The 118,025-nt window shown below is 39.0% G+C and overlaps 2 long non-coding RNA genes across 5 annotated transcripts; one reads left to right on the top strand and one right to left on the bottom strand.

Annotated features, from left to right (window-relative positions):
• The first annotated feature begins 37,790 nt into the window (after positions 1 to 37,790).
• LOC106098095 (uncharacterized) lies at positions 37,791 to 40,808 on the top strand. Its single transcript, XR_001224195.3, has 3 exons — positions 37,791 to 37,860; positions 40,326 to 40,483; positions 40,553 to 40,808. It is a non-coding gene; the product is annotated as an uncharacterized LOC106098095 (long non-coding RNA).
• A 10,815-nt stretch (positions 40,809 to 51,623) lies between these two features.
• On the bottom strand, positions 51,624 to 117,567 carry LOC102082173 (uncharacterized). Of its 4 annotated transcripts, XR_003221592.1 has the most exons (4): positions 117,456 to 117,554; positions 77,552 to 77,661; positions 53,521 to 53,647; positions 51,624 to 53,181 (listed from the first exon to the last, which is right to left on the bottom strand). It is a non-coding gene; the product is annotated as an uncharacterized LOC102082173 (long non-coding RNA). The 4 variants fall into 4 exon arrangements; XR_003221593.1 differs by lacking the exon at positions 77,552 to 77,661 and having other exon boundaries at positions 117,456 to 117,567; XR_002063619.2 differs by lacking the exons at positions 77,552 to 77,661; positions 117,456 to 117,554 and adding an exon at positions 56,240 to 56,382.
• Positions 117,568 to 118,025: the final 458 nt, after the last annotated feature.

Below are 118,025 nucleotides of genomic sequence, written 5' to 3'. Positions count from 1 at the left end.
GATGTCATAATTCCTCTTTTGGCGCAGGCCTGCCTGTAACCTTCGCCAGCTGCTCCCGGGCGTAGGAATGTGCAGAATCCAGCCGGTCCTGCAGCTTCCTTGCGTAGTCCCGGCCTGGTGGCGCCTCTGGCGCGTCCGGGGGCTTCCCAAAAGCCAACTCGGCAGGAGTTCTCAGCTCTCTCCCTAACATGAGCAGGGCAGGCATACATTGGGTGGAGTCTTGCACTGCCGACCTGTAGGCCATGAGGATGAGGGGAAGATGGTAGTCCCAGTCCTGTTGGTGTTCTGAGGTAAGGATGGCTAGCTGCTGGGCCAGCGTCCTGTTAAACCTTTCCACCAGTCCATCGCTTTGGGGGTGAAGTGGGGTGGTGCGGGTCTTCTTAATCCCAAGGCGTTCACACATGGCAGCAAATACCTTGGACTCAAAGTTACGCCCCTGGTCACTGTGGAGGGTCTCTGCTGTTCCAAAGCGGCTGAACATCCCCTCCACTAATATATCAGCGACAGTCTCAGCCTCCTGATCTGGGATGGCATATGCTTCCGGCCACTTGGTAAAATAGTCCATGGCCACAAGGACATAGCGGTTTCCTCTGTCTGTACGAGGAAATGGGCCCATGACGTCCACAGCTACTCGCTCCATTGGAGCTCCAGCTGGTTGCTGCTGAAGCTGAGCCCGGGACTGGTCCTGTGGCCCTTTGTGCGAGGAACATGCATCACAGCTGCGGCAAAAGTCTTCCACATCCCTCCGCTGCTGACCCCAGTAGTAGCCCTGGCGGAGGCGGCGGACGGTCTTGGACACCCCAAAGTGGCCGGAGCCAGTGCTCCCATGGCAGGCTTCCAGCACAGCTGACCTCAGCGACCTTGGCACCACAACCTGCCACCTCTCCTCCCTGTGGCAGGATCCTTCCAGGCACGCTCCAACACCCCCTCCTTCAGCCTGAGAGCTGTAAACTTGGCCCACAGCCCCCTGGTACAGATGGAAAACCCAGTGACCTCATCCCAAAGGGGTCGCTCCTCCCTCTCCAGCCACTGCAGGACTGGCAGCAGGTCAGTGTCTTGTTCCTGCCGTGCCCTCCACTCCGCTGCGTCCACCACCAGAAGAGCCCTGCAGGTGAGCTGTGTTGCTCCATCCATTGTTGTGAGTTCCCGCTCTGTCTCCTCTCGCTTCTCACAGTAACGGCAGCCAGCTGCAGCACATGGGCGGCGAGAGAGGGCGTCTGCGTTAGAATGGTGCGTCCCTGCTCTGTGCTCCACAGTGAAATTGAAGGCTTGGAGCTCTTCCAGCCAGCGAGCTACCTGTCCCTCTGGCTCCCTGAAAGACATTAGCCACTGGAGGGCGGCATGATCAGTTCTGATAACAAATGATGTGCCACACAGGTAGTACTTAAAGTGTCTCACCCCTGCCACCACGGCCAGCAGCTCTCGTCGTGTGACACAGTAGCGCCGCTCACTCCTGTTCAGGACCCGGCTGAAGTACGCCACCACCTTCTCACCTTCCGGCCCAACCTGCGACAACACAGCTCCCAGGCCCACATTGCTTGCGTCAGTGTCCAGGACAAAAGGCAGGGTGGGGTCAGGGGGGGCGAGGACTGGGGACTCTGTCAGCGATCTGCGGAGGGTGTTGAATGCCTGCTGACAGTCCTGGGTCCAGATGAAGTCACGGTCCTTCTGCAGCAGGCGGAAGAGTGGTGCAGCTATAGAGGAAAAGCCCTTCACAAACCTCCTGTAATAAGACGCCAGTCCTAGGAAGCTTTTGAGCTGTTTCTGGTCCGCTGGTGTGGGCCACTCAGTAATGGTGTGAATTTTCTCCTCCAAAGTGCCGATGCCCTCCTGACCCAGCTTGTGGCCCAGAAACTCCACCTCCCTCCTCATGAAGTGGCACTTGTCGGGGTGCAGCTTCAGGCCTGCAGCTGCCACCCTCCCCAACACTTGTCTCAGGGCATCCAGGGCAGCATCAAAGGAGCTCCCGTGTACTAGAAGGTCATCCAGGTAGACCAGACACCGTTGGCGTGGGACACCAGCCAGCACACTGTCCATCAGCCTCTCAAAGGTAGCAGGAGCGTTACAAAGACCAAAGCTCAGGACTTTGAACTGCCATAGTCCCCTGTTGGTGCAGAAGGCTGTCTTCGGTCTGGACTCAGGGGACAGTGGCACCTGCCAGTAGCCACTCCGCAGGTCAAGGGTGGAGAACCAGGAGGATCCGGCTACTAAATCGAGAGACTCGTCAATCCTGGGAAGGGGGTAAGAGTCCTTTTTTGTCACTTTGTTGAGTGGTCTGTAGTCCACACAGAAACGCATCCTTGGGCTGTTTTTCTTAGGCACCATCACCACAGCGGAGGCCCACGGGCTATCAGATGGCTCTATGATGCCCGCCTTCATCATTTCACACAACTCTCTGTCAGCAGCCTCCTGATGAGCCAGGGGCAGGCGGCGGGGGCACACTTTAATAGGCTGGGCATCCCCAGTCTCAATGACGTGCTCTACCAAGTGTGTCAAGCCAACATCACTTTCTTCCAGGGCAAAAATGTCACTAAACTCTCTTAGTACCTGCCATAGACTCACTTGCTGCTGTGGAGTCAGCCCCTCACAGTTCTTTGACCAGATGCTCCTCACCGCTGAGAGCCTCTCCTCCTCCCCCGCTCGCTGTTCTGCTGGCGGGTCCGCGGGGGTCTCCGAGGTGGAGGTGGAGGTGGATGCTGCGGCAGACGCTGGGCAGACCGGGGGAGGAATAAGCTGCACCTTCTTCCCATCAGGGAGTATGAGGAAGCCTTTGCCCAAGTCCAGTACACCACCAATGGCACGCAAAAAATCCAGCCCAAGGATGCAGGCGTCCTGCACGTCAGCCACCCAGGCAGCATAAGGCATGCCGAGGTCCCCCACCTGAAACTGGAACACGCCCCTCCCTCTAATTGGGGCCAGATCCCCGGTCACAGTCTTAAGTCGCACATTAGTCGGTTGCACAGCAGCTCCGGTTGGGACGACATCGGGTCGGACCAGCGTTGCATTGGACCCCGTGTCCAGAAGGGCCGTACAGGACACCCCCGCAATCATCACTGGAACATGGCAAAAGTCGCCAACCTGGGTCCAGCCCACAGCGATGACCGGCCCGGGTGGAAATGGCGGTGGTGTGGGGATGTCGTTCTCCCTGGCCCGTGTACTCCCTCCTACACGGGCCCGTGGGCGTTTCCCTGAACTGCTGCAAGCTTGGGGCACTGCCTGATGAGGTGTCCGACTTGTCCACATCCCCAGCAGCTCTGTGGTCGGCGGCGTGGGCCAGCCCGAGGGGAAGGCGACTGCAGAGAAGCCGTCTGAACCAAACTGCACGGGCCCGCCGGCATCTCCATCTGCTCCGCAGGTGCTGACATAGCCCTCACCACATGCGTGTCATCAGCGCCCCCAGAGGATCCTGCAAGCATCTCCCTCTCCAACGCTAGCTCCAGGGCCGCACTGAGCGTGGCCGGTCGAGCAAGCTGAGTCTGCATACGGAGCTCTTTAGGGCTCAGGGCCTGCAGGAACTGGTCCCGAGCTAACTCCGCCTGCACTGATGGTGGCATGCTGTCATACGCCCTCCGGCAAAGACACTCGACTTCATGGGCCAAAATGCGAAGGGGCTCTCCTGGCAATCTGCGTCTGTTGTGGAACTCCGACCTCAGCAGCACCGGTTGGTTATACTGCCCGAAACGTCTCTGAAGTGCCCCAACCAGAGCATTATAATCTCCCCTTTGCTCCTCGGTCAGCAGCAGCAGGCATGCAGCTGCATCCTCACACAGGCACAAAGCCAATTGGAGAGCTTTATGTTCCTCAGACCAGCCAGCTGCAACAGCTAACAGCTCAAACTGTGCAATAAACACTTCCCATGGCGTCTTGCCGCTGAACTTAGGCGTTTTTATGTTCGCGGCAGCTTGCTGGGCGCCGCCATGTTTGTTTACATCACGTGACGGCGCGCCAAGCGAGGTCGACTCCCCCCACCGGAATCGCGGCCACGGTGCGAAAATGTCCCGAGCCTAGTCAAACCTGGAGAAAATCCAGCCTCAGCAGACAGCCGCAGCGCCGTTTCCCTCACTCTATGGGCAGGCGAGCGCGGACGAACCTCCCTCTCCTCCGTCTCCCTCTTAATCTTATCCGGCAACATCCTCGTGTCTCGTGACAGTCAGCGTCGCCAGCAACAGGGTGTCGGGCGTGTTAGGTGGTCGTTCGTCACTTCTGACACCAGTGTAACGTTCTCAAAAACCAGATGTTTTTAATCTCAGTTTGTCCGTTTATTAGCGGGCCGTTAACTCTGGGGGAAGAGCTCTCGTACAACCCCTCCCTCAGCCCCGTACAGTCACACACAACAACAAGGACCCCCCCGCCCCTTCCTGCACAACCAAACATGTAACTTAAAGAAACAACAGTGTGCAGAGAAAACCAACCTGACTGTAACACAACATTTAACCATCGTTACAATATATATATATATGTATAGTCGACCTTATCTTACAGAGAATGTGATGATTTTATGCGTAATTAAAGTCAGTCATATATCCACAAACACAACAAGCTGAAAGTCAGTGATGCTGCTCGGTTTGCAGTCCTGAATATGACGGCACAAGCAGGATTCACTGCACTGTTAATGTTAGCTATGTTATATTGCTGCCTCTGTTCGGTGGTGTCGAGCCAAACGGACTTTAACATGTGTTTGAACGAGCTGACGGTTCACTCGTTAAGCTGAAAGAAAGAGGCTTTAATCACAGGAGTCACACATGTGTCCACTGGACCATCTGGGAACTCTTCTTGTTTAGCACTCGTAATAACACAAACACTAAATCCTCCTTCTCTTGTGCTGTTTTGTAGCAGTGTGTACACCTGAGACTGTCACCTGTCTGTCTGTCCTGCACTCTCTCTCTTTCTCTGTCTCTCTGAATGTGGAATAAAAGTATGAACATGTATTTATAAGTTACACTTGTGTTTGAATCCTGCAGCTTATCACACATTTGATTTCCATGTGTGACAACTGCAAGTGTCCAGAGTGAGGACAGACTGAGGGACCCACTGCTGCACATCATCTGTGAGGCTTTGCACCCCTGATGATCCACCAGGACAAACTCAGCAGTGTGTGAGGAAGAGGAGGAGGAAGAGCCAGCAGCAGCTGACAGATGGAGAGAATAGACAGACTGTTCCCTGTTTGTGAAGGACTGCTAGACAAGTTTCAAATAACTAATTGTCTGTCCTGAATCAGTCTTATTAGGTAATGTTCAAATAATTTGATCATCCCAGTGTTTTCAGTGTGGGAGAAAGTACTCAGGGCCTTCAAGTTACACACTGTGAAAGGCAGCAACAAGTTTCATATTCAGAAACCTAAAGTATGTATCAGCAGCAGAATGGAGCTAAAAATAAATGTTTGTTTCAGTTCTATGAAGCTTTGAGTATTTTGGGTTAGTAGTACTGCTGTGTTTGTTGCATCATATTGCTGTAATTGTTTATATGCTTTATATATTCTGTGGTAAGTTGATCTATAGTGTTACATCATATTCTATAAGAATGTTATGTGTTTGGATACTTTCTGCCCAGTTTGACCCATTTAGCAGAAGTCAGCCTGTTTATGGCTCTGATATCTATTCTGTATGACTTAAAGCAGTTATGACATGGTCTGATTTTCTCACCCAATAAAGGAATATTTAATATATCAGTCTACTCTTCATTCTATCAGAAACAGTTATCACAGCTCGTACATTTTCCTTTTTACACATGTATGTAAGCATTGAGCCAAATGTAATAATGCCAACATATTAAACAAACAATATTTGTCTCTTATGCATAATTGTTACGGCCCTAGCAGGGCCTCCTCCTGAAGGTGATTGTGTGGGCGTGTCCTTCATTCTCTCCTGCCTTAGGTACCACCTTTTTCTCCTTTACACAGCTGACTCTCGTCAGTAATTAAAGGGATTTAAGCCCAGGGAAAGGTGAGCTCTGGGCCAGAGTGCCATTAGTGTGGTTACAGCTAGTGAGCTGTGTTTTTGCTGTTTGCAGCTAGTGAGCTGTGTGTCTGTGTTTGCAGCTAGTGAGCTGTGTGTCTGTGTTTGCAGCTAGTGAGCTGATAGCGGCTTGTCCGTCTCTTTTAGTTGAGCTACTTTAATAAAACAATTTAATTTAACCCTTTTGCCTCCTTGACTCCTTTTTCTGACCCGGACACTTTTTGTTACTTCCCCCTCGCCGCCTAGACCCCTCAGGGGAACGTAACAAAAATACATCTATATATACACTGTCAAAGATACTTGTCTTTGAGTGAAGATTTAAAGTGATAGGAAATATAAATAGCTGCAACTTGAATCTTTGACCCAGAGTTCAAGCTCACCGCTGTAATTAATATATTTATTTATATATATATATATATATATATATATATATTTAAAAAACACCCAGCACGCCCCTGCGGGCGGTTTATCCTTCAAGCTCGGGTCCTCTACCAGAGGCCTGGGAGCTTGAGGGTCCTGCGCAGTATCTTAGCTGTTCCCAGGACTGCGCTCTTCTGGACAGAGATGTCCGATGTTGTTCCCGGGATCTGCTGGAGCCACTCGCCTAGCTTGGGAGTCACCGCACCTAGTGCTCCGATGACCACGGATGATACCTACAACCACGATTACCGACACTAACAAGCTGATCTACAATACGGCAGCAGTGATCAGTGAGATGCTTGGCTACAAGTTGAACAAGGGGCAGTACCCTCCATGGAGGAGGAGGCTAGAGGGCAAGATCAAAGTAGCATGGAGGGAGGTTAGCCAACTAACGGAGTTGCAGAAAGGTGCGACAAAGAAGGTGCATAAGAAATACAGCAAGCTGTCCATACCTGAGGCCCTGGAAACTGCCAAGCAAAGACTCACAGCCTTGGCCACCCGCTTGAGGAGGTACACCAGAGAGATAGAAGGCAGGAGAATAAACCAGCTGTTCTCCACAGAACCAGCAAAGGTGTACTCTCAGTGGCAAGGGAACAATAAGAGAACAGCACCACCAAGGCTGGAGACGGAGCAATACTGGAAGAGCATATGGGAGAAGGACGCAACCCATAACGGCAATGCTCAGTGGCTAGTGGATCTGAGGGCAGACCATAGCGACCTCCCTGAACAGGGTCCAGTGACCATCACAGTGGCAGATATCCAAGAAAGGGTCTCCAGTATGAAGAGTTGGACAGCACCAGGGCCGAACATGGTTCACGCCTACTGGCTGAAGAAGCTGACTGCACTCCACGAGCGTCTGGCAGCACAAATGAACCAGCTGCTAGTTAACGAGAGACACCCGGAATGGCTAACCGAAGGTCGGACGGTCCTGATCCCCAAGGACCCCAAGAAGGGACCGGTCCCATTCAACTACCGACCAATTACCTTCCTCAGTACTACATGGAAGCTCCTGTCAGGCATCATATCGGCTAAGATGAACAGGCACATGGGTCAATACATGAGCGGGGCACAGAAAGGGATTGGCAAGAATACCAGAGGCGCAAAACACCAGCTACTGGTAGACAGAACAGTCAGCCGAGACTACAAGACCAGACTGACCAACCTGTGCACTGCCTGGATTGATTACAAGAAGGCCTATGACTCAATGCCCCACAGCTGGATACTGGAATGCCTAGAATTGTACAAGATCAACAGGACCCTAAGAGCCTTCATCAGGAACTCAGTGGGGATGTGGCGTACAACACTAGAGGCCAACTCCAAGCCCATAGCACAAGTCACCATCAAGTGCGGGATCTACCAAGGAGATGCTCTGTCCCCACTGCTGTTCTGCATAGGCCTGAACCCCCTCAGTGAGATCATTAACAAGACTGGCTACGGATACCGACTACGAAACGGAGCAGTTGTCAGCCACCTCCTGTACATGGATGACATCAAGCTGTATGCCAAGAGTGAACGAGACATTGATTCACTGATCCACACTACCAGGCTATACAGCAATGACATCGGGATGTCGTTTGGACTGGAGAAGTGTAGTCGGATGGTAACAAAGAGAGAGAAGGTTGTCAGAACTGAGGGGATTGAACTACCAGAAGGCAACATTGCAGACATAGAGGACAGTTACAAGTACCTGGGGATCCCGCAGGCGAATGGGAACCATGAAGAGGCCGCTAGAAAGGCTGCAACCACCAAATACCTGCAGAGGGTCAGGCAAGTCCTGAGGAGTCAGCTGAACGGTAAGAACAAGATCCGGGCCAGTTGTGCCGTTCTCGGCGGCTTCAGTGACCCTCGAGCTCTCGGTTAGCTATCAAGCTGGTGGGTAACAGACGTCTCCGAAAACGTCGAAGCACTTTTGCAAATATGCGATATCTTGATAAACCGAGCAGATATTTGACGTTTACACAGCTACATTCTCACCTGAAAATATGTTAAAAGTTTATTTTGTGACCCAGAAAGATTAATAAAAGTAATTTTAAAACTTAGTAGCGGCCGCCATTGCCAGAAACTGGAGTTTGACTGGGCCGCGCTATGAATTCTGGGATATGGTGGGCCACGAAGGACACACCTGACCCATCCTTCAAATTCGGGGAAAAGGAGGATGCATTTGTCGGCTGCATTCGGAGGAGTCTACGAATTTGGACAGCCTTCGGTGCGTCGCTGTGACGTAATCGGTCTACAAATGCGGCCTCAGGAGGATGCAGCCCATGAATTTGGACACGACCATAGTACGCACCGTACGTAGTACGCGTAGTGCGCGTACTTCAACCGTGCAGACCCTGAATTGGGACACAGCCCAGGAAACCCCAGAAAACAGAGACAGGACACTGAGACCACCCAGATATGGGGACACAACTAGCAAGACAGATGGGGAAACAACAGACTGATTTCACAAAAAGGACCAAAGACGGGAAGAGGCAAAGAAAACAGAAAGGGAAACAAACGGGGAGAACATACACGGGAAAGCACAAAAAGCAGAAGGAATTGACACGAGGGAAAGATAAACATTAGGGAGGAATAAAACTAAGGTAACTGGGGACCAAGAACAAGACTAAATTCACTAAGTAGTACAAAAATAAGAAACAATATAAATACAACACAAACCTGGAATCACATAAGATTAAGATTAACTAAATTAGAAAGTCCAAAAAAACTCAGGAAGCTGGAGAAACAAACCCAGGACCATGACAATCTTAACAAACAAAAAGGAAATGATCACGTACAAGGACTGGACAGAAAAAGATAGCCTGGTGAAATTTTGCTTTAGACCACTTCACAAAATTACATGAAAGTCAGGCTCCTTTAAATATAAAGGAGAAAATATAAAATAATGAAGGGTGTCTCAATACTTCTGCACATTAATAATAATTCTATTATATCAGATTCTAATGTATAATGATGTAAAACTGCGGTTCAAACTAACCTGACAAAAAGATCCAAATGTACTTATTGAATGATGATAACAGTAATCAGTAAATAATTATTTAGCAACCATATTTCTACTTTGTTCTCACATCTCTTACATGAATAAAAAACAGCTGTGGAATTATTAAATGTTAAGCTGATACGAAGAGGCAAAAGGAGGGACAGGTAGCAGATGCCAAACAGAGCATCTGAAAGTCATCATTCTCTATTTATGGCAGATGCATTTTGATAGATATTTCTTATTCGCCCCAGTCTGTGGTTTGCCTAAAATTACAGGCATGTTCTGCTTTTTTAAATTCCTTTCCCGGACTCTTAGAGACACAGTGTGTGGTCAAACTGTGCAGGGGAAATGTGTGTGTATAGAGAGCGTGAAAAATAATCCAGAACAAATATTGCAAATGAAGGTGGAGGTGGATCTGTCTGTTTGAGTTTGAATGAATGAAAGAGTCTCAAATGGGCTTTGACAGCTGCTCTGTAATCCATCAATAGACTACAACGCAAGTCCTTTATTTTTAAAACATCCTTTAAAAAAAAACCTTTTTCCTCTACTGGCCACAAACTGCAAACCTGACCTTTTAAAAAACAACCTGATGTCGGCAGGCAGGCGCTAAACCAGGAGCTCAGCGACACTTTTGCATGCTGTGCTTGTCCCAGCTTCCTCATCTGCATTTATAAATCCTAGTGGATTTTGTGCCATTCAATATCCAGGAATAAAAAAAAAAAAACACATGACAAAAGATAAGAGTAGAAGTCAAACAGAAAAAAAAAAAACCTCCCCATGAAGTAATACTTTAGAAGAAGCAGTGCAGATAAATGTGGGGATTTGTGTCATCATTTAACTATAAATCCCTTTCCACGTGGTGACAACAGCCTGACTCTTAATGGAATAACAACACTTATAAGAGCCGGAGAACCAGTTATGTAATTCATCATCCAACTTGAAATGAGGTGGTTAGATATGACACTAACGCGCCACTGTGCTGAGCAAATGCTACGAGACTAACCTTCTTGTGATGTCAAGGAAAACATTCTGGGAAAATTGCTCGACATGCTGTTGCACTTCAAATCCTTAAAGAGTAAACATTCCAGCATGGGATATTTGTGTATATTAGCAAAAGGATGAATAATTTGTGACGGTGCTTAAGGGCTCACCACTCTTCCCTGTGCTTCTGTAGCTTAATATAATCTATCATGTGAAGATTTTCTTTCTCTATCTTACTTTCTGAGAAAATATAAATGTTCCTGGGATTGTGTAAACTAAATAAATAAATAAATAAAATAATAAAAACACAATAAAATTACATTAAAAAAAACAGATGATTTGAAGCCTTCTTCATGTGCCTAATTTAACAAAAGGAACTATTATAATCAGTCGTCTGTATGTGGATGACTTGCATAGCGATCTGATGCTGTCAAGTGCAAAGAAATGATTAATGCCTAAAAAAGAAAATATGCAAAAAGGCAACTCATGTGAACATTAAACAAGATTTTAAAGACAAAGGAAAACATGACAATGGCACTAACATGGAAGGGAATGAATCTCAAGCACATCACCAAACTCTGGGACTTTGATACAAGACATTAAACATGAACACTACAGAACACACGAGTACCCTTATGATCAGCTAATTTTTATCTTCATGGTGCATTAAGCAACATCTGTACTGTAGGGAAGGGTTGGGGAAAGGTATGATAAAAATGGACTAATCCAATCCATCAGCATTTAATTAACTTTTTTATTTTTGGGAGACAGTTGGCTTTTACTGATGGTAAATCAAAACCTTTGTTTTAAGTCGGCTCATGACTGTCCTGTCCTCTAAATTCCAGTCACCTCAGAATAATATGTAAAAAAGATAAAAAAGAGACTTTTCTTTTCTTTTTGTTGAAAAACCTGACTGACCTGTGCAGAGCCCTGACCTCAAATTCATTCACCTTTGGGATAAACTGTAATACAAACTGAGAGTCAGGCCTCATTGCCCAGCATACGTGTCTGACCTCAATAAAGCTCTTGTGGCTTTACAGATTTTTTGCTGCCAGAAAGCACTCCCAGAAGAACTGAGGTTGCTTTTGGAGTACATCAGTGGCCTCTAATGCACTCCAAATATCCTATGTACTGACTACATCCTTTTTTGTGTGTGTTCTTAGTCCAGCAGTTCAAGTTTCACATCAGCTCTGTACACAGGTTTATAAATCAACTCCCCTCTGAAATATGCACCGTTTGAAAAATCCTGGACGTGTTCCCTGGATGAGCGTGGTGCACCGACATCCCCTCAATAAAACCAGCTCTGTGTTTGCTTCCTCATTTAAATATTTATTTAATTCTGGTCATATGAGATAGTCACAACTTTTCGCTGACCTTTCCTCTGGCATTTATAGACAAACACCCAGAAACACCCACAAAAAGAAAAACACCATGGTGCTTCATTGCTGACAGAAACATAGCACTGGTTCTGCCACTGGCACGCATTAAAAGTAATCTACTCTAGTTTCACACCACAGATTCATGCTCAAACATGCACACATACACACAAATAATACAATGGCTCTTGTCTGGGCCGTTGCCACACACTGCTATAATTAGGTCTGTTTTGTGCTGATAGAGAAGCAGTAATGTGATACACATGCTTGCTTCTGTTATTAAGGACAGAGCCCGACAGTAAAACAAACAAACAAACAAACAAAAAAACTCAAGAATGGGCCAAAAGTTAAGCTACAAAGAAACCATGAGCCCTGAGCAAGCCAATGAGCAAGTATATTTTTGTCTGGTAAAAAAGGATACTCCCAAACTTTCCTTTTTGAAATAAATTTAACTTGGAGCAACTTCACTATAGAGATGCTTTTAAAACATTGATGAAAATCGATTTTTTTCACAAAATGTAATATTGTGCACAAATGGAAATGAACACGCAATCTGGGTGTGTGACTGGTGGCGGCAGCAGGGCCAGATGGCAGTGCCCTGGGGTGAATGAGAGAGAGAAAGAGAGCGCGAGATAGAGAGCTGTCATTTCACTTCATGCTGTTAACTTATGTTAACACTCTGCAGCTCTCCTCCTCTCTGCGCTCCCTTCAATATCTGTGAAACTGACACAATGCGAGTGATACATAAGTGAGTTATAAGTGATAAATAATAATTATGACAGCACAAAAGGAAAGTTATTTTAAATGTGAAAGAAATCATTTCAATATACGTTGATCTGAAGTAAGAAGTGCATTACCAAGTCAAACTGTGCAGATAGAGTCAGTCAACCCTTTACATTGACATTTATTTTAAAGCACAAATAGACCAGATATGCTAGGCTTTGGATTGAGGAAGGAAGCTGGATCTCTGGAAGCACAGAAAGAACATCCCAACTCGACAAAGTAAGGCCCCAGCAACCCAGCAGATCATAAACAAGACCCTCCTTAATGTGAGACAACAGAGCTAACCTCTAAACCTCTGTGCTCCACAAATCAATGTTCAAATAAAACACAAGACGCATTAACAGACCAAATCCTCTAGTGCCAGTGAAACCTGTCTATATACTGTAGATTATTTATCATGTGCATATATTATAGCAGCTCAGTAGCTGGTGTATGAATGTGTGTGTGTTTTTATCTGGGAGCTTTAACAGCAGGTCCCGAGGCTACGAACATTTAGGAGCTCAAAGGGTAAGCTCAGAGGAGGGTTTGTTTTGCACCAGGAGAGAAATAAGCTGTGGTGCAGGTGTGTCTACATCTGTTTGGGAGTATACTGGATAGTGAGAGAGAGAGAGAGAGTGAGAGCAGGGTTTGGATCTCCAAAAAACAGAAAAACATCTTGTGGAAGGCTAAGATGTTTTGCAGCAGGCCAGCGCCAATTAAATGATGAATTTTAAAGAATGGTGTGGCAACATTAGCTTAAAAGGCTTCCCTCTAGTATAGGTGGGGCTGAAAAGTTTTTATGAGGAAGACAAACTTGTTTTAGTCAAACCTCTAACTAAGCAGGAGTCTCGCTAGAGTGATAAATAGATACTTCAGCTGCTGGTTAATGCAGCTTATTAGCTCAAACCAATAGAGCATGTTTGGGAACGGCAAATTCACATTGTGTTTTCACAACAAATCTGCAGCAACTGCATGATGCTGTCCTGTCAATATGGCCCCAAATGCTCAAGTCAAATGTGCACCTAATAAAGTGGGCATTGGTGCATGTTTTATATGAACTGCACTGTAATAACACAACCTGTTCGAGCTAATGACAGTGTTTTGAGTTCAAAATTTCCCCTTTGATCCGCACTCAGTCATTAGGAGCAGAAAAGAACTGGGAAGTAACAGAGAGGCAGAGTTTTCTCCATTAAAGACCTCTATGCAAAATACAGTTGTACAACAAATATATCAGAGTCTGATCCTTTTGCACTGAAACACTGAGGGGATAAAGCTTTGAACATTTCTCTTCAAAGGGACATCTAAACTGTCTCTGTGGACATGCAATCTCAATATCAGCTTTGTGCTTTTGTTTATTTTGAATTTAGTGTCATTTTACTTAAATGAATAATAATCTTTTTTAGGTTAATAGATTATTTGCTGCAAAGCTGTGTTAAACTAGTGTCACTTTATTTTCCGTTAGTGTGTTTTCTAACTTCAGGAGGAACATTGGCACTTAAGGGCAAGGAATCATCTTTCCTTTTCTCTAAAACAAACAGACACAAACGAACAAAGAAAAAAAAAGAAATAGCAGGAAGCCCACCTGTTCCCAGTGAGACGAATCAGGGCAGAGAATTCAGAGAATTGGCTGTGGTGTCATGGTTGCCCCAAGTAACCAGGAGGACAGTTGACAGATGACAGCAGCTAATTGGAAAACTAATGAGGTCCAGAAACCCAGCCTGGACTCTGCTGTGTATGTTTGGAGAGTGAGACAGAGAGAGTAATGAGGTCCACAAAAAAAGGGACAGAGTGAGAGGTCAGCCATGTCAAGAGCAGATGCTCATAAAACAAACAAAAACCCAGTCAAAGAAAACTTCTGCATCTTTTCCTTGTTCTTTCAGTCGAGACCTTGTAGACTCATCCATGTAGCTTCTTATAATGCAGCTTATAAGTCTCCCATTTGGGATGTCCTTTTATTTTTTTAAAGGAAGGAGAAAAAATACAGTTACAATTTTGATTATCAGTAAGAAATATAAGTCCTGGAATATATCCTATATCATATCGTATTATATCCATGGAAAACATCCAGAAAACAACATGAAATTTGGTGACAGCTGAGGGTGCCAAATTCTGTCCTATCCTATATTGATGATACCTGTTTTGCAGTCGCTCACACAGAGGAGACATTAATTCAGAAGAAGACCAGAAGGATATAATTTACAATAAGTAAATTAGTGAAGTATAGGTTTAATGTACTTGTACTTTAGATTTTTCTGTAGCATAGTACATTCTGCTTCTTGTCTACATTACTTTGTTCTCTGTATTATTCATTATTAAGATTATGTTTCTTCTTAATTGCGTTACTACAGATCAAGCTCAAGATATCAACACAGTTTGTATGATGAAAATATTCTACAAAATGAATGTTTATTTTAGCTACTTTAAATAAGTTCTTAATAACAACTTGAAGACTACTAGGAAGCTTAACAAGTGCATATATGATGCTTTTATAGACAACAGACACTGGTTGGTAGAGAGATACTGTGAGAGCCACTGAATGAAAAAATGATTTCAGTGTGTTTTATTTTGTTGCCCTTCCTGCATCCTGAGTTTTAGTGGCATAACTACATGAAAAAATGATTGCTATTAAATGCGCTTCTTTTGCCGTAAAATTTTCTTTCTATTTTCCTCTAAACTATTCATTTATCACAAAAGAACAAATAAAAAAACCCCCTGAAAAAGTCAAAAGATATTGACAGGAACAGATATTCGGCCACTTGGCTGTGTCAGAGAACTGTAGGATGAGGACTCAAATATAGACTCAGTAGGAAGGCAGCGTAAAGAAAAACACACCTTTTTTGTTGGAAAGTTAAAAATAACCCAACAAACAAAAAAAGAAAGAAACAACAGAATTCAGGCAGAATGACTGGGTGTTAAAGGTACACCCAGTCAAAAAAACAAGACAGGGAAGTCAGCATTGCTTGGACACACGACGCACTAAAGGCTAATCAGGGAAACTAGACACAGGTGCACATAATCAAAACAGGAACACACAAAATTAGAGAAAAGTAACTATCAAAATAAGACAGGAAGTTAGAACTGTTACTAGACCAGGAGCCACAGACACATAAATAAACTTAAGTTAAAGGGGGTCGATGCAAGACAATGACTTGAAAACAGAAAATGCTAGAAATCACTAACAGATTATTTTGTTCTTGCTGTTAATATCAAAACGACATGAGATGTTATTTTCTGGATAACCCAAGATCGCAAAGCTAACGGGAAAACTTTTCGCCATGCTCAACATAGCTTATTTAGATCTAAAGTGTATATGCCTAATCCATGTTTCAAAATTCTGCATACCATCATTCTTCTTGTAGGAATAGAATAGAAGCAAAAGTTGTCTGTTGAGCAGAATAAAAGTAAAAATGGAAGAAAAGAGAAAGATAATATGAATAAAAGGGATGACGTAAGGATATATGACCCTGACCTTGACACAGATAAAAAGTGCCACATTGTATTTATTATTGGAATATTATTGTGAAATGGAACCAGCAGAGTAATAATAATGAAAAAACAAACAAACAAACCACAAAAAACTCCCCTCACCTAACAATGAAAACTTTACAGGCACAAACATTTTCAGCTTATCTTATGCACGAGGTAGGAGTTATCCATTGGCCATCAAAAGGCCTGCAGCCACTTTCCACTTTCAGGCAGAAGAGGATTACAGAAACACAAAGAGTGCTGACGGGAATAGGCAGGAAGATGGTGGTGTAGAGAAAGAGGATAAGGAATGTGATGGAACAAAAAAGGACAATGGTAAAAATGAATAACGGGTGGAGCGGAAAAGTCATCACAGGCATGAGAGGAGAGAATGACATGAAGGGCAGGGAGGATTAGGATGATAAGAATCATTATTTTACAATAGTGATGGAAGAAGAGTGTGAGAAAAAGGAAATGATTACTTAAGGGCTCTATCACAAAACACAATCTTAAACGCTGGATTTATTGTTGCAGTTGTTACTTTACATATGCAGGGTCTTATTTTAACACCCTTTGAAATACAATTGTGTCTTTATCTTTATTCAATTTCAGTTAAAACAGTTAAGCAGAAATTGTGTGGTTGCTAATAGTGAATTTGTTTATGTAACATCTCAGAGTGTAAAAGCAGCTAGAAATCACACACAGACATCAAATACATCTACATTTAACAACGACCAATTATACCCACTTGCCTGTCAATACAGCTAATTAAAATCTGCGAAAAAACACAAGAAAAAATGTTGTCAGCTATTTTATTCATGGCTGCCGTTGTGAGATAAGCCGCGAAATGAAAAGCGGCAACAGATAAGGGCAAATCACTCCGCAGCCAACGAGACAAACAGTTGCTAAACTGTCGCTACAAATTCTCACGCAGAGCTCAGAGTTTACATGCATCTTGTGCACAGGTGACACCTTGTTTGCTGTAGCTAAACATTTTAAATCTGGCATTTGTACAGGAATTCTTGTGTGTGTCTCAGAACAAACATTCTCATCACACCTCTCACCTTCTCCCCTCCTCTGCCACCTAATCTTGTTCAACAGAGCTATCGCTGGTCCAATTTAATACATTCATGAGGGGGCAAATAAAATCAAAAAGATACAAATCAAGGGAAAAAAATTGCCACGGAGCCACGGCGTGAAATCTCTTTACTGTGGTGGTTTCTGACCTGTGGGAATCTGTCCAACTAATCAATCATGTGTGTCACAGTTCTGCAGCCTTTTATTCTTGAATACAAAAACACACTTTAAAACCCAGTGTTAGCCAATGAAATGTGCTGTGCTGCTGGCAGTAAGTGTGTGCTTGAGCTTGTGTGTGCATTGCTGCTAAGAGGGCACAAGTGTGTGTGTGTGTATGCGTGTGTGTTTATGTGTGTGTGGTGTAAGCTCTGGGTTCATGCAGAGTGTCATACAGAGCGTGGGACTCTCTTCTATATGACAATAACATCAAAACCACTGAGGCATACTCTTTGATTTCTCTCCCTCCTTTCTCTCTCTCTCTCTCACACACACACACACACACACACACACACACACACACACACACACACACACACACACTTACTTTCTTTTTGAGAAGTTGACTTTGCGTGTATGTCTGTCAAAGCCTTCCCCTGTGCTTTAATCTGTGGCAGCCACTAAATGATGAATGATGCCCATCCTCTCATTTTGTCTGCATTATGTTCATGTAACAAAAAATAAATGAAGCACTGAGAACTTGTTTCACATCATGATATATTAGCTCCAAACTAAAGCAGCATCTGCCTCTAATTAGCCGACTTGTTCTTATTATTAACAATTTGATATTGCTGTTCAATGCCATTCTATGAGCACTAACGCTGCCAGTATTCATGTGTTTTAATGGAGATTTGTGGAGAGAAAAGTTCTACCAAGTAATACAGGTCAGTTATTAATTCTGTAATTATCTGGGTGTCGATGAACACTGGAAGAGAAAAACAGACTTGAATGCAGTCACCCGATAATTAAAACAATTCTTCTTTAAATCTTTACAATGGTTAGGCATACACCCTAGCCCCAGGTAGGTTGACCTAGTTGGCTGTTGAGTACATGGAGATGTCCCATAAATCAACTCTTAAATTAATTAATGTAGGGAAATTAACTATAATACCTATATATATGTCTATATACCTGTCATGGTCCTGGAACTAGTGAGCCAGAGTTTATGTTTTTGATTATTTAATGTTCTGTGATCTAGCAGTTTCTCATGGTCTGATCTGTTGTATTTTTAGCTCCTTTAGTATTTTTGGTGATTTCTAGTCTTTAGGTTTTGTTAATGTGCCTCCCCTGTGTTCTGTGTTACATCTAGTTATCCTGGTTTCTATATTTGTGTATTTCCAATGTCTACTCTGTGCCTTTCCCGTGTCCCCCATTCCATGTCTCTATGTTCTCTGTGTCTCCCCACTCAGGAGTGTCACTATGTTGCAGTTTGTACTCCGTGCCTGTCTTGCGTTTCCTGTTTTACTTTGATAGTCTTGTGTCCTGTGTTCAGTGTTTTCAGTTTTGCTTTTCCTTTGTCTCATTATGTCAGATTAGTCTCAGCTGTTATTCCCTGTATTTTCCTCTGTCCGTTGTCGCGTTGTACCGTCATGCACCCTCTGTGCTGCGTTCCCTCATAGAGGGGCACCCTTGTTGATGACCCTCCGTGCACTTTTAAATTTTAGTTTTTTTAAATTTTAGTTTCCCAGTTCCTAGCTTCGTTCATTGTTTCTAGTTTCTGGCTTTGTTTTCTTCCAGCCCAAGGAAAGCTGCCTCTCTCAGTTTAATTTGTTAGAGTCCTGCAATTGGGTCCTACATCCTGACTGCCACATAGCAAAACATGACAATATCTTAAGTAATTATACAGGAGGGAAACTTTTACCAGAAAAAAGTCCAAGCTTGAACATGTAAGAAAAGATTAAACACGTTCTTGAAAATCATGTCAAATATAATTATCTGAAGAAAACTGAAGGAAAAACAACCACGCGAACTAAAGCAGCACAAGGTTCAACAGAGCTTTGATTTTTGTGAGCTGGCTAAAGTATTAAAAAAGGGGTTGTTCCTATTCTTCTCCATCAGTGACAAATACTAAGTAGCCCTAGCTTCATGGTAAGGATCAGACTATGTTAGATAAAGTACTTCAAAATTCCATTTCCTTTCCAGCTTATGGATTATTAGCTCAGCGGTCCATGATTGTCAGGTTTACTAGGGAATCAAAAATGTCTGATTTCTTTATTTGGTGTTTATTTGAGTCACACTATGTTGTGCCATATGCAATGAGGCTGCAGCACTATTAACAAGAAAACCCACTTCTCCTGAAGTGTACCTGTTTGTTTAGAATCCTTCCCCCTTTTTCCAGTTTTAATGTCTCAGGAGTTAGATTATGAGTTTGGTTTAATGATGGTTATTAGCTCAGTGATAACATCCTCTTGGTCTGTTGGCCTCTATATGGTTTGTGTGTGCCTGTGTGAACATGTAATAGAGGCAGAGATGGAGAGGAAGAGTCAGTGATGGCGTCCCAGGCCTGAGGGGCTGCCAAGACAGCTTGACTGGTGAGAACAGATGGCAACCCAACTGAGTGTGAGTGTGTGTGTGCGCAAGCAACAAAGAAACAGTGCTCACAAGAGTGAGAGGGGGACTGTGTGTACATGCAGCACTAGTTATATACAATAACCTATGTGTACGTACATGTTTCACATGTACAAGGAAACATGCAAACACCTGCGAACTATCTAATTCACACCTAGACCAGATTCATGCTGATTAAAGCTCGAAAGTTCAAACTCTTTTTTTCATCATTCCTCATAAACACACGCAAGCACACATTTCAATGAAATTTAGATGGATCACATAAAATTACTACAGTCAACAGAGACTATCATATGAATATGATGAATATGGCACATTTAAGCAAACAAGATAAGAATTTTAATTGAATTTGAACTAATTTTTTCTCATCATTTCATCAGTTTCAGTGACAATCATTTCTAACAAGAAACATTTTTTTCTCCCAGATGAGCCGTTGCTTTAAGCAAACTAGACAAAATGATAAAGAAAAAAAAATCCAGATGTTGTAATAATGAAGTTATCCTGGGACAACCCTCTGGGATCTCTCTCTTTCTCATACCTCCTTTGTCTGCTTCCATCCTATAGACTGTTCAAGCAAAAAAATAAAATAAAAATAAATCAATAAAATAAAAAAAAAATCTACAAAAAATAAAATAAATACAATAAATGAATAGTTAAAAAAATAACATAAAATGACATACACAAATAATAACATTTTAAAAATGGCACAAATCATCCTAATGTAAGTTGCAGTACTATATTGTCGCCATACTTTAATGTGCAGACAAATTCTATGTTGCACTCATCCAAGGAGGTCAAAAGTCCAACCTGGAGCTATGTATAGATGCAGATAAAAATCTGTTTTGTAATAAATGGATACTAGTTACCACTGTTTATAAGTAGAGAAGAAAGACAATTAACTTGTGTTGACTTAGTAGTTATTAAGTTTTATTAAAATTGAATTCAATTCACTGTAATGGAGCCATAAAAATAGTGTTGCAGCCTCCCTCCAGTTAAAATCTGACTGTTTACTTATTATTCTAATATTTTATCCTGTTTGTTATTTTCTTTTTAGTCTGCATACAACCACAAAAAGACACATAAAAAAGTTTGTGTCCCTTCCTTGTTCTAGTCTTTTTTGCTCATTCTTGACATTTCTCTTTCTGTGAGTGTGTGTATGTGTGTGTGTGTTATTTCACAGTCTGACCTTGCATATTGGGCCAAATCAATTGCCACACTTGTGGAGCCAAAGCCCTGAGGCTCAGCTGTGGCTCTGGACTCTCTCACACATCAAAAGCAAAGACAGAGAATTATGCAATGGGCTTACAGGCAGAGCTTTGGAGTTACTGAAATACATATTTTACTAGGAGTCATTTCTAATTAAGCCAGAGACTTCTACTGTGCAAAGATAAAAATACACAGATTCAAAGTGACTGAGAGAGATTGCACTGAGGGGAAGAGGAATTCAAGATCCAGCCTTATGAGACTTTCACAGTTATAAGGCCAGAAAATATTCCTTACAACGCTTCAGTGGAGAAATAAAGGCTAATGATGATGTTTTCCAGTTATACAGCTTGCAACAACAAAGGAAAGCGACATACAGTAAGGCACGTAGAAGGTTGGCTATATATTTACGTTTTTAACAGTCAGCCAATCTCACGAGAAATTAAAGGTAATAATATGTTGGTCTATGTTTTTACTACTTTAATTCTGTCTCTCAGCCCCAGCCCACATTTTCCTACTTATTAAGTAAACATTCAGAAACAGGTTAAAATATATGCTGTACTTATTACTTATTTAATCGAAGCATAACAATTTCTCAAAACAGCAAGGGAATTTAGGCTTAATTAAAAGTTGCACACTGGCCAGTTTTGGTTCACAAACTTTCAAGCACCACTGTGTAGCAGTAAGATGTATAAATATAGCACAGCAGCTGCATACATGGTAATAAAAGAACATCAAAATGTGTCCAAATAGGTATTTTTTTTCTCCAAAGTTTACATCACTTCTGGTAATTACCACAAAGAGTGTGTACTTTTTACTTACCTTTGTTGGAATAAAGAGGATGAGTAGTGCTCCAGTATAGATTCGCATCTGCTTTCATTACTCCAGTGTAATTATCGCTTTCATTTTAATAAGTAGTACGCTTTAAACACACTTGGGCTCTGTAAGAATTCTTAGCAACGCATCACAATAAAGACCCCACAGTACAGAGCAACTATGTGCACCATAGCTTGTTTATGTATTTCTGAATAATATGAAAAACATACAATATCACCAAGGTTAGTGATAGGAAATGTGCCGATAGTCATAACAATGTTTTCCCGCACAAAAACAGAGAAAAACATAAATCAGTGAGCACGGTGCTTGTAACACTGTGCACGTGCTATGTGTATGAATTATTTTTCTTGCTCCTTGGATTAAGATACTAAGGGAATTCAACATTAACATGAAAGCATCCATCTCTGCAAAGTTACGTTTAGCTGCATCTGCATAATGCCTGGAAATGTGGATGCATGTGTGTACTTAAATCATGCGTGTAACTGCTGGTGCCAAAGAGAAGCTAATGGAAGTAAGCCAGAGTATTTTCTTTGGAGCTTATACACATGTTCTCTTTAGTTTGATGCTTTTGGTTTAAACTCATCGCTGGCCAAAGTATGTCATGCTTACATGATTAGAAAACACATAACACAGATATAAATGAGTGTTAAATAAATTACATCTTTAATACATCCTTACATTGAACTCCAGGTGATCATATGTGCTTCTATGCTTGCGTGTGTGTGAATCTCGTCCAGGCACCATTTGGGCACCATCTGCCCCTGTCGGTTCTCATGGCAACTATCACCAGTTGTGTGGTGGAAAACGTTCACTTCCCACACTGCCTGTCATACTCTGCCATCCACACACACACACACCTGTTCTCTCACACCCCCTCTTATCCCATGACTCTCATACCAAATCACTTCAAGGCTCATTAGTGTGGGTTCCTAGTTGATCATTCAGGCTAGTTTGTGATTGACCTCTGCTGAAAGTTCCAAGGTTGACTACTTTGTAGTCCTTTGGCCGGTAGCCATGCTTCTACTGGTTTGTCTTGTCTTGGTGATGCAGATTAGTTTATAAATATAATTGAGCGTGACAAACAACATTTTCTTTCTTTAGCTATAATCATTTAGTTTGTTTTTTATATCTGCATCTGTACTACAAGCTATAGCCTCTCCTGCTATAGATTTATTTGAGTGAGAAATTGTCATCTTTTAAGGTATGCTGTGTTGAAGGCAAAGCGAGGCAACATGCTATAGTATAGCGTCCAAGAGATGTTGGTTTGTGCGACACAATAAAAACACAGATGGGCTGATTCTCTGTTTTGCTATTATATATGACTGCACAGATGGAATTCAAACTAAAAGACAACAACAGAAGTAAATTTATCAAATATCATTGTTCTTCTCCTATCGGGGCTCACTCCATCTTACTGTATCCCTAGCATCCTGTTCTGTCACACCAGTGCTCTGTATGTGCTCCTTCACAACATCCATGAATCTTCTCTGTGCTCCCTTTTCCTCCTGCTTGGCACCTCTGTATCCAACAGCCTAAATTGATTGAATATTGTTGAATGTGTCAAATTGATTGAGAAGCGACAAACTCACCTGCATTCAGTCAGTGTGTTGTTGCTGACATGTTGTTAGTCTCTTCTTTGGCCACCAGATGGGAGCCATGCATTACCTAAACATCATAGATCTATAGCATGCAAAATGAATAAATTCATCATTCTTCTTCTTTTTCTGTTGTTTTGCTTAGCAGCAGACAGAAACAGCGCATGCACATGCATACACATTCAAGATGTATCTCTTCCTGTCATTCTGCCTCCGTGTTACTATGACAGCAGGAGAAATTACATGGTCTCTTTGTCATTGCAGCACAAGCAGAAACAAACTTTGCTTCTGAGTCAAGTAAAATTCCTTTTAAATTTCTTTCTATATCAGTTCAACTGGAAACTCTGCACCAGTATGTTGGACATAAATCCAATACTATAAAACTGGGTGCACATAGCATATGGATTTCCTCACACTAATTAACTAACAATGTGTTTATTATCTATTTTGCATTACTATTAAAACAGTATAGATAACATACACTAGTAATTGCAATTTCAAGTGGGCAAAATATTTGACTGCAATTTTAATCAAGTGAGCAAAGTAAGGTTATTCTTGAAATTGAAAGACACAAATATCAGTCAAACTGGTGGTGCAGTACGTATAAGTCAACTTCCAAAAAACGTTAGGAAATTGCCCAAAAATTACACATTTCAAATGCCATCCAGATAAGTAGGAAAACATCCAATCAAAAACTACTACTCACTGAATAAAATATGATTTACCTGTATTCTTCCTGAAGCATGAAATAAAGTCCTAGTGAAAAATGAGAACAAGTCAAAGAGAATGGCAAAACGGTTATATCGGGGCAGAAGGACAATTTGGTTTAATCTGGATAACTTGCAAATATTGCAAGAGCTATGACTCCTGCTCTGAACGGTGAAACCACCAATTCTCTACGAGCATGAATATAAAACCTTTCTTTATAGCTGCAGTTGAGGTGTAAACGGGTCACGTGCCAAGGCTCACATCTAACTTCTTTGCCAGGAAGAAGTAGAAGAAATTTAAGTTTTGAAATGGCTTTGTCAAAGTCCAGACCTGAATCACACTGAATGCTTCAGGTGTTTCAAACCTGAATTTCATGCCTGCTGGGTCTAAGTTCTGAATGAATGGTGTAGTCAAAATTAATCCCATCCAGTATCCCTGCTTACTGAGACTGTATTTTTTATATTGGGTGGGAAAAGAAACAGCCATTTTTTAAATATGTTAAATTTTTTATAAATGTGGAACTATGTTAAGGGCAGTGATGTGTGTCTAAACTACACCTGCTGCTGTTGCAGAGCAGACTTCACTTTAAAACAACATGAATCATTTAAAAATGCTATGGAGGAATGTGTGTTCCTCCTACTTTATGCAGAAGAATTCAGGGCTGGTGACAGCAGAGCATTTATTAGAGCAACATTAATTGGTATTTTCTTATTACTGATGCATCGAATTAGAACTGCAATCTGACTACTAAGCGCTACTTTTTGTCAGTTTCGGCTGACTTGATTTGCTTTATAGCTAAAAAAACACAGTTTTTATTCAGCCTTAACACTCATCAAACTCATTTCCAGCCACAGCAGGGTTCTGTTTTTAGCAGAAAAATCTCAAATAAACCCACTGTAAGCTACCTGCTCAGCACTAGACAGCATACTGACAAGGTTTGCTATTGTCTGGTGAACATAATGGAGCATTTGGCAGCAAAGAGCCAGATATTCTACTCAAAATGAATAGCAACGTTGCTCCATATCTACTGGAAATGTAAACATTGCTGCTGAAACAAAAAGGTCGAACTATGGATTAGCTAATCAACAAAAAATAAATACATTTTTGAATCTATTTGGATTACTAATTGTTTGACAAAATATCTTTTGACATATTAATAAAGTGATTATCTGATACCTTTCTTAGTTTCTTATAGCTGTAAGCATTGGATTAAACGTATTCTGAAGACATCCAATGATTTTTAAAAACAACAGTGTTCATGTACAGCTCTTTTACAGCTTTTTTTTTTTTTTACTTGGCCTGGCAGATGTGTGATCCATGTTGTGCCGGAGGTTTCTTCCTGTTAAAAGGAAGTTTTTCCTTCCCACTGTTGCCAAGTGCTTGCTCACAGGAGATTGTTTAATTGTTGGGGTTTTCTCTGTATTATTGTTTTTGAATTGAACTGATTTAGCTCTCCAGAGTTTTTCTTTGGACATTGGCTGCTCCTTCTTTCACTTTCAGTTCAATCCTTGTACCTGACCCTTTTCACAGGGATGTCTCCTTTTCTTTGTTAAGTTAATTAGCACTGACCTATGAATCATTAAAGTACAAAACAGTTTGTAAGGCATAAAATAGTACAAGGTATTATTTTAGGCTATTAGCATAAAACTTGGCATATCTCAGCACAAGCTGTAGTGCATCTTTAAAAGAATAGAAGAAACCACACAAGGGGAAGACAAAGGAAGAAGTGCAGGCCTAAAAATCTATCTACAGCAGATGAATAGTATCTGAAATTTATATCCTTAAAAAAGAGAGAGAATCCAAAAACCTGACAGGACATCAGAGATGCACCTGACCCTTTCATTGATCCATCTACTGTTTACCAAAGCCCCACTGGAAATGCTTTCAGTGGAAGGTGGCTGTGGAGAAGTCTTTCTTTAGGAACAGAAACAGGGAGAACAGGCAGAAGTGTGCCAGGATGTACAAGCACTAGACTGAAAATCAGCGGCATGGGTTTGATGGAATTCAAATGTGAAAATTTTGATTGTCTTCAGTATAAAGAAGAGGTCATGAGAGAGGTTCAATAGTAAGTGTCTACATCAACCTGTAAAACACAAATGTAGCTATATCTGATGATTTCGAGCAGCTTTTTAATCAGTGGTGTTGGTGATCTTGTCACAATTATTAGAATTATGAACACAGAAGTACTGTCAGACTTTTGTCCTCCATCCAGTAAAGAATGGAAAGCATCTGACTGGGAATGGCTTCATTTTACAACTGAAGCACTGTGGGATCATCTTAACAGAGAATGGAATAAAACACAGCCAATATCCAAAGATGCCTTTAATGTCCTTCAAGAAGCCTGATTAACTATTCCTATTAAGACTCAGCTGACAAAGACAGCTTTGGATTTGTAAAAGAAGTAAAGATTGTCTACCAAACATTGATTTTTATGCTTGTTGGAATTCTTGTATACTTGTATACTATACTTCCATTTATTCATTTTTCATGTTTTACAAAAATATAAAGAAAAAAAAAAGAAATGAAAGGTAACTCAAGACCCTTCTACAGCACTCTACATGCAGTGCATAATAAGTTAATAAGGCAACAATTCCCTTATGGTGTATCCTTTTTTGTTAACAACCAATATAAGTTCATTGTTTTGAAAATAATTTCTCCCATTTTGCCCATTTCCACTCTTATTTTAAACAAAACAGCAACACTTAGAGATGCTATAAAGGTCTAAATGCCTCTGTAATTCATATCCTTTTGACTGTATCACGCTCTGGGAAACACTGAAATTATCTAAGATCAAAGAAAATTTTATCCATAGGGCATGTTTAAAGAAAAAAAACTGCAGGCAGTGTAGCTATTTAGCGGCACATTGCTTTTCTTTAAAAACCAAGCTAGAAATGACACCCACAACACACTAAAAGGGGCCACTACATTCTGTTGTGCTGCTGTGCCACAGAGACCCTCAGATCTCTTTGCAAATTATGCATTCCCCTAAATACATTTGACTGCAGCTATTAAAGCTAATGTGCTGGTTGTGCTTTTTTATCCCCACAACTAGAGGCTTAATTTAAGTTGGCACTTATATCGTATTTAATGTTGCTGTTGAAAGCTAGCCTGTGTCATCTTTATAGTCTGAGGAGAGACACTCTTTACTCGAGGCAGCTTTAAAAACAGAAACGAAACGAGGGCTGAACTGAAAATATTAAACTGTCAAATTGGATTAACCTTCTGTACATTTGCAAATTAAATTGTGTTAATGAATAAAAAGTAAGAACTAATTAAATTAATGAACAATTCATTACCATTCATTTATTGAATAAGAACTGCTAAAAGAAGCTCTTATCACTGTGGGGGGCATTTGGAAGATGTAGTTCAAAGCAGACAAATCATTAATTTTGTTTATTTCATTGTTGAAAAGTGAACTATTGATCACCATCCACAGAAACATAATTAATCCAATTAGGATATCTAATCACATCATTTCTGAACCTTGCTGATTGCTGATTTTGTACATTTGGACTCCAATTTAAATAATAATAAGTGGAGTCTTTTTTTGTAAGTTTTGTTTATATGGTTATTGACTCTAAACCTCAGTCCACACAGTAAATGATAAGCAGCAATATGGTGACCTGAAACCATAGCAAATCGATGACTTTAAGCCACTTTAGTGACAACAGGAAATGTAAGTGCTGGTGACTCAAAGAGGACGGGAGTTCAGTCCGAGACAAGTCACTGAAACAACAACCATTAAAAGCGACTGACTGAGATATGACAGGATAACAAATAGAAAAGCAAAAGAAGCTTGGAATTTCTGTTAGTGCTCAACGATTGTACTTCCTGTGTAGCTTGTACTTTAAGGGGGTGTCCATACAGGACCAGAGACCATAGAAAGTCAGTCATAATCAGCAACTTTAACCAATGAGGGAGAAATAATTGGTGATGCCCAGTGGGCAGGACCTGAGTTAAAGATTTCTCAACTTTGAGGCAAGCGACTGAAGCAGCTACTAATCACAGCGCAGTGATAAATGCGTTAGAGTGTTACCTAGGCAACGAGAGCCTGGAATGTTAGCTAGTGATCAAAAAGGAATCGCTCTGCGTGCAATTCTTCCAACTCCAATGCGGGTGTCATTGGAGTAACAAGCATTGTGCCTGAGAGCATCATGCCATGAGAGTAGTTATCCAACCATAGGCCTTATTTATTGTCCATTTTACTGTTTAATTGACACATCAACCAACACCTGTAAAGCCCCATCAAAGTAGGTCTGTTAAGCCAATTAGCTGTACTGATACATTCCTCTTATTTACAGCAACAGAGTTTCTTTGCAATGATAATAAATTACCGTAGACTGACTGAACACTGAAAACTGTTGAAAATTGATTTATTTTTCTGAATTATCTCGGACTGTCAGTTATTTATTCTGTATCTAGTTTAATCATTAAATGTGAAAGTCTTCCTGGAATTTCTTGTATCCAAAGAGACAGAAAAAAAGAAGTGGTTTTGTTGTTAGGATATTTATAGGCACTGGTTAGACTGGTCCGGCTAACTTAACATCAGATTATGGTGACTCATGCACTAAAATGGGTCTGACACCCCTTTTCTAGAGGGTGCAGCAAATAAATACATGCAGTTCTCTGAACAGTCTCATAAATCCTGGATTTAAGCCTTTTTGGTTACATAACTACGTCACATGCCATGGATATTTACATTTACATACATTAAATTACTTTTTTTTTTGTTCTGGAAAGGAATAATTTAGGTCTGCTACTCCTCCACATATTCTGCACATGAATCATAATGTAGGGTACTGATTTGTATTCAAAAAGTATAAGTCACAGAGGAACATTTTCAGCCTTCAAACTGGTGCTCCAGCTCTCGAAGTCATCTCTTCAGATTCTGCATATCTCCCCTCTGTGTTAAAGGGGAGAGTTTGGAAATTTGTCAGTGCTGTCCCAGCGTGTGTCTGTCATTATTATTAATTTTTGTACTTTTGTCACTACAGTTTACCTCAGCCCAACAGATGGTTTTGCACTTGTCACATAAGGCTTTCTCTGTTTAATCTTCCTCACTGTGCTGCTGTCCTCGCCTGTCACTTCTTTCTAGCGACCGCAACAATCAGAGCGGATGCTGTTCAAATTTACCTGTATGGGAAATGTCGAGGTAGCAAGGGGGGACCTGCTAGTGCTGGAAGCTGCATATTGCCTGAATGCAAGTCGCACAGAGAATTGTACATCTGTCAGCTTGTCTGTGTATAACAGCCAAGTAAAGCTGCTGTGAGATTTACAGTGGTAGCTAAGCGCTCTAAAGTGACAGTACATATTTATTAACCTTGACATGTACAACTAAGTCAAGCTGTGCGATATGTTTGGTGGGAGCTTTGCTCTGTTACACATTAAACTGTACATTACACCAGAGCTTCAGAGCTACACATTCGTTGTGCTATGTAAACTGACAAGTATTTCAGTGGTGCATATGACGCCCTTTCTTGATTTGTCTTCGTTTAAGGCATTTTGATACTTGGACTTAGATCAGAAAGAAATAGAGTACAATACTGTGCCCCAGGTTCAAAGTGGCGAAGATACTTTACTTAAGTAAATAATAAACCTTAGTTAATATTATAAAAACTGTTAGCTTTAAACTCTACTATAGTACCTCAAACAAAAGTTTTCACTATGCAGAAGTATATACATTCTATTATTCAGTAATGTTTGTATGACTTTATTGTCTTAGCTGCAGATCACTTACATACATTATACTGCTAGGTAGCTTTATCTATAAAAACACACCATAATATTAGTAGATAATATATTTTAGATCTTAAATATATATATATAAATGATTAAAGCTTTAATATGGTTAACAAACTGCAATATAGTGGGGCAGAAAAAACCTTTATACTTAAGTAGTACTAATAGTACTATAACTTAGTACAAATGTACCAAGTTATAGTACATGTACCCAAGTAGTTTAGGCATAATTTAATACACCACCAACCTCCCAGGGACTATAGATGAAAATAAGATTGTGTGGCTAAATAATACATGTTTGCATAATGAATTTAACTGCTCATGTTAATTAATATGCATTGTTCCTTTATGATGATTTTATGTGTTTTTTCATTGAGAAGGTTGCAACCACGCGGGCTCTCATTTCTTCCCCTGAGTCTGACCCCTCTGTCTCGATCCCTTGCGCTGCTGTTTTTAACCAGTTTGAGCCTGTGACTCTTTCTTATTTAGAGGATGTGGTCGGCCACCTGAGGCCCTCTGGTTCCCCAAATGATCCTGTCCCACCACAATTTTTTAAGGAGATTTTTCCTAGCATAGGCCAGGCTGTTCTTACTGTTATAAACAGCAGTTTAATATCTGGTGTAGTCCCTGCTAATTTTAAGCATGCGGTAGTACAACCCTTGCTTAAGAAACCTGCCCTGGACCACACTGTATTGGCTAACTACAGACCTATCTCCAAGTTGTCCTTTATGTCTAAAATCTTAGAGAAAATTGTACACTGCCAATTGATGGATTTTTAAAATGAGAATGGTATCCTGGAGGTCTTTCAATCAGGTTTTAAAAACTTTCATAGCACAGAGTCAGCACTCTTAAAGGTTTTTAATGATATCCTCCTTTCCTGTGATTCTGGTAATCATGTTGTTCTTGTCCTTCTTGACCTAACAGCTGCCTTTGACACTGTAGACCCCAACATTTTACTGTCTCGCTTGCACCATCTTGCAGGCATTTGTGGTACTGCTTTGAAATGGTTTAGGTCTTATCTTTGTGACAGAACTTTTAGTGTTAACTTTTTAGGGTATGAGTCTTCCTCTGCCACTTTTCAGTCTGGGGTCCCGCAGGGCTCAATTTTAGGGCCTCTGCTTTTTTCATTATATTTACAGCCACTGGGAACCATCCTCAGAAGGCATGGAATATCCTTCCACTGCTATGCTGACGATTGTCAGATTTATCTGCCTCTGAAGCAGAAAGAGGCCTTCTCTATTAAGCCACTTCTAGCATGTCTAGAAGACATTAAATCTTGGATGTCCCTAAACTTTCTAAGATGTAATTCAAGCAAAACTGAGGTGATTCTGTTTGGTCCTAGTGGACCTTGTGTACCCTCCCCTATTGATTTGGGACCCCTGGCAGAGTATGTTAAATCTGTCGTTGCAAACCTGGGTTTTAAGATGGACAGTGATTTTAAATTAGACAGTCAAATTAGGGCTACTGTCAAGTCCAGTTTTTATCATCTAAGGCGCTTGGCAAAGATAAGACCTATTTTATCCAGGCCGCATCTTGAAACGGTAATCCATGCTTTTATTTCATGTTGTTTAGATTACTGTAATGCACTCTATTGTGGAGTTAGTCAGCATCTTCTCTCTCGTCTGCAGCTGGTCCAGAATTCTGCTGCACGACTTTTAACCAGAGCTCGTAAAAGAGAGCACATAACTCCCATCCTGGCTTCACTCCATTGGCTGCCTGTATATCTTAGAGTTCATTTTAAAATTCTCATGTTTGTGTTTAAATGTTTAAACGGTCTTGCCCCAACTTACCTCTCTGAGCTTCTGCATCCTTACTCACCCCCCAGGTCTCTCAGGTCAGCTGACAAGCTGCTCCTGGAGGTACCCAGGTCCAAGAGAAAGCTCAGAGGGGACAGGGCCTTCTCTGTTGCTGCTCCTAATCTGTGGAACAATCTTTCCCAGCACATTAGAGAGGCCCCTTCACTGTCCACTTTTAAAACACTTCTTAAAACCCATTTTTACTCCTTGGCTTATGACACAGTCTGACCCTGATTTTATTGATTTTATTGTTTTAATCTAATGTGCTGATTTTATTGTTTTAAATGTAATTCTCATCATCATTTTTTTTATATACTATTTTATTATTGTTTTTGCTATTTGTGCTAATTTTATTTATTTTAAATGTCATTTTAATAATCATTTTTTTAATATATATTTTATTTATTTTATATTCTTATTCTTATTTTTTAACATGTTCAATGTATCATTTTTGGCATGTCAAGTGCACAGCACTTTGTGTTCAGCTGGGGGCTGATCTGAAAGTGCTATATAAATAAATTGCTTGCTTGCTTGCTTTAAAATAAACATAAACATACTAATTAATAAAAGAAATGCAAAACCTCCTCTGGATATATAAACAGTCACTTGTCTGCACAAGGACTGCACAAGTATCCTCGTGTGTTGTTGAGAAATCCTTCCTGGATGAGTGCACCCTGATGACCATGTTCACCCAGTAAATCCCATGCATGTTTAACAGGACATATTTCGGTACTGGTTGACTGCAAGCTAAGCTCAAGTGCACCAATAGCACAAGAACAGGCTGAAAGAACATTTCTTGGTATCTGTGTTCAGTCAAATTTCCACCAAGAACAATAAGATCAGAGGCAGTGTTTATACAAGTCTACGTAAGCAGCCAGGATCCAGCATGCCAGCACCCTGATTCTGGTCAACTTTAGAGTGAGTGTGAATGCTAGATTAAATATGCTTACGGTACTGGTATGACAATGTGTTGGAGAATGAGGCTTGTAGTAAGAAGGTGTTTTGAACCATTTCTCAAGTGCAGCCTAGAAGTAGACTTCATTTGTGTTTTGGTAAACAAATTACCAATCCCTCCATTGACTACCAAAAACCAAAAAAATGACAAAAAATCATATTTTTGGAATTTCTGAATAACTAAAATGATGTACTGAAAAATGGATTTAAAACAAGAATCATAGAACTGGTCTTCTCAGTGCTTTTATCTGCTGATGTCAGGCATTGTAAGATTAACTCTGATCCAGTGACATTGGCGTGTGGGTGGTGTAGAATTGTCACCCTCTGGATGTGCCCCCAGTTGTGTCACTGTATCACACAAGAGTAATTTCAGTAATTAATGCATTGGTAATTATTTCAGTCACTCTAAAGACTCATGAGGAAATGATGTGTGATACTTCTTGCAGAATTCTGGCCCAAGGACAGCTATGAGTTGCTTTTGTGTCCTTGAGTGAACTTTCAAACTGCCATTAAGTGTGAGCAAAATTACAGATCGTCACACTGCAGATGCTCGCGGCACACGATTGTATCTCGCAGTGATCGGCTGTTGCTGAAAACATCAGCTGTGATTTTTCCTTTTAAAGAAACAGAATGGTGTTCTTTTTTTAAGGGAAAATGATGTAGCATACAATGAAAACAAAATGGATCGCAAATGACTCCTGCCGAATGTGAGATAATATGATATAGACTAAATAAAAATCTGAACAAAAGGCTAAACAATGTGGAAGAATCTCAAGAGCCAAGTACATTTTTATATCTCACATATGTACAAATATACCACGTTATTTTATATTTCTTATGAAAACTATTTCGTATGCACTAAATGGCATATTTGTGTTCTTATTATTATATTTCCTTGTCTCAAACACAACTCTATGTTGAGTCAAACTATTATATATGCTAAAAGAATATGAAGCAATGTTATGAAAATAATGGCAATGGAAACCGAAAGAACAGCATAGAAAGGCTAGCCTCAATCAAAGGATAAACTACTAGAGGCAATGAAGAGACTACTGCAGCGGAAACACTGGGAAAAATCTGAAATTACTTTATAAGTGAAGTGCCAACAGCAAGAGAGAAAAGAGGAAAAAATAGCAGAAAAGAGACACCAAAGAAATTCACAATAAAGAAAAAAAAAAAGTCCAAAATGAGAATGAAAGCTTAACTGTGGGAAAATAAGGATGAACACAACAGATGTGGAACTACTAAGGAAGAATACTGAATGAAGTAAGAAAGAGAGAGCAAGGAATGGTTGGAGGAAAAAAAAGTTTTCTTGATGACCTCAAGACTTCAAAATCTTCAAAAAGATGAAAGAAGAGAGGGATGAAAAGAATAATAAAAACAGAGCTGAAACACGAGCTAAAGAAGGCGGCTGAGCAAATGTAGGAGATGGAGGGAGAGAAGTTCGGGTGCGGTGAAAGAAGACAGAGAGGGGGGGGAAACATGCGGACAGAAAATGGAGGAAATGAGGGAGATCTGTGAAAGAGAGGCTAGAGATGAAGAAGAAAGAGACCCTGATGAAGGCGATTCTCATCGTCATTGTTCGAAAGACAGATGAAGCAAAACTTCGAAAGACAGGTGGAGGAGAAAGCAAAGCAGAGAAAAAGTTCTCCCCTGCTGGAGGAGGCCAAACGGAGACCGCTAACAAGAAATAGAAACAACAAGCAGCCATGGAGCAGGCTGAATATCAAAGGAGGACTGATTAATAATTAATACATGTAACTGTAATTAAAAGTGTAAGTAAAAATGACTTTGCCTGTGATTTTCACACTAAAAACAACTCCTCCGCCATATTCAGATTTTACTGCTAATTCACGCGGCGTTACTGGCGACGGCTCACAACTGTAAAGCTGTTCTATCTGAAAGAGACATCAAAGATCACCACTTCAGAGCCAGGTTTTTTTAATGGAAGGAATTGTAATGCTCAAACCTTTAAACATTCATTCCTTTTGAGGATTCTTGATGCCTTGAGACAGAGACATTTATAATTTGTGCGTGTGAGGATGAAAGTCAATATACCGCTTTTTGATTAAACTGACAAGTTTCAAAGGAGCACAAGGAGAGGCTGTTTGAAAACAGGAGCGGTGGCAGTTAGATCATTCTCCTGGTAGGCGTGACGAGTCGAGCTTTTTAACTGGATTTTAAGTTCAGCTAATTAGATGGTAAAAACGTAATCAATAATTATATGTGACTGGGGATTTACAAGCTGTAATATCAGTGATGGTGACTGAATTATGATGTTGCAACTTGTACTTGCTGGTACTGTTTCTATATTCATTTAGATTTTGCAAACAAAACAAAATTTAGTTTGACCAACTTTATTCTTCAGCTCAGCCTAAACCCTCTTACGCTCCAGGAATAGTTCCCCGGGTTTCTTGAAGGACATTCAAAGCTTTTCTTTGGATGGTTACTGCCTTTTGTTCCGCTCTCTGTCAAGATGATCCCTCTATCCTGGCATCTTCTGTACATGTTAATGTCAATTTGAATCAAAGATTCAGGTAGCAACAGGTCGTATGGAATGATGAATTCAAATTTTTAGTCTAGCTCTTATGTAATTTAGCAAAGCTCAGTCTTCTCTCTCCATCTCCCTTCCTTAAGAATCGCTTCTCCGCAGTCACCTTTCCACTGAGATTGCTTTTGATGAGACTTTGGTGAACAGTAATGGATCAGTTGTAGGGCCAGATGCATCTCTCCGGTCCTGTATCAGGTCTTTTTCCTTATTTCGTAAGGACATGATTTTCAGATGATACTCAACTGTCATAGATAATTTTTCAGGCCTGCCACTTTTTTTGTCATCCACTTTTCCAGTTTTCTCAGTTTTTTAAAGACATACTGCACAGCATGCTGATATAGGCCAAGTTTTGCTGATATGTGCCAGTTTACAGCTCTTTGTTGATGAAAAAATGTTTTACCAACAGTGTCATTTTTGTCAATCAGTGTTAAGGGGCTTAACAAATGAAAATGACCCCCTGAAAATGGTCAGATACAAGAACCGGGCTAAAAATGAGTGAATAAGCAACCAATGTCCAAAGACAAACTATGCGAGACCTTTAGAAAGCCTGAGGAACTGCTGCATAACACCATTTTAAATATTACAAGAAAATCTGTCTCCTTGGAAACAAACTATAAAGACGTGAGCGATGACTCAAAGACTTTTGCACAGTGACCATGTTTTTCCTGCTGTTTTCATTGAGAATATCCATTTATTATTCTCAAAGTAGACTGATAGCGAAGTAATTAACAGCCTGGTCTGGGAGATTTTCTTATCCCAGACCAGGCTGTTTTAGACACAATATGAACCATTTTTTCTATCTAAGATAGATCCTGAAATTTTCAGAGTGTCACTTTTGTTGCCATGTCACTGATAAGGCAAACAAAAGTAAATTTTCTGAGGAATTGAGCACCATTAACCTCCTAAGACCCGAACTCTTCCGTGGCATGCATTTTTAATTTCTCTTTGATATTTGGGCATATTGGGGCCCGATGAATGTAAAAACAAAGAATTACCAGATTTTTTTTTTTTTTTTACCTTATTTTTGTTTTTAAGAAAAATAAGAGCCACATATGAGGATATTCGTTTAAAATTTTGATAGAACAGTAACAGTATAATGTCCTCGTAAGTGGATATCAGGCCCTTGTAGAGCAAAATTGAGTATTTTGGTCTGAATAACCGAAAATGTGATGTCCACATATGTGGACGCCAGGTCCTAGGAGGTTAAAGCCTACTGGTTTCACAGTTCCACAGGGTCAGAGGTTTTGCTGTCTGACTAAACTCTCTGCTTTATATCTATCCAATTAGGGCAGAAAAACAACAACAACAAGATTGTTTATTATTTTCACGCCCCATCATCACTCTAAATTCAAATGATGCTTGGTGTTACAGATGTTGGATTTTTTTAAAGGTCTTTTTTTGTTATTTTCAAGCTTTTACATAGTTTCCTACTCAAACAATCCAAATGTTGATAAAGTTATTGAAAAAGTTGTTACTCTTAGTACAACCACAACCCTCACTGTCAATCAATCTGTCCACTTAATTACAAACACTAGATGGCAGCAATGTATCAAATTATTAAAGGAAAGTGGGACGTCTTAATAAACCACTCACTTGTTTACTCTAATGAGTCTGAAATTCTGTTTTGCCTCAGCCAGTGCCAAACACACAGGTAGATTGCATATTTCACTGGATAGCAAATGAACAGTTGAATCCTGCAGGATATCTATGAGAAATGGACTGATGTTTTCGCTGTCAGCCAGTTTATTGATGACCTATTGGCTTCTCAAATCAATAGACCGTACATTTCCTCAGTGACCAGAGAGCAGAAAGAAAGGTTACTTCTTGGCGCAAACAGTGACCCCCCCCCCGCTGATTTGGAACAGATTGAATTAGAAACTCCATCAGTTGGAGGCTCGGCCACTTCCTGAGCGCCATGCTGTGACACTGGATTGGATCTCCCTCAAAGGAAATCATCTCCAAAAGTCTGTATTAACACCATCTTGCCCCCCTGCCAAGTTAGGCCAACCTGTTCCACTTGTCTTTTGCCAGGATTACAACTGGCACAGACGGAAGCAGGTACCTTGAAATGTGGGCCAGGGCACAATTCTCCAAAGGAGGGCTTCTGATTAATTGAACCTAAGGATATGCAGCCTATAGCTAATGACAGATACTAAGTGCAGGTGCCATGTTGACACAAAGAGCTCTCCATCTAGCTGCAGGTGACTCATTTTGCTCTGAGGGTAGGGCAGGAATTCCTTTGGAGCTTCAGCTTGCAGAGCTATGCGGCCCATATGTACAACCTTTGAACACTGACAGTGTACAGGGAGATGTATATGTTGTGATCAATATCTCATTTGAACAACTTCTGCAGGATTCAATTCAAATTCCATTTCATTAAAAATATTCCCATCAGCTGATCATTATCTATACTCTCAATTAAATGCCACTTTCCCTGTTCAGTGAAGATTGGTGACAAATGAAATAGGTGGTAATGGTTAGATGGCAATGGTCTACTAACCCTGCAGTCAATTTTAATCTGCTGTCTACAAGCTAGCTATTTCATTCTGTAAACAAGTCATGCTTTTGCCTCTTTGTCCCATGCTGCTGATAGCTAATGATGTTTGATGGCCTAGTGGGAGGCTTGCAGCCAAATACAGCGACAGTGTGAGAGGTAATTATTGTGAATATGTAAACACACACTTCACATGCACACACCTGCAGTTTATCATACAGATCTAGGTGTGTACACATTCTTCATAAAGTCATGTGCACAAGGGCATGTTCATTGTGTAGAAATACAGATCCTAAGTGCTGCAGAAAGATTACACAAAGGCAGTTAGGCAGAGTTTTTCTCCCTGGAGACAGAGAGAGCCTGTCTCTAGTGCTGCAGAAATGATCTCTAACTGCCTTCTGTTGTAAGTATGCTCATGTTAATGGCATTTTAGCAACAAATGGCATGCAAAATGCAGTAGCTGGAGAGTGGGTGTGTGCATATTTATACATTCACGTGTGTGCATGTGTGTGTTTGGGAGTGCATTTTGTGTGGATTGTGTGCTGGCATTTACAGCTGTGCCTGGATATCATGAGAATACATCGGTCTCTGTAGCTCAGGCAGTGCAAGCAGCTGAACCAGTCACTTCTGATTATACTTATCACCCTCTTCTGAGAGCACAGGAAGCTGGAGAGAGAAGAATGGAAAGACAGAGAAAGAGGGAAGAAGAGGCATGAGGAGGAGAGTGGGAAAGATGGAAAGAGGGCAGGGGAAAACGAGAATGTGTGGCTAAGTAAGTTGTAAAAACTTACAGTCAAAATGGGGTTTCTCCATGACGAGCCACACTTGAAACGATATGAGCCTCACAGAAAAGATAAGGCAAATATTTAATAGTGTAGCCAACAGAATAGAGAAGTACAGCTGCTCCACGTGAACCTGTATGCCTTAGAGGATGCACTGCAAGTTGAACATTGAAACTGATTGAGCTTTAAGTGGTACAGAGTTATTACAGCCCAAGAGGTCTGGACTACTGCCATTTGGTGCACAAACTTGCCCCGGGATAAGTTTATGCAACAGCGTAGTAAGATTATTATTTTTTGTTAAATCTACGTTTATTCTTCTGTAGGTGATGTTGAGGTCTCTGTCTTCCCTTGGGCATTTTTTTTTTCTCATCCGTGCAGCTCTTGCCATTTTTAAATTATTCCAAGGCTTAATTCATTTTAAAAGCAATGTCTTGGCAGCAGAGAAGTATCCTCTATGTGGTCTTCATTATACATGGGGATTTGAAAAATATGGAGGGAGCCAGTGTGTGGGCGAATAGACCAGGGATTCGAGAATACCCATAAAGATCACAGTGTTATCCTTTTATCATCTAACCTTTCCTATTATCTTTAACCTGGTAAAGTTTTATCTTATTATAGCGTTCTTTGAAATTTTAAAAACTTGACACGTTAATTGCCCTCTCATTTTTCCTCAAGTAGCACAATCTCTCTGATGATCACAGAAATAGAAACTATGACATCCAATAATAAAGCATCCTTGTAATAACACTTAAGATTTCTCAAAGGAGATACAACTGGGGGAAAAACAACTCATCTGCCTTGTATTAGAACCGGTGACATTTCATGTTTGTTAATGGAGCTGGAAGTAGACAAATTTTATTGTCAAATACACTCACTGCTCAGTTTGCCAGGTACACTTGGTCAGTTGCTTGTTAACACCAAAATTTAATCACCCAATAAAATTGCAGCAATTCAGGTATTTTGACAAGCTGCTGAAAAACAACCATCAAAATGGACAAGAGAGGCGATTTAAGCTCTATGGCAAAAAAGAGAAAATATCTAGTACGGAAAATTGTTAATTGCCAGAGGTCAGAGGAGAATGGCCAGACTGCTTTGAGATCATAGGAAGGCAACAGTAACTCACATAACAGCTCATTACAGGAAGGTTATGGGGGAGAGCATCTCTGAACATGCCCAACAGACTGAACTGTGAAACAGATGGGCCATAAGACCCACACTGTCAGCTAAGAATAGTAAAACAGGAAACTGAAATTACATTTCATGCAAGATCACCAAAATTGAACAAGAAAACATGGGTCTATCCTGTCCTGCATCAGTGCTTCAGGCTGTTGGTGGTGATTTGGTGTGGGATATATTTTTCTTGACACACTTTGGGCCCCTTAGTACCATCTTAGCATCATTTATATGCCGCAGCCTTCCTGAGTAGTGTTACTGATCATGCTCACTCCTTTATAACCACAGTGTACCCATCTCCTGGTATCTGCTTCCAGCAGGATAATGTGCCATGTTACAAAGCTCAGATCATTTGATACCGGTTCTTAAATATGACAATAAGTTCGCTGTACTCAAATGGCCTCCACAGTCACCAAATCTCAACCAACAGTGCACCTTTGGGATCTGCAGCAAATGCGTGATGCCGTCATGTCAAAATGGACAAAAATATCAAAGGAAGGTTTCTATGTAGGTTTCCAGCATCTTGCTAAATCTAACCCATGAAGAAATAAAGTAGCTGTGAGAACAAAAAGTGGGGCCAATGCAATATGAGCAAATAACGTAGCTTGTTAATGTATTTCTCCTTAGAAGATTTCTTCTTCTTTAAACATTTTTGCTTAAGTAAAATTTTCAGTGTAGGATTTCATGTTTGCCAAACAAAGTAAAAAAAGTATTACTCTAAACTCAAAGTATCATGGCTAAATGATCTTTTTTGTCGAATTAAATTAAAGCCATATTGAATGTTCTAATACCTCGTTGGATATATCAGTTTAGAACAATGTATCATAAACTAGTACAAGATTTTGTGTTATTGACCCTCAGACCTCTTGCACTAACTCACTGTGTTTGAGTTAACCTCGCCCTTGCGTTACAGGGGCGGGACTTGTCTTGGGGTCCTACCGTGTGACTCCACACACCTGGAGGTAATGAGCTCACCAGTTCCAGATCACCTAATCTGCTGCCACTACTTAAGGCGATGGTTTGTCTTCAGTCTTTCCTGTACCGCTGAACTAACAACAGCAACTGAAGCTGGTGCGCTTGCTTGTTGTTTTGTTATGCTTTCTCTTTGTAAGTCACTTACCTTGTTGTCCTTCAGCGCAGATTGCCTGGAGATCAGAGAGCTGAGACTTTTATTCGGTGTGAGAGACTCTGAAGAGAAGAGGAACTGTGGAATTGCCTGTCTGTTTGGAACCTAGACTTCACTGGCTGACACCTTTCCCTTTTTACCCTTGGTGTTTTCAATAAACCTGTTAAACTTTTCCTCTCAAGTCCAGCCTTTGAGTCCAGTCCGCCTGAGTGGCCATGACATACTGTTTGTAAAATGTTCAGAAGTAAATTGGTGGAGTGAATTATAAAATAGAAGTGGTAACACTTTTGTTTTATATATATATTTTTTAAAAATATTTTTACCTTTGATTTTCTTATATTTTTGGCCATTAGTTTAAGTTCAGGCACCAAAATTACTTTAAGCTCAATTTGTTTTACTTACTACTACTAAAAATGGGACTAATACCACAGGTTTTTAATATGTAATACAAAGATAACAGGCATTGTACTTTTATGTACACTACTCACTTTCTGTTATTCAAAATTCAGTAAATGAACGCACATAATTGTACATTACATCGGAGTCTAATATGTGAACCTGTGTGAATTACACCAAGAGCTCTTTGATATAACTGGAAACTCCACCACAGTGTTGGATGTTTACTCCTCGATGTTTTTGTCAGTTTGTGTTCTTCGCAGCTGTAATTATCTACTTCCCCTGAGGACAAATAAAGTTCATTGTACTTGTAAGGGTCTTGTTTATGGAAAGTGACTCAGTGCTCAGTGTCAACAACTCCGTTGTTGTATTCTGGGATCCAGCAATGCTAATGACATTGTTATCAACTCTGTTGACAGCTCTACATCTTGTTTGCCGAGTACTCAGATGAATTGTTGCTTGTGATTCGTGAGCTGCTCCAGTCAGCTGATTAGATCAAATAATCATGAAATGAAATCATTTCATTTTACTCAAAGTTAAATAAAGCAGTGATGTTATTAGATAAAAATTATTAATGCGATGGAAATGCTGTGGAAAAAAAGGCAATAAAAGCCCCCGTGTTTTTGTCCCCCTTCACCCTTTTTTCTTTTCTTTTTTTTTTTTTAGATAAAAACCATTTAATTATTTATCAAAGTTTGCGTTGCCATTTATAGGCACATGATGCATCAAGCAAATATGAGCTACATTAAGAATTTATATCAGATTCAGAACTGTATGTTGCGAATAAACAAGATTCTTTTTTTAACAGATGCAAATAGAAGTGCATTAGAAAAATCTGTTGAATTATAAATTTCTTTCCTGCGTTTCAAGGATTTATATTACTTATTGTTGAATCCATTATATTTGGTGACTCTTTACTGCATGTCTTCCATTTGCTGGATTTCCCTCTTCCTATGTCTATGTTATATTAATGTGGATTGACGCAATTTTGAGGGTAAGCTTTACTCTTATCAGCTCTTCATTATATGTCATATCATAACTCATGAATTGCCAACAACTGTAGAGCTGTCTGTACAATCTGAAAACTTTCAAATGAAAACTTTCATTCCCATCTATTACAATAATGCTTATCTTAGAGTGCAAAAACATTCAGTTTCTGTTGGAGGCTGATTTACCATGTTCCATTCATTCTCTGTGATAAGTGGAGATACAGTGAAAGCTATTCAGCTTCAGTGTTGTGTGAGGATGCCGAGACTCCAAGGAACAGTTTCAATGACGGGAGGAAAGACACGGCCTTGGATTGTACTCATTTGTATCGCAGCTGCATGCAGTACATGAAAAAGCTCTACCAGCGTGTCAACAACAAGAGCGCAGACGAAGAAGAAAGTCAAATCAATGTACAGAGTCTAGTCGATTTTTCAGAAGCAACATCTTAGTTCCTCTGCAAAATCATCTTACACCTGCTGTTCAATTTCCCTTTTCAAAAAAACCCCTCACAGTGAAACCGCTTCAAAAACAAAGAGACCCATCATATTTTTAGTGTTAAACACTTTTAATGACCTAAGTTATATGAACAACAAAAAAAAAAAAAAACCCCAGCAAGACCAATGAAAGCCCTGACCAGCACATTCAGTTACTGATGCCTTGTGTATCATTGCTAGTTAGGAGCAATGGTTTTAAAGCTCTGTAGCTCCCTTTATGGTGAAAAAAAGAAGAAAATCATGGCTGTGGTAACCTCATTACCAGGCAGTTAGAAAAGCATCAAAAAATAAATGGTACAAAGGGCTCAACAATTTAAGTGTGAATTCACAGTGGCAGAACAGGCCACAACACAGAACCTAAATGGCAGTTCTTCAAGCGTCTTTGTTACTAAAAATGACATATTTACACAGTCTTACAAGTCTGCAATATTTTCACAGGAACTTGAAGGCACTGAGATTATGTTTATAATCAACCTGAACAGCTTTTTTTCTATGAACCAACGATAAACATTTAATTAAAAAGGAAAAAGTATTGACATAGCATCACATTTCAATTTAGCCAGATATCGAGGAGAAACGAATCCCTTGGGAATTGTAACAGGAAGGGCATAGGGCTAAAAAATCTGCCCAATCACACATGTAGAGCTACCGGCTGTGGTTACCTCTGGTGAATTAAGCTGTATTTTTAAACACACTTTAATATGCAGTATCTGTACTAAAACATTTCTCAGAGATTTTGGTCGATATTGATGTGATAACATCGTACAATTGCTGCCTATTTGTTGGCTGCACATTCACGATGGGGATCTCCTGTTCCACCCCCCAAAACCAAAAAAGAAAATCTCAAAAGTGCTATGTTGAATCGACTGTGGATGTCGTTTGAGTAAAAAATTCATTGTTATGTTCAGGAAACCAGTTCGAGGTGGTCTCAGCTTTGTAACATGTTGTGTTATCCTGCTGGAAGCAGCCATGAGAAGATGGGTACACACTGGACATAAAGGGATAGACATGGCCAGCAACAATACTCAAGCAGGCTGTGGCGTTTAAATGATGCTCAGCTGGTACTAAGGGGCCTGAAATGTGACAAGAAAATCTCTCACACCATTACACCATCACCAGCCTGGGCCATCGATACAAGGCAGGATGGAGCCATGCTTTCATGTTTGTTTGTTTTTTTACAGCAAATTCTGACCCTACCATGCAAGACTCAACCAGATCATGTTTTTCCAATCTTATATTGTTCAATTTTGGTTGGCCCTTGCAAAATGCTTGAAGCAGTCTGGCTGTTCTCCTCTGATCTTTGGCTTAGAGATGAGCTATTTTTGCGCAAAGAAATGACACTCACTGGAAATTTAATCTTTTTTTTTTTTTTTTTTTTTTTTAGACCATTCTCTCAGATGGTTGTGTGGGAAAAGCTCAGTAGATCAGCCATCTTTGAAATACACAGCTCTTCAATCACCTTTCTTCCTCATTCTGATGCTCCGCTTGAACTTCAGCAGGTAGTCTGGATCATGTCAACATGGCTAAATCCATGAAGTTGTAGGCTATGTAATTGGCTGATTACATTTCATTTACACAAGCAGTCAAACGGCACTCTCAAAGTCATCAGGTCACTAAAATCGACTATCTTGTTTCTGCTGTTTGTGCTTGTTAAAATACTTATAAAGCATTTTAATAGAATAATGGCAACAATTCAAATGCCTAAAAAGGTTTTTACTTCAGTTTTGGTGAGTAGAATTCTCATTTTATTTGTCTAACAATAAGTGATAATTAACAGATATTATATCCGTGTCTTGTTACCTTGTACCACCACAGTTTTCTGCACGCACCTTGATAATTAAACTTGCTAGTTATCGCTGATAACACCTGGTTTGAAAAAACATGGTGGCAACCTAAACATTATTGCTGAGTTTTCAAAATGCCTTAGTTAATATGAAGCAAAATGCATATTTTATATGAGACCAAGTTATTTTGCAAGCACTGTATATCGGGAATTATTCATGACAGCATGACACATGCAGGCAGGCATTTAATAAGTCATTTTACGCCCTCCTGAAGTGAATGTTTTGCATCAGTTCAGTGGAATGAGATGGATGCATTGGTGGGTGTTCGTTGGTTTTAATATGTTCTATTCTCTTTGTTTCTTCTGCATTCCCATGCTGTCAAACTCAACTCTGCTGTCATCAGACTGACCTTCTTTATGCCGTCTACAAGCCAATCAGTCTCTGTTCCCTGTTCTTTAAAACTCTGCGCTGTCATTCGACCCTTGAGACTCTCATTTTTGCAACGGTGGTGCATCTCTACCGTATCCTGGACGTTCAAAGAGCATCATCCAAGTCTCCGTCTGCCATCTGTTCCACTACCACCAACAGTGCCTAAACTACAGGGGTCCTTTCCCACTTCCTACCATTGTTGGATACACTGTTCCGCTATGTTGCTTCACTGGTGTCTAATTATCAAACCGGTTTTTAAAAACTAAAACTCTGTACATCAGTAAGTAATGTGCATTGCTTTTAACTGAGCTTCCCTCATTGATATGCATTTAAAATAATCAAACAGCACAAGTGGATCATGGCACCTGAATTTGGGGACTGCCCACTAATCTGGCTAACTGCATTTATTTGGACTTTAATCAATAATTATGACTGGCAGAAAACTGAGGAATAAGGGAAAGATAATACAATTCAGGATCATCCACGGGTTACAAAATTCTTTTACTGCCAGAGTGCAAGAATATTTAAAGAGCCATCAGGCACAATGGTGCGATCATACTTGGTACCCTTTACAGCATGTGCGAGTGCCGTATGAAGGTCAACAGCTTTATGGGACGTTAGTTTTGGAGATGGAATCCTTTAAAGGGCCCAGTTACATTTTAAAAGTTCAACTATACTTCAAGAAAAATTACCTCATTTATGAAACACATAATGAGAGCAATGGAGTGCATCCCTCGCACAGTATTTAGCTCTCTGCTCTGTACAGTATAAAGCAACACTAAAAACAATGATACTTTATACTGCAGACTTGAACTCAAAGACGAGTTAATGTTTGTAGACTTCCCACAATAGCTCTCTTTGCTTGTTTCCACAAATATCTTTTCATGTAGGAGTTAGAAAGGAGATCCACGCACTCACATTCATAAGGTTGCAGATTTGCGTGCTTTGCAAATAGTGGCATTGCGTATCCTCATCAAATCGACAATGTGCTCAACCCATCTCTACTAGCAGACATCTCAATGCACGTACAGATTTCTCCAGTTGCCTCCCACTCTATTTGATACAGACCTGTCCTCTCAGACCCTACAGAAGCATGGGTAATGAAGGCACTCCCAGCTGTGAATTCATTCATAGATCATCGGGTGATTTTATTAATGCATGAAGACTTGCTGGGTAGACCCAGTCCTCACCCTCATCCCTCAGGAGAGCATGATTAATGATGTTCCCCCCAAACTGCATCAGTTAGCCACCGCTATCTGGTATTTGTCTTTACAAGATCGTATCGACTTTTGGGAGATCATGCAGAAAATGAACTGTCATGTGTGCAGGAGCTTGCTGAACGAAGGGTGGTAATACCTCCGTTCTGTGGGCGAACAGAAACAAGGCTTAGCGTGAAAATAGACACCACGAAAGGCTTGTGTAGATGGCGGTGCACAGACACCTCCTTGGTCTCACTGTGAGTGTAGAAATCTTGTTCTGCCTTTAATAAGTGTGGCTCCCAGCTTCTTTTATGGAAATGGGTTTTAACAGAGGTCTCAGCGAGGATATTATAACATATCAAGCTGTTCCACTGTTTGGTTACACCACATAATGGCATCATTATTTCTTCCTCTGCGTACAGATGGAAAATTTACCACCGCACACTGACATCAGGCTTTGCCTTTGTACTCTGTAAATGGCTACTTAAAGTCAGATTAACATCTAAGACCAAACTTCTAACACCCTTTGATTTTAAAGAGGTTTTTCTCTTCCATTCTTGGTGGCTTTTACACATTTGCACAGATTTCAGAAAGGCATTATAACAACATAGTACAAAACTTTACATAATGACTTGTTTGTTGTTTATATGTACTTTTCTTCAAAGACATAATCTCCACATTTTTTTAATTCAATGCAGAAGCACACTTTGATCTTCCAAAGTCTAATATGACAATGACTTCCATGGCAATTACAACCGATAATTAAAGCAATACCTCTTCTTATTCCAAATTTGCTGAGCATGTGAAACACTTTAACTCGCAGTTCAGGAATTGGAAAGCTTCTTCCGGTGAGTCGGAGTCAAATATAGACATTTAGAATTTTCAAAACAGAAAATATCAGAACATCTATTATCTCCCTCTGTTTTTCTTTTTTTGGTGTGTAGTCAAGCTTAAACTTATTTTTGCCATCATTCACCTAGTAAGGCAGCCCATATCCACAAACCTTTCCTGTTTCAAATCAGATTGTGTTTTTTTCCTCTTTTCCTTGTAATTCAGAGTGAAATCTTAAAATCTAAAGTCACTACCTGGTCCGAGAAGTCATCCACCAGCTATGTAAGGGGCAATCTGGAAGAAAGCGATTGCATCAACCAGGCTAATAATAAGTTAAGCCTGAGGCTGATTTTCTGACACAGCAGTGCTGCGGCTGTGAGGGAGATCAACAAACAACAACCAGTGGAGGGAGAAAAAAAGGAAGGCAGGCCTCTTATTGAGGCAATTCACATCTGCCCGACAGGGGGTGGAATGACTGCCTTGGGAAGATAATTGTGCCTGGAGAAAATCCAACCACAGGAACACTCAGAATTTTATCAGCAAACCACCTTCCTCCTTCGCTGATAGGCTCGGATATGAAAACTGGCAAGGTGCAGGTGGGGAAGCTAGGAGTGTCATTACTGGAGGGTCACTGCACATATGATAACCCTCACCAGTCTTTTATTTCTTTCACTTTGTTTATGCTCTCCACTCGGTTGCGTGCTTGATGAGGTAAACACATTGGTCTCCTGGCTTTTGAAATCAATTGGATTCTGGATTTGTCTCGGCAGGCTCCTGACGGACCCTGTGGTGCGGCCTGTTATGGGGCCGTGAGGAGTGCTCCTGCTGCCCTCCTTCCCTTCAAATACTGCGAGAGGAGGCACAAAAGCACTCATCACTAACTCAAAGGCGCAAGCAAAGATGCCACCACAGTCTCTCCTCACCCTGCTTCACTCAGCTCTCCAACTGCGTTGCAGTATTGGGCAGAGGCCAAAACAACGCAGTATTTGGATGAGCCTTGTTCCTGTGAGAGACTGTAAAGTAGGTTGAGAGGACAGCCGTGCACACAAGCCTCTTCCTAAGCTAATGAACATTCTGGAAAATAATTAACGAGATGCAGCCAAATGTTGTGTTTGACCTTAGCTACCTTCATCTGTCTCCTCTAAAAGCAGCTCCATTTTACAGCTCACGATGGCTTACTTATCCATTAGTTTTAGTCTATTGGTAGATTAATACAATTCATATTACATTTTGTTAATTGATGGCAAGTGTGTTTCTCCTGGACACAAATTACTTTGCATAACTTTTGGATGTGCATGGTTAACACTGTAAATGTAATTTTTTCCCCTTTTAATTCCAAACAACAATCTTTTTTTAATCTTTAAAAAAAAAAGAAAGCTTGTGTGCATAAACCTAACCAAATGTCATGCAAAAAAAAAAACATTCTCAAGATTTGCACCACTTCTGCTGCATCTTTTTGTGGACTCTGTCAGTCTAAAATTGGAGCGTTTGCTTTCAGAGTTTTTTTTTATTGAGACAGATGGTGCTTCAATGCACCAATGCCAAGGAGCACCTTGTGCTCATGTCAGGGATACTTGCAGCTTTGACAAACTGGCAGTATTTTAACACCCAGGGAATGAGAATGGGCTGGTTGTTTCTTCAGTGTTAATGGAAATATAAGCGTAAATAAATATGATATACTGGTTTAAGACCAGGCACCCAAAAATAACGAAGATACGTGTTCTCTTATTCTACCTGCATTACTGGGACAATTCCAGCTGTTCCCTCTGCTTTTTCCATGATATTAAGCTTAGTTCACTGTTGTTAAATTGATCCAATACTCTTATTTACCTCCTTCCTCATGCCAATAATAACCTGTTTCCAGTTCTTTAAAGCAATTTTGTCATTCTGCCTTTCAAACTCTTATTTGTGTAACCCACCTGCATCCCCACCTTATCGTGGATGTTTAGAGAGCGTCATCCATGTTTACATCTACCACCTGCTCCACCACCAGTGCCTAGACTATGGGGGTCCTGTCCTACTTCCTCCCATTGTGCGTATAATGTCAGCAAGTCATCTTCAAGCAGTGCTTAGAGTCTCTATATCAATAAATAATGTTAATTACTTTCACTTGATCTCTCCTTATTGACATCAAAGTTATTCATGCATGCGTGTGTGATATATGATGACAAGGTGATGATGTTTAAGGTGCTGTGTTCAAGTCAGTCTACACTCCATTTCATTACGGTTTAGTTTAATTATCCATTCTTCTGTGCCAAGGTGACATATTGCAATTTTTACTCATATTTGACTGTTTGATGAACAAAATAATGACCTGCAGTTGATTTCGGTGGAACGTTTTCTTGCAAATGGCAGATCTGTGCGCAAGCAAATATCGAACGCCATTTTTTATCTGCACCTGAAGTGAGCGTTTGATTTACTGTGTGCTTTCTTTTTTATTACAGCTGTTTCTTGATTGATCAAATTTGTTTTTTTATGCAAATGCAAATGTTGCCCTCCGTGTTTGCGCAGCGGCACACATAAAGCTGTTCCAACCTTACTGTTTGAATTGTGCTGTAATACGTTTTTCTTACATACACATCAACACAGCTCTATGTAGAATTCTAATGCTGGTCAATATAAGAAATGGGGTTCAATTTAGAACGACACATAAAAGTGGAAACCAGGATTGCGTATGAGAAACAATATATTTCACATTTTTTCTTGATACAGACATTAACACTGATTGTTTAGCTAAATGTAGGTAAGCTAAAAAACCAGACAAAGTATTCAGCTTCTGTAATGGGTACATTTCTCATTTGTGATAGCTACAGTGATATATTATTAAATCTCAAAGCTTGAGCTGTCTTCCCATTTGGGGGTGTCAGGCTATAATGTCAGCACAGTACCTGACATTATTTGTAAAAGGACTCTTCAGCAGGTTGCTGTCAGAAGGGCCTGAACCCAATCCTCCTGGCTGAAGGATCATCTCCTTAATTACCAGGTCACCCTGACACTGAAATGAGGTATGATTTATGAGGAACATTACAGTTCAAGTGTTCATAACAGTAATAAGAATCCAGGACACTTAAGGATGATTACAATTATTTCTGTGGTTCAATTGTTCAGGGACCAAGAAGGATGTGCACTCATGGTTCTCTTAATCAGGTCTGAGCTGATTAGTGGTTGTAAATAATCTTAATATTTATTTTAACCTACTTTAGGTAAGAGATGAGGTTGGATTTGTCTCTTTACTGCTCATATCCTATTAGATTAGTTGGCAGGTGCGAAAAAGGCACTACTTTGCTTTTTTTGTCCCACCAAGGTCATTGCAATTCAAAGAAAACAGACTTTTAAAGAAGATTTCTAATGTGACGAGATAAAAAGGCAGACTGCAGTGAGATATTCCCAGTGGTAGAACTTTTGTGATAGTTTGTGAAATAGCAAGGCAGTCTGCTCAAGGCTATTGCTTCTCACTCCTGCATTAAATGCACAGGCATACATATATCAGCTGGGAGCAGTCAAAAGGTGTCCAGGGAGATGAAGGAAATCAGTTAATGAAGCATGCGCAGCATATGAGTCCGACTGAAAAGAGATGGCCCACCCAAGAAAAATCGACATCAGCTGTTTAAGCACCCTTCTTAGCATTATTTCCATTTAACCATGACTATAATCATTCTCCAACCTCAGCACCTTTTTTTAATTTGGGAATGGGAGCATTATAATGTTTTAAAGGGACTGTTAAAAAATGATGATGTCAACAGGGACAGTGGCTGAGCGATCACCTGAACAGAAACAAAGACCATATCTCACAGTTTAATCTCAAGGACTAGTTTTAAAATTATGGGTAATACAATTTTTCAAAGGGGATTATCAAAGATTTCCTCTTTGTGTTTTGTCTTTTGTGTTTAGTGTTCTCATTACGAGAAAAAAAAAAAAAAACATATATAAGAGGATATCTGCCCTGGTCCTATCATCTGGTTTTAGATAATACACAGCCTTATTTAATTTGCCTGTTTACTTCTGTAGCATCTTTGGTAGAAGTCCAGGAGCAGCTATACACTTGAATTAGCTTGATTACTGCAGACACTGATAAATAAAGACCTTCACTGATAAGTTCAACAGTGAGCTGACATGCAGCAGTATTTCTCAGCGCATGTCGAATAACTTAAGGTTAGATCAATAGGCGAGTCCCTTTCTACATCAGGCGAGTCTCCAGCAAACTACCCCTAAAGAGCCATTATTTACTGCTTGCCCACGTTGCAACAAATGAACCCAGCATGGGCCCATTAACGTGTAATTAGAGAAAAGAATGAGACAAATATTTAACAACACGAGTGTTTCTGCTCATTAGATCAGCTTCAAAAGGGGAATTATTAATGCTTTCCAAGCTAGGACTAGTGATAAGCTCGAGTTACAGGAGAAAAAGTTCAGCTGTGATTTATTGGCATTGTGTGTCTGTCTGTCTGCAAGATTACACAAAACCCGCCAAGCTGAACTTGATAAGATCTGGAGGAGACGTGGAACACTGGCGGTTTTAAAAAGGCAAAATTGCAATCCACTCTTCAGTGCCTTACTGGTTTGGTTAGTTCACCAATAATATACTATTGCTTTTCAAGTCTTGTTAAGCAATGCCGAAATCTCCTTGTGATGTCACAGATGCCAACATCAGTCAAAAATAATAACATGATATCAGATTAATTGCAAATAGGGGATTTACTTTGTTCTGTCTCCAGTTTGCCACTCAAAAGCTACTCCATATGGTAGTGGTATACATATTTACCTAACACGTGTAATGTTTCTAGTTTAAGACCAGGAACAGATACAAGTCTCTTTGGGATTGTGCCAGGAAGGACATAAGGTTGTCATGAACTGTATGTGGAGCAGGCCGGAGAGGACCCAAACGCAGATTCACAGAGACGGGACTTAAACTCAAAACACAGCTTTATTCGCTGAACGAATAAACAATACAAAACTAAACTGGGAAATCTAATGAACCTTCAAAGTAAGAGAAGCGAAACAAAACATGGCGCACACAGGCAGGAGACTACCAAAGTAAAACAGTAAAACATGAAGTAACAGTGACACATGCACAGAGATGCAGACAGACACACAGAGACATGACTGGGAAAACATGGATAAAGAATGAAACACGAAGAAGGAAGCAAGACACAAGAACTCAAGTATAAAGACAGACACACAGATAGCAAACACACAAGAGGGAATCTAATAATCAAAAGCTAAACAGAACAATCTTGGCGCTATAGAATAAACTCAAGACTAACAAAGTGGACTTAAACATAAATCATGATAAAAAAAAATGACAAAAACACAAGAAAACTCAAAACGCTTGGTCAAAAGACCCAGGACCATGACAAAGGTATAAAACTACCCTCTGTGGCGCTTTGGTCTTGTGAGCAAAGAAACAGCTGAAATCAGTAGCATCTCCATGTACAAACTCAAGGCATGATTTTGCATTTATTTGTTATTTTGGAATTTTTCAAGCATAAAATAATACTTATTGCATTGCTGTAATGGTATGTTGACAATATCTTACTTTTCCCCAACTTTGTTGTTTCAAAAATTAATCATTAATACTGCAATGAGACATTTTTTGGCCACACTGGTTTGGAATCAAGATGTGAACACACAACTGACATTATCACCTTCTGATCTGATGTGGTAAACAGTTGCTCATTTACACTTCCAACAGATGCTGAGCAACATTAGCATTCATTTGAATTCATAATGAATCTAAGTCCAGTATTTACACTCTGCTCAGTCTACTCTGAATTTGAACGCCTCTCTTTAAACCTCCGCTTTGTTCACCAGATACCTTTTTTTGCCGTTTGGTGCTGTGTTTGCTTGCACCAACACAGTAACAGTCAGTTAAAATACCAAGATTACAGGCTGTAATCAATGAGATGAAGAGAACTGCGAGGTTGGGTGAATTCTCAGGGGGGTCCTCTATATGAGTGACTGCTGAGCCATTTTCACACATTAACTTTGAACAATTTCAGGGGAATCATGTGAGGATATTGGCCATAATCTCTCACATGCAGCACAAAGCTGGTCAGCATGCTTCAGATGCATTTTCAGGGAAGAGAGATGGCTGGATAGAGTGTGCAGGATGCAGACTTGCTAGCAATAAATGCACTGGGCAATTAACTGTGGTGACTAGTGAGGTGACAGGTTAAAAACCTACTAATGTGGTACATTTCTGTGTCACATGCACATCTGTCAGGTGAAGTCTGGAGAAGTTCAATGCTGCACTGCTTTTGTGAACACTGCTCTATACTGATCCGCGTTGATTTAAATATGCTGCAATAAAAAAGGGTCAAATTAAACAATGTGAGCACGAGTGATATTTTAAATATCACACCAGGTGTCTGGAGCGTTGGCGTTTTGATGAAAGATGCTTCCTCTGTAAGTCAGCCTGCATGGCATTAACAAAGCTTCAAACTCAGAAATTCCATTGCTATATGGATCCAAGAAATCTTGCGGAGTTTCAGCTAGCTTCATCATCAAAAGTCAACATCTTTATCTGTGTAAACAGAGAAAGAAAATCTCAGTTCACAGTGAATTGCTGTGAAATACGAAACCTTGGTTTCACAGGGATTGCATTAAAGATTGTACCTGGCACTCTCTATGACTAAACAGAAGCAGTGGAGTTAGCGCTGACTGAATTAAGGATACTGTAGGGACTGGTTGCAGTGGGAAAAGTGCTATCCAGCCTTAACTTACTCCTGTTGCTCTGATTAAAATTAATGCAGTAGCCTGCTTCATTTCGCAGTGGTGAAGCTTCTTCATGTAATGGTTAATTCATACGCTGGTTTTGTTTTCATCGTATTCCATATTATATTTGGGCTGTGTTTAGTCTCACCTGGGAAGAATTCCTCCCTGTCCATCCAGTTCTCAGTGGCAGTTGATCATGCTCCACAACATCCCCCATAATCCCTTGCTCTGCTTCCACTTGATGTCATCTTTTCCCGGGGATTAGCACGGGTTCCCTGAGGGCATGTGATAAGCACACCTTCTTAGAACAGCCCAGTCAATGAAAACCAGAATCAGGATACTTAAAAGTTTCACTTACACATACAAAGATGGCAACGCACATACAAAAACACACAAATATGTCATACACCAGAAAACCAGAAAACTAAAAAGAAACTCAAACATGATCATCAAATACCATCAATTATTTATCCAATGGAAATTTACCAAATGAAAAAAAAACACTTAGAATATAATTTTGCCTATATATATATATATATATATATATATATATATATATATATATATATATATATATATATATATATATATATATAATAAAAATGTTCTCAACTGCAGTTTATCTGTCAGCAGTTGAACAGTGCGCCCCGAGGCTAGAGTGTGATGGCTGTGTGTGCAGAACTGTTTGGATAAAAACAATATTCTGCCAATTACACACTGAGTTTTTGCAGTGGTCCCTGTAGACTGGATTTTTTAAGCATTTGGAAGTTTGTCCATGGCATTGAAATAATATTTGGCTTACATCCTTTCTCTCCCTCCCAAATGCAGATTGATCTCATAAGCCTTATAGACAATAGAAATAAAATAGAAAAGTTAAGGGAGCCAAAGCTTTTACAAAAAAAAAAAAAAAAAAAAAATGCTTCTACTAATTTATCTCACTCAACGACAAACAAAGGTAGCTGACAACAAAACCCGAGAGGATGTAAACTGACATTTCAAAGGTAAAATGCACAAATGACAAGTGAAATAAACTCAGTGACAAGACTTTAAGGCCCGCTGTTAAAAAAAGGTCCTTTTATTCTTACACAAAGCTAATTGGGTGAAAATCAACCCACTGTTTAATGCTTTTCAGAGTAGTAAAATTCTACCACTTCAAAATGAACTGAAATAAACCACAAGTATAGTCCAACCACTTTTATGCACCTGTCAGACCACAATAGAGCAAGAAGCAGAGAGGACTGAGGATAGGTTTAATAACCAGAACACAAAACCGCATTACTACACCACCGTCATGATCTGACATCTTGGTTTTCAGTCAATACCCAGCGATCAATACTTGGACCATGCTGAAACCAACATTTTCAGATGATACCAAGCATAAATGATGTATGTCATGGCTGAGTTACTGACCCCAGAATGAGAAAAACAAAGTATATACACGCATAAACAACAGTCTCAGAGACCCAGCTGTCCGCATGTATTTAGGGCTGTCATTACTCTAACATGAGATGCTGCCACAATTTATAGTCCCGTCTCCTTTGCACAGTCTTTCACCACTTATGCACAGAAAAATAGGATCATCTGCATCTCTCTGGAGGACACCCCCATTGGGTTTTGTGTGGCTTATATGTGTACTACTAAAAATTTTCTTCATTGCACTTCTAATCATTCAACAGATAAGGGAAGGGTGGGTTGTTCTCAGTGAAAAAAATAATAATGAGAGACACACAAAAAAAAGTTAATGAGGTTTTTCCTGTATTACACCTCTAGAGGCAGGGGTCCGCTAAGCAGCAATGTCATTAGACAGGAATTAAACTGGGACTGGTGTTTTGCTGTGCTATCAATTCATGTGCTTTAATTGCATAACCAAAGTGTTGTGCCAAAACAAGGCGAGCCGAAGATGCAGCAGCGTGAGTGTGACTGCTGCGTGTGTCGTGAACAGAAGCCTTATTGCTGTTATTCTTCTAGAAAATGGGGTTTCTATACACACACACAATGCAACCCTGCTTTCTTTTTTTGTAAGTGCAAACTCTTAAACTGGAGCAGACACAAACGCAGTCCCAAGAGAAGCAATACATTAGCGAACACCCTTTAGCAAGCTGGGGACTATATGTCCTAATAGTATTTTAAAGCAGCTACTCTTGGCAATCCATCATGGAGATAGCAATCCCAGCCTGTCCCCTCATACTGCAATCATCATACACACAGGTGGCTCTATGCACACTTATGCACCAGGTAATTCATAGGTGGAAAAACCCCAAAACAAAACAGAAATATGCAACAAAATAATAGAACATTTAACTATTTTAAAGTTAAAGTAATCTACGTTTTGATCAGCCTACTAGAAGAGTCTAGTCTACTAGTCTCCCTGTGTGCACCGCAGAGCAGGTAGACAGCATTGACTTTGCTCAAGATAATGTCATTCAAAAGGAAACTGTCCCACTTCTTTAACACACAACCCGTGTCCTCAAAGCTGAAAGCACTTTAGGGAATAAAATAGGCCACAGCTACATCTCTGGGAAATGTCATGTGAGCTGTAAGGTTAAGATATTTTGGGGGATAGCGATGGTGTTGGGGGTACGTTTGTTGAAAGAATAATGCAAGATACCAATTAAATAAAAACACAGATCGTATAAAACATAGACAGAAACACCCACTAGTTTCGGACTGTGTTTTAAAGCTTCAACAGAACAGAACATGACCTTATATGGACATGGGTGGAATGCTAATTTATCAGCTAACCAAACGCATGAAGTTTATGAATGCAACAGCCAATTAGTGCCATATAACAAAATCCACTCACCCAAACTAAAGCACAAACATCTTGGTTGGTCAGTACCCCACAACAATAATATTAGCAACATTACCTGTTAAAAATTCTCCAAAAGAATATAACAGCACAAATGTAATAAAGGACTCTGGTTTAATGACTAGAAGTAATGGCCGAGGCCTAGAAGACGCCGATTAGCTCCATCTTCCAGCTGGTTGTGTTGGGACACCTGTCATTCAATGCTGCCATGCTGCCAAATCAATTATCCAGGTGGATGAAAATTCAATCCAGAGTTGTTATGAAGAGGAAAATTATCCACACACCAAAACTGTATTTTTGTACCAGACTATAAATACGGTCTTTAAGGGTGTGAATGTGGGGATAGCACCTTTAGGTCTATGGGCATTGCCTCAAGTAGCACCAAGAGGAACTGTAGTTTTTGCCACTTCAGCGCTGGCTGTTTTTTCAGTCTCTATGTTGCTCCTTGCGTCAAAATGCAAGAAATGGAACTACAGCAAAGCTACCGTTGGGTGAAATATATATGGATTTACTAAACCTACTGAGAAAAATTTATTTAAACTACTGACACTATACATGTGATGCATTTTTAAAAATGGGCTAATCCCCATGCTTTTAAGAAAGTAGAGACAAAATGAGGCTGTTACAGAAAACAGAGCTGCTCAATTACCCAAATAACTAATGGCTTGCAACACCTTCCCTGAATATTTCTTAACAAATTGATAAATCTCACTTCATAACATTAAAAAATATAAACGAAATACTGCTGTCTTTTATGGCCCTAAATTATTTTTTTATGATTGTCAGGCTATCTGAATAAAACAAGCAAATGTAGTTGAGGTACTAGTGGTCTCTTGCAAAATATACATATAAAAGAATCTCCTACTGTAATACATTACTCTGCATAAACTGAATGACACACATTTCAATTCCATGCAATGGATAAAAGCAGGTATATTCAAATGTCAGATCAATAATAGAAAGCGAAACAAAAATCGACAGAGATAAGGAAGAAAACAAATCCACTGCTATGTTAGGTTCACTTATCTTAGAGTAGAGTTTGCTATATTTATTTAAACGATATAATCTGTGAGCTGAAAACTGTGGGGTGGAAGTGAAAGTGAGAAATCAGCCCTAAGATTGTATTATGTTTACAGTTATTGTTGATTTGACAATATTATCCCGTCATGTCTACAAAGGCTGCTGAATTGAACACCATTGATTCGAACAGAACAGAAATGTCAGGGAGAACAGGCGCAGACAGACCAACACACAGACCAAAATCTGACAGATGTGTCAAAATATAAAAATACTACATTTTCTTTTCATCTCTCCGTTTCTTTTTCTTCCCTTTGTTGAGTGGGGGGAGTAGAAATGTTTCCCTCCCTGCCACATTCCCTTTCCTTTGTTGCACTGGGATGATGAAGGCCTTCTTTATTCTCACACTGCCGCGCTGACTGAGTGATGCTTTGTTCAAAAGCGTGTTAATATTTTCATTTGCCTGATTGCATTATGAAGAAGTTCTTTCAACTCTGGGGAACAAAAAGCATAGAGAATAGTGGAAAAGAGTTTAACATATCCATCCTCAGCCCGCACACCTCAACCTTTCATGACTGCTATTCCTCCCAACCTTTGTAATTGAACCTGAGATATCAGGATGGGCGGTGCTGATGCCAGGTGCATACTAAAAATAGTGCTCTCTCATTGGACCCTCTCCTAGGGATGCCATTTTGTCATGAATTATGCATATATGCAAATACAGGACAAGAAAATGGATTACTTGAAAGGGCACCTGTGGTTCCCAGCTCAAAGACATACGCAACAGGGGAAATGAAGCAAACTGAGCTATCATTTAGCTGATGCACAGCTGTAAGAAGTGGAGAAACACTCTCTCAGACAGTTCAGTAATTCAAAAGTGGGTAATGACTGATAAATGGAGACAAAATCACAAGCAGACAGGAGTGTATATATGTAGGTATGTGAAGGGCACTCTCATCTTTCAACTCTTTATTCACAAGATGTTTAGTGTAATTACTTTTAAAATTTAAGGAAATTTAAGGCAAGCTGGAGCACAGTATAGCATAATTTCTTACTACTTTAAGTTAACTTAAACAATAACAATTTGATTAAATGCAGCATGGAAAGTACTACTACTACTACTACTACTACTACTACTAATGATAATAATAATAATATTGTCCAAGTTTTGACATAAGTGTCTGGCACATATAGGAACTATTTTATCTATGTGATAAATAAATATTTTATGATATCAAAGTTTATTAATCATCGCGATTCCCAAAGAATCAGGCTCCTTCTGAAATTTCATGCAGACAAACCACAACAAAGACTGTATATAAAAAGACTGATGCAGGCATAATGACAGTCAGTACTTCCTGTTTTGAGGCAATGAGTTTTACAAGATACCAGTGATAAATAGCAGAGCTATTAGCCAACACCAGTAATCTTTTTTTAGCAAGGTCCAAAAATATACTGGTAGTTTACACAGAAATTAATAACTGGTTATCAGTGGTTTCTGCTGATTTCATTATGAATAAAGTAGTAAAATAATATACATACTGAGTAAAGTATGGGATGGGATTTTGGAATTTGTTGCTATTGACAAAAAGTCTGTCAAAAAGGCAAATTCAAGCTGTAGCACATTCAAATTCAATACCACAATAGGTACACTGAAACCCAGCTACATTATTGATCCACTGAAAATGATAATAAAAGCCTGTTCTCTTGCAAAACAAATGCATTTTTTAAAAACAGATGAGAGCTACATAGACCATCTAAAGCCCAAACTTTAGAATTCTTCAGTGCTGCACGAAAAGCACCTTTAAAGTCATATTTTCCCCATAACTAAATGCTTTTTAGGTGTTTTAAGGAGTTTTAAAAGCACTCCACCGGTGGCTGTGATTAAAAGTAATTACTGACTGATGTTACTCTGGTTATTCCTGTGGTATTTCCAACAGCCAGTCATATTTAGGCTTTTACTTTATCAAGTTATGGATTACTGTGTGCCACTGCTCAGGGTCTTCTACTACATAAAGGAACCTCTAAGGTAAAACTGCAGCAGACATAAATGTGCTCTGCTTTATTCAATCCCAAGGCATCAGAAAAGAAAACCAATCTTACCCAGCATTTCTCTGCTAGTGTCTCTGAATCCATCGCTTTAAATACCTCCTCTTACTGGCACCTACTTATGTATGACTTCCCCGTGATATAGTGCACTACTTGCTATCATCATCATGCTCTGCAGCTGCAGTCTCTGCATTTGGAAGCTTCTCTCTAACCATTACAATTAATTGTTAAAATGGGAATGCAAAATGAAATCTACAATACCACTGAGAAATTATAATGTATGCACGGGCAAATGCATGCAAATGTTTGCACTGATGTTGATTCAAATTTCAATACCTTGTAGTCCAAATATGAAGCAATTCTATGACTGCATCCTGATATCTGAAACTTTCTAAAGGTTCGAGGGAGATGAATGAGGTCTAGCCTCTTGCTGTGAAATAATCCCCTTCCTCCCTGACGAAGATTCATCCAATACAAAGCAAACTAAGGCACACTTTCTTTTCTCCTTTCATGTGGGCACAAGAAAGCCACACACAGCCTTCTATAAAGTGTTGAAAGCAGATGGATGCACTGTTAGTACTGAGCAAAGGTGACAGCTCTCAGTCATCCGCTCACTGCAGGTGAAATTGGGGTCTCAGTCTTGACACTGGCGAGACCCATGTGACTGGGGCTCAGGCTTAAAAAGCCTGAATGACAGATACATGGACGAAGCACGAGAACAGGGTAACAAGAAGCCGAGAAGCTGGGCTAATATCCTTAGTCACACGGATGTCTCTGTGCTTACGTGTGCGGATATGTGAACTTCATGCTCTGCGAGTATGAATAAAAATTGATTCTGTTGTCTCTAAAGAAACAGAGCAATTATCCTCTATGTCTCCCTCCCATCTGCTGTTTTTGTTGTGCCTAAGATGTCTAAGCTATGTTGTCTAAGAGCGCTGGCTGGGGAAGACATATTTATCCCATAAGCTTTTGTCTCATTAGGAGAAGCTATACAAGCGTATTTCCCCAATGTCCTTTGCACATGTGAAACAAAGTTCACCCGCTCTAACCAACATTTTCTTACATGTTACACAATGAACAGCAGTTGACTACACTGAAAGCATCTTTTAGTCTTTCTGTAAACTCTGCAAACAGCATTGTTCTTCATTATGCTTAGGTGCTTAATTAGAGGCCAATATATCACTATAAATATTGGAATGGCTTAAATATAGGTAAACTGTATTTACATAAACACATTACATTTCTGTACATTCTTTGTGTTTTGGTTATTAAAAGATTATGACTGTCTAACTAGCCACAGTAAGTCCAACAACCAACGACCACTGATATAGTCCACTAGTGTAAATGCAATCTTGCATAGATATAGACAGAACAACCTAAATTATACAATTGAGGTACCTGAATGATGCAATCATATGAAAGATGCCTTGCAGTCTTGAAAAGAACGACCAGATGGGGATAAGATATGTTATTACTGTAAATGACGCTGCTATTCTCATTCGCACAGCATCAAATATTGCTGTTTTGCCAGATCTGCTGGCTTTACATTAAATATACAAGTATAGCTTTCGTGTGACTCCCAGCTCATTACGTTTGTACACATATAAAAGAACCCTTAGGATTACATTTAAATGCTCAGACTAAACATTGTTCTTTAATTTGGTTTGGTTTGTGTAAAGGGAAATACTTAAACCCAATTTAGCTTTGCTGCCCAAAGCTAGTCCAAGCAGTCACTGAAAGTAAAAGTAAAAAGTGGGTGGAAAGGAAACAAATTAAGGAGGAAACACAAAACTCCGAAAATGGACATGAATCAGAGCCTCCTCACTGACCTGTGACTTTATCAACTGCCACCCTCCTACTTACTAATGCAGGCTTTATCAATCTTTATGCATCTAATATTTCAAGAGGCATTGCTTCAAACACATTTTAAGTTTCCACAACCTGCAACATGAAGTGGTGATTATCTAGCACAGGCTTTGGGAAATCTTGCAAGTTAAAACATTTGTTGGACATGAGATTATAAAACATGTCGCAGCCTTACATCACGAGAATGATCAAAATTTGTGTACATACAGGAGGCTTCAACATGTGGCTCCGTTTAGCAATTGTGCTTTGCAAGGTTATTTATTTATTTTACCACATTGAATTCTCCAGGTGGCAGTCCACTAAATTAGCAGCTCGGCCAATTGCTGATAGCTGATATATTCATCCAATTGCTCAAGCCCTCGGGGTATGTGCAGGTGACTTCACAGCGCTTCATAAAAATAAACTTATTTGTGCTCTCTGGTAGCCAAATAAATAATGAAAACACTTTCTAATTAAAACCAACATTTTTGGCAAATGTGTGTTGCAGTTTGTTTGACACCCATTTTGCAGCACGATTAAACTGTAAATTCATTAATGATTGAAGTCAATTTTTAAGCACATATGTCAAAAACATTCAGTGTGTCGAACCCCTCCAATGAGAATTGGCCAATGTTTGAAAAATACTCACTACTGTATTTGTGGGTCCATGTCTGTATGTGACTTGTAACAGACATAACTGCGATGATGCGGTCGCATGTCCTTGTAATGTGTGTGTATTTGTTCATGTAGGTGCTTGTGTGTGTTCGCGTCCACCTGATCTCTTGCCAGTTGTGGCCATTAGCCCAAAGCTGAGCCTGAGCGGACGTGCAGGTCAGAGTTCTGATCTAATCTGGAGGATCTGTGTCTGATGAGGTCTCCACTGTAAACAGAATGGCCAGCCAGAGCCAGCTACAGAAATCATGGAGCCACTGGGCAGCAGGGATGGAGTGGGCAGGCAGACATTAGCACAAGGGTAATTGCTGTCCCCACGGCAGCCCACTGAATGACATCTAATATTGCTGGGGAGGGTAGCTAACCATTACCAGTGAAGTCCAATTGGGCTCGAAAATGGTTCATCATACTCCCTGGTTGACCAATTTAGCCTCCTATGTTGTTGTGTCTGAGAAAGGTATGGCAACTAGATTATTGATTGTCCTTGAAATTTTTTATACGCCAATGTTTTTCATAGACTTTGAACCGACAGCATTGTAAGGCTAAAGTGAAGAAGGTGACTGCTGCATTTATGGATGTGGTGCATTGCAGAGGCACGCAAGCCTGATAATTGGGGGCCTTTGGCGACTTAATCTAACCGTAGGCTCCCTCTGCTTTGCAGGATTTGAATTTACTACAATAATGTGCTTTATAAGCAAAATATGGCCTCATATGTGCTTTGTGTTTGTTTGCAGCTAGTTTCATCATTCTGTAGCGATTCATTCTGACATATTAAACATGCTTTGATCGCTCTTTGAAGCAAAAAGGCTTCATTTTCAGAAGACATATATTTTTAAGCACAGTAAGTGTCACAGCTCATGCTTGCATAGCTGAAAGTTTTGTATGAAGGAGGAAGTGTCTCATGAATGAATCCCCACAGGGAATGCGCACAATTATAAACAGATGCTGCAAAAGAAGGAGTAAGTCAATGAAGCCATATATTGGAATGATGAAACAGTTACTTCACAGCTACCGTTTACAGACGCCATCCGGACATATTTCGTTTCTCCCCATTACAGTGGAAATCTGTGATCCCAGAAGAACTTATAAGTATTGAATTAAATGCTCCTTTTGATCATTTATTGTCGGCACATATTTACGTTTGGATTTCCCCCCCCTCCCTATCTAATGTAACATTGCAGACCTAATTGCTGCAATTCATTTCTGAACCCAATCTCTCCTTTCTTGCATGCCAAAAAGCTTGAAACCAGGCTGGAACCCATCTGCTTCATAGCCTCCAGATCAGCTTTACAGCTGGTCTTCAGGCCCTGGCTGATGCACAGATGTGGGATTTCATTTATATAGCTTTACTTGGCCAAGAAAACACTCCTTCAATTTGGCAATTTAAATTTGCAGAGGTGAAAAGTTTACTCATGCTGGACAATTCCAACATGATTGTGATTCATACTTAAATCCCTGCAGTTGGACTTCATGAAATATTTAAGAATTTGATTGCTTCCCTAGTGTGTGTAGTTTCCACTTCCTTTGCTATGCATACACTTTCCTGCAAATTTTGTCATGGTTTGAACCTGGCTCTCAGGTCTCTGAAAGGTAGCACAGCCGCTTAAGCGACCTCAGCGTGTGGCATCTTGTGTGATCCACCTGAAGAATGCCCCCTCCAGCTCCCTTTGTAAACCAAAACATTAGTCTACCAACATCTTACTCAGAATTTACACACTCACTCTTTCCTCACTTGAACTGCTCAAAAATTGACTCAGCGGCAGAGTTGCTTTATCTTGCACGTGCTCGGGCTCCAGTTCACCTAGTATCTTAAAAAGCAACATTGCATTGTTTTGACCCAAGAGTATGAATCAGTGAGTGCTGGGTACTTAACTCAGCGGTAGCTCTCCAGGACTAAAGGTCATTTCTGTGCAGTTGCTACTACGTATCCTCAGTGATGCAGCTCCAGGCATCTGGGGGACGGATGATGTCGTTTGACAGTAGCATAATCTTTGTTGTGTCACGTGTTAAAAGTATCACTGATTTTATTGTTACTATTAATAGTATTTTTAATCATTTCAGGCTTTTTAACATATTTATCTTTCATTTGGCTGTCTCTCTCATTGTTCATCTGCTTCTGTTGGAACTACAGTACGTGATTGTTCCTCATTTTACATAATTCAGTCCTTAGTAGAGTGACATCAGTCGAGGTAGTTTTATACTGTATTAGAGAAGAAGGCATCTGCAGTATGCTTATAAATGAACCGATCACTCAGTCATTCATTTTGTCACAAGCCAGCTGGACCTGGCAGCAACCAAGCAGCAACCCAGTGCTAGAGGGGAACCGGAGGCGAGCAAGACACGGTGTAGATTATCAAAGGGAGCAGAGGGCTGTGTATCCAAAGCTTAGCAGAGGCAAACTAAACAACAAGAAGTAGGGACGTGGGGGAGTCATCTGGGTGGCAGAATGAGTGGGAGAAAGAAAGAGAAACGGCGACTAAAATAAAAGAATGATTCTGATTGAGAGTAAAACCACCGCTGCTGACAATCACGTGGGAACTGATGTTTGATTAGGTGTGCGTGTGTGAGACAGAAGGAGGGAGGGAGACAGTCTGCGTGCCTTTGCATCTGTATCCGCACAGCGAGGCACTCACATGGGAAGTTTCTCCCAGGGGCTGTTGTTTGTTTCCTGTCTGTCAAAATGTATACAGGAAATATTCATAACATATTCAGACAGACACCTAGTTGGTGATGGTGAACTCTGGAGGTCACACAATCTTCAGGGGAAGACGGTGTTTACTGTGCCAAAGATTTTATGCAAAGCAGTTTATTATTCATAGGAGTTTGTACATGTCCGGTATTTTCATTCATTTTGTTTGTTCCATGCAGTGTTTCTAAATGTATAGGATGCATGAACTAAATAGATTTGCTAATAAGTCATGAGTCTGATCTATAGGTATGTAAACATAGCCTTATATGTGTCACATTAACAAGGACCAATGGTCCTGGATGACCGTTGTCCTCTCCTTCCTACATTTACTGTTGTGAGAATCTCAGCAAACCTGGGCAGCATACCAATTGGACTTTTGGTTCATAGTTTTTTATTATCTCAAACCTGCTCTGAATGAGAATTGGGTTTACTTAATTTACACTGTATAATGAATGAACAATTCTTTGTACTGGAGATATATTAAAAATAAATCTAATAACACCGGTGACAACTGTCAATATGCAGCATTGTTGCTAACTCGAGAATGGATCCTGAGCTACAAGCCAAACTATGTTAGCTGATTCCAGCCTTTAGAGCTTTTGAGGTCTTCGTATTTATACTTTGTTTTTTAAAATATGCAATCAGAAGACTTTATGATTTTATATCCCAGACTAATCGCATGGGAAAATAATAAGTAGATTGATTCACAGTGGAAATGATGACACTGTCTATAACTTGAATGAAAAATATTTTCTCAAGTATGTTCTTCATACCAAACACATACTTTATTTACTAAGTAAGTAGTCTTATTTCTACCTTACTCAAGATCCATGCTATAGAAAAGAAGTATAATTTATCACCTTTTACTGATGGCTAATTACTTACTAATTGAATGAACAGGATACAAAACATTGTTTTCATCTTCGTGTAATGGCACTTGCATTAATTAGTTTTTCTGTGTTGAGCGCTTTTAATTTATATGCTTCATGCATTTGAGAATTTTCACATCGCAATACTGAATTATGTATATAACCTGAATTATTTGTCCCCAAAGATAGTCCCAGATGTTTTTTTTAAAGTAACACATGCATTTACAGGTTTTTTTTTCGAGGTCTTTACATGGTGCAATGATTTAAAAAATTGATTCAAACCTGCACCTACTAAAGAGTAAGTCTTCACTTCTGGGTTCAGTTTTTTTTCCTCATGGCGAGTATGAGAGCGCTTCCTTCCAACTGCTGGTGTGAAATGATAGATAAATACATAAACAGTAAAGTGAAGCGGGACACCTGCCTCCTTCATAAAAAAGCTAAACTCAATTTCTGGTAGCGTTTAAATTTAATTTGCCAAACCAGTCTGGCTGTTTACGTTTGTTAGGAAACAGTGCTGTATTTCCCCCCCAAAGGATATTTCTAATTTACTCTGGGAAATTGGAGGACATTTTAAGATATTTTAGGTTGTTGTAGAACAACACACAAGGTAAACTGTGACAAATCTCTGTGATGAAGCACGAGAGAAAAATCTGAACCTTCACTGAAGCTCCCTTTGCTTGCAGTTACTGTTAGGACATCAAAATATACCATCATCTCTCATTGAAAATTAATGCAATTCAGTTTGTTGCCTACTACCCAGATCTAAATGTGGCAGGAGATGAGTCAAATGGTTAGAGGAGAAAGATGTCTCCTCTTCACTGAATGAGCTGCCTTGAAGCTTAGTCATCCTTCAAATGTCACACACACGCAGGCAGGAATAAAACATGTTGTTCATTATCATTGCCAGTGCATGTAAATATGATAATTAACACTGCAGAAATAAGTCATTAACATGACCATCATCAAAGAATCTCAAGCCATTTTCATCTACACGCAATGATGATGTCAGATGTCACGTTTTCAGATTTGCTTGAGCATGCTTTTGCATTTGCACGGAATCAAATTACTGCTGCATTTTCTTGAGTCTGCTCCTGGTGGAATCTAGTATTTTCCTTTACTATAGCTTGCATGACAGCCAGCTAATAGAGATCAAACGCAATGCAACAGTGTCTAATTCCTGTGACACACTCACCACACACTAGCCACAGGTATTTCAAGCTGGAATTAATTTTTACCATGTCAGCATTCACCTCTTACCTCTGGGATAACTCTTTTTCCTCAGAGGCCTCCTCTACGCCTTGTTAGCCAGAAAGCTGAACGTTCTGCAGACCCTGCAACACTGTCAACCTCTTCACAGCTGTCTAAAATCCCAACAAATCACCTCAAGCATCTCCTGACACTTTGCTCTTAAATTCAACTCCTGACAAATTTCCAGCCTATTTTACTTCATGTCCCCAGAAGAATGACGGTCTGTGGTCGGAGCAGTTTCCCCGTTAACCAACTGGGGGCACTGTTGCATTTCCAAGCTTGTTTTCCCATGTAGGACACTAAGGTGTTGAGGTACGGGCATACCACAAATATATCCTGTGTTATTCATGGTTTCAGGCAGAGCCCCACTGTTTAGGGAGACTTTGGTCAAAGGTTTGGGCACAATTTTCTGTTCACACACTTGCCAAAGACCTTTTAAGGTGCACGTCAGCATGCCGCCACACACCAGAAACACAGAGAAAAGAGGAGAGTGGGAGGGAGAGAACGAGAGAGAGAGAGTAGAATCCAGGAGCTGTGGGTGCTGCACTGTGTTGTCTCCTGAAGCAAATGAATATGACAAGTTCCTGCCGACTCAGTTTGCTGGCAAATACGAAATCATTCTTCACTAAGCCAAGACTTTGCGTTGGAGGTGCTCCTCTCCTCCCTTTGCTGAAATCACCCACAAACAAGTGGCTATCATTTTTTGCTTCTTAGGCTCCTGCCATTGTGACAGAAAGAAAGAAAATATGAAAAGAGAGCATTTTTCTCTGTGCCTCATCTCCCTACAAATGCTTAACTACAATAATCCCTTTTCAAAAAAGATTGTTGCTACTGAATTATTTTTAAAGCCGTGTTGTTCTCCTTCCCAGCAGGTCTGCGGAGAATCAAAACCTGCAGTCAGTGAAAAATGGATTACTCAAGAGTTCTTACTTGTAGGTGATATTTTGAAAAGTCATATTGCAGGTATGGTGCCCCTTAATAATTGCTTACTTACTCATGGAAATATAATTAGCAGCAGAAATTAATTGTTAATTTTCAGTTAATTATACAAAAATGCAAGCCTTCACTGGCCAATTATTTCCTATCTATAGTGATCACTGAGTAATTGGTATTTTTGTTGCAGCCCTGAAATTTAATCAGCTGCCCTACTGTTTTTCTGGTATTTAACAAGTTCAAATTCAGTTCTGTTTTCTGACTGCCAGATTTGCTCACCATAACTCTTTTGTACGCACAGATAAAACCCATATGACTACAGAATACAAAGAACAAAGTGAAGCTTGACATGTACATACAAAACCTTGTGGTCTAACATCTATGTAACTGGGACCTCACCAAACTATCAGCCACATTTGTGTTGAATTTGTATTACATGCCATGCTAAACCATTTCATTTTCCTGCAGTGTTCTGACAGACAGCTAGTCCCATCAATCAGTAAATCCCATGATAGTAATTTCCTTTTTGTCTGATCAAACCTTCAAACTTGAAAGTCTCTCAGGGAGGTGTCTGGCAAGGTGATGACTGGATGAGAGTGATAGTTCGAGAGAGAGAGAGAGAGAGAGAGAGAGAGAGAGAGAGAGAGAGAGAGAGAGAGAGAGAGAGAGAGAGAAGGAAGTAAAGCTAATTTAGAGTTTACTGTTGTGTAGTACTAGCCAAAACATTAAGCAATATATATATATATATATGTGTTTTCCCTGTATACTAATATTTGTGAGTTTAAAGTTAAAAAAAAAAAAGAAAATATGGATTTAAATATTCAAATATGTTTTAAAAGTTTAGTATTAGTTAAAAAAAAAACCCCTGAACCTTCTTCATGTAATAGTAATGTCAAACTTGTTAAGCAAGGTATCCAAATAAGGGCAGCAACAGAGGATGATGACACTCTTCATCCAAAAAATCCATATAAAAGAACTAAGATAACATCTTATTTGTATATGAAGCAATGGTGCTCTAGTTTCCTGCCTGATCATGCTTCCAAGCTGTGCTCCATCTATGGTTGTCAGCTCTATTATTGCTTCTGTAACCTTTAAACTGACTGTATTTAAATTGCTAGAAAGAGACACAATCCACAATACGCAAAGTACAACATGATTTTTGACCGATATGTATGTATGTATGTATGTATGTATGTATGTATGTATGTATGTATGTATGTATGTATGTATGTATGTATGTATGTATGTATGTATGTATGTATGTATGTTATATATATATATATATATATATCTTAAAAAATGTTCTATTCTGCTTTATAGGAGCATAAATGAAATACAGAGGAGGAAAAAAAAGGCAATTAAGATCTCACACTGGACCTTGGCATATTGTACCTTTCTTAATATTTCACAATATTAATACAATGAAACAATGTTTAAAAGAGTAATTGCATTAACAGTTACATTTAAACTTCAGTGAAATATGCAAAAAATGTTATAAAACAACATGCAGATGGCTTGTAAAGAAAAAATACCTTATGAGTCTATATCATAACAGACTGGAGAAACTGCCAACAGTATCAGCAAATAAAGATCGCATTATCCCTGGGCTTTAGTCTACACCCCTGTCCTACCTCAGAGAAAAAGAAAAGAAAGGAAAAAAAACCCACCCTTTCTTTCGAAAGAAAGGGAAACGTTTGCCATGCATGTTGCAGTGTCTGTCATTATGCTGGAATGGCATTTCAAGAGTCAATTTGGTGCTGGAGTTAAAATCGAAGCTTAGATGGCAGCAGCAAAATTACACTGGCATCACTGCAAGTCATGAACTGAGCCTCTGCAGCTGTGTCCCAAATCTCCCTAGCAACCACAGATGGCATTGTCATGAAGGTCCACAAGCTGTGGACAAATAAAGGTTTAACACATAACAGCTAGGAAAGAAAATGAGACTTAACTGCAAAGCAGATTTGGTGATGTGGGTGAAATTGTTTGGATATGGCTGCTGGCATGGGTTGTGACATTATTGTAGTTTCTTGGCCTTCAACCTCTGAGTATTAACTACAGCACTGAGAGTGCCAGGACCCATTTCATTTAAAGAGAACTGAACCTATCATTACTAAACCTTCCTGTTTCCAGATTGATTTTTTTAACCCTCGTGGTCAATTAACATTAGTTATTCATAGTTTTCTCATTACATGAACTCAAAACAAAACAGTCCTTAAAAACACTTAAAAATAGACCTTTTTGGGGTGACCTGATAGCTGAGTGGTTAGGGCACATACCTTAGGCCCTGAGCAGAGTCCCAGGTCCAATATAAACCACCAAGACAACAGAATTAAATAGAATCCCTCTATTTGTCACTGTAGAGGTGTACAGCAAAATTTGGAGTGTCTCCCTGAAAGATACATACAATCCGTTCCTCTCGTTTTTATTCTGTACTTGCAAGTGTTACTGCTGCTGCTGTGTCTGTGCATGTGGCCAACTAAAACTATACGCCTTTCCCCAGTAACTAAGGCTATAAGACCTACAAAGGAAAAAACACCCACAGCAAGGCTATTATCACTTTATCCTGCAAAGAAAAACACCATTAGAAGTTGTGCAATAATAACAAAAAAGAACCACACTTCTAGAGGTCTCGCTGCATATTATTTGTTGAGTTTTGAAAATAAAACACCTCTTATGCCTAGACAGAAATGTGTAATGATGTTGCATAATGGTAATATTGCAACAATAGAACAAGTTTCATCGTAGTTTTTGTTCATTAAGAAATGTCTTAAATTCTACCCGACATTGCAAGAGCTACGTTTCCACCACCCAAGAGCTGAGGATCTTTTCTATTGCTTCTGAAACTTGGTGTTTCTACTAAATGGCAGCCATTGTGAAGCTGCTGTACATGTTTTCTGATAATTAAACATTTTTAAGCTGCACAATATAATTTCAAAATACAGATAACGCTCTCTCTAAACAACATTTTTGTATCATTCCTCATGGCTACTTCACTTTTTACTCAGGAGTCCTTGGATTTTCTTTTGATTAAGTTAGATTAAAGGAGTTGAAAAGACATACTTAACCATGTTAAAGCCTACACAGTTCTGTCATATTCACCTTTACATATGCCTGATGGGTACATTAAATGAACAATAAACAATAATAGAGGTTTCAAAGTTTTCCGTATAAATTGTGTAGCAGACCGATCAAATTCATAGAGATAAATCTTCCAGGATATCTGTTTTTCCTCTTTTTCAAGTGGCAAAAGTACAAATACAGTAAGTTTAAATGCCTACACAGCACAGGCATTGCCAATGTTTGTTATGCAACAACAATATTTAGCATGTTTATCGTCCAACCCCAATAGCTTAATGTATGTACTTTCAGGGCTGAGAGCAGGTATACAATAGTGGGGGTGGTTCTCCAATGCAGTGATTCACTGTTGAGAGTCCTGGAGGTGTTTTACTGTACATGCTTAACTGAACAAAACACTTGTTTTAAGAGATGCCCACTTGATGCCCACAATAACCTGCACTCATGTTTTTTAACCTCTAAGCTAAGGTTTAACTGATACAGAATGTGTGTAGTGCTATTTAATCTCCTTACTATGTTTTAAAAGTGTGTATTTTCACATTTTACCTTTATTTTAGCTTTAAAATGTCCCACATTTGGGTGGTTCAGATTGCATTTGCTCCTCTTTATGATTCACACTGACTGGCACATTCTCTCCTAACCCAGACACTTAGCCTCTTGTGGACTTACAGCTTTCACGTCTCAGAATGTATCATCTACATTCATAAGTGTTCAGCCCTGTTGTCCACGGTCTACACAATGGGATTCAGCCTTGGTGTGAGTGACTCACTGCTCCACATTATGCATACTCTACAGACTCTGCAACTGCTCATCTTTATTTTGTAGGCCTAAATCCATAAGCAACAACTTCCAATTGCTGTTTGGGGAATTAAGAGGCAGCTGTTGTAAATATGTTACAAAAACAATACTTCTGGCACTAATAGTCACTAGTATCAATAAAAATTATAACTACTAGACTAGAAAATGGGATGTAAATCAATTCAAAAGTGATGTGCATAGATGTTTGTAATGTTCTTCAGCTGCAAGCCGAGCTTGACATTATTCCCATGTCTGCGCTTCACTGGGCTGAAAGTATGAGTCACAGTGAGTCAAACTATAGATAGGCACACATTAGAACATGACAAATCAAATGTTTAGGCATTACACTCTGAAGTTGTGCAAGATTTTAAAATGAGCTGTTAAACACAATGTAATACACTGAAATCAATACAGCAATTTTTATTCTGAAATTTCTTGTTACTCACTGGCTGACACATACACACATATCTGGAATGAATAAATATCAGATGATATTAAGGTCAGGCTCGCCTAGATTAGCTCACTGCAGATAACCAGCATGCATGCCGTACTTCAGCTGAGCTCTTGCAAATTGTTCCAAGAAGTACCCAAAACAGCTGGAGAAAACTGACAGAGCAGAATTAGGTTTAACCAGACACATTTCTGACAAGAGGTTCTGAGACAGCACCGGTCATCAGGACACTCCTATTGATTATACACTTTGTGATTAGAACAACTGATTGACATCTGACATTTGATATATGTCATGTTCTTCTCGTATACTGTGTCTGCATGAGAATCTGCACTGTGGATGAAATTCAGCCAAATTCAGGTGATCTAATTTATCCTCTTATTATAACATAGTTTATTCATACGGCATGATCAGATTTGTCTAAAAAACTGTTAAATTAGTTATTAACTTCATTCATTAGTTATTAACAAACCAACTCATATCAGTTTCACCCTTATTCTTAAATTCTGATAATATTTTTAATAATTTTCTTTGGTAAAATTTGAATAAATAAGAAAACCAAACACATGAGTCAGAAACATCACAGGAAAAGCAGAAATTAGCCATGCTCAGCTGGATGTAACTAATTTTAAACAAATGTCACTGTGAAAACCAACCGTTTAAACACTAAAACATTGTGTAATGACACAATAGTATTTAGATCTTATGTCATATTTTGTGCATTATCTAAAATTCCTATTACTAGAAGAAAATTGCTACTGTGAAATTTGGTTTCTGCTCCCTCCGAACTTTTTTTTCAGTTTTATTTATTTATTTATTTGTTTGGCTGATCATGATTTCCATTTTACAGTTTGTGCACCAGAGGGTAGTAAAATTGAATTTTAGTGAACTTAAGGTTAGGACACTAGCATCAGCACACTTCAGCGCACTCCTTTGTGCATTTGCTCTTGATAAATCATATTCATTCAGCCTGGAACAACCCCATATTTTTACCACAGTAATCTGCACGCAGTGTGAGAACAACTCATAAGGATGCAGACTTGCACTCCTGCTGCATGAATAGCCATTTTTTACACTATCAAAAACAAAATTGCTGTATTGATAAATGTATATCAATACGAATATTGCACATTTAGGCAGTAACATAATGACATTTTGTATTTCATGAGTAGAGACTGTTAGAGAAGCTATAGTTATGCCTATGTTCTTAATATAATGATGCCAGGTTCTTTCGTATTTCCATGTCAGATTTCTTTTAGTGCATATCTGGTCCAACAAGGCATGTACAGCGGTCCCTCGTTTATCGCGGGAGTTACGTTCTAAAAATAACCCACGATAAGTGAAATCCGCGAAGTAGCCAACTTTATTTTCTACAATTATTATAGATGTTTTAAGGCTGTAAGACTCCTCACGACACACTTTGTACACTTTTCTCAGACAGGCATGAACGTTTTCATACTTTTCTCTCTTGTTTAAACACTCTCAAAGTTCAAACCTTGTAGAAAAATAAGTGCAGTATTATAGAATAAAACCAAAGGCACCCGCAGGTGACGACGTTTCGTCGACATTGTTGTGTTTGTTGGGGAGAAAACTTACAAACATACAGTACAGCACTTCAGAGCCACATTGCTAGCGATGGAAGATTTATGTAACTTTGACAAGCTGAACGCATTCTGTAGTGTACAGGAGACACGGCACGAGATTGATTGACAATGGTCTACAGCCAATCAGGACACAGAACACAATGCGCTGTAAAAAACAAACAAACAAACAAACAAACAAACCCATGCAAAATTGCACAAAAAAAAAAATTCCAACAAACAGCAGATAAAATAAAAACGCTCATTCTACCCAGGTTGTACAAGTTAGTCCTACATCAGAGAACACTGAAGCCATACTCTAAATGTTTAAGCCTTTTTCAATAAAAGTAAAAGCTTGGTAATCTTACATACATCTTAAGAACCCCCTAATTCTCCACCACGACAGTGCTAAGTTCACATATCCGGACATGTGGCAGTAATAAGTTCAGGAATGTGATGCTAGTACCCTTGCTCTCACAAAGAACTTGTTTTGGTAGATTATTTGCTTACAGAGATGAGAGTAGTATTAAAGAATTAAAATGGCTAATTCCCAGCAAAAGAACTTACAACTTTGGATCACCTGCATTAGTTACAGACATCAAATGCCCCAGAAGGGTATGTTGTCATGGACTTCTGCGGTGCATTACCGGTAAAAGCCTTTGGCATTTTAATTTTGAAAGCCATCCAAAGCTATTATTGTCATTGTCAACAAAGTCTTCTGAAAGCAATAGGGATCCTGTTTGAAACCTCTTAAATATACTCCTGAGGTAGAGCAGTCATCTTTGCTGACAAGAACAATCATTGCATTTCAATTGAGACTATAATTACTGCAACATTTAACCCTTTATTCGCTCAATGCACCATTCAAGAGAATCAGACGCACCGTTATTGCCACACACATGAAATGGCTTGATGACATTTCTAACATCTGATAGCATGACTACTGACACACAAGGTATTACACAGCACACATAGTAAACAGTGACTCACAGAAAAGAAACTCACCTCACACACAGAGCAAAGGCACTGTGAAACACACCGTGAAAATATAAGCCATACATTGCATTCTCTAAACATACAGCGAGACTGCTTGTCATCAAACAAAATCATTTCATGCAGTTACTCCATTATTCTCTTTCCATGCTTTCTATGGTAGGGTTGTATGTATAATGCACAGGGCTGTCACTCCACTACTAAAAAAACAAAACAAAAAAACAAAAAAAAACAAACACACTCATGTCAAATTCACTTTAAGCTTCATGCGACATGTTGGTGGAGTCTCACACACAGACCTCAGCACTAGCTGTGAATGTAAACTAAGTTAGAGTATAATGTTGCAGCAGCACATGTCGTGTGGTTAAAACAAGCCCAGGTGGTTGCAGGTCAGCAGGTTGTACAGTATGAAAACATTTAACTATTCAAATAGCGGATATTTACCTTTGAACTCTGTGTGTGAGTTCTGAGTTTTAACCAATTTGTGAGGTCTAAATGCTCCCACAAGGTTTTGCTGAGATTTGCCCTGATTGCCTGACTCTTATCTGCAAGCCAGTCATGCATTTTCCCATCAAAGAATTGTGTTCTGGTTTGTCTGCTTGTTTTTGTCCTTGGTGTAAGGCCACAGTGAATCTGTTCAGCTAACTTTCCTGAGTCTGCTTCCACCCACACCTCCTTGTTTTGGGTGCAGTTGCATTGCCCCTCTCAGCCAGTGGAAGGATCAACACAGGCTGGGCGGGATAATCCCCATTGTGCTAATCTGAGAGACTAGCCTCTGGGATGCCACAAAATTGACTTGCTGAAAAAGCGAGCTTGCTGCTCAGTATGAGCCCGGCTGACCACAAAACATAAACAAACTGGCTTTTAGTTATCTTGCCATTGTGAATGGCCTTACCTCACTAAAGCAGCAATGATACAAATTGAAAGAGACAACCTTAGGCCTAGGAAGAGGTGAGTCATTTGAGTTTTGTCCATATTTTTTCCTCCAGGTATAAACATGCCACACTAGCTCTAGGAGATGTTAAGCTGACAAACATAACTTCAGAAATAGCAAAATGCTTTACAGAAGAGTAATGAATTTATTGCACCACATTTGCCTGATAGTGGACAGAATTGTCAACTCATTGCACATGTTTTACATCTTCAGTGTGACATTTCCACTTGAGGCGATATTCATAAGGGAGGGGTTTTGATTTTTCCTAACCAATTACTAGAGACCAATGTATCAGCCCAGGCTGTTATTTTTATATATGCTAGTAAACACTGATATGAGCTCTGCAAAGCGAGCTCTAGTTTTTTTTCTAAGGGATTTTGAGAGTGAAGCAAAATGGACCAAAATCAAACTACAAAGCTGGGTGATCTTAAGAATGCATGCTGGTACACATGGCCTCCATTGCTCCATTATGTCTCTATGGTTCTGTTGCACAGCTTGACATCACTTGACAACAGCACTGCTTCCACCATTGGTACTGATTGGCTAATCGTTAGTCCTCATGTGGTCTCATTTGACTGATTGTTTTCTATCTTAGAAAGCGCCGTTTCATGCCAGACGATTCAGTTAACTTTAAGGAGTCAACCAACTCAACGGCGAGCAACCTAATGGACTGCAGAGATGGTTTTTGCTGATGAAACCAGTTTTCATCGGGCAACAGGAAGCATTCGAGCTTGGACATGTTTGGGCTTGCATGCAGAAATATTAATAATTAACAGGCTTATATAAGCTTAGTATGCAAGCTGAATAATTGTCAGACATTCATGTTTTGTAGTATGATTGAATATCAGCCTTAGGCTGGTGAGCATGACCATTTCTCCCTTTGAGGTGATGTTATTCATAAATTGAGCAGTCTTTGTTATTTTGCATTAATTAGCATGCAACACGAAAACTGCACCACCACAAATTAATCATGACCTAAAAAGAAGAACAGACTGCAATTTTGCATTTGGCACCTCGCAGCAAACTAGTCTGCATTGCGTTTTAAACATGGCTTCCAAGTGTAAGCACTCAGTAATCCTTCATTATCACTTCATTCTTTACAACTCTCATTTAACAAGCAGAGATTTTTTTTAACAGTAATTCTGGGGGGCTTTACAGGGGTCCCTGGGAGGTTCACAACCTCACACATGCTGCCCTTCTGGCAGAGTCAGCAGGCAGATTTTCATGAGGGTGTGTGTCTGCTGTTGTCACCAGAATGGACCCGTGGCACACTCTGCTCTGCTGAACACTATTTTATGATACAGTTGTAAGAAAAATATTCCCTTACACACAGACTATTTCAAAGACAAATACAAATGTATTCATTTTTAACTATTCCAACAGCAAAGGAATACAAAATCATTACTCTTATGATTTGTGCTCTGCAATAACCCACTATAAGAATATAAAACTAGCCTTTCTTCTTCTCCTTCTGCACTAATTACTGTATTTATATGATTATCGGCCTCACAGTAAGCATAATCATTAGGAGAGACACTAGAAGAGGCTTGCAGTTTGGCATCATCAAAATTTAAACATTTTTTTTCCCCTCAAGTAAATGACACTGTGCACTGAACCAAAAACAGAAGAATAAAAAAACGTTAGTACCAACTTATGCATACAATTATGCTACTCCATCTTTGTCTCCAATTTGTCTGACCTACTTCACTTATCTGGCAGCTAAACTTTTCATTCTGAATCAATACGTCATGCTGTTATTCTATCCTCCACTGCTGCAAAGTACATGCTTAGCTTGTGCTGTTTCACCGACAGTACAGTCCATTTTTTTAAAGCGCCATTTGCGTTTCACCATTGTGTGGATGTGTAGCTAAAATCAATCCAACTTTGTTTTGCCCGGTGGAAAAATGTCTTTTTAAGCAAGGCTAAAAAAAACCCAAAACCCCACATAAACACACTTCTTTGTACACCGAGCTGCTGTTGTCCCATGGGATGATTATTGTTTCGAGAGGTTGTAAGGTTTTTGACTTGTTGACTGAGAAAGGCATTTCCCGTAGGACTGAATGTTGAGAAAACACTTTGCTGCCAATCCCACATGCCAGCCAATCATTTGACCACCACGGTATCCCACTGAAAATCAATGGCAAAAAATTGTTCAGACTTTTTTCCTATCAGGGGAAAAATCTCATTCACAATATCACAGAGAACATTTAGTCTTACCATTTTCCCTATAGGTGTCAATACAGGGAAAGTTGTTTGTAGTAGGAAATATACCAATAATCCAGGATGGCTTTGTTGTTGTTGTTGTTGTTGTCAGTTTTAAATTTGACCTAGAAAATAAAGAAAGTTAGTCTGCCATGCATGTAAAGATGGCTCATAACATAGTGATAACTACATTTTCAAAGCATACATCGTTATTCGAGTCCCCTTTTAAGCCCTGCAGAGAAGGACCCTCAAGAGAGACATATCAATTATGTTTTGGCTGAAACACTGGTCACTTAAGGCGCTTTGTGGATAATGTAAGTGCAATATTGCAGAGCATAGTTCTAAAGCCAGCTCATTTTCATTCGGAGATTGGGTATCCCTCATTCATACCATGATTGGATTTGTGACATGCTCTCCACTTAGGTAAAAGGAGTGTAATTATGGGCTTGACCTTTAGGGGCATTTTCTCAAAAGTGAGAATAAAGCCGTGATTGGTTGAGTTTTGTAGATTTCATGAGCCACACTTCTATTTCATGGGGTTAACTGATGTTGAAATGGTGTACGCCATCACTTGAATAGATTTCTTTTTTCCTTTTTAAATCCAACTATATTTTTCTTTAGCAAATGGAACGGTGGACACATAGTCTAAGAGGGTTGGCTTTTCTCTCCAGGCGTTCGAAATCTAACAACTGATTTTGTAAAAATTAATTATTGTTTACTATTCCATAGGGAAAAGAAAATAACATTTAGACCTGGTCTCCAGTTGCCAAATTTAACGATTTATATGTCTATGAAGACTTTATGTCTCATATTATTTGCTAATTTACATTTTTCTTTTTGCACAATGTTCACTTTATTCATACTTAATTTTAATTATTAGCTGCTACAAGGAGGTTTCTGCTATGAGTAAAATATAATGAGAAACATAAATCTTATAAGACGTAAAGTACATAATAAACACATTTCGTTTCCATATTGAACTATTGAAAAATTAATTTTCCGCATTATCACTAGTTCTTTTTTCCATGTACATAAAAATGGATATATGAAATGGATATTTTTATGTGCACGGCCAGATCAGAAGAAGAGTTTCAGGTGCTTAAACTGTGAGGTAAAACCCTACTACAAAGGTTAATGACATTATTGCTTAAACGCTCTCACTATCACTACTGAAAACCAAGGCAAGGAAAAACTAGCATATTTCAAAATATGGATAATACTACGCTAATGTCTACGCTAACAGTCTGCCTAAGTGAAATATATTAGCCTCGGTAGAGACCATCAGAACTCAAATGCGACAAGTGTGGATGTGGGGGATAGTCACTGAGAACCTCTCTTTCCCTCACGTCAGGATAGGAACTTGCCCATGCCAGCAGCATTTATGGCTGAGGTACCCTCAGATAGTCTTCTTTCCAGATTATAGGTGCAACTAACATGGTGCAGCTTAGCATGGCGAGGATGTCTAGACTTGTTGCAACAATGAGTTGCTACCCTGCAACAGTGTTTTGATGATCACTGCCAAGGCCAGAGTAGACATCGGGGTTGTGTTAGTTGTGTATTGAAATGGGCTGTTTATTTTTCTCACCTTCCTGTTCAACTGAAATCCTCTTGGTTGTGTGAGACTGTTTCAGTAGTATGTGTGAAAGATATAATTTCAGTAGTTTGTGTGAAAGGCTTTCGATACTGTGTGTGAGAGCATTTCAGTAATAATGTCCCCTCATACCCTACAGTATTAGGAAGATAACCACAACAATCAGATGATCCGCTATACGCAGGGGATGATGGGAAGGAAAAACTGACTTTCTTGTGTATTGGTTTGTTTTGGGGGCGCAGGGTTCTCTTAAATGACCTTCCTCCTCTTCCAAATGAGTAGGTGGAAAGGCTGAAGGAACAGGGCTGCAATACGACTCAAACAGAGAACAAAGAAGGCATCAGCAACAACAGTTATGACACTGATTAATTTGCCAAGTGACTGGCAGAGGCTGTAGGCTGGCTAAAGCAACTTAATGCCATGTACTGCATGATATTTGCCAATAGGATGCACAGAATAGTGTCCTGATATCTCAGCTTATATAGGCTCGTATTGAGAGCTTTAATAAAGTGATGTACTGGCAGTGTGTGTTATGGTTTGGTTTTCAAAAGGCTCAATGACAGTTAGACTGGAAAAGTTTAACAGGCTTAATGAACAGTTTCGGAAACTACAACCAGCAGGAATATCGGAATAGAATTGGAATTTCAAACTTCTCCTATTCTTAGGTTTCTTCAGCGAGGGATCGGGTTTCATCTCTAAGATTCTACAGGCTCACCACATCTCTGAGATTACAAAAGGTCTGCTATCAGATCATTTCCTTCAATGTTCCACAGAGTTACACAGACCAGTTATGCTCTGATCTCAGGTACTGTAAGTGTAAAGTAAGAGTGTGAATTAGGCAGGTAGACCCAATGGCTAGAGGACAAGCAGGTTAAGTATTTTAGTCAGCAAAAGCTTTAGGTGGTCTGAGCATCAATGCTAAATGACTGGGCCAGAGTTTAATACTGCAAGTGAGTATAATGAGGAACAGCTGTTTCAAAGTGGAGTTTTGGGGCCACTGGGAGGGGGCAAGAGAGAGGCTGGGTCCTTGTCTGAAGAACAGAGGGCTTAGCTTGACCCCATGGCTTCTTGAACTAGCAGTATGATCAATAGTGCAATCTGTTTACCGAATGAACATTATCAAGTAAACTGACTTGTATTCAGATACCAAAATGCAGGAATTATTCAAGTGGTTTTTGTTTTTTTAACTTTTGTTTCCTTGTAGCTTTAAATAAATTGATGTACCATAAGGAAGAATACGTTTATAATTTCTGAGTGATGGACATGACGCCTCTAACATGAAGTGCTGTTGATAGCACTTCATGTTAGAAGCTTTAAAAGACAATTGTGAACATGTCTGATACTGTTTTGCTTCTAACAATATTTCATCGCAATACTACAAAGATGTTGCAATATTCATTGCTTTGAATGGGACAATTTGCTTAAGAAGCAGAACACGTCACATACTAGATGTTACAAAAGAGATGCTTGTTTGAGTGACAGTTTATTGTTTCTGACAACGCGCTGCTTGAGTATCGCTTTGACAGTATTTGCCGGCAAGTCGGGTGTGCCATTTCTAGTGTACTGTGACTGGATTTTGTGGCCCCATAGCCAGAAGCAGTGTAAATAAACTCCACAAAAAGAAGCCATCCTCTATCACCTGCATTTGAATTAAAAGGAAAGTGACACCTTTGCACTAGCACCTGCTACCATAGTGATATCGAAATCAATGCAAGCAGATATTTTCAGGTATTACAGAAAGATGAAACCGCATGCTTGCATGCAGAGAACACTTGATGCTCAGAGGCAGTCAGACATCACTTAAGTGTCTCTTTCTATGACAGCCTCTTTTCTGGGGGCCCTGTTGGCAGGGGTCACTGTCCTCCCAGTTCCCCACACTCATTGCCTGCGTGACTGACTCTGAGCCGCAGATCTGCACGGAAAGCTGTTTGGATAACTGTCAGCTCTCCCTCTCCCTCGCTGCCATCAAAGATGAAGGGTCATTTTTCTTCATCTAACTATGACTCTGCTCAAGACATCTCCCTTCAAAATGCAGAAGGATGGTTTCCTGACCTCCCACACACCAGCACGTAATAGATGGCTCATTTCTGAGTGACAGTCAATCTGGTACTTATGCTGTTTTTGTATTTTTTTGGTAGGTATGTCCTATAGAATCGAGTTTATGCTAAATTAAGTTCAAAAGCGTCAAAAGCATATCATGTTAAGGGCCACACTGATATGTGAAAAGGCATGAATATGTTTGATGCCAGAATGTAATTTACTTTTTGTCGTACTGAAAATATCAACGTTTGATGTGATGTGCAAACAAATACAAAATCCCACAGCCTGATAGGCAAAATAGACACTGGATTTCAACTATGCCTGCTGGTTTGTGAGCATACTGAAGCTCGTCTCCAACATGGAGTTAAAGAGCACTCCAGAAAAGTGCAAATGTTATGGATCGGGATGTACTGTTTTATCTGCCCAGCATTCTTCCTGTTGACAGGAGGCAGAGTGATAAAAGGGTGAAAGACTTTAAAACAATGAGTTATTTATTTATAATGAAGATTTCCTTCTTTCCCCTGGCAGGGGGCACAGGATGAATGAATAACAGAGACAAAATAAACAAACAAGAAACTAACATTACCATCAGCTATAGGCCAAATTGTTATTTAAAAAAAAAGTGGTATTGGCCCAGAATTTCACTGTGCTGCATCCCTAATTATAGCAGCTTCCTCTCCTCCTCCATTAATCAACCTCAGTCAGAGAACTGCAAAGCATTTCTCCCTTTGGGTGAGGGATTGATGGTCACCTAAGCTTGGTTTATCGACCGTGAACCTACTCTTCTTGCCTAGCGAGCACTAACCATGGTGCCTACTATTCCTGTCCAACATCCTCCCATAGCTACTAAGAGGCAAACACATTTCTGTATGGTAGTTAGACCTTGACAGATAGGGTGGGAGGAGCCTGTCTGATGTACTCTGGGGACATGTTTGTTTCAAAAAGCATAATTTAAAATGCATGTGCAGTAAGCCCATGGAAAAGACTGCCCTCTGTTACAGCATCGTATATACCAAATTGTTGAAAATTGTTGAATATTTCAGTTTTTATACACATGACTCTTTCCCCCCAGGTTGTTCATTTGTTGCTAAAAATATATTTTGTAAACATCTCAAAATCCCAACGGAGAATCTTCACTATGTTTCTTCAGTTGACATTCATTTCATATTTGCAGTCACCTGGAAAAAAAACACCATCAGTTGCAACACACTTGAGACATTCACACAACTCAACCTGGCTGACAAGAAATGATTGATTTTTAAATAGAGACGTTATTGATCCTTATCCAGGATGTAAATGAAAGCCTCCTCTACATCGCTCCTGACAGCCTGGGCTGCTTCTATTAGGGAGATGAGAGGAAACGTGTGAAAAATGAAGACCATCTGTCTTGATGGTGCCATGTCCTCTGTATGCTGTGTCTGATGTAAACAACTCCATTTGTCAAGATATGATGAACCTTGAACTGTCATAACACACATCACATGCACTGAGATCCCCAGCCTACACAAAGCAAAACTCAGCAACCTCTGACTGGTTTGGGCTCGGTCAAATCTTTTGTGATGCAACGCTATACATCTTTTGTGGACCAATCACTCTCAGATAACAAAGATTCAAAAGGTTATACACTGACTCCAAGAATAACAGAGGCAGAGAAATATACTGGACATTAAGTATATGGTGAGATAATAATATATATTACAGTGTGGGGAGGCTAAGCCCATCCCCTTATTATCCCACTTGGGGCACAAGGGCAACTCCACCTTCACCACAGACACACCTACACACAGTGAGCATTAAAGCCAATGTTCTCTTCACATTTGCTCAGTTGCCCTCTACAGCAGCAGGATAGGCAGATATAGTTACTATAAAAATCAGACACGATAATATTTTAAAATAATCCTGTAAAGAGTCAGAGTGACATAATTATTAAAAATATATCAGGCATATTCACAGTAAGTGTTTAAAAATGATCTTAATGTAAACAAAACCTGAAGTCTTTCCAATTACTTGCCAGGAACCAGAGAATCAACCGTATTTATTACAGTCAAACCAACAACACAAAAGACTATTTTATCAACTAGTTTTAGCTTATTTTAAATATACCTACAAAACAGGCTTTTGGCAGTTCATAAATAAGAGAGCTGCAGCACTGCCATGAAAAAGCAACTGTCTGTTGTTGAAGAAGCAGTGACAGCATTACAATCCTGTTCAACAGACAGCAGTGACTGGCTTTTTTCTGTTCTTCTGTAGTAATAAAGTGTTCTGTTCTGCACTAATCTTGTTCCAAAAAGCAGAAAAAGAAAATGTGGATATTGTATGGCTCAAATATAATCCTGTATTGGGTGCAGTGTTTGTAATAAAAGCCAATTACATGCTTTGGCAAATATGCAAGAATGTTATTTCACCTACATTAAGTTTAATTCATGTCGTATTTCTGGATGCACTGATATGTCTCCAGATCTGCAGCACAAGCCAGGATTGGTGACCGACAGTGGTCCGCGTTTACGTGTTCCTGCAATTTTTCCGCGGGCTAAATTATCAAAGGTAGTGTGACGAAGAACTGAACCCCCCTCGAAACCAACCTTGACACAAAAAGTGGAAGTAAATAACAACAAAATGAAACAAGTACAGCTGCATTCTTCTGGCTAAAGGTTAATCAACATTCAGGAATATTTGGAGGCAGTAATGTTTGTGAGAGCTTGATTTTGTACGATTACATTTTTTCCCTGCTTTAATTATTTGTGATTGCAAATATTACTTTTTTAGCTTTTTTGATGCACTAAGCTGCCCTCTCAACCTGCAGCACTACGCAGAAAATAATTTTGGTTGGACAAAAAAAATATACTGTTAGCTTAAGGGTCTTAGACTTCAGTCATTTAAAATTGTGTTTCTTTGATACAGACTATTTCATAATTGTGTCCTTCAAAGTTTTTACATTTTATTTTTCTCAAGCTTCTGGTTTAAAACTATTTATCTGACAAGCTTGACCTGTTTTGATATTTGACAACCATAAAAATGCCATAAATTACTTTCCTTAAAGTAAACGAAAATAGACAAAAATTTAAATATATGACTATATATACTGTTGTAAATAAATGTTTCTACACTGAGGTTGTTCTAGATCATATGTTTACCATATTCCTTGAGAATTATTTCTGTGTAGGTCAGAAGACAATGGTTGTTTTAGGGAATTTGGAAATTGAACTGATTGCGTCCCCACAACATTTGCAGGGGTTCCACAGAAACAGGTGTTTTAAAACTGTGAAATAATAAAACAGAGCAGGAGTGATCATATTTGATGTACAAAAGGAAGAGAGGTCATACAGAGGTCAGAGGATACTTTGACAGAAGGTGCACACATGAGATTTGTAGTAAACAGTAAACTAATAAGAATCCATTTACTTCTAAGTGAGACTGAAACAGAGAACAAAGGATGGATTTTACATACCTGTCGTGACATTACCCATTGGTTTCTGATGTTTCATTTTAAAGTCTTGAGATGAGCTTTCCTACCATCCAAGTTCCAGAATATTCTTCCCATTTTCACTTTCGATAAAATATATGGAAATCATTTTAGCTGTTGTATTTTCATGCCTTAGGTAGAACAGGACATAATACTGTGTAAAATATTTTTTACCAAAAAGGAATAATGTCAAACTAAAAAAATACTCTTTATGCTCTCTAAAACATTAATTAAGAATTATTCACCCCATCCTTCTTGTCAGATAGGCTAATTATTCATTCTAAATAGATCTGTAGTTCCACATTTGGTATAGACACTTATTATGAGGGACCTATTAGCCTGGGTCAAACTTGACTTGAACCATGCTGTGAAAGCATGGAAATGGATAGTATGTAAGTGTTAAAATGATTACTATAATATCCATACAGCAAAAAGCAAAAACACTGAACTGAAAGAATGCAAACCATGAACAGTTACATGATGTAATGAGCCAGAAATAAGATGTGTCTCAGTTTGCTAAACTCAGACTGCACAAGGCACACAAACCCAACAATAGGAAACTGTTTTGGTTTGTCATCAAGTTACTCATGGAATTAATTAGCAGCAGCTGAAATGAGCTGCCACCAGCAACCATTTTAAATAGTGGAAATAATAGTCAGCCCCAGCTAAAATGAGAAACTACTTCCCAAATGTTTTGTACACTGATCTTTTTTAATGAGAAAAGGAGAGAAGAAACAATGGATCTGCTAAGCTAAACAGCTTAGTGAATTTTACTAACCTGGGATTCAGAGCACTCAACAATCAATCACCATCTTAACCAGTTCTCTTTTTTTCTTCTTCTACTTTTCTTATGCAACAAATGTCTACCACTTGGAGAAAGAACGAATCACAACTTAAAAAAACACTTCAACAGACACCCGTTCATTAACATATAGCTGAAGCTCAACCACTAAGCACGACTACTCCATCACATCTTAATTATTCAGCACTAACGGTTAAAGAAACACCTATTTCATCTGTAGGTGAGGAAGCACATCACACTGTTATTTCAATTGATTTATCAATTGGTGTTTTGTGACTTTTTTGTATAGTGTTACCTCTGTGTAACTTATTTAGTTTCCAATCAATGCTAAGGTTATTCTAAATTGACTAGCTGGCTGCTGCTGTCTCTGCCCTTGGCCACTGAGTCAGAAACCTCTTGATTTTTTATAGCAGGATAAGCAGGTGGAACAACTAACATTTAAGAGTAAGCACACCAAGAGTTCTGAGTCCATCTCCAAACCCCTGCATAAGTTTGAAAAATGTTAAAAAGTGATGTGCACGAGGCAGAGAATAGGGGTTGGAGATGGGCTGAGGAGGGGGGACGTGGACGTGTAAGGCAAGAGTTGCTCAGTGACATCCCAAGGCCATAGGAAAATGGAGAGCAACACCGAATCGCAAGACATCTATCTATGAAAGTAAAAGGCTCTTTCGAAGTGGAGGAGTTTTCCTCCTCAAAATACCCTGAAGGAGACATTAGTGTGGCGGAGGACCATGGTGGTCCCAAGCTGTATCAATTTGAGCTGTTGGTTGCAGGCCTGCAATGCCCAAAGCTGGAAATCTCTCTCGGTTTCTCTCTCACCCCCTCAGGAACTGTCTTGCCAGCTGCAACCATTGTCAGGCCATGTGATGGTCTAAAGGGAAGCACTGCAGTTCTGTGGCACTTTGACAGCAGGCAGAAGTACTGTACAAGTCCAAACCATTGTGCAACATTTTGAAAACAATGTGCAGAAGATGAAAGAAGAACAAAATTGACAAGTTTTGTTCAAAATAGATTGAAAAAAAGAGAAAGAGGTGGTAAAAGGAACTCTGTGCTCTTGCTATTCATTGGAATTTTATTTATGTAGTGCCAGATAACAACAACAGTCGCCTCAAGGCACTTTATGTTGTATGGTAAAGACACTGATAGAGAAAAAAAACCCCCCAACAATCAGATTTGCCCCTATGAGCAAGCAAGTATCAACAGGGAAGAAAAACTCCCCTTTAACAGGAAGAAACAATATGGGCATACTTGCACTCTATTCTCTCCCTTTCCTTTATAGCATAATAACAAAAGAGAGCTTAGTTTAAGAGATTCATTATGAAAGAGGCACACAATCTGAATTTTAGATATTGGAAAACTAAAATGGTATTCTTTTAGCGATTCTTATTTTAATTTGTGGTAATATTGAGGTGAAAGTCAGTAAATGTTATTTTTACCTCTACCTCATTAGTGTGGCCCAGACAAAACTTTCTTTATTCTTTATTCATGCATTTAAAGTGGTGACCTTCATAATAATACCTGGATGGTTGAAACATAAAAAATTGGCCTTTTGATTATTACATATATTTCTGTAAATTCCAAAAGTAGTATATAAAAATGGTTCTTAGGGGTTTTGTGCATGACATTAAGTTATCTTCCCTTTGGTAGGGCACTAATGATAAAATTGCTGCCACTAAGGGGATATCAGATGAACAATTTCCATCTTAATCACATGAAAATGAAAAAACAAAACAAAACAAAAAAACCAAAACAATTTCTTTTCTCAGTAGTGGGTGAAGTGTTTGTATTTTACAATTCAGTCACTGCACAACTGAATAACTTCACTCAGTAACTACTTACTGGATTGGATGGCCTATTTTTGAGCATGCAACACTCATTCTCCTCCCCTCAAAAACATGTGATATGATCACATAGCCTCAAGCATGTTTTAATGAGTTGCTGAACAAAAATAACTCTTTTTGCTCTCCATGGTGTGTATAGATTTATTAACCAAAAATGTAAAATGTCTCAGTTCACCTCACCGGCTCACAAACATCTTGTTTTTATTTTTTTTTAAAGAGATTTTAAATAAAAGGAGTATACTAACACAGGTTTCAATCAGTCTTCGGATGCTTCAAACTTACAAGGAAACTAAGAAAGAAACCACCTTGTCTGTTATTCAGTCTCAAGCAATGCGAATGAGCAGTGTTTCCTCTTCACACTTGATCTCTGTTGCTTTTGATCAAGTTCCCAATCACATCTATGTCAGACCTGTTCAGACTCCAGCCCTCTGTCGACAATCATGCCATTTCCGCTAGCAATTTATACGTCCTGACAGGCGACTGGATTGAATCTGCAAGACAGTATCCAAGTGGTTTCTGCCAGAAAAGACCTACTCCATCAGAAGGCAAACTTTTGTTGCAGGTTTTAAGTAGCAACTGGTCATATATTCACAGTACAGTTTTACTCCCTCAGCACCAATATCACTCAGTGTCTAAATGAGGAATTGCCAAATGTTTCCACATCAAGAAAATCCATTTAGTTACACATTAGGCCAAAGACCCCAATTTCATTAGCACTTGTTCCAAACCTCCTCATCTAATATGATCTCTTTTGGAGTTTTGGAACAAAATTATTTAACAATGTGTACAGAATTATTCAGCAGTGTGCACTGTGCAGAGAGCAGGAAGTAATGTGGGCAATGATGCTTGTAATCTGAACAATCATCATTTTGCTTAATCGTTTCCATGAGTTTTAGGGTAATGAATAACCTTTTTTTATGTGATTTGGTACCAGAAGAAGACTCTCGATGGCCTAAACCTGGCCCAAAAGCTAAAGATTTTACTACAAGGTCTAAAGAATACACATATCACTTGAGTGAATTACATCTCTTTTCTGATTTTGCAAAAAAAAGAATTTAAAAGGAAAAAGCTGAAAAGTGGTGGTGGTTCTGGCTTATTAAAACCACCAAGGAGAGAGTGGGAGCAGCTGTTAGTTAGGCGAGGGCAATTAATATAAATTAACCTTGAAACTATTTGCAGAGGTAGTGTAGTGTAGAAAATAATAAAATTGAAGTAGAGTGGCAAAGTGTTCGAAAAACTTCAACATATTTCAAATAGGACAGTTTTGCACTAATTATACAAGCAAAAATAAGTATATTCAGATTTGTAATAGTACCACACCACATTTTACATTTAAACAATAGATTTCCAATAGTGTATGTTCACGCTTACAACAAGTAGTGTAACATGATATTGCTTCAGTTTCCTGTTTTTAGCAGACAGTAGTGGCACCCAGTGTGGTCTTCTGCTGCTGCTCTATAGATCTCGTCTCTTTTTCAGGCCAACCTCTGTAAACCATAGAGATTTTTGTGTGGGAAAATCCCAGTAGTTCTGAGATAATTACAGTTTCAGACCACCTCACATGGCACCAACAACCATGCAAAGTTCAAAGTCACTTCAATCATCTTTCTTCTCTATTTGAACTTCGGCAGGGCATGCATCAAGGCACATAGGCCATGTCTACGTGCCTAGATGCACTCAGCAACTGATGCACTCAGTTGCTGCCATGTATCTGGTTGATTTGATAGTTATGTCAGCATGCAGTTAAACAGGTGTACCTAATGAAGTAGTCAATGAGTGTATGTCCCACTACTCAGTATTCTCAGTGCTTTTCAGTTCACTCCACCGTGTTATATCACCAGTATCATACCATATATAGACTATATGGTGACACAGAGTCATTGTAGGGTCCAGTTACTCTGCCCTCAGTCCAATATTAGAGGATAAGGCAGGATAAGACCTGGGGCACACTAGCTAACTTTCCCTGTGTGTGACAGCTACCTCCCTGAACTGCTGCACTCAGCAGGCATGTAGTATCCATATAGACACTGTTGCTATGGCACTATTACTGCCACAGAAAGAAAGAATGCAGCAGAAAAGACGATGTCCTTATCTCACTGCTTCCTTAACTTTTTTTTGAAAAACATAATTATAGCCTAGACTGGGCTCCTACAGTGACCATATATAGTACATATGTAGGCACCCTTGTTTCCCATGAACGTATTTCTAAATGTCTGTGAAATAATGAGATATAGCTCATGCATTCAAATTTCTAATCTGCCATGATTGGCTATATTTTTTTTTATTTTCATCCCTAAATATCCTCGAACTACTAACTCAGTGGCAGTAAAACAAGAAAAAGTGCAACACAAACTATAAGTGGGGCGTCACCTTCAAAATAAAAGCAGTCAGCAGTGACCAACATCGTTTAAAAATTCAGGAAACATAACAATGTTAAACAAAGGTGAATCTTATGTGCTGTTACAGTGTGTAAAAGAAGGTAAATATTCAATTTATTTTCCATTAAACTGGATAAATGCATTCTGGATATGTTAAGCTTCCATGTTTCTTCATCTTATTTTTTGTTAGAGCTATCAGACGTGAATTTAATGAAGAAGGTTGTGGATGGTTCTTTGATGAGCAGGGGATCAATCCTCTGAGAAACAAAATAGGCCAAAAGCTCATCAAGAAATAAGCTGGTATATAATTTGTTTTCACTAGTTATTGTAATGCAAGCTTCATTTATTTCATGAAATAAAATGATGATCTGTAATCAGCAGATGATTTGTCTGAACTGTGCTGGGTATGTGGTCATCATAACACATGCACTGAGTTAGGCAAGGTTGGGGCTCTTGCAGTTGATTAATGTCTTAATTATGGAACTGCCATGCATGTGCAATGGAGTCTGGACATGATTCACTATTGTCAGTGTTTCTGTACACAATTACACTGTGTGCTCTTCTGCTTTAGGTACATTTGATTCTTTTCGGTGCTCTCTCCTGAGCACATTAACTGTACCTGTGCTGAAATAAGACATTTGAGTTTTTCAGGAGAAAAATTATCTGTCTGTACTTTTCTACAGTTTGTAACCTAGTGACACCAGTTTTTCTCTGCTGGACATCCGCAGAAACAATGCTTCACAAACACAAGAAAAACTAATGTCATTTCTTTTAAGTTATTATCTTTCCTGCCAAGACTAAGTGCATGCTTTGCGGGATCCTGTTCCACTGGATATGGTCAACTACTTCTTATTGTCTTAGCTTTTGTTGTCTTAGCTTACATGTGCCAAGCAGATGAAGGAATTAAAATAAAGACTTCTTTGTCATACAATGTCTGTTCAATTGAATTAGAAAAGTGATAATAGAGCTAGCAAATTAATACTCAAAGCCTATTTAAGTTTAGAGTGCTTTATTTAGGGCTTGAAGCTCACCACGTAGGGCTGGTTAAACACAAATTGCTCTTTTGATCAGGGGATTTAAATCCTGCTTAATTAGTTATTTTGAAATTATTGTTCTTGGTTTATATTGTCTAAAAAGGAAGTTCTACATACAGTACACACATAATACATAAATACTGCATATACTGTATGATGTTTCTACATGTTATTCTGAAAATTATAGTAATAGATTAACTGATGATAGCAAAACTGCTTTTATCTGAGCTTGTTTCTGTCTATCAGGCAATAGTTGACAAGGAATATGAGGTTGTTCTATTGCTTTTAATCTTGACAGAGACATCAGTGATTTGGGGCTGACCTTCCTTCAGTTTCCACAGGGAAATCTAGCATTTTAAGCTTTCCTTTGGTAAAACAAAAGTGCATTACAGCAAGAATGGAAAAAACCATTACAATCTTTGTGAATCAAACAGTAAGTTTAACTTAAGTGGACAAAAAGACAGTTGAGTTTAAATATCTGTGCTTGGAACACAGACACTGAATCCACACGGAGTACAGTTTTATTTGACTGTAGACACACACACACACACACACACACACACACACGTACGTATATATATCTATATACCCACACTATGCAATATACTATCTATCTATACTATCCATCTTCAGATATATACTCTTGCATTACTGCTACCATTATGAAATCATTAGCATCATAATAACCAATGTTGCATTAATAGATGCAATTATAACCTGTATTGATCCATTCAGCTTATTTTTGTTGGTATTTTTGCCTTTCTCTCTGATTGAAAACCGATTGTGCTTTGTGCATTTAACCAAATCAATAGTGAAATGTCTAAGCACTGTTAGTTTCTAACCTTATTAGAATCAATACCCACTACAATATATATATATATTTTTTTTTTCACGTTTTTTTTTCCAATGTGATGGTAGGCTTTGTTGCACAACTTTTTTTTGTAGGTGTAGCAGTAACTTATCAGCTGCTTTTTTAGGCTTGAAGTTTGGTATCTTTTCAATGAACCTATGTTATGTACATTCCACTATGTTTCAGAATTAGACTAGCATAGCATTAATTATATATAGATTTCTCTCTCACCTGTGCAAGCAGTCTTTATCCTTCAAGCCTCTACCAGAGGCCTGGGAGCTTGAGGGTCCTGCGCAGTATATTTGCTGTTACCAGGACTCCGCTCTTCTGAACCGGGATCTCTGATGTTGTTCCTGGGATCTGCTGGAGCCACTTGCCTAACTTGGGAGTCACTGCGCCTAGTGCTCCGATTACCACTGGGACCACCGTTAACTTCACCCTCCACATCTTCCTGAGCTCTTCTCGGAGTCCTTGGTACTTCTCCAGCTTCTTGTGTTCCTTCTTCCCGATGTTGCTGTCATTCAGTATCGATACACCTATCACTACAGCCGTCTTCCTCTGCTTGTCCACCACTACTATGTCCGGTTGGTTAGCCCTCACCATGCTGTCTGTCTGTATCTGAAAGTCCCACAGGATCTTAGCTTGGTCATTCTTGACCACCCTAGGGGGCATCTCACATTTTGACCTCGGGACTTCCAGGCCATGCTCGGCACAGATGTTTCTGTATATTATGTCGGCCACTTGGTTATGGTGTTCCATGTATGCCCTGCCTGCTAGCATCTTGCACCCTGCTGTTATGTGCTGGATTGTCTCAGGGGCATCTTTACACAGCCTGCACCTGGGGTCTTGCCTGGTGTGATAGAACCCAGCCTCGATCGTTCTTGTACTTAGAACTTGTTCCTGCCATGATTAGTGCCTTTGTGCTGTCTTTCAGTCCATCCTTGGTCAGCCACCTGTAGGATTTCTGTATGTCAGCCACTTTATCTGCCAATGGTCCAGCTGGATAGCGTAGTGGTAAGACTACAAGCCTTTGGAACGGGACTCCCGACCAGGACATTTGTATCTAGTAAGGGTCCCTAGGCTAGACCCCCTATGCTAACCAAGCCTATGTCAGATATGAGAGAGGTGGGCTAAACAAATAATTTTTTATCTAAATAAATGTTATGAAATCCACACACATGCAGACTAATGACTGTGCAGAAGTTTTTTAACAGTCATCGATGCAGACATTTTTCATAACTTTCCCTGTAATACTGACACGATGACAACATATGGCAGGCAGTGTGTGTTCTGTTCACTCTGAAAATATAAATATTGTATGTTCTTCAATATGTTGTTTTTCTGAAGTATTTGCATTTCTTGCAGTCCTGTTCACTCAAATGGCTGGAGGGTAATTGAGTTCACATTTTATACTGAACCTTTGTAAAAGTGCAGTGAGTGGAATGGCCGATTTGACAGTAATCAGCTGATTAGCATACAACCCTCACTATACCATACCACTTAAAGTGAGTTATTAAAAATTTCCAGATCGCCTCCTGCCAACAATGTGTCACCTACTGCTGTAGCAATTACACCCAACATACCAGCAAACTAAGATTTTTCAGCCAGAAAGCAGTCATTATCTTTCATTACACACAAAAGCTACTCAGCAAGCTTAGCTTGACAACCCAGAGAGACAGGACTGTCCTCCAGGAATTTTTTTTTTTTAAATAAATTTACATTTAAAAAAAAATTCTTGCATTGTTTCTCTAAAATGGACATTATTGTCCCATTGTCGATAAGAGTGTTTGGTAGACAATGTGAATATATCTTTAGTGATATTTTGAGCAAGGAAGCAAGGCTTTCAAAGGGGATTGTGGTTACTAGGCAACAAGCAGCAGAACCAATTGAGGACTAAAGTTAAAAAAAAAAGAAAAGAAGTTTCCATCTATCTCAATCATGCAGTCTCTCTCTCTTATACAGTCTCTCTCTTACACATGTGTAAGTCCGTGTTTTGCCTGCAACCAAAATCCCCTCTGAATGGGGTTTGACCATAGATGGGGACTTAGCCCATTTCTTATGCTCACGTGCAGGATTTATGTCCGGTTGACACTGAGAGGAAAAGCTTAGATAACAGAAAGGGTACACAAGTGTTGGTAAAAATTCATATTGGTATGCTCTATATTCCCTTTTGAAAAGGCTTAAGAGACAGAAAAGCAAACGTGCACATGTTGCTGCTACAACCTTCAATGACGAATAAAAAGAAAGAAATGTTATCGAAAAGTTTGAATGACCATTCAGGATGTCTTGTTTCTCTTTAAGCTCCTGTTGAACCACTTTTGTGTTTTGTTTTTTTTGCCTTTGCTAGCACAGGACAATTAGCCACGCAATATGGGCACAGTAATTGAACACAGTGCTTTGACGATGTAGTCTCTAGTCATTTGAATCTGGACATTATTTTTCTGTTGTCTCACCTGTCATAGGATGAGACTTTAAATATAAAGTGATGATTACTGTGAACAAAAGTGCTTACATCATTATCACTGAAATAACTGCTGTTAATATAAGGAACAATACCCTACAGTCATTATTACTAGCAGTCCCTTACATGGCTGATTCTCAACATCTATTAGGGGAAAGCCATGGAAATGATGTAACCCCCCCCCCCCTTTTTCCAACTTTCAAAGCATTGGTCTTTGCACTAAAGACATAATACCCATTGATGAACTGCATGCAAATGAAAAACCTGCAGTGTTGTGTGTTACAGAATACCTCAGCTTGGCTTTCAGTTAATTTCTTTCTTTTGTTGTGCTTGCACATCAATTTTCAGCAAGTCATGTCAGGTGCATGGACAGCAGCAGGTATTGACTGGTGGAAAAATCAACACCGACTCACTGCTGGGAATGGATAATAACACCTGGAGCATCCTGTAAGCATTTTTTCTCCACTCACTGCAGATGCTACAGCTGCCACAACTGCCAGTGTAACAAAAGCAAAATCTGCATTCACAATGATAGGGACCTAAGCTCTCATCACCTATCTATTCAAGTTTGGGACAGTTGATTTGTCTGTTATCTTCCTCTGAAGATGTTTTGTTGGAGTCTCTATTTGACATTTTCGGAAGATAGGGAAATGTACTTTTGACAAAGGATAGAGAATGAACCTTAATCCAATTTAAAGTGTTATCAAAGAAAAGGCCTGTTTAAAAAAGAGAGAAATTGGCTGCAGAGCACACACATACATAAAGAGAATGATTAAAAGAAGTCTTATGCCAACAAAGACAAATCCTCTCTACTGTCTGGAATCAGACAACATTAGGAAGCTGAAAAAATGTGTGGTTTTAAAATGAAATCTCGAATATAGCAGATTGAAAATTTATGATCAAGGATTCTTTGGATGTTTGACATCAAGGGCAGTTATAGCACTAGTTGCTCTTAATAAAAAGACAGAAAAAAGTGCATCTAAAGGATGGTTTATTTTAGTATCTCTGGTCATATAGGGGTTTGATTTGGACATTTGTTTACACTGCCTCTGCATCCAAGCTTTGGAATATGAAATCCTAGTTATGTAAAAATGGTTCAAATTAAACACTACAATTAGACTGATATGATCAGACTAGTAAGGCTGAGTCAAAGTATGCCTGAGGTTAAAAGAATGAGTCATAGTTTTAAGCAGTGTCTTGTGAAATGTCAGGACTTTGGCTTGGCCTTGAGTAACTACTGCGTTTTATACATAAATGCTAAAAAATACATCTTTGTTTATGTGTTTGTTCAAAATATGAACCTGATTAGACGGGGAGGAGTAAATTAGGGACAAATCTTGTGTTAGATTTGCAGAATGGTTAAATGTCAGTAAAGCAGCTTGGGCCTTTGAGCCCTGTAAAATACAGATAAATGCTTCAATGTGCGTTAGGGTATATTAATAAAGACAAAATAAATAGTGTTCGATGACATACAAAGCACTGCTCTATTTATTTGCACTTGAAGGGATTGAAATGATGCCAGAGCATAAACTGTCTTGTAAGTCATGTATTGACACAGCTCTTGACATTTCTTTTTTTATTAGTTATTCAGGCCCAGTTTGCTAAGCACTCAAGCACATTTTGCATACTACCCTTTTCACACTTGTACACATTCACATCCAGGGGCTACATTAACAGTGTTTCCTATTGGCAGCTGAGAAACTGACAGCCTGGATTTGAGTTCTTACCTTAAGGGGGTCTCAATAAATGTTTATTTATTTATTTTTTTAATTATTAGCGAATAGTAAAACAAAGAGAGTTGGTTGAACAGCCTTTTTGTTATTGTGCTGTTTATTCATTTCAGGTATTTGCCCTGGGCTGATGAATACTGATATTAATAGCTTGCAAAACCACTTTGGACGACTGGACCTCACTTGAGGCTTAAAACAACTTAAAGCAAATTACTCCATTATCCTATATTATATTTCAATACATTAAATCCTAATATGTTCACAAAGCCAAGTCAAGTATTACAGAAAACCTGTCTCAATGCAAATTCTACCTTTGCAATCAGGACTTGAGCAACCAAACGCACAACGGTACATTTTAGGCCCCTGAAGATTCTTATTTATATCAGATATAGCAATCACCAACCAGCAGGATAAAATGACCCATTTGTAGTTTTTATGCACCATAGAAAAGCATCGCATCATTTTAAATTCATGACAGTAACATCTCATTTGTATCCACTAAACTTGAATTATGCATGAAATGTCATGATGTCATCATGTTGCCTAGGAACCACGTAACAGACAAAAATTAGACCAAATAATGCAGTAGCATGAGCGTATACTAGTTAAAATGACAGACCATATTTTATGTTTTAAATAAATTTCAAGCTACCCAGAGATACATATGGTTATTTGCATCATATCTCCTGTTCATATATATTCTATATTTAAAGCAGATCATTAAAAATATTCATCTTTTGAGTTAGCCATTTTTATTATTTCACTCATTTCAGTTTTCAGATTTTCTATAATTCACATCATTTGCATTATTAAATACTTTCTTTAGCATGCATATTTATAAGATCTTGAAAAATTAAACATGCCAAAGGAAAATGTTACAATAAGTTTTCATGCTTTGTTTTTAATCTTTATTAAAGAAAATACATTGTCAAAACTCAAGCCACTCATTCAGTGTGGGCGCTTAACAGGTTGGTTATACAACTGACAGCAGGTGTGACCAGTGTTTCATCTGTATGCAGGGCAGTGGCCAAGCATTTTTATATTTAAAAAAATATTTTCCAGAAAAATAATTACAGTCAGCAAGAGGATTATTTGTGTAACCTGTGGAGCATCCATTTTGAACTAACTACCTGCCTGACATGATTATACATATTTATGATTTGAGGGGATTTCTCAAATACTAACAAAACAACACTCTACAGCTAAACGATAGTAATGTATTAGAAGCTCCACCCTGAGCAACAGTTTAAATGACACTTTTGGGTAAAACTGCTTGTTTACTTCAGCTGTTCTCAAAAACATGGGTGAAAAGGTTTCATGTGTAATGAATACCCAGTCTGCATTAAAGTAATGGGAAGCATTTCGTTCACATGTAAATTAATCTCTAATTGTTGGCCTTTAAGCACCGCCAGCTTGCAATTTCTAGTTAGCATTCTTGAAAGATTAATAATACGAAGGAAGAATAACCATTAGCTTCATAGTTTAAGTTAAAGATGATATAATTCAGTACTAGTTTTCAAAATGTTTTCAGCATAAAGTAAAGGCATCAAGTTTATAAAACTACCAAGTTTACCTTAGTCCACACAGTTTGAACTCCATGCCCTCAGGTCATGTAGATATTGACAATATTTCAGACATGAATCACAAAGTGGGATGATATTTTCTTGACAGTTTGAACACTGCATTTATATTCGTGTGAAGCACTTTTGCTGATTTTTTTATAGCTGATCTGAAAGGTGAAATTTTTTTGCACGATCCATCCTGCAGTGGATACTGCAGATGAGTTTTTGCAGCATCACATTTACGTTATCTTTACAGTGTCATGTTTTTCTTATTTTGTTAAGTTTTTATTTAGTTTCATTCATATTTTATATCAAACAGAGAAAAAGAGACATGGTTTGCAGATTTTAAGGTGTAGGCACCTCCTACTGGTCTATCAAAAATATTGAGGCAGACTAGAAATTCATGTTTCATTCTCTAACTGCAACATGCATTATAAATTACATTTTAGATAAGGTGGTCGAGATTCAAGCTGCGAAAATTTTAAGCACTGAAATATTTTACCTAAAAATTGAGGTCCTCACACAAAAATAGGAAAGTGGGATGTTTTAAGAACAGCGCAGCTTGTAGTTATGATTGTGGGCCAACAATCGCAGCTGTTTGTATTTTGGGGTATTTTCTGAATAGGAATTCTGTTTCTTCTTCAAAAAAGTGTATGTTACTCAGCAACTTTCTGCTCTTAGAGCAGTGGTACATTAGAACTGTGTGGTTATCTGAAAATAATATGCATAATATTTTTAAATTGAAGGGTTTAACGTGCATGACAGTCATATCAAAAACACTACTGAAACCATATTTGATGTTTTTGTGCCTGTTTTATTAGGAAAGGCACAGTATTAATTAAGTAAAAAGCAAATTAAATTTTCAAAGGATTTCAAAGTATGCATGAGTCCTATAGCACCTTGGCCACAGAAAAGCAAATTCACAGAGTGTAAAATTAATATAATCCTTTAAATCAATAAATGCTGAACAGTTTGAATGCACAGGCTGAATATAATCTCTACTCTTTGAGAGCACAAGAAGCCTTAAGGTATTAATGTCTGCCAAATCTTTGTTTTTCCAACATCATGTGTGGGGAATAAATTCTTCCTAATCATGAAGCTGTGTCAATCACGCTGTCTGTTCAAAAGAAAAAACAGCAAAAGAAAAAAGTTATTCCACATAAAGCTCCAGTGGGTACATAGAGGAAATCACTCACTGTGGACCATTATCTTTATTTTGGAGCTCCCTGCAACTGGCACCCAGTCAGACGAATAAAATTGATTTTGTTAAGAAAAGGTGGCTATAGATGTCAAGCACTGATGAGGTGTGGATATCACTGTTATGCTTTTGTTTGATAAATTCTTATGTTTAGCTTTTCCAGGTGAAATATTCTTTCTACCCATCCTAGACTGTGTAATAATCCCAGTGATAAGTCCATTAATTTTCCTCTGGACTCTCTTTCTAGCATCCACCTGAAACATCTGCAGCATTTGATTGAAACCTGTCTTGTTAAGCAGAGGAGGCATTTCTTTAATCCGTCTTCAGATAGCATTAGCTATAGGCTATTGAATCAGGACCAGATTAAGCAGTGTGCAGAGGGAACACAGTAACACAAATACTTTTATGGTGAGGATAAAAATGATTATGGACTTATTTATAAAAGTTGCTATGGCTCAGGAGAATATGCCAATAGTTAAGCGAGATTGCAGTATGATTGTGAATCTGTTGAGTAGTCCGACTGGAAAGCAAAATGTTGCCCTTGGAATTTCTTCCACTTAAAGCACCACATCTTTCTATGAGTCTTTCTGTGGACAGATCTGAGCCAGGCCCTTTTTAACCTTAGACAGTTGTCCTTAACAGCCGGAAAATAAAGGGTTAGCTTCTCAGTCTATATAGTGAGTGAGTGTGTTTGAGAGAAAGAATGTGTATGTGTGTGCGTTTGTTTTTCTATTTTTCTGGGATCCATGACCTGACATATCAGTCATGCTACGGGAACAATTTTTTTTGTTTGTGTGTATGTAAGAGAAGGAGTGAGAGACCAAAATGTGTTGAGTGACAAACCAATAAGTTTATGACCACAAACAGATGCTGCTTTTTTCACTTTGTTTGGCACATCTGAAACAGAAAGGTATATCAAAGCCTGCCATTTATGTCGCATATAGCACATGCTTTGTCTAAAATTGTATAAGGCGAGCTGATGTTACTTAAAATTATTTAATCAGTTTCTACTGTCAGCCGCAATTTGAGAGACCTGAATTGTAGTAAATAAAAATTAGGATATTTTAAGACCAAGCAGATTCTAGGTTTTCTACAGATCAAGAATATTTAGCTGTCTGCTTGAAAAAAAGAAGTGAAATATCAAGAGGAAAATAACAGCTATTACAGCAACTGTTATGAAAACTAATTAATGAGTGCACACAGGCTCATGAATTACAAACATTTTTATATAGCTACAAATGAAGCATAGGTATGGCATCAGTCTCAAGAAACTAAATTCTATCCAACTCTATGGCTCTGCTCTATAATTGAGATTTTTCATGAATGTCCTTTTACCAGACGTTGATGCATTTGATACATTAAGTGTGATTGAAGGGTCAGGCATGGGCTGTTGCTTTCAGCATTAGCTGCTTCTGGCTACAGCTGGCATGAGTTAGCTTTTCCTCATCAATGATTTCATAGCAGCAAGGAAACTGGGGCAGAAGCACGACTGTTTTCCATACTGGCAAGGCTCCTGAATTCGATTTTGTAAGCATCTGCTCACTGGGATAGCTCAATATGTCTCCAAGTTGGGGCGCGCTGTGTGAATAGCAGCTCTCCACCCAACCACAGCAGCCTGTTCACATGTAGATAGAAATGATCATTAATGCGTCATGAAAAATCAATTGTCTCAATAAAAGAATAGAGCTCTACAGCTGAAAGATGACAAAGGAGCTGGCTTCTGATGATGAATCAATGCAAGCATGTGGTTGCACCTGCTGCAACAGGCTTTGATGAATATCTGGATGCTGCTGTTGTAGCCCAACAGGAAAATATAATTACAAGTCTTTAATTTCCACCATCTTGAGTGTCTCACTATGTCCCAGGGAAACCAGTGTCTGGATTTATCACATGCTTATTACTATGGGTCATAGCTCCTGCCCATGCTGTTCTGCCCTCTTTTACCCTCCTTGCTTTCTGCTTTCGACATAAACAACAATGACTTCTTCTATCTTGTTCTTAATTAAAATAATTAAATAATTGTTTTTTTTTTTTATTTTAGGCATGCAGCATATCTGGTATACATATGTATGTCTTTTTGATGTGCTAGAAGTTGTACAAGAAAAAAACAAAAACAGGAAATGCAGACATATGTTTGGGGGGTGATTATGCTGATATCATGATAGGCTGTAGGGAGCTGATTTATAATATTTCACATGCTGTTTTTTTCCCCTCAACCTTTGTTTCCATTTCGGTATATGCTATAAATTTGTTCAGCTTCTGGGTCTGATTAAGGTTGATGCCATATATTCATTGCATGTGTTATGAATTATTTTTTATTGTTAAATGTAGAATTCTTATCAAATGCCTTTTCACAAGCCAAATCAACTATTTTCAAATGTATCTTTACAAGGAAAGTCACTGTAGCTCTTTGAATATTTTGAATATTCACACTCTTATTCAGTGTTTATTCATGTAACCTTACTGATCAATATAAAAAGTTGAATACACAGTTTGCATGCAAAATTAACTTTCCAGACTTTAACAGTAAGTTCATATATATATGTATATAAATCCTCTGGATATTGTAAACTCCAACCATCTGGGACTTTATACGGATTAAAGCAAATGCCAGGAATTGTACACAACTACATAATATCCTCATAGAAATAACCTCGTTAAAGAATGATTTAACTTTTTATACCTCTGCTTTAATGATGTTCATATGTCATTGATTGAACTGGCACAGTCTTAAAAGCTATGCCCAACATATTGGTGTAATCGATGCAGTGAATCCTCAGGGTGTCAGAAACTTGTAACCAAGACTCAGACCATCTGCTTCTGCAACAGTAAATGTCAAATGAATGAATAAATATGCTAAATGGTGTAGGAATACTGTTTGTCAACATGACAACACCCCACACAACCCGTGCAGGAAATGTGATCGAAAGTGTCTTTGTGATAACTTTGAGAATTACAATCAGTTGACCTGTGACATCATTAAGGCTGTTTGTTATTGAGCCACTTAAAGTGGGTGGGGGAAATGCAGTTTAATCATGATTTTGTACAACACTCAAAGTGACTGACATCTTAGCAGCAAATGAATACTAAAAGCTCCAAGGCCAATATCAACTAAAAAGAAGTGCTGTAGATTTAGTAGGAGTGCAACCATATGTGCAAGATAACGGCAATTATATACAATATGCCAGAAAATCATACTGAATATAAGTCAATACTGACACATCAGGATATGTTTTTCCATGTTATACAGTTTGCTTTAATCAAAGGTTTGCCAACCTTGGACAAGGAGGTAAAGAGGAAAAACAAAGCACAAACACTACATATACTAGACTTTTTTTAAACAAGATAATTTTATCTTTTTGTATCTTGAAGATTTTTGTTTAATCTTAACCAGCTTAAAGTGGAAAATTATCTTTTCTTTGACTCTTCAGTTTGTTACCTCTCTCTGGCAAAAGAAAAGCGATGAAGCAAGCTTTAAGTTCCTTGAATCAACTTTATTTATTGAGCAGATAAAACTACTGTGCAGAAAACCGAATCAAAGTTTGCAATGATTTTTTTGCGTTAAAACGTCTGCTGTGATTTTTTGGGATGAACATAAATGTATCCATCCACCTATCTGACCCTTAGTGTGATGATTACTGTAAAGCAAAAATAAACCAAAGACCAGATTACTGTATGCATTGTTTGAGCTATGTAAATGATCAAAATAACTGCTCTGCTGATCTAGTACTTTTTTGAAGATATTGAGTCAGCTTTCTTCTATTTTCAGAACTGCTTAATACTGGTCTAATTCTGAAATAGTGTTTAACAGTGTGTAAAATAAGAGATAGTAAATTGGAATGTATTAACAACAGCACAAAACCACTGCTAACCTGGCTGACCCTGTTTGACTCTGCCGCCTTGGGGTCCTTGATGATGACTTAATCCAGGGTCAGTCCAGTGATGGTGACTCGGTTTGTTTTTTTTTTGCTATTTCATATTGTTATTATCATTATTATCATTGTTGTTGTTGTTGTTGTTGTTATGGACCCTTTTCACTGATCATAGTCTGCTTACATATCCTTACCTGTTTTGTGTCCTGTTTTTTTTTTTTTTTTTTTTTGGGAAGAACATTTTCAGGTGCAGCAGTATTTTTAATATCTTTTATTTATTGCAGTATTTATAGTTATGTTCCTTGCCAAGATTAGAAATCAGTATATCAAAGGGACAGCTGAGGTTGAGCAGTTTGGAGACAAAGTTAGAGAGAGAAGACTGTAGTCACTGGACAAGTGCAGAAGAGGGACAAAAATAAATGTAGAACCTGGAGGTGCCAGGCAGGAGGAAAACCACAGGGGAGGTTTGTGGATGTAGTGCAGGGGGACATGCATGGGGTTAGTGTAACAGAGGAGAATCACTAATTAACCTAACTCCACCAACTGCATGTCTCTGGACTGTTAACATTCTGTTCTGTTACATAGAGAGAACCCAGACACAGGATTCGAAACCCAGGACATTCTTGCTGTGATCTAACAGTGGCAACCACTATGTCACCCGGGCAACTCATTTACTTTAGAGTATTCTTTTATTAACAAATATATTACTTTTAATAATATTTAGTTCCTGAGATCTGCCAAAAAAAAAGTATGCAAACACATTAAAGACACAAAGTTAGGTGAGGCACAGGCAGGACCTTTTTGTTAGGAGTCAGTGCTAAAAACAGCAACACTGTACCACCAAAGGTGATTATACAGATGACCCCCCCAAAATATACATAAAAATGTCAAAAAGCAAAATTGTCATCCTGAATTCCACCAGGAATATCATCAGTTGAAGTTTACTGATGATACCTTGCAGACTAGCTGAAGTGTTGCAGGCCCAGTGTGATGTGCGTGTGTGTTGAATGTAAAATTTTATGGCAAGATAGTCCCCTATCTGGCAAACACAGCCAAACTGCAACCAATTTTACATTCAGGATCAAATATTTGATTTTGAGAAGCCAGATAACAAAAAGAAAACACCTAAGCTCAAGTCTCTTTAAATGGAGAACATGCTCATGCCCAGACAGAGCTTCCAATTATAAGTCAGTTTCCTTCCTATACAGTAGTATATAGTTGCTGATATCTTCCTCTGAATGGCATCTCACACTTCAGTTCATCTACACATACTGAAGGGTGTCAGCTGGCTCTCATTTAAAATCATCTGGCAATTCTCCTGAAGCATGGGAGATGAGGATGTCAAGGAGTAGAGATCAGCGACTTTGCTTGATGAAAGGAGCACTTCCTATCAAACACGCTGTAAGATTATTGCTGATGACACATCAGCAGGGTCAATAGGAGAAAAGTGTCCTCCCTGGGCCAATTGACTCACTTAATCAAGAGCTGTGTCGGAGCCCCACACTGCACATTGCACACTATGATGATGTGAGGAGGGTTCACCTTGTATTTTGCCTTTTGAGAGGTGAACATACTCTTGATGTGAACTAATTTGAAGATCTCAAAGGGACAGTTATTGACAGATTGATTTGACTACATGCATCTAAAGTATTGTATATAATCATCTCTATATAATCTCTTCACCTATGGAAAGCATATGGCAGCCAGTGTAAATTATTATGTGAAGAAATTGTAGGTACTGATTGAGATTAAATTTAGATGTTACATTAAAAAATGTATTTTCTTCTCATTTTTTCAGAACATGAGCATTTTAGTTTCCATTTTTTGTAGTTTTTCTGTCTAAAACAAGACAAAAGAACATTAAATCCATGTGGCTCATAGAGTGATAAATAAACAGGTTTGAGTCTTAATGCAGCCAAAACCAGGACATGACTAAGAGCTTGGAAAGGTTTTGTGGGTGATGGCCAGCGTGTAGCAGGAATGAGTCAGCTAAAGGTCATGCAGTTCAAAGATGTTGACACCGGTGCTCACTTTAAAAAAAAATAAAATAAAGCTGTATAATGTAAGTTTCAATAGGCTGCAATGAACAAACTGTTTCCATTATCACAGCCTACAACATATTTTCATTTACACACTAATTCCGTGTAGGGATCCTACACTTCAGCAGTGCCGAGTAAGGCTTACTTCCCAATACTGCTGATATATTTTGTTTCCAAAATATATATATTTTCACCCTTTTTAGAGTCTTAGTCACTGCTTCCTTACCCTTGGGCTGGGACTCCCAAGGGGTCACAAGATAAATTTGGGTTGTAACATGATGAATAACAAGGCAGGGAAAGAGAAAAAACATTTTTTGCTACGAGAATGTTGTTTTTTTCTCCTGCGTTTTCTCAAATAGACCATTTTTTTCTTCTTTTACAGGTCTCTTAAACCTGACAGTGAGTGAAGGAAATATCACTCTTTAGTTGAACTGCTGACAGCTCATAAACAATCCAACGCAACTGTTCTGCCATGTCAACATCTATCTGAACAAAGTTTATAACAACCTGATCATTGCCAGAAGTGGTGTTTACTCTGACGTACACTGGTGATGCAGAATATTAGAAAATCTGATATAGTTCAACATTGTGCTACCTGCAACTTCAATGATGAGAAATAACTGAATAAACTCTTCTTAGAACTCTTATTCCAAAGGAGCACTATAAAACGAAACTCTATATCAAATAATATATGTTTTATGTTACTTGATACTCGAGGCTATTTCGGGATTTTCATCTTTTGGTTAGCTCATAACCACTCACCTTGCACACCAATGACCTAACTTCTCCTTAGGGTTCCATAGCTGACTGATAAGATCTTACTGTATATGACTGGTTAACTATAAGTTTTCAAACAGATACCTTTAAATCTGGTTAATATATGAATAAAAGCCCAGGTATCTTGGGTATCTGATTAAAGCAAAGATGATGAGTAAAGGAGGAAATTAATGAACCTTAGAAATTAGAGCTTTTCGAGACAAAGACTCAGTTGGGCAGATACAGATGAGAAGCAAGATGGCCTGTCATTGGTTGCAAGACTAATTATTTTTGTGGTGATGTTTTCTACCCTACCTGCTTCAGGCACAACAATGATGGAATTCCAATGATGTGAAATGCCTGGCACGGCAAATTGCTTGGCTGTTCTGGTCTCCCCACGTACTAATGCCTGCCAGGTCTCTTCACAGTAGTGATAGGCCCTCTCCAATGAAAGCCTATCCCTCAATTACACTGGCAATAAAAGCAGGGCAAGTCCAAGCATATAAATATCCACTCCTCACACCAAGAAAGGACAGAATTACTTACCCAAGAAATGTGTGGGTGTTCAGATTAACTTTATGTATGGCAAGTATTTGTTTTTGAGCTTTAATGGGTCCTTGTGAATTTGGTTATATTGGCATCCATGTAATAAAGGATATAATGGAACTGACCAATTGGAAACTCAGTTGAAGCAGTTATCCCTAGACACATAAATAGAAGGTGAATGATGGAGACTGCGATCCCAAATGCAATATATGGTTGCATGCTGGGAAAATGAACTTTAAATTTAACAAATAGTTTGATGCTTTTTCTTAAAGAACCACAAGTTGAAAAAAATACATATTTAAAAAATTGCATTGGTATGCCTTCCCAAAGAAATCTCTCTATCAGAAAGGACACTGGAGCTGCAGCAATTTAAACATATGGTGTCTGGAAGGAGTAATTCACTAACATTGATCCCTGAGCCAAAGGAAAACCACTTGGACATTGACCAAATATTCTGGAGTTTTTCCCTTGGGCAACACTATTTATTTCAGAGGAGAGTTGGGCAGCAATTGTCCTGACCTTCAGTCTCAAAGTGATACTATCACAAGACACGCCTTTCCTTTTACACTTGCTCTCATTTAACTGCCTTAATTCAAGACCTGAAAGATGCTCATCACAGCAGTGTAGATTTTAGAAAACACGTCTTACAGTTGCTTTTGAAACACATCTTTGATTTTATTTTCCTTTCCATAACCCTGAAATCTAACTACTGTACATAAACATTTTATGCTGAAAGGCAATATTCAGTGCCACTCAAACTAATGCGGCGCTATGTTAAAGTATATAGCAGCTTGAGGGTTATGAATACATCAAGCATCTGCAGCACATATGCAGACAAGGGTAACCAATAGAAAAAAAAAAAACTAAAAATTGATGGAATAAATTTGTATAGCGATGCTCATATGGTGAGATTTGTTTAGAGCTGACACTGTTAAATAATTTCCTTACTTTACTTAATTGCTTAAATCTTCATATTTGAATTACGGCGATTTGCGACATGTCATTTTACACAATTATGACACATCACCCCTCTTTGTTCCCATCTTATACAATGCAATTCAAACTGTGCCAAGTGTTTGTGTATTAACCTTCGATAGCATGACTAAATGGTACAGTAAATGAAATGTATTTAAAGCAGGACTATCTTCAGAGGATGTCAATATAGTGCAAGAGTATGAAGATGAAATAAACTTTTACTGTGTAAACTTAAGCACTTGAAATTATATTATTAAAAGTAATTTTTCTAAATGTCAAGTTATGTGTATCAAGTGCACTTACTGATGGTTGACACTGATTTAATCAGCAGAATTTTTCACAAAGGTTGAATAAGTGGATGTGGCACAATGTTCACACTCAAAACACAATCTGGCTGTTGTTTCTGTTTATCAAATCAATCCTGTTTTTCTTTTTAAAATATGATACTGTTCTCGGAGTTTGAAGAAACACTCCATTACATCATTTTTCATCAAATAAAACATCAAAAACTTTTTTATCAAGTTATATCAGAATCATGGAAAAGTTGAAGTATTTTAGTGTAAGCCAGCTACTAAAAGGACTTGTAGCACAATTAGTTAAGATGTCTGGAAGGCTTATGGGAAAACGTACACACCATCAGTTCTAAGATTTTACATCTCTCTCTCTCTTTTTTTTTTTTTTTTGCAGACCTAAAGTAATTTGACCCAATTTCTTTTAAAAACATTACCTGGGGTTTGGAGACATTTATTTATGCACAGCTATTTTTGACTGAGCCATTGGAACACCTTGAGTGTTTTTTTTTTTCCCCAGTCATTCTGTCAATTTGATTCTCAGCACCTGGCTGCTACTTTCCCCTTGAATTCCTATGGAAGCTCTATGGCTGCACGTTTTCGCACATCTCCTCCTCAGTTTAGTTTTGTCCTATGTTATGTGCTTTAAGAACTGCTAAGAACCAGATTACTTTTATCATGTCCTGATATGTGAGGCCTTAAAATTAATAAGTGTTCTCTCTTTTTACCATGACCATATGCCCATTATATTCATTTTTTAAACTTTATAAATGCTTTTGGCTCAGTTGTCAGTCTAAATGTGTGTGTGTTATGTCACCTGAATGTTGTGGTTCACATATAACATTATAACTAAAATGTATGCACTGTAACCAGTCTTCATAAATATGCTAGATCAGTTGATTTGCTCTATAGAGAAATGAATCCATTTACTTGATCCATCCCTCACATTATACTCTTTGCCTAGTTTCAGTTTCCATTGTGTGTGTTGTTTTTGCTGTTAAAACACAGCTACTTAATCACAGTTTGGTGATGAGTATTTGAGCTTGTGATTGGGAGGATACCAGAGTGGAGACAGTTAATGGGGCAGAAAGCAGCCCTATCACGACTCAGAAACAGACAAGGATTGGCACTTGCCATTGATTTCTTTTCCAAATTACTTTCAGGTTTTCTCAATGGTCTGTAGTGAAGTGTAAGGCTAACCAGATTTGTTATTGTCCCTGAGCATAGGTATGGAAAAGCACCCACTATTAATTTAACAAAAAAAACAACAACAAAAAAACAAACCATCCCAGAACAACCGAGACCATTTAGATTTTTTGTGTTCATTTGCATTTTTTCACTGTTGATTTACATCCATTTATAAATATGAATTTCTTTGTTGTTTCTTTGGGGTTTCCTGTGTGTTATTCTAGTCATTTGGTGTCACTTCACAGACACCCTGGACCTTTGGTCCCTTTGGGCTTTAACCAGTAGCCAGTCATTAGTTCATCTTTGAAGTGAAATGTTCTACCACCTATAAAGTTTCTCAGAGATGTGTGCCTTAGTTGGTAAATTCAGTTATCTTACTGTACTTCTGTACTGCACTGCATTCAATAATAACACCTTTTGCAAGTAAATACAGCATGCTATTCCTACAGATACTTCATGGCATAGCAAAGAAATCATTATAAGTGATGCCAAGGAGTTGGAAGACCTTTCTCTTGGCAGACTGTTAGACTCCATCTCTGCCACATGCTGGGTGTCTTTTTGAGATCTTAATAGCCCAATTATCACAGCTCTGGAACAGATCAATGGAGACCTGCCAGCCAGGGCTCCCTTCACAATGGGGGATGGGAAAGGTGTGACAAGATGTACGAAGACCCTTTGAAGAAGGTGACAGGTGCAGTCACTTCGCCAGAAGTCCCTCTTTCTCCAAAAAGTAAAGCTGTGACAGCAAGCCATTTATACAGACACAATGGATGTATTACATGCAGTAAATTTACTATGCTACTGTTATATGGCAGTATGCAGCTGTTTTTCTTGCTGTCAGAGGGGAAGTCTTGAGTAGGGTTTACAGTATAAAAGCCCAGTGGCAAATTGTGTGGCATTATGCATTTTCCTAATTTATGTAGGCTACATATTTAGATTCTTATATCCAGTAGTATCAACAAAGAAGCCCCTGGTCAGTTCCAAATACATCCTTCAGCCAAAGTCATAAGGAACAACAAATTCAACAACAAGACGAAGAAGCCCTGAAACATATGGTATGAGCCCCAGAAAGCTCTAAGCTCAGCATAATGGAGTCAGCCTCCCTTTCTTGCTTCTCTCTCTTCCTGTAACCCCAGACTAAGTTGTCAGAAAAAAAAAAAATATCAAAGAAGGTAAAGAACAACCTACCTACCATGAGCCTTTCTAAACTACAATATATGGAAGTGTATATATCAATGTGTAGCTGCATACAAAATCGGATTTTCCTTCTTGGTTTACTGCATTTTGTATCAGTTACTCTTTGTAATTGATTAGTGTGTGAAAACATGCTTCATTCATTCACAATACCAGGAATGGACCATTAAGCCTAATATGATGTTTGGCTGTTTTAAGTCCATATAAAACCACTTACCCCGAGATCGGCTTACACTATATCGGCCCACTAATTACCTGATCTGACACAGGTCCAAAAATTTGATTAAACACAAAGGAGTTGGTGAGCGTTTGCATTTATGTCTCCCAGTGGGTTCCCAGTCATAATGGTAATGTAAGGAGCATGGAAAGAAGGGACAACAACACCTACTCAGGTTTAAATGCTTGGGACTTGCCACCATTTTGTTTTAGAACTGATGAAGCCTCTTGAATGAGAAATGAAACATCTCCTTGACATTTAAAGAAGTTCAGTTGCTTTCTTGCCAAGATTCTTAGATTCAGCATTTATGGGTTTGTCTCAAAAACTGTTAGATAAGATTACAACATGTGTTCAGTCTTTGCAGTCCCACATCCTTCTGGTCAAATACTTACATTTTGTCAGGGGCGTAATTTCTAGGGGGTTTAGGGGGGTTATGACCCCCCCAATAATCAGACCCAACCAATATAACCCCCACAATAAAATTATGAATTCCCTTGCATAAACAGGCTGTTGATTTTCTTTACTCATTTCAGGTATTACCAGAAAAATAGTTGCACTTTTAACCATCTGAGAATTTACCCAGATGTATTTATTTATTTAGACAGAGATCTTGACCCCCCAATGTTCAGCACAAAGTTACGCCGATGCATTTTGTGAAAGAGACTTACACAACATGTAATTCGAAGGACATGTAAGATAATGCCAATATGTCCTGTGCCCCATTCCATGATCTAAGATCAGAGAAGTCTCTATTGTATAGAGTGTACATCTAATCTAATGATGCAGTTAGTCATATCAAATGGAACTGCAAAGTTGGTCCTTGATATATCTGTCTAGTATAAAAAAAACAAAGCATACTGTGGAAGTTATGAAAGATGCACTAGTCTGTAGTCTGCCATAACCCTAACTAATAATTTTATAGCATTATGACTACTCAAATCTAATACTGTGGCTTTATTAAGACAAAAATGTGGTGAAATTGAATCCAAGCATTATCAGACCACAAATGTTGTTTATATGCTTGCATCTTCTTCACTTTTACTTTTTGTGACTCAAGTTCTTTTATAAGCTTGTTGAAATTCACATTAGATATGTGCTAAAGAGACAGGTCATAGATATTTTTAGATTCACTAACGTCAGCCTTTACACAATTATTTATTGTTTTTTTTGTTTGGCCTATTTTCTGTTAAAGAAAACAATGAAAAAGAAGAGACCTTAAAATGAGCCACCTGTTTAATGTCTGGTATTGCATTTTTGATAAATGCAAAAGCTAAAAGTGAGCAGCAATAACTGCTCACTCAAGCAGCCTAATCTATCTTATCCTACTTTGTTTCAATCTGATTAGAGGTTGTTTAGCTCATAATGCACACATGCAAATTACCCAAGTGTATCTTTGTTCTTTGCTCATACACTGTACAAGTGGTGCACTGCTTCACAGTCATGCAGTTAGTACTAGCCCAAGGCTCTAGATGTGCTCTGCACTTAGCATTGGGAAATCAATGCTCATTGTGCATCTTATACCTGAGTACAGGGGAGCCACTCAGAGCTGTAAATTGCTGCTTTACTGGAGCTGTGATCTCACACAGTGAGGACCTCTACCACCATTTTCTCTCACATTTGGCTCCAGTTCATTAGCAGCAGAGGGAGGTCATCATAACCTAGGACTCTCAGGAGTGGCATTAGCTAGTATTCATATGGTTTAAGAATCTGCTCTGGCTGATAGTATTATTGGACGGGCAGAAAAAAAAAAAAGTTATCCAGCTATAATTATAATCTACCAGCTTAGCTTTTGTTTTTATGCGAGTGCAGTTTCATGAAAAAAAAAAAAAAAAAATTCTGTCCCTACTCCCACTCTTCGTCCCGAGGGATTATTCATCACCATTAAAACTGAGCTCTTCAGCTCTTTATTTGTTTCTTCTAACTGAAAGACCTGCTGACTAATGAAGGCTGTCATCGCTGCTTTTCACCCACCGTGATTCCAAACCACTTGAGACCAACAAGTTTTACCCATTTTTCTTTAGTTGTGCATATTGTAAGTTGAAACGGCCACAGAGGCAGCCTGGCAGATGGTTTAACAGCAACACTTTGAAAAATAAAGACTAAATGTATATAGGATGTGTGATTTTTCAAGCTGCACCAGTAACCTCATGTAGACGTAAACACGTCCAAAAGAATATTCTACCAGTTTCACATTTAGTAGAGTAACAATGTCAGACTGATCTTGGACAGCTAACAAAAAAAGGGAAAAGGATCAAACTTAAAGCAGCAGAACAAGAAAGAGCCTACTAGCAGTTTTTTGTGTCAAAACCTGACACATAGCACATAGTAACCCACAACATGACTAGATCACTGATGGTTTGATTGGTTTATGCTAGGAGAGAGTTAGCTTTTTGAATGTCAAAAGAAGACATGATGAGCAGGCTACAGAGGTTTTGTAACTTTCCCCCCCTCTTTATTTTTATCTAGCTCCACATTCAGATTTTTTTTTTTCCAAGGAGACTTCAGTCCCAATTATGACTCATGTGACAGGGCAAAAATCAGACTTTGAACAGCTTCTTCTGCAGCTACAAATTGCTTTATACAATGTATTTCACATATGTTCTCCTTTAAGATCTGTAATTAGACTTGATGTGTGAAATCTGTCATTCTGTAAGGCTTAATGATCATAATTTCGCCTGGTGTTGGTTTTGTAGAATTTGAAGTGGTAATTAAAGCTGCAGTATTTCTTCATACTTCTCTAGGAGTAATGCTCCATGTACACTAAGAAGCTTTGCAGCCATTTCATTAGCTGAACATCTTTAGGTGCCATCATAGCTACAATGAACGCATTGTGCAGCAAACAAGTTTTGCCCTCGGGCTTGTCAGAGAGAGAAGGATGTAACTGAGTCAACTCTGTAAAATCTTACTATTCTCAGCAAATGCAGAATATTGCAGCTCTCTGGAGGATCAGACATCACCCGTACAAATGCTGATTATAACAACTGGAATTGGATTCTGAGCAAAGCATCAATCTGACTTAGCTTTATGTAGCGCTCATTCTCCCCAAACCTCCACCGGAGACCCAACAGGGTTATAACTTGAATCTCCAGATTACTACCTACAGTTTCCCTATTCTCCCTAAATGGAAGGATGTTGAAAATTAAAACATAATAAAAAATATTATTCATGATTATGTTCGGAAGTTACAGCATCTACTAACACCCACAGTGACAGTTTGCAATGCCTTGTGGGCCTTAAATGGGTCAAGAGTGAGGAAAGGAGGGCTAAAAAGGAATAAAGGCATTTCTAAATGTTGCCTGTCCTCAATGCTAATTTGGCCTTTGTGGCACAAGAAAACAATGGGGTGAAAATAATTTAACTGGCTGTCTTCAGCCAGAGGAGATGAGAAATAATGAGCAAATAGCAACAATAAAAGTAGAATAATACCAGGATTAGCAGTGGCCTCACAGGCTTCTGTCCAGCTTGGTTTATTATTTACAAGTTGTGTGCTCTGAGGCCTGCAGCTGCAGATAATAATATTGTCTTCGGTAGCAAAAGCAATAAGGGTAAGCAGAAAACTTCAGGCACACCCCACATCACTCTCCCACTCCCTAGTGAAATATGTGGAGGAAGGAGGAGAGGATCATGGGTAGTCATTAGTGAGCTGGAGGTGATGCTTTTTATTGTTTATTGCTAATTCATCTAGTTTGAGAGAAAGATGCATCCTGGTGTGATGCTTGGTTGCAGAAATTTAAGTGTGACTTCCTTGAATAATTTGGAGGAAGCAGAAATTTGTTTTTGCATAAATGACTTGAGAATGAAGCTTTTTCTGTTACAACTTGCATTTAAGCTTTTTCAGAAATGTTAAGCAGTCGGGACAGATTGAAAGTATTTGGAAATATCTGAACAATACATGTTTCACAGCAATAAAAAAGCCTTTGTGTTTGCTTCTAAATGTTGGATACATGGAATGGCTTGTGAAACTGAAGGTTTGATAGTGTACATATTGTTCATCATTTGATGTTTTATACTTTATAGAATGCTTTGGACCCATCAATCAGATGTCTGCTTTGTTCTTTGGACTAATGTACTAACACATATTCCCAAGACAGTGGTCTGAAAGTTAAAAAAAAAAAAAAAAAAAAAAAAAAAAAGACCCAGAAGGGTGGGAGATAAGTTCTTTCAGTATTTTAGAACACAACAGTGCTTCAAAAGCAGGTCATACATAGATCTTTGGCTCACTGTGTTGCATTGATTTCTGTTCCCTTAAGATAGTTTTCAGCTCCATGGTGAAGTCTGGCACCTTCGGTCTCGAGAAGAACTTGAGTGTGGTGATTAGTTACTCGCAGCGCATGCAGCTGCTCCTCTTCTTTGACTGAACCCACTTTAAAATCCCTTTGTGTTAGAATCTTTCTCTTCACGAGAAGTTCATTTGCTGGCCAGTACTCAGGGGTCACATAGGCCCTGCTGGCTGCCGAGGGGATTGCTGCAGGGCTGGGGGAATGGGGAAAGAGCACACACAAAGCGGGGGTAGCTTGTGGGCTTTCACACCTCTGCAGCAAGTAAAATTTGATACACAATGACCCCTTTCTTTCTGATTCTGTTGACTGTTAGACGCTTCTTTCAAAACAACAGCGATATGTACTAGTAGCATTTTACTTGCTAGTATATCTTACGTTACAATTCTCCATATTTTTCTAGAAATGTATAGTAAACATGCATTTATTAAACTGCATAAAGTCTGTAACAAAGTAAAACTTGGCTAATGTTTTGAAGAACTGTAATGAGACTTGTGGTGGTTTTCCCTACAGGATAGCAGGTTAATAAATGCATCAGGTAAGCACAGTTCTAATAAATACACATCTTTTGTTTCCAAGCAGAGATTCATTTGTAATTTCACAGCATGAACCTAAACAAAACAACCCACCAAAAATGCAATGAAGAAAGCATATACTCAGAAAAATTAAATAACTAGTTTTAAACATGCTTTTAGTTTTGCCTCCGACTGTGCAATTTAAGGTTAAAATGCGCATGCTGATATTGTAATTTTGCTTGCTCCCAGTAAGCTGTACAAGTCAAGACTTGCTTCTATTCACTAATTGAAAGGCAAGTACATTTAAAAAGAAGTGAGGACTGGAAAAGAAACTTTTGTGAACTTAACATAAGTTTTCCACATATATACATAGAAATCATAACTGTTTTACCCTTAAGGTGTGTGCTTGATACAAAAGTGTCTAAAACCAACTGAACAAAGAACTGAGAGGAAATAAAGGACAAAATTAACACTTAGTTAATTATAAAAATCTGTACTGTGAAAACAACATAAAATGCTATTTTTTTCTCAAATACTGAAGATGTAGCTCAAAATATAACTGTAATTGTGACAGGTAACTTAAAATCTAAACTAGGGAATGTGCAGAGCACTACCTATGCCAGAGGAAGGCAAACACAGAGCTTATGGATTGGACAGAAGCCAAAATAAATTCTGTCCTGGGATTTGGAAGAAGGCTCCAGCAAAAAGGAGAAACCTAGCAGAACATGTGCTGCAGCATGTAAGAAACACTAGTATCGTTTTAGAACAGCCTATGCAGAGAGGTTGTTCGTGTCTGTGAAAACCAATTTGATCTTATTATTTGCAATTAACTGTGGTTTTGTCTGTCTTAAAGATGTTATTTGAGAAACAAATCTGATTCTGTTGCTGTCTAAACAGTGCCTTATATATGTGAATTTGAAAGTTGTTAAGGACAGTTGGGCACTTAAATATCTAAAATCAGGGAGGGGAGTTTTATACAGCCCTGCGTTTCTAGACATCAGAAGGTATGCATTTATGTGGGATCTCTGGAAAAGTTTTTTTAAGATCCCTTCTTATTTCTTGCTGCTGGTTTGACAACACACTTAAAAACACCACTTTGATTGGAGAATTTGTTTTCTAGTTAACTGAGTGTAATTTAGTAAAACTCAAACCACTCCCTTGCATTGTCTGGTGTAAGATGTAAACATCGGGAATCTTTCATATGCCGCCATCTACTCCAAAAACTTTAAATAATATGTTCAGTGCATTGTATGGCTTAGAGAACGTTAACATCAAGACCAGAATCACATTGCTGTTTTCTGACAAAGCTGATTAAATAACAGTGATTTTTCTTTTTGACGCTGTTGCTGAGATGCACTAACAAAGAGCGTAGCAAAGACCATTACACATGTTACAGGGCCAGCAATATTTCACATTTAGTGGACAGTGACTTTGATAAAGCACATTGTACATAGATTCCTCAGATATACATTAAGCATGGTCTTACATCATCTTGGGACTTTATATAATCTTCTCACAGCTCTTCCCTGAACAACTGTATGAGAATATTTTTGGTGTGTGTGTTTTATTTTAATCAGGCATTTCACAATTCCCATATTTGATTCAGGAAGTCTCAAATGAAAGGAGTGTTTCTTATCCCTCATCACAACTGACAGACAAAGTAAAAATGCATCTCACTGAGGCAATCCACTCTTGACTGGCTATGGCTCCCATGAGAGAGCATTCTCCCCACAACAATGAGCTACTTAGACTGCCAGAGGACACAATGCTTGTGCAAAGAATAGAGATAAAAAGACAAGTTAGATGTGGGGAGAATAGATGAGGAAAGGGAGGAGGAAAAGGAGGTTATGAATTTAACATAGAACAGATGTGAGACATATTGCACTGGTTTCAATGAAGATATTTACAGCATTCAAATGCTGAATGAAAATGTACATGACATTACGTCATGAAATAAAGCTACAATTAAACTGATAATTAATGGTATGTCAGCATAAAGTCCAACAAACTCCTACAGTCATGTGCACAAGAACGTTTTCACAAGCCTGTGCAGGCCTGCGAAAAACTATGATTCAATAATTTGTAGATTCACCTTTAGCAACAATGACAAAGTAATGACTTTCAGTATAAACACCAGTCTCTCACATCAATGTGGACGACTTTTGACTTTCTTTTTTGTTCCCCCCCCCCCCGGCATACTTTTTGTTTACTCTTTTTGTTTTAGTTAATTGATATTTGCGAGCATTTGTTTATCCACAGCTCTTTTAAGGTCCCACCTCAGATTACAGTTGGGTTGAGATCTGGACTTTGCAACACCACAAGTCTTTTCTTTTTCAATGGCCCAGACAGACTTTCTGTTGTAGTTTAACTGATGTCCTTAGGACAGGGGTGTCCAACTTCAGGCCTCAAAGGCCAATGTCCTGCAGGTTTTAGATATCACCCTTGGTGACCACACGTGAATCTAATGATTAGTTCATTACCAGCCTCTGGAGAACTTCAAGACATGTTGAGGAGGTAATTTAGTCATTTAAATCAGCTGTGTTGGATCAAGGACACCTCTAAAACCTGTAGGACACAGTCCCTTGATGCCTGGAGTTGGACAACCCTGGCTTATGATCATTGTTGTGTTGCATGACCCACATTCTGCTACAATTAAAACTTTTATACAGATGGATTCACATTTGACTCTGGAATGTTTTGGCATACAGAAGAGTTCAAGTAGCCTCAGTGACTGCAACATACCTACTTTAGGTCACACTTATGCAAACATCACCCCTCCACCACAGTTCTTGACAGCTGGTATTTGTGCTGGCTTGCTGTGTTTGGCTATAATGCATATTGCCACATTCGGCTAAAATCAAACTCCACCTACTTCATTGAGGTCACCTCAGTCCAGTGTTTACTGTCCCAGAAATCTAGTATTTTTTTTTAAAACCATGTTGCCATGGTCTTTCTACAGAGAGGAGGTTTTGTCCTCACAATCCTTTCTTACTTGTTTAGTCTTTTTCAAATTCTACTGCCATACTCTAACATTTAACATGCTAACTGAGATGTAGCTCTTAGGATTTTGGCAATTTCTCTGAGCATTGCATGGTCTGACCTTAGGTTGAATTTGCTATGACGTCCACTCCTGGAAAGATTGTAACATTGTGTTAACACGCATCTGAATGCTCCAGACCATCAAGCTGTCAAAACTTCTGCTTCAGAGGTGCTCACACTTTCTGATGATCTCTTAATCAAGAACATTTGATTAGCAGCACCTGGCTGCTGCTTACTTTCTTAATTCTTACTGAATAAGAATGAATGAGTAAAGGTGTGCTTACTTCATGGGGCTGCAAAGAGTTTTGTGAAAACTCTTTTTCAAGACTGCACAGCTTTAAAAGTTTGAAAACAAGCAGTTTAATGGGATGTTATTGTCTAATTTTGTCAATCAAAAAGCAGTTGAGACCAATTATCATAACCTTTTACAACATGGACTCCAAACACATTTAACAATGTGTTTTAAAAGGAAGTATACAATGGTTTAAACTGACTAAATCCATTTTTTCTAGAAGGACTCTGTATATTTAAATGATGAACTAAATAAAATCGATCCTAATGAAATGTTCATACAGGCAAAACAAAAACCAACAGTCTGTTTTTGTGAGGACTCAGTATGATCTTAAAAAAT

The sequence above is a fragment of the Oreochromis niloticus genome, linkage group LG2 (genome assembly GCF_001858045.2).
Source record: "Oreochromis niloticus isolate F11D_XX linkage group LG2, O_niloticus_UMD_NMBU, whole genome shotgun sequence".
Lineage (NCBI taxonomy): Eukaryota > Metazoa > Chordata > Actinopteri > Cichliformes > Cichlidae > Oreochromis > Oreochromis niloticus.
Note: the sequence above shows the minus strand (reverse complement) of the source record. Positions and strands in the feature narration are given on the sequence as shown.